This window comes from Staurois parvus, unplaced genomic scaffold, assembly GCF_062004578.1.
Source record: "Staurois parvus isolate SC_StPar_1 unplaced genomic scaffold, SC_StPar_1.0 ptg000586l, whole genome shotgun sequence".
Taxonomy (NCBI): Eukaryota; Metazoa; Chordata; class Amphibia; order Anura; family Ranidae; genus Staurois; species Staurois parvus.
In genome coordinates this window covers 2,063,502-2,185,397 of record NW_028318382.1, presented here as the reverse complement: position 1 = coordinate 2,185,397, position 121,896 = coordinate 2,063,502, and the positions used below count along the sequence as shown (strand labels likewise).

The following is a 121,896-nucleotide window of genomic DNA, read 5'->3' as shown; positions in this document are numbered from 1 at the left end:
GCTTCAACTCTTCTGGGAAGGCTGTCCACAAGGTTTAGGAGTGTGTCTATGGGAATGTTTGACCATTCTTCCAGAGTTGCATTTGTGAGGTCAGGCACTGATGTCGGACGAGAAGGCCTGGCTTGCAGTCTCCGCTCTAATTCATCCCAAAGGTGTTCTATCGGGTTGAGGTCAGGACTCTGTGCAGGCCAGTCAAGTTCCTTCACACCAAACTCGCTCATCCATGTCTTTATGGACCTTGCTTTATGCACTGGTGCGAAGTCATGTTGGAACAGGAAGGGTCCATCCCCAAACTGTTCCCACAAAGTTGAGAGCATGAAATTGTCCAAAATGTCTTGTTCTGCCTTAAGAGTTCCCTTCACTGGAACTAAGGGGCCAAGGCCAACCCCTGAAAAACCACCCCACACCATAATCCCGCCTCCACCAAACTTTACACTTGGCACAATGCAGTCAGGTAAGTACCGTTCTCCTGGCAACTGCCAAACCGAGACATGTCCATTGGATTGCCAGACAGAGAAGCATAATTTGTCACTCCAGAGAACACGTCTCCACTGCTCTAGAGTCCAGTGACAACGTGCTTTACACCACTGCATCCAATGCATTGCACTTGGTGATGTAAGGCTTGGATGCAGCTGCTCAGCCATGGAAACCCATTCCATGAAGCTCTCTGCACACTGTTGTGCTAATCTGAAGGCCACAAAAAGTTTGGAGGTCTTTAGCTATTGACTCTGCAGACTTCTGCACACTGTGCATTTCAGCATGTGCTGACCCCGCTCTGTCATTTTATGTGGCCTACCACTTCATGGCTGAGTTGCTGTTGTTCCCAGTTGCTTCCACTTTGTTATAATACCACTAACAGTTGACCGTGGAATATTTTGTAGTAAGAAAATTTCATGGATGGACTTATTTCACAGGTTGCAACCTTTCACAGAACCACGTTTGACTTCACTGAGCTCCTGAGAGCAACTCATTCTTTCACAAATGTTTGTAGAAGCAGTCTGCATGCCTAGGTGCTTGATTTTATACACCTGTGGCCATGGAGGTGATTGGAACATCTGAATCCAATGATTTGGAGGGGTGTCCCAATACTTTTGGCAATATAGTGCATTTTCTTAACATTTTTTACATTTCACAATTGTGTGATGGCGCCCTCTTATGGTTATTGGACTCTATTACCTGCAAGTGTTTCCCACAACTAACCTTGTTAACCATTTCACTAAATACAAGATTTCATATCACATTTTGATCTGTTTAAGTACTTTCCTTTCCAACTGCCCCTGGTCTACAGGCCTACATGCTAGCTCTTATACATGCACATTGATCATCATGGTCAGGAATTGTTACTATTATAGTGCCAGAAGAAACCAATATATTTATTTGAATGACAAAAAAATGTTTATACTTTAATAACATACTTACACATATATTAGTCTCCATTTCCTGGTCACTGCCACCCCCCTCCATGGCCCACCCAGAATCTCCACCCCATCTGTGTGGTCCCACCACAATGTATGCGGGAATGGCCCAATCACAGCCGCAATTGCCTCAGTTAATACCTTTTATTGCATTACTGTGCATGTTCAAATAGGGGTGATGCTATGGACACAACATGATCAGGACAGTGGACCTATATGAGAGATCATCCTGGCAAATCTGGGACAGTTGGCATCCATACAGTAAGAAAGCACAAGTCTGTTCTTTTATCTGAATTGACATTGACACATTTGTCCAGTGAACCCAGTGAATATCAGTGTCCTGCTATAATCCACTCCTCCCAGGTCTTCTGCCATCTTCCTTATGGACATCATCGGGAGCTGTCTGTCTTTATCTGGTTCAAGGAGCTGGCCCAGATGACACACACAACGTTGGACCTCCCCCTAAGGTCCACCCTCCTCGTGTGCGGTATAGAAGCTGAAGCCTCAGATGCAGGATGCTTCAGGCCCATGTCATTCTTGCTTAGGTGAGAATGGAAGCAGGGTGGATTGGGGAAAAATGCAGTATAGGTCCGCTTTAACCATAATGAAACCCAAGGGCCAGTAGCGCATTAAGATTAGAAGGGACAGAAAACAAACCCATCAGAATTTAAAAACTAATGTAGAGAGGTGGTATTTTTCTAAATGTCCTTTTTTGTGATTATGTAGGAAACATGGAGCTGTAGTTCAGCCTGTTTGTATGTGCCTATTATTGTTCTCCAAGCATGGAGTGTATTCTTTCAGTCACTTGCTATGTGAGCTGGCTCCAGCAGGGTGTGCTATAGAGGTGGCATTCTATGTTAGGAATGTTTAGTTACTCAACTAAATAGCAGGTGTAGTGCTACCCTTGTAGGAGCTGTCACAAGGATTCTAAGGGTCCTTTTCCCAGTAGTTGCCCTGCAACCCTGCAGCAAGACACATGGTCACATTCACTCTTTGACTCAGTGAACAGGCCAGGGGTATTTTCTTTTCAGGGTTCCTTGGATGGGGATAGGGAATTGAATGGGATACTCCAGAACTATGTACAAATAAAAGGACTATATATTTTTTGCAGATCTATTAGCCAATTCCTTGCACAAGAAGAAGGATAGACTAAGTGTTGTAGCAGCAAATTAATCTTCCTCTCTGGACAGTCCAAGCAAAATTATTTCACTAAGAATTATATAGACTAGACACTATAGGGTTGATTTACTAAAGCTGGAGAGTGCAAAATCTGATGCAGATCTGCAATAGAAACCAATCACCTTCCAGGTTTTATTGTCAAAACCTAATTGAACAAGCTGAAGTGAGAAGTTAATTGGCTACCATGCACAGCTGCACCAGATTTTGCACTCTCCAGTTTTAGAAAATCAATACTTATGTCTTTACACAATGCTGAATCTCTAATACCAGGGGGATGGCAACAGCACACAGTCTCTAGGATCTCTCACAACTTTCTGTACTCACAAATGTCTTCAGATGATTTTTCTGCCTCATTCCACTGCCTTCCAGACACTTACTAGTCTAGATCCACAGATGACAGGCCCCCTCAGTTAGCTCCAGCAGCTTCCAACAAAACCCGGCCCCACACATGGCCATGGAAGGTGGGCCTAGGGGGCATAACAGCTGCCCCCAGGCTGTGGTCTCCTCAGAGACAAGACAATTCTGTTCCAGGTCCCAAACTATTTTTACAGTTTCCCAGCAACCATCTGTGCATTCTTCCCACAGGGATTGTCTCAGACACAATAAATATTCATGCTGCTCATTTGCCTTACTCCACTCCTATGTTCCAGAATCACCCTGGTGAGGATCCCTATGAGGACTATCTTTCTGCCAGACCTTTGGGCCTAAGGATTGCAGTGCTGCAGGAATCTCCTTTCCTGGGAGGAAACCATGAAGATGCTGCTTGCACGTGATATCTTGTTTGGCCTAAAGGAACCCAGCTGAAGCTGTGCCCCACAAGAGGTGGTGAGTGAATGAGTGGAAAGTATACACAGGTACATATCTGTAGCACCCTCCTAGTCAGGTGCTAGGATGTGTATAGTTAGAATAGTATAGCTGTGTTTCTCTGCTTACCAGAGAGGCTGTCAGGTAAATTCAGTATGGTATTCTACTTAACAGAGTGCTGTGATTCATTAGTCAGGTCCGCTCATGCTTCTCTAGTGTTTGAGTTGGTTTGAAGTTCTGCCCATCTTCAGGAAGCTATGAGAGCCTTCCAGAACATGGGTAGGGGCTAGGCAAATGAACAGCATGAATATGGATCCAGTCCTGGCCAATTGCAGGGGAAGGCAACTCCATTGCATGCCGGGAGTGGTATTTCTATTCTAAGAGAGCACATGGGTTCAGTGTCTTCCCCAGGAGTGGATTGCACCAAGCCAGGCTGGAAGCAGGCTGCCTCACTTGGCACTTGTTGTCATGTGGCCTTAGGTGGGTCAACCTGATGGCCAGAGGTTAGAGAGAGTGACCCTGGTTTCTACAGTAAGCTGACTGAGGGGAGCTGTCTGTCAAAGATCTGTCTAGTATCACTGGAGAGAGTCTCTTGGAAGATTGGATTCTGTCCATGGACTTGTGAGTACAGACACTGAGAGATCATGGGGACTCTGTGTGCTTTGCTAACCCTCTGGTGCTTGATAGTCAGCGTGGGTCTGAGAAAAGGGAACACTGGCTAGTTTTCTGAAGAGCTTGTCCAATTGATGCTACTGCAAGGACTTTGCTAAGTTGCTATTACTTCTAGACTGTTGCAGTCTGCCGTAACAGGGCTGTACCTGAGGAGCTCAACCCTGTCCTACTACTTCAGCTAAAGGGACTTAGCTCACTACTAAAACTACTTGCTGTTATATGTTACAAGCAATTCTGCTCTTAGCCAGGACTTCTACATTGCTCAACTGAGAGATAAGTCCAGATGTCCTCAATGTGAATAGTTATGATTTTGGAGTATCCTACCACAATTCCCCATCCCTATCCCCAGTTCTACAATAAAACTCCAAAAACAAACATCCCCTAGACTGGTTCTTGAAAACAATTAGCAAAAGTGTGTGTGTGCGCCTTGCTGTGGGGCGAAGCAAGGGGAAACCGGTGTAACATGCTAGTGGCCCTTGCGAGGGTAGGAGGGTAGTGCTACATATCTATGCTGTTTTGCCTTGGAACATAAAGCTTGAGATACCTCTTGAACCTCAATGACTAAGGAGTCATGTCCTTTGTTTAAGGTCAAGCAAGCAAAGACGGATTAAGGAGGAGCCCGAAGATTTTAAAAGGATATGCAGGAGTCCAAATACTCTTATGTGCAGAAAACCTTTGGGTATCCTGTACTTCTTCTGTCACCCTTTCTCATATTCAAGCACTAGTGCAATAAACCTGTTCATCTTTAAATTTGAAGTGACTGGTGTTCACCTTCCTTTTATTGTAAGAAAATAATAATTTGGGGATCAGTGTTTAATGAAAATGAGTCAGAACATTGCTACACTTTACAACTTCTTCAGTATTTTTTTCCTTTTCTGGTCAGCTTGGGACATTCGAGGCCACGTTCGGGAAGATAATTGAAGGATAGAACAAGTATTGAGAATGTTGAGATGTGTTGTAAGGCTCTTTATAATTTGGAAAACATAAAACCACCTTTCGTTTGTCTAGTTTGGTGGTTTAATTGAATTTGTTCATAGCGTAGTGAAACAGAACCCCACATACCTGTATTGAGGAACAATAAGACCATAGATGAGGATAGTATATTTAAGTTGTCTCCCTGTCTCACTATACTCATACACAGACTCTTTTGGTAAAAATCAATAAATCTTTATTTGCAATTTCATAAAAATGACACTTTATAAAATGTACAAAACACGTTCATCACTGATAGTATCGTTATCCAATGAATGACCATACAATGTTCCTATATAATCGCCCTCTGCAAATTAGAACATAATACCCATACCTTATAATGAGGTAAGCAGATTTTGTCCAGCAGGATATAACATGGTTCTAGTTGCAAGGTGGCTGGTATTATACATTTCACAGACACAGTCTGCTTTGTCAGACCATATGAGAACATAATAAATTTGATCATATAACATACAGATGCAGTTCCATGTGAAGACAGACACAATTCCCCAGGGAAGGAAGGCAGGGGATACAGATGCTAGCAGAATAACCCCCTCCAGGTAAAGGGCAAGATTATCTGTAAACCCCACCTCTGCAGGTAAGTATGGGGACCAGTGGGATGTGTATGGTTGTTGATTCCCCCTCAGTCTCAGTTTGGTGGTCTGTAAATGGAAAAGGGGCTGTACATATAAAGCAGACACCAATTTGTCCCTAGTTGCATACTCATCAGTAGTTTTTACTAAAATAATTTTGTGATACAAAGGGAGGGGTTTGTACAAAAGAACATCTTAATTAAGGTGGGCCTAGGCAGCATGATGTCGATATATAGCCTAGTATTATTTAATAGAAAAAAATATATATATATAAAAAATGTATTGCCTTCATACCCTGAATTGGGTGCTTATGCACGGAGAAAGATTGTTATATACTGCACATGCATAGGGGACTGCAATAGAGATTCCCATTGTAGTTCTCCCAAGCCACAAGCATCATCTCTTCATTGGTGACATGTGTCTGCAGCTTGGACAGTACCTTCTATAAAGCTCTTTATGGTGGCCCCCTAACTTAGGTTGCTTGGCAACCATGCCCTGCCAGTTTGGGATATTCCTGGAGTGCTATTTAAGTAAGTTGGTGGTTTAGTAAGGAAGCTCTCAGTCTGTGGGGAGAAGCAAACAGTATTTCTTTTCTTGTATCTGCCCCGTAAAAGAGGATGTATCCAGAAACCCATTCCACATGAGCTTCCCTGTTTGGAGGGAAACATAAGGACTTTTCCCACTTGGTGGAGTAAGACTGATTACATTCCTCTGGGACTATGTTCCACCCACTGCTAGGGCATAGGTCTCTCTTTAACTATTTCTTATACCATATTGCAATAACTGTTGTAACTTGTTGAAGTATGGTGGCACCATTATCCAATATGGCTGATTGTTCATTTAATATTCTCTAGTACAGTCAACCATCTTGCTTGGAACCTTGTTTCTTTAGTACCAATGGGGGAATACTTTTGGACATGGGCTTTTGCCCAGGAGAACCAGAGGGACCAAGGCAGGCATGGAGAGATAGTGGGCCTGAGTTCAGGTCAGAGTACCCAGGGTTGCCCACATTCAGGGTGTTTCAGAGAGGTGAATTCTGGAGGACCCTGCTGAGCCCCATGTTGAGAAACCATAGTGTGCCCCGGAATCACCAGAGCCAGTTAGGAAAGAGTTAAGGAACACTGCATAAGCTCTGCTTATAAATCAGACTGTGTCTGAGCAGCTGCCAATGTCTTAAGCCAGGGGTGGGCAAACTGTGGCTCTCCAGCTGTTGTGGAACTACATTTCCCATGAGGCATTGCAACATTACAAAACTGACAGTTACAGCTAGGCATGATGGAACTTGTAATCTGTACTGTACTTGTACAGCTGGAGAGCGGCAGTTTGCCCACCCCTGTCTTAGGCAATGAGTTAGTGAATGACCCATAATGGAAGATGCAGTCATATGAGGCTTGTGTTGCCACATCCACAAGGCTCTAATACAGCTGTTTTTATTGCCCCCACCCAGTATGTGCAAATAATCTGTTGCAGATCTGACAACTTGCAGCTAAGAGTTAGATGAACGAACTTAAAAAAATGTCCACAAGTGTGAAGAAAGAGAGGTAGACTGATATTTTATAGTTACGCTGTGACAATTAGAATTTTTAAAAATCACTTACTAAAACAAGGTGCAAAAATACTGTTTTATTATACAATGTTTTCTTTCTAATATTAACAGAAAAATGTATTATATCCTCTTTAAGCATCATCTCCAGTAGGGTTTCCCCTGTTGGATTATATATATACGTATATACAGCTGTAAATCAGTAGGCAATGTCCAAATGAGCAGTGAAATCATTTGTGGAAACAAGAGACATCTCTTGACATCTACTATGATCTCTGTAGTTCCTGCAGATTTGATGCTATCGGTTGGACTTTTATTGCAATTGTAGTCTGCTCAGTAGACCATAGCAGCGGCCAATTAAATGAGTTCATGAGGTAATGCAGAAGTCCTTGCAGTAGAGCAAATACGGTCTTAAGATTTGTTCTTTTTCTTGGGTTAAACCTTCGCCTTTGTGTCCTTCTCATCTTCCTGCGAGTCAATGTTAGTTAATTTATTTACGTTCCCATTTTCCTGAGAGTCATTGTTGGTATATACGTTTGTGCTCTTTTCTTCTCCTTGGAAGTCAATGTTAGTATATACGTTTACACCATTTTCTAGGCTTTTATCTCTCTCTTCCTTCTGCTGCTGCAGTAGTAACACCGCTCGGCTGACATTAGGACCTGCATGAAAATAATTACAAAGATCAGATCTGGCAGTGTATGTAGACAGGGGAGGACTTTCAGACTTGGTGCTACAATGTGCTACTTATTTGGATCTTTGTGAAATTATTGGATGGAATACCATCCACTTTATATTCCTGCAGGAGTCCTAAAGTCTCATTTACACTAGTGAGTCATGCTAAAGTTTTTATGGTGTGAAATCATACAGGTAGTGTGCATGGTTTTAAGCAGCTGATTTCTTTGCATTGGTTGCCAAAGCTCCACAACGCACTTAAACAGGATTTGCATTATTTGTTGCAAAGCAACACACCACAACGCACAGATGTGGTGCATTTCAATGCAAGTGTGTCGTGTTAGGTGCATAGGCGAATTCAAAATGACATGTTAGTTCCATTTCATGTGGCCCTCGCGCCTATCCTGCAGCTGTGGGGTCACTCTCATCTCTGTCTTCACCTTGTCTCAGCAGTTCGCAGCAGAGGAGAGAGAGGAGGACAGAACTCCTCTGCCTGCCAGATCCTGTGCTTCTTCGTGCAACTGTGGAGAGGCTCATCTCTGGAGTATCCCCCGTCTCAGCAGTCGACAGCAGAGAGGAGGACAGAACTCCTCCAATAGATCCTGCACCACTCTGTACACCCCCTTGTCTCTGCCTCCCCTACTCTCAGCATTCAGAAGACTATGGCAGCGAACTCCGGCCCTCCTCTGGTCCTCTTTCTGCTTCCCAGCTTCACCCCCAGCTTCTTCTCAGCAGCAGCACAAAGTAAGGGGGGTGCACTGTGATTTAAGGGAGGGCGAGGGGCTCTTGACTTATGACAGTGAAGGGAGCGATTGACATCTGATGTACGGGGGTGCTCTGGATATCTAGTCTTATAGATACAATTGGCCCTTTGAGAGAAACCATAATGCTGATGCAGCCCACATTGAGATTGAGTTTGACACCCCTACTGTAGATGTTTATCAGTCCTTTTCAACTGGCTGAAACCAATGGACTGCCTATGTGGCTTATATCTCCTATAATGTCACTTGACATTTCTGCCCAGGGGGTCCAACATTAAACCATAAATGTGCCAGAGTTTTGCTTGTGCTAAGCTACACCCCATCTAAGTCCTGCAGATATTGTACATATGCCAACTTCACACACTGGAAACTCAAATACGGAGGGAAGAATGACCACTTGCATACATGACCAAATACCTGAAACAGGCACAGTATAATAACATCACACTTAGACACACACTTTGATCCTGGACCAATTTACCAAAGTAGCTGAGTGCAACAGGCAGGAATATGAGGCCGTGTACAAGTCCCAACAGGGTGATGGTCAGATTCAGACGGAAGAAGAAGATGTGGATGAGCTGAGCTTTGGCGAAGGCCAGCACAATAATCCCTGGGAGATTGGTCATGGCTACTCCTGCAAACACCTGTTTGTGAGGAAAGAGAAACACATAAGACACCTGTACATCTTCCCTAGTACAATATCATATAGATAACAATATAAAGTGTTAATGGAAATTTGTACTGAGAGAATACAGTGGTTGCATTGCTGGCCTCCCCTTCTGGAATTGGTAGCTGCCTGGCTGTCATGCTGATCCAATGTATTTAATACTTTTTGAGGAGCAGACATGGAGCACACATGCAGGTCAGAAGTTAACACTTGTTCTGGGTCAGTGAATCAAAAAATATTGAATCCAGAGACACCCAGGAAACTAATATGTTTAGGATGATATAGCAATGGTAGCCTCAATATTACTACGAGTACATATTTTCTTAATAACATGCCAACATAGGTAACTATGTGATAAATTGCCTGCCTCCATTGTTATCTATAAAACCTTGACCATTGGGCATGGTCACCCAAGAGCTTTTCATGGCATGGTGTTTTTTATTGGCTTAAAGAGGAACTTCACTCCTCCCTTTTTAATGTTGTACCTGGAGAGCTGGGTCATCCTCAAAAAACATACCACTTACCCAGCAAATCTAGCATTGTATTGTGTAAGCCACTACTCTGCCTCAGCACAGCAAGTCCCATGGCTTAATCTTCTCTTCTGATGTCATGAGCTGGCCGACTGTCTCTCCCAGGTTCCTTGAATCAGCCAGTCAGGCCCCAATGGAAAGGTATCCCCCCCCTTAAAAAATAATATTCTGTAATTGGGAAGAATGGGGGGGGGGTGGAAGAAAAGTCATGGAAGTGAAAGATGACGGCAAAGGTCTGTTTTAAAAGACCTCACTGAGATAATGCTGAATGGTGAGTGTTGCAGAGTTACTTCCCGAGTAATGTGACTCTATAACCATCACCATTATCACCATACAACTCCCTACCATGTAGCCTTTCCCTTATACTTACAGCGCTGCCCATGTAGATAGTGGCCTCTTTTGCTCTTTCCACTTTGGTGAGCTTACTGCTCATGGCGAAAGATCGAGTAAGATGGGAAACAAATTCCACTGAAATCCCAATGGCCTGTGAAGAAAAAAGCAGGTTTAAAATTTAGAAGAGGCATGTCAAACTCGGGTTAATATATGGGCTGAATTACCTAAATCTTCAATAAACATAAAATTATAGTAAAAATTCCAACTTGTTTATTTTCAGAATAATTTTTTTCCACAGAGTGCCACCAAGATAGAGTTAAAATGTACACTTTTGCAGAAAATTTGCTCGAGATTCCTTTAGTGCTGCTCACATAGCCAAATGCAAAGGCATTAGATAATGTAGGATCTGTTGAATGGGAGGTAAGTATCATGACATAAAGCCCAGGTTTTCTGAGCAGTGCTGAAAGGAACCTGGAGCAGCAAACTCTTTAGGAAAGGAGTATTTTAGCTCTCTACTTGGGTATTATTAAGGAAAGCATGGACAATGACTTGACTTAGGACATGGATTAGAGATGTACAGTAAAGAAAATTTACTCACCGTCACCAGATTAATAAGTGAGATAGCATTGTAGTCAATGCCCCACAGTGTCATAACGCCAACTGTGTCTATGATGATCATGAAAATGGTAATTAAGTTGATGAGACCCGATCGTAAGTCCATTCCCAGAAGAATACAGCACACAGCAAAGGTTGGCAACAGACAGAGGGCCAGTGTGAAGAGACCTTCCTGAACAATGGTCAGGTACTGCTCATAGAACACATATGTAATCCTGTGTGAAGAACAGATGGGATATGATCAGAATATATCACCATATAAAAATAAAAAAAAAAAGGCTGAAAAAAAAAGAAAATATAAGTAGCCATCACATCTAAGAAATGGTAAGCTGCTGCTATATATCAAATGTTTGTTTCTTTCCTCTTCCTTCTTTCCGGCTCCCCTCTTCCTTGCCATATTATCTTATGACTAAACATATTTGAGATGCCATAATTATTATTATACAGAAATTAAATCGTTCTAACAGTTTCTGCAATGCTTTGCAATATAAATGCTTTGCAATATAAAGGGAGACAGTAGCACTCAAGACAGTGATCAACACCTGCCAAACTGCTCTCACAACCAAAACTGATCACTTGCAATCAGATGTGGGACTAATTGAACCTGACTTGGACAAGATTTGCTCCAGTTTAACGGAAGCAGAAGAGAGGGTTGGGCTGATGGAGGACTCTCTCCAAGACCACACTGCGACCCTCCACACACTTCCTACTAAAGTTAAATCACTTGAGACTAAGCTGAAGATGATGAAAATAGAAATCACAGAAGCAATCTTCACATCTTTGTCATCTCTGAAGGGTCTGAAGGTCGTGATTCATCTGCTTTGGTGAACAGTTACTTGGATCACTTTTCTCCAATGCTGAGTTTTCCCTTTGCTGTTGAGAGGGCCCACTCTATGCCACCGTAGCGGGGTCTCCAGGAGCCCCCCATGCAGCTTTATACTCAAGCTCCTCAATTTCAGAGACAAGGATTTTGTCCTCCAGGAAGCAAGGCTCAAGGACCTCGAGAATGCTGTCAAGGGTAGGCTATGTGTAAAAAAGTATGTTATGTTGTTAACAGCCAAGTTGTGAGTTCAAGACTGAGAATGGATACTTTTCTTTACCATTCTGGAGTCCGCTTCTTCCTGATTGGCCTCCCTGGACTGAACAGCTGTTTATGTTTCATCTGTGTACTCTGATTTTTGGAACTTTCTGCCTTACTACACCTCTGATCCTGAATACTTGTAAGCATTTCCAGCCTACTTCCTTCTATCAACTTTCAGACTACCACCTCCTAGTACTCTCTTCACCTTAGGAACACACCATCATGCCTTCTCTGAGGTGGTTCGATGGAACATGCACTCCACTGAATTAGTATCACCTTTCTCTGTTGTGGTGCAGAAAAGACATAACTGTACTCCATTATTCTATACTGCCCTATATGCTAATTATAGGCTTACTACTTCTCTGTAATATTTCAGTTTATGTATTTGTAACAATTTCTATGTGATGTTCAATTGGTCCCCACAGAGTGATTTTACAGTCCTTTTTTCTTTTTTTCTGTTAGCCAGCATCTCCCTTGCATAACATTTTAACAGCCCCTTTCCACTGATTGACTGTTCGTTCTTGTTGGTTCTCTGGTTATACGCACCCAGGAGAATATCAACACATGGTTTCCGGTTTTAGGGATTGAAGCATCCTCCAGTTCCCCAGAGGATGCCCAGTACTTTACAGGGTAAGCCATATGGCTTTATTGTTGGTTGTTTATTTATTTCTTCTCTATACCACACTTCACAGTCTCCTACAGTTTTTCCCTGTATGCCTCTCATTGGTCATATATGTATCAGTATAGCTGCCATACCTACCCTCTGGATCCTCCCTCCCAAACCCCCTCCCCTTCTTATAGCTAGTGAGCTCTTATTGCTCTTGGAAGGATGGAGGGTCTCAAGAAAATTTTATGGAATACACATGGTCTCAACTCAAGAATGTAGAGCTCCCTGGTTTTTAATCCCCTTAAAGCGGTAGTAAATCATATTAAAAAAAACATTCCCTGAAAGGCAATGGCATAATGTGCTAGTACGCATCACATATTAGTACATTATGTAAAACTTAACTTAAAAGGAATCCCTCAACAGCGCGCTGTCACCGTTGTCCATCCATCCATCTTCACCCATTCTTCCTTCTGGGTTCACGAGCTCCGGCCATCTGACTGGTTTCACTCCTGCGCATGCGTACAGGAATCACAGTCCATGCCAAAGTGCTCTGAAGGAACGGCAAAGGGAAGCTGTTCCTTCAGAGTACATGCGCCAGCTAAAAAAAAACCTGACTATCTCCTAACAAGTGCATATTTAGGAGATATTCATTTTACCTATAGGTAAGCTTTAATATAGGCATACCTGTAGGTAAAAATTAACAAAAGTAGGTTTACAATCACTTTGAGAAGTTTAATCCACTTGTATGTATCATTCAGGAGATACATCTGTATGGAGGTAAAATTTTGAGCCTCAAGAAACTTTGGGTTGCTCATCACTAACATGCTACTTTTTCTACCCATGCTCAAGGGGTGAGTATCCTTATCCGCAAATCCATACCATTTCATTTATTAATCTTACTTCGGATCCAGTGGGCAGATATATCAGATATATCATGCTACTGTGTTTCAAGTTGAATGGGAAATTGTGGTTTTATACCTACCTCCTCCTGCTAATACCTATTTACTGTACAGTGTTATGTCTTAGGTGGCCATGTGTGCTGTGGATAGGGTTATGATCACGGGGACTTTCATTTGGTATATTCTTCAGTCCTGGATAGACACCATCCCTCCCCCAGAGACATCTGATCTTCCTACTCCCTTACTGAGCTCTGAAGATCAGATGAAGGAAACATCATTTGATCAAGGTCTTCACATTATTCTACCTCCTACAAAACTTTTTCTAGGACTGGCCTATCCTACGCCATCCCCCTTATACTCCATATCATTAATTCGATCAAAATCTTACCCTGTAGCATATTGGATCATTGTTAGTCTACAACTCCTACTATGACAGAAGGGAAATTTTCTACCGCACCCTCAATGATTAGCTATTAGCACTTAGTTAGTAGAACTGCCCAAACCAAAAGAGCCAAACCAACTATGAAAAATCTAGTCTGCATGGATAGACTGCTGATCCCCCTATCTCCTCCCTTCTAATGTGCTCTGCAAACCTAGGCAAGCCAAAGAATATGCAATTTTCCTTCCACCATGAGTGGAAGAAAACAAAATTGCTTAATTCCCCCATCAGCACAGTAAGTATTGATGGGGGGAATCCCTCCCAGAGCACTAATGATTACTGTTGCCGGTTACAGCTGGTGGGAAAAGCCCAAGAGGCTGGTTGTACACAAGCTGATTGATAGATTGACTTCTGTACAACTAGGATGCCCATACATGGATCTAAATTTGCTGGTCCCTGCTGAACTGTCCTAATTTCAATCCATATATGACCAGCTTTATGTCCTGTAATGGAATGTATTGAAACTTGGTTGTTTTTTGATCTTTTGAGTATATGCTGTGATCTCTTTGAGGTCTGCAATATACACATTGTATATTCTATTATACTGTACCCATGTATGATATTCAAACTGTGGTAACAATATTAACTCTTGTTGATATATTGTATTTTGAAATTTTTTTTTTACTTTTTTGCTGTTAAAAAAATAAAGAGGGACAATACAGTTACAAAACAATTCAATAAAAGAGGGTTGGAAGATCCTGTGCAAGTGGAACAGACAGTAATAAATGTGAGTGGGATGAGCTGATGGAGAAAGAAAGAGTTCAGTTTTTTAAGTGGAGGCAGGATAGACTTCCCTAAAGAGTTTTCAGGTTTTGCCTAAAATTGGACAGGGTAGGAGATAGCCAGGCAGACTGAGGTAGAGAGATCCAGAGGATGGAAGAGGCTCTAGGTCAGTGTTTCTCAACCTTTTTTCAGTCAAGGCACCCTTTAAGATTATGAACAGTCCTGAGGCACCCTTTAAAATTATGGACACCCCAATCTAAAATGTGAAAAGCTATTCTAATAGCTTGATACAACACAGCAACATCCACACATGTAGGGCACCCAACATTAGAGGTGATTTATTCTTCCAAAGCGAATACATAATTTCACACTGGTACTGAGTAGTATTCCAATGTTTCTCTTCTCCCTCAGTTTTTCTCCATCACTGAGCTAAAGTGACCCCAGCCCTGATGGAGAGGGGTGGGGAGGTCAAACCATAATGCTGTGCACGCAGCTGACATCCTCCTTATCAACTGATGATGTCACTGGCTGTCAGGATGGCAGTGGCTAGAAGGTTGTAATGGTGAACAATGAAAACCTGTGGCTTTGTGTAACTAAAATGCAGGCTTATTCCACTTGCTGGCTTTTTTAGACATTTTGCCAAGGCATCCCTGAAGAAACCTCAAGTTAGCCCAGGGTGCCTGGGCACCTTGGTTGAGAAAGGCTGCTCTAGCGCAAGGGTCATCAAACTATGCCCCCAGATACGGCCTGCCAAAGTCATTTACCCAGCCTGCCCGTCATTCAGAGCCGAACGAGGAGCGGTGAGAACATGACCTGGGTGCCAGCGGTGTATTTACCGCCAGACAAACAAGGCGTTTGCCTGGGGTGGCAATTTTCAGGGGGGTGACGCCACTCCCCGGAAGAAGTGGCAGCGACAGGGACCTGGTGAGGAGGCTGCAGAGATGGCCGGCTGCTTCTTTTGCAGGTTAGTGCTTTTAATATGGTGTTAGTGGTGGCGGTGTGTAGGAGGGGGGGATGGCAAGTAATTGGGTGTGTTGATGGTGGCGGCGGAGGGGCAATGGGCGCTAGAGTGGCGGTACAGGTCAGTGTCATGGAGCACAGATTTGTGTTCTAGGAGGAAAGCGGTTCTCTACGCTCTGATGGCCTCCATCTACCAGGAGATGGAGCGACTGATTGGCTACTATGAGGGGAGGCAGTTAAGGAGTTGATGCCGCTGGTGATGGCTGTACTGTAGAACCTGGAGGCAGCCTGTAAACAGAGACACCGGCTGAAGCTACTGAGAGAGGACAACAAGCAGCTCGTAACCCAGTACAAGCAGGAGAAGGCCCTGAGGAAGCATGCCCAGGAGGTGCCGATCCATAATACACCTCCCCCACTAAACGGTTAGGTAGTGGGGGGGTGTATTATAGACATGCATGTAGTTGGGGGAGGTGTATTGTAGGTTAGGGGTTTAGTGTTAACCCATGACCTACAATACACCTCCCCCAACTACATACAGATCCATGACACACCTACCCACCTCGATCTACAGTACACCTCCCCCAGTATCTACCTACAGTACACGTCCCCCAGTAGCTACCTCCAGTTCACCTCCCTCATATCACCCAGTACGAGCAGTATACCCCACCTACTGATCTTCAATACACATCCCCCAGTAATGACCTACAATAACCTCCCAATCTACAGTACACCCCCACCTACTGATCTATAATACACCACCCCATGTACAATACACCTCCCCAGTGGCAAATTTACCAAGAGGATAGGATGTGCATAGAAATTCGTAATTTTTGCAAACTATAGTCCGGCCCCCAACAGTCTGTGGGACAATGAACTGGCCCCCTGTTTAAAACGTTGGAGGACCCCTGCTCTATGAATGCAAGCATGGGAGGAGGAGACAAGGGAGATAGAGAGAAGAGATTCTTGGGAGGAGTGGAGAGGATGGATTGAGTGATATATTGAGAGACGTTTAATGAAGTAGCTTGGGAGCTTGGGGAGTTGTGTGTTGTTGTTAGTACAACAAATTTTAAATTGGGCAATTGGAAGCCTATACTTGTTAATTCACTATTACCAATGAGCTGAAGTAGAATTGACATTCAAGCATGTGAAAACACTTTATTAAAGGTAATGTCAGTTAAATAGTTGGTGGTAACATGAATGCTATATTTGATTTTGTGCAATCTACAAAAATGTTTGTTTCTCATGATGTACTAACTTAATTTCATGCACCTCAGCATTTACGACTTTGTCATTTTGTGACTGCTATAGTTTTCCTTGTGCATATAGTAAAATCTTAAAAAAAATGATTATACTAAATGTTTGTTCTTGGTATAGACACAGTAATTTTGTAGAAAACGAAAACGGAGCAAACATTTTTCATATAAACATTTCGGTAAATTTAACATGTCAGTAAAGTTCACTCACGTGTATGGAAAGACGTGGAAATCGGGGTCTGTGCCCAGCACGTTCCTTAGTGACCTGGTGATGTCATCTGCTAGCCCTCGGGCAGAGATCAGAGCCCCTGTATACTCCTGCGAGTTCTTTAGAGGGGTGTGATATGCCATAAAACGACTGGCTGTTGAAAAAAAAAAAAAATCAGACCTCAATTTAATAACAGCAACATGATACTAGTGACATCATACATAAAAGAAAGGTTCATCTTACCTATAATCTCTCCCTGGTCATTGAACCTGACAGCATTGTCATAAGCACCCAGACCCCTGCAGAGACATAGTTTATGTTTATATTCTGTGAAACCATGTTTTCATTTTAGAATGTATAAAAAATGTATAAGTTGTCAGTGGAAGCGCTTACATTTTTATTCAATTCTTTGAAGTAGTATCCAAAAAAAATGAATAGCTCAATAAAAGATTAAAAAGATTAAAAACAAAGCATCTTTCACTGTAATGCTCACCTTTGTCTCCTGCAGCACCTATTTTCCACCACTAATAGTCCTCAGTCTTCCAGGTTGATCCTGCATTCACATATATGCGGTGCGGTACATTGCATGTGATTCGCACAGGAACCGCACCACATTCCTGTGTAAATCACATGCGATTTGTGTGCGGTGCGATTGGAGCCATACATTTTGTATGGCTCTAATCGCACCGCACCCGCAGCAAAAAGATTCAGGACCCTTTTTTGGTCCGCACTAGAATCGGATTGCATGGGTATTCACACCTATGTGATCCAATTCTGCACATCGCACCGCATTTTGCAGACCGATTATGGGGTGTTGTTAACGTAACATACACACCCGCAGCGGTTCACATGAACAGGGTGCGATTCTGATACGGTGCGGAATTCACACAGAAAACGCTGCAAATTCCGCACCGCATCAGCGTGAACCCGGCCTGAATAATGGACAGAATAATCCAAACCACTTCCACTATGTCAGGCATCATCAGGAAGCCTGGAATTCAAGGTTTATTGCTACAACCTTGCTGACACCAGAGAAGAAGAGGAGGAACCCATGACCCTTGCTAAAAAAAGGTATTTATTACTTTGAGGGGGTGCAATTTCAAACAGCACTAGACTTTAAAGTGATACTAAAGGTTCAGATTTTGTTTTCTTTTTTGCACAGAGCAGCCCCAATCCTCCTCTTCTCAGGTCCCCTGTCAGCACTCCTGGCTCCTCTTCCCTGCTGAGTGCCCCCAGAGCAAGCTGCTTGCTCTAGAGGCACTCATGTGTGCTTGCTCCTGAGCCAGCTCTGTATGTCTATAAGAGACAAAGAGCATGAAAATCTGCAGAGGTGACAATTTAAAAGCCTTTACAGCTCGTCAGTTTAGAGTTAACCAGGAGCTCGTATTGTTACTTTCCCTCTGACATTGGTGCGACCGCAGTTTACATACATGTGAGCATCCTGGCTGTACATTTGCGGGTATGTGTGGACAATGGATGTTAGGGCAAATTTAATTTTAATACAGTTTATTATAATTTTATTGTTTTTAACTTTTTTTGTGTAATAGACCCCAATGTCTCCCTTGCTCTTCACAGCATCTAACTGATCACAGATCTGCTTGGTTAGATGCTTCCCTGGCTGCACCAGCCAGAAAATGGTGGATCTGTAACTCTAAGTGACTAAATCATCGTCACTTCCTTTTTTTAGTACAGGGGAGATCAGAGAGATCGAGGCATGGATGTGTCTCAGTCTACCCCCGCTCTCCATCCTGAAATAGGCAGTTGTGGTCCTGGGCTCCTGGTAAGAGTGGGAGATCCTGAGAACCACAAGGGGAGGTGCTGTCCAAAGAGCTGAAATAGTTAAACTGTTGTTTTGTAACTGTTTTTAATATAATATTTTTGTATATATCTCTTTGTGTACCTTAAAATTGTAACACATGACAAAGGATTGGGTTAGTTGAACAGACAACTCAGTCATTTTGTTTAATTGGTGCTGAGTCTCTTAACTCATTTAAAGCTGAATTCCAACCTTGTCTTCAGTCTTGCACAACTGTACTGGTTAATCTACTGTATTGAAATTGCTTTCTCTGATTTCACTGCACACTGTAAGCTTCTTATAGTGGGGCAGACTGTTTGCAAATGCAATCTCTGTAGGAACTCCCCCAGGCTGACATGCACCAATCAGGACATTTTGATATGTGCATAAATCCTCCCAAGAGCCAGTCAACTGCTTCTATCAGGGTTGATGGCTTTTGAGATTGGTGCTGAGACAGGGTAATGTGATGTTCTCAGGAAGCTATGTACAGCACTAGACATGTGCGATTTGTTTTGTTATGGATGTATCTGTATCTCCAAATCACAATAGTAATAAATTTCAATAATCTTAAATAAATTATAACAGAATAGCAAATAATTCAAATTGATTTTGTTTAATTCGCTTGACATAACATGATGTGATAGTTTGGGCCGTTTGCTAAGTTTTGAATCATCCGAAATAACGTAGCGACATAACGAATTGTCCAAATTGTTTCAGATTCAATTTGTTTTCTTTTTGCATTAACAATTTTCATTATTATAAAAAAAAGCACTACATATGAAATGATACCATCTTGCAATAAATACAGTAAGGTATAAAAGTGAAATAAAATGATTCCTACTTATTGTGTTTGGGTTAGATGGAGGTGGATCCATCAGAATTTCCAAATCATAACAAAACAAATCAATCCAAAATTAATTAATTCCATTCGTTACTTTTGTTACTGCAGTCAATATTGTCCATTCAGCTTATTCAATTTCTCTTTGTGAGGTAAGTACAGTACAGTAAGGTAGAGTAAAGTGTAAAAGTGAAATAAAAAAATCTCTACTAATTGTGTTTGGGTGAGATGGAGGTGGATCCATTAGAATCTCTGAATCATAAAATAACAAATTATTCTGAAATTAAGTTTTGTACCATTCATTACTCTCGTTACTCCAGTCAATATCCTCCAATCAACTTATTCCATTTCTCTTTGACGTGTAAGTACAGTACAGTAAGGTGTAAAAATGAAATAAAATGATTTCTGCTAATTATGTTTGGGTTGGATGGAGGTTGATCCATCAGAATCTCATAACATAACAAATGAAGCCGAAATTGCTTTCTTCCATTTGTTACTTTTGTTAATCAATATCGTTACTTTTGTCAGTCAATATCATCCAGTCAGCTCATTCCATTTCCCTTGGTGGGTTGGACTCAGAGTGCATAAGGAATCTCCCAAAATAACAGATTAACACGTTAAACAAATATAGCCAATCTTCCTAAATAACTTCTGAAAATACTAATTGATTTGGAACAACGCATACACTAAATTAATCCAAATATATACGCAACAATTCTGAATATATGAAACAAATTCCAACAATAAAAACAAAAATGTTTTATTTAGAAATGTAATTAGCATGTTGATAGGTAGAGAGGATAGAGGAACCAGTGAAGGCAAAATATAAGTCGAATAAATTTCAGCTTTAAGTTCTTTTAACCATGGCCTCCTTTTAACACAGGTGCATGTTATATGTGTCCCATGTGAAAAGAGGATCAGACCTACACCTACTGCATGGATAGAAGACTAAATTATATTTAGAGTATTTTCTATTTATCTAACTATAAAGAAAAGTAAGAAAAAGTTAATTAATTTTCATTCTTCACCCCAATACATATAGACAATTTAGAGACTATTCATTTACATCTATATGATAAATATTCCAGCTATACTAAGTAACAAGCACAGGGTGAGAATTAAAAGCAAATGTTGGTCTTTTTTGTTCTAATACACTGTACTGTACTAACCTAGACTAGATCCAATTAGGAGATACAGTAAGATACATTAGATTACTAAGAATAAAAAGTGGTGAGCACTTGAAAAAGAGTGGGATGGCTCAAGACAGTGGATTTTTCCACATTTTATACATTTTACAATAAATGGGATAATATTTTAATTGCATTTGAGCTCTAGAGGTTATCTTCTTGTTAATGATTCTAGCTGCACAAATGGTGGATTGGGCTCTACATGCAGATCATCTGCACAAGTGACAATTCACTTATGAATTTTCTGCATGAAAAAACATTTGAAGTAGGAACCCCATTTTCTGCTAATACATCCATGAAGACATTTTGCTTTTTTTATGCCAGTTACTTTGACTTACCCTTTAGGACATTTTAGATTTGGATAATCTTGCAGGAAAGTGGGTAAGTAAAGGTTAAACTCTTCTACTGTTGGTCTTAATGTTCCATTAGTAGTTCGCATACACTTTCTAAAACACCCAGGTAATGCTGAAAATAGAGTGGAAACAGTTCAGAAGTCATAATTAGCACAGCATATTAGGAGAGATTTTCTCTTTTTGAGCAAAAATACTTTACAAACCAAGGTTTATGGGGGAAAGTGTGTGTGTGTGTGGGGGGGATGTCTCCATTCTGCAGGTAGCAATATCCTGCTGGAGGAACAAAGCAAAGCCAACAGAGTAAAGTCAAATATGTGTCCTGAAACACTAAAGGGAATGCATATTCCTTACATCATCAGCTTGATGTAAACAAGAATTTCTATGTGTTTACCATCCCGCTTCTCCACCATGTCAAATCAGAACACACCCTGCATTCATTTAGGAAAATACAAGTGGTTCTGTGAATGGTGCCCGTGCCAAGCGATGATTCCCTGTGGTTACTATGCAGCAAAGCAGCCGCTTGATGCAGGACCAGCTTTCATCAGGGATCTCACAGGTGTGGGATCTAGACCAATGCAACTATAAAAAAAATCATATCTAGAATTCAGCTTTAGCACGTCTCAATGTAGTAAGGAGGAATGAAGTCATACCTGGTCAGACTTCTGAAGATAATGTTAAGTTTTTCATATACAAAATGAGTGCGTAAAACCTCTGATCATAAAAATCACAATTAAGAAACCAGTAAAGTGATGCAAATATTATCCACATCAATACATCAAATCACAAATATGGTGAGAAAATAAAATCATATTCAGTATTAATCAAACAATAATATAATAGAGATTAATGTCCACTCCCAAAGGAATTATCAGAGCTCCACTAGGGGGCAAATATAAACATCCTTGTGTGTAAATGGAAGTCCACTCCCAAAGAATATTTCAGAGCTCCACTAGGGGGTCATTGTAGAATCTTGTGTGAAAACGAAATGCCACAAATTCATTTGTTTTAGTCCCAAACCACCTCAAATATGTATGAATTCTCTTACTTATTAACTATGATCTCCAGATATAGGAGATCACTAGCGCAGGATACATCAAATGCGAATCACACCAGGGTATGGTAGCAACCTCCACACCCACCAGATCCTCCTCTGGCTGTCCAGAAAGCACAGTTCTCTGCAGTAAGATTCAGAGGAAAATACAAAGGACCATAGAGTAATATTGCTAAAAAATACCAATTTATTTCATCCAAGTATACTCACAGACATCTCAGAGTAATAAAAACTAAAAAACACTCCACTGCAGTTCACCAGTGAGTGATGACATCATAGGCCGCTAAACCCTCCCTATGCATTTCATCTATGCAAGGGACATCCTCAGGGGACATAAAGGAGGTCTCCATGCATAGACGAAACATGTGGGGTTTGGTTAGTGGCTTATTACATCATTACAGCCGCTGGTGTACTGCATCATGGTGTTTTTGAGATTTTAATTCCCTTGAGATTCTTGTGAGTATACTTGCATGAAATAAATTTATATTTTCAGCAATATTACTTTTAGTCCTTTGTATTTTCATCAATCTTTTTACAGAGAACTGTGCTTTCCAGACAACCAGTGCAGGGTCTTGTGGGTGTGGAGGATGTTACCATACCTTGGTGTGATTTGCATTTGGTGCACCCTGCGTTAGTGATCTCCTATAATCTGTAGATTATGGTTATTCAGTAAGAGAATTCATATATTTTTCTCTGAGGTGGTTTGGAACTAAAATAAGGGAATTTGTGGCATTTCATTTTTACACAAAATTCTACACTGGCCACCTAGTGGAGCCCTGAATATTCCTTTGGGAGTGGACTTCCATTTCTATTATATTATTGTTTGATTTATACTGAAAATGGTTTTATTTTTTCACTATATGGGTGATTTGATTTATTGATGTTCACTTTACTTTTTGTTATCATTTTCATATTCATGTTTGGTTTCATTTTGATTTTTATGGTTGGAGGTTTTTTGTTTTTTTTTGTTTTTTTTCCTGTACCCGAAACAGAGTGTGCAGCATTACCCTCTAGCACCGAGTGCATAATTACTTGGTGGTTTATTAATGTTGATTTTTTACACAGAATTTCAAAGCTATTATCTACAATTTGCAGTAGAGTTGTGACAGAAGAGAGGGTGCTGACAGCAGCCTCTGTACAGGATATCAAAAAGAATGTCTGTACCATGGTCCTAAATACAGACAGACATCTCTGTTGCAGAAGACATTAACTTTATAGTAGACAAAATCTATAGTGGAACATTAGCTCTAGTGCTAAACACTGCACAAAAATGCAATACATAGATTATTGCAACATATATTAGACCAGGTACAATAGGAGGCACTACAAAAGATAATGAAGTAGATACTAGAGCAGATACTACATAAGGTATTAAAGAAAATAATCAAGTAGATGCAAGGCCAAGTTCTACAGGAGATACTATAGCAGATACTGAAGACGATAGTAGACCATGGGACATACAAGAACAGGGAGTAGAGTAAGGTTATAGACCAGGTACTTAGCAGGTAATAGAGCGGATATTGAAATAGATACCAGAAACTGTAGAACATGCTAGAGAACAAAATGGTGTAGACACCAGGCTAAGTACTACAAGAGATGTTAGAGCAGACAATGGAGTAGCTAATACAGTAGAACAAGTACTGTAGGACATAGCAGAGCAAATGGAGCAGATTTTGGACCAGGTACTGTTAAAGGTACTATAGCAGATTGTGGAGGAAATACCAACAGATACATGACCAGGTAATGTAGGAGATACTAGACCTGACACTTATCCAGATACTGCAGGACGTGCTAGTGGACATATTGTAACAGAGTAAATGCCAAAACATATACTAGAACAGAAAAAAACCCTAAAGCAAATACTAAAACATATATTAGAACACTTATAGTGCGTCATACTAGACCTGGTACTAGAGCATCTATCAGCACAATTACTAGAGTATATACTAGAACAGATATTAGACCAGGTACTATATAGTCTTGATTCAAGTAGATATTGGAGCTGATACTGTTGTAGGCACCAAAGCATACATTGGTGCAGGTATTAGACCATTTGTGAAGTGCAGTTATCGGAATAGGGACTGGAGAGCGTATGATTATGACCTAAATTCCTGAGCGTATATATGAGTTTTGAATATGTGTATAATATATATTTTACTGCAAATAAATCAGAGCATGAGTTTAAGATTTTTAATCATCTTCCCATTTTAGAGACTATCCTGGTTTGTTGATGGTACTCACTGCTAGTGGAAGAGCAGAAGGTGTTATTTAGTAACAATCTACAGCAGTCTGATGAGGGGTTCAGCCAATCCACAAAGTCATCAACCCAGGAGGATGCTGGGATGGCTAAATAAGATCTAGCAAGGAAAAAAAATGCAACAGAATGGTGAGTTAGAACAAGACGAATAACATTTAGGACAAGGCATTTTAAACAGAAAGGCTGGCTCTTTGCAGGCAGGTTGGACTGGCTGACACTTTTTGACCTTGGCCACAGACAGTCCAATCCAGGCAGCAGGCCATGCACTGTGATGAGTAAGTTTGAGTTATGCAGGCTTTTGGCGCATGTGCAACATATCATACAAAAAGTAATGGAAGCAACAGAACAAAAATACACATATGCACAGATACAGCTCTCATGTGATTCAAGTGTAGCACCCTCCTAAATCTAGGTTTAGATAGATTTAGTATGTGTTTTGATAGGTAATTTTAGTTACCACATTGTAGTCAGTGTGGCTGTGATTGTTTGATAAAAGCATAATTACCTCACTGTATTCGGTGAAGCTGTATTCTGCTAGTCAGGTCTGCTCAATGTGTTCACATGCTGCTAGTCTGATAGATTACTCTGCATCCAGAACGTTTGAGAAGTTTCTGGGTGATAGGTGTGGAGCTATGGAGAAGGCAGCATGAATATTGATACAGCCCTGGCCTCTCCCGGAGAGGCAGGCTCTGACGGCATGCTGGGAAACTGTATATATTCAGTGAGCAAAACTGAGTTCTGGGTCTTCTCCTGGATAGGATTAGTCTAGCCTGGAGGGGGCACCCTGCCCTTCCAGGCAATGCTACTATTTCTGCTGTAGTGAGGCCTCAGCTGGGTGACCTGAGGGCCTGAATGTTGAGACCCAGTTCTGCTAAGAGCTGACTGAGGGAGCCATCTTCTGAATATCTGGTCCGGTATAACAGAAGAAGGCAACCATCTGTCCTTTGGTGTTGTGAGTATAGACACTTCTGAAGGACCATAGAGACTTTGTGCTGCTAATACCCCCCGAGAGTCATCTGTGGGTCTAGTTAAAGGGGACTCCAGCTGGTGTTCTGAAGAGCTTTGTTAACCTAATCTCCTATTTGAAGGGACTCTGCTCTTAAGGCTCTAAGAAAGAGATTTATAGCTAACAACCAGGGGCGGACTGACCATTTGGGAACTCGGGCACTGCCTGAGGGCCCGGGGTCAGTAGGGGGCCCCATGAGATGCCCCTGGTACCTTTCATAGGCTTTTTTGGGTGTGGTTTGAGTGTGGGTGAGGACACAGGGGCCCCATGATCCCCTATTGCCCGGGGGCCCTATGAGTTATCAGTCCACCCCTGCTAACAACCACTACTGCTTCTACTACTACTACCTTAAAGCTAAAGTCTACTGTTTGCTGAAAGCACAGACTTTATTATAGCTAGTCCTGAAGAATACCTTAAGTGTACATACAGCAGTTCTTGTTTTTAAAGTATATCTCCTAATTCCCTCAACCCTATCCAAGTTCTCCAAAAATAAAAACAAGAGAAGCAACACCCTAAGACTGGTCATTGAAGAAATGCGTGAATGACCCTGTGTGCCGGACTGTGGGGCAAAGATTGTGGGAAACCTGAATTGTATTCCTGCAGCTCCTATGGTAGTAGCGCTACGCAAGCTGTATATCAACCTTGCTTGGAAATGGGCTTGAAGTGGTATTAACCAAACTGTAATAATCAATCGAACAAGGAGATCTAAACACAGCCCTTAGAACCTCTGCCTAGTCCAGTAGATAAAGGATCAGTTAGATGCCCTTCCAATAATGTAATAGGGTTTGGATTGGAACCACATGAGTTAGCAAAGACAATAATGCTGTTATGACATGGAAAATGCAAGATGAAGGCATTACGATATTAGTAGTATGCAAAGACTCAAGCTGGGTTGGGCTGACATGAAGTCCAAAGACTATATATTGTACATAATTAAGTAGCATGATTAGATTAGAGCAGTAATTGTGCACAGAGTTGACAGTGCTGTCTTGAGAGATAACTGGTGATTCACGGTGTGAACCACAGATAGCACTGAGGTGAAGGAAGAACATAGAATAACAAAGATAAGATACAAATATCAAGGCCACAGTCAGGGGCGTCCCTATGGTTGGTGTCACCTACTGCAATAACATTTGGCGACACCTCCTCCGACAATCCCCGCAGAATGGATCAGATCTGCGGATTGACCATAATGGATCGGAGTCCGATCCATTATGCTCCCCAATCCGCAGATCCAATCCATCCTGCGGGGATCGTCGGCATGCAACCTATACGGGTTGACACCGGACCCGCTCCACGAAAAGGTAAGTTGTAAAGAAAGCCGACGATCCCCGCAGGATGGATCGAATCCATCCTGCGGGGATCACCGGCTTGCTTTACAACTTACCATTTCGTGGAGCGGGTCCGGTGTCACCCCATGCGGTAGGTGTCACCCCGTGCGGCGCGCACCCCCCGCACCTGCCTCGGGGTGCCACTGGCCACAGTCTCCACAGCAAAGGTTCTCAGGTTGTGAGCTTCGGGAGTTATATTACTCTTGCCTAGGCAGATAAAAGCTCATATACATGTGTATATTTTACACGTGCCTGAGTATCTTCATTGTATGCTAAAGCTGATAAAGACAACACAATAATGATTTGGGCTCCATGCACATTAGCGTTTTTTTAAGCTCCTAGAAGCTATTATCAGCATATTTTTTTCTGTTCCTAGAAGCTAAATAGTGCTATCCTATGTGTTCACGCACACTATTGTAGGCTATTAGCGTTTTTTGAGCTTCAGCGTCTAGAAGCAGAAAAAAAATGTTTTTGTAGAGTTTTTTGGAGCATTTTTCCAGCAGAAAAAAAATGCTAAACACTCCTAAACGCTACTACAATGCTCCTAATAGCTGTTTTCTAGCTTTTTTCCCCCTCTACATGTACTGTAAGATCGCTAATTAAACGCTAATGCTCCTAAACACTTCTGAACGCTACTAAAAGTCTACTAAAAATACTATTAAATCAAATATAAGAGTGCGCTAAATCAGCATATACAATATCCATATATCAAATATGTGAAAGTTCAAAAAATTCCCTACATACAAAAAAAGTCCATACATCAAATATGTGAAAGTCCAAAAAATTCATGTGACAAATATAAGGAACTTTGTGAATAATTCACCACCAAATCAATTAAATGCACTCACCAGAGCTAAGTGCTGATCAGATTATAGACCAGCCTTAGCGCTTTTGCTCTGGGAGCGTAGACACCAACAACCTCCAGACGTTTGATGTAATATTCTGCAGTATTAGAATCCAGCTGATAGATACCCTTCTATATAGGCAGGGAATGAGAAGGAATACTCTGCAGCCACTCTTCCATGAGTGGTCAATCACCACGGCTCCATGGTACGCAGTGTTTTAGCAAAAATGTTTAGAGTTCCTCTTAATGATACTGCTATTATAACAACTAAATTGCAATTAATCTGTATTAATTTTTGGTAAAAAAAATAAAACATTTCATGTACCAGTCCTGAGCACTAGGACAACGTAGTATACCTACGCTTGGTTACCCTCATCTTGCAGCTCTACAGAAGACTTACCGTGTAGGAAAGTCGGTGGCATACTGTATCTTCTGTGTCATCGAATTATTATCACAACCTGCGCTGGAACAAATGCCATTCATTCCATCTAGGCTGGAAAAGTTATAACCGGAGGTTGTGACAAAGTACGTGGGCACTCCAACTTCAAAATAGTCATTGAGAGCATTGAAATAATCCACCATATAGGAATCCTGGGAAAAGGTAATTAAGGCATTTAGTGCATAATAGCATGTACAAATAAGGTCCTGAGCTTTTCTTAGCGCAAGGCAAAAGATTCACATCAGAATACATCAGGGGTGCTCAACTTTTAAAAGAGCAAGGGCCATATAAGTTATTTGGCAACCGGCCACAGGCCACAATGAACTATGGGATTTTTCTGCTCCCCAAACCGCAAACATAAATGAGCCCTTAATGTTCTGAGCCCCCTATAAGGCTGCTTTCACGCTGATGCACTGCGGTTTATTTGCAGGTTAGCTACGCTTTGCCATAGGCTTCTATTACATCTTGCAGGTGTGGTGCTCTTTCAGAAATCACACCAAACCCGAAGGATATATTAGAAGTCTATGAATCAGTACAGCTAACCCATAGGAAAGCCGTAGGTGCACTGTGTGGCCCCTGCAGATCAGTGTGAAAGCAGCCTAATAACCTTTTTATAGGTGCTAATATTCCCATTGCAAAAGTGCAGTGTATGTGTTGTTTAATACACTGACCTTTTCCTCTTCCAGCATATGTTGGCATCTCTCTCCAGGCTGCTAGAGAGGTCCCAGGCAAAGCGCACTTGATATGACTAGCCTGGAACAGGAGCCGGCACTACAGAGGAAGCATCGGCTTAAGCGGCTCCTGCTCCCTCCGTGGCCGCCTGTTTCCTCCCCTGCCGGCTCAATGCACTCTGATTCTCTGTGATGGTGGGTTGGCAACCCGTTGAATGCAATCTGGGCTTTCCAACCTCCATCCCAGAGCATGGGCATGAGCTTCCCTGGTTTGAGGTCGCGGGCCACATGTGGAACAGATCAACTCTCAACATTGATTAAAATCTCAGGAAGGAACCTGAGTTGGTGCAATGTCATCAGGACATAGACGCATTCCCATAACACTATGGCCATAAAGATGCAACATTTTTGCATGTTATTTACTGTATGTATTGTTTTATTTTGCCCATAAATAGTCTTTTCCCGACAAGTGTTTCCTAAACTATTCTCTGGCTGATTTCATATGTTACTCTTTCGATATTTTAGCTAAAGTCTTTAGCAAAGTAAACAATGTGGGGCATTTGGACTAAGCATATGTCAGTTCACTTTCTACTCTGCAGTCAACAAGAGACATTCGGAATTTGGTAGGTATTTATGGACAATAATCTACTTGTGCACTCAAGTCATGAATAAGCCTCATAGTTCTAGTTTTATTAATATAAAGAAGAAATAATATTAGAGTAATAAGTACCAGAGGTACAGACAGCTCCTGATTTAGACCCACACGAGAATACATCATAAAGTACGTTCCACAGCAGAACAGGAAGATGAACACCACCATCTGAGAAGGCAAGAGACATTAAAGAGACACTTTAGCAAAAAAAGTCAAAATATGGGAAACCATTACCTGCTGGGCAGCACTGATGGGCGCAACTGCTAGGCAGCACTGCTGGGGGGCACTGATGGGTGGCACTGCAGGACACTGATCATCAGTGCCCTGATGATCAATGTCGATGTCCTCTGTGACGGCTGCCGGTTACCGGCAGTACTTTCCTTATGCTTTGACAGCGTGAGAAAAGTGCTGCTGATAACCAGCAACTGTATTTACTCTGTCATCTGTTGTGTCATTGGACACAGCTGATCACGTGGTAAAAGGCCACTGTGATTGGCCTTTTACCTCATCACGTGATCCTACGGACACAGCGATCACACTGGGGGCACACGGGAGGGCATGTTCTAGGAGGACATCATATGACACCCTCCCAGAACTGGACAACCGCGCTGTAGCCATCATTCGGCTATAGCGCGGTTAGCCAGTGGTTAAAAATAAAGCTTACCCGTATGGTAAAATTGACATCTCCTAAATGCAAACCGTTTAGGACATATTTGTGTTTTTTTAGAGCCGGTGCTCTGAAGGAATGGCATGCCCATGCCATTCCTTTAGACCACTGTGTCGTGTCCTTAGACTCCTGTGCACATGTGCCAGAGTGACGTCATTACGGCTCAGCCAGTCAGATGGCCGAAGCTTGTGAACCCGAAAGGAAGACCGGGTGATGATAGAAGCTTCTACAGCAGTGACAGCGTGCCACTGGAGGGCTTCATTTTAAGGTACGTTTTACCTAATGTGCTAGCATGCGATGCATACTGACACATTATGACATTACCTTGCAGGGACTTTTTTTTTTTTAATACGGTTTACTACCACTTTAAACACATACCCTTCTCAAAACCAGTGAATACATAAGCACAGGACTGAATTAAAATTCAGAAAGTATTAGTTTTTGCCCATTGAAAGGTAACACAATAAAATTGATTGGGATCCGAAGATTAGTAGATCCATGTGCAATTGAAAATATAGTGAAGTTAATACGAATTGTATATAAGACTATACAAGAGATTGTGGTTGAAGATGTATCTATGGGAAGATCTACTCACCACTACAACTCGGCTGAAGGAGTTCAGTAAGATGGGGCAATACACCTTCTGCATGAACCACACCAACCACCCTTCAGATTTCTTTTTCGGCTTCTCACTGTTGCTCTTGATACAGCAACAGATATCAAATCTTGAGCTCTGAAGAACAAGCAAACATGGATCAGATTTGTTCTGCGATCGGAACCAAGATGACAGGGGAAAAGAATGTTAAAAGGTTTATAGGAAGAGGACCCAGAAAAAATAACATCCATCCCAGCCCAACCTAACTTTACCTCCTGTCGTTTCATGTCCAGAGACACAAGAGCTACAAACATGGAGATCTGAAGCAGGAAATCAAATAGGATAGCCAAGGCCGCATTCAGTGCGAACGTACGAACAGCAGGCATCTGTGTGAGCGCACCTAGGGCAGGACAGACACACTTTATAAGTAAGGCAAAGTTTTACTTTAAGTGCTTTGTCTCTGTACAGTGATCATTGTGGTCTGTAAAGTTTAAAGCTGAACTACAGGCACAAAATATCTTATTTACATATACTCTTTAAAGCGATACTAAAGGGTTTTGTTGTGTAAAATAATAAATATGTCTATACTTACCTGCTGTGTGTAGTGGTTTTGCACAGAGGAGCCTCTTCTTCTGGGGTCCCCCACAGGCTCTCCTGGCTCCACCTTTCTGTCGGGTGCTCCCATAGCAAGCAGCTTGCTATGGAGCTACCTGCTGCTCCATGTGTTCATTGGCCCCCACTCCCTGTCTCTCCTCATTGGCTGACTGGCTGTGATTCACAGCAGCGGGAGCCAATGGCTCCCGCTTGCTGTCTCAGCCAATGAGGAGGCAGAGGCACCTGAAGCTGTTGTAGACATTGATGGATCGCGTTGGGGCTCAGTTAAGTATAAGGAGGCTGGGGGCACTGCTGCACACAGAAGCTTTATTATTTTCATGCATAGAATGCATGGAGGTAAAAAAAACCTTCAGCCTTTACAACTTCTTTAAGCCTGGGTTCACACTGATGCAGAGAAGAATTCGCAGTGGCTTCTGTGTGAATTCTGCACTGCATCACAGTCGCAGGCCGTTCATGCGAACCGCTGCAGGTGTGTATGTTGAGTTAACAACACCCTGAAATCGGTGGGTGTGAATACCCATGCGATCCGATTCTAATGCAGACCAATAAAAGGGTCCTGCACCTTTTTGGTGTGGATGCGATGCGATTTGAGCCATACATAATGTATGGCTCAAATTGCACTGCACAGAATTAGCATATTATTTGTACAGGAATGCGGTGTGATTCTTGTGAAAATCACATGCGATATGCCGCACCGCACAAGTGTGAACCCAGGCTAATAACCACAAAGGATATAAATCGACTTCATGTGTAACAAATGCCTTTGAAAACTAAGATATTGCTTTGTAAAAGTAGCAGCGACATCATTATGCTGTCCATAGCCTGTGCAGAGAGCAGAATTGTAGAAGGGACCCAACAGCTCCACTCACTACAAGCTGCCTGCAGAAAACTACAGATGGGACAAGACCAGTCACCGTGCACAAGGAGAGAGAGCAGCAGTGACCGGTCTTTATTACAGGAAGCTCCTGCACAAAGGAAAAGTTTCACACTGGATTACTGCACAGATCTGGAAGAAATACACAGAGCTCACTAAGAGTCAAGAAAGCATACACATGACTCTTGTATTTTGACAATGATTGTTCAGCTTTAACCGCTTTTCTGCCGCCCTATAGCAGATATACTGCTAGAGGGCGATCACCTGGTCCCGGCCGGTAATTACTCGTCAGCACTGGTGATTACCAAGCATCTCCGATGGGGAGAAGGACTGTTTTGTTTACTAACAGTTCTCCTCCCTGTCAGCTCGAGCACACTGCTGTGGATGGCTGTGCACAGCACTGACAGGACACCCTAGTAAAACACTCTCGGCACACAGTTAACCCTTTCATCGCCCCTCATATTAACCTTTCTGCCCAGTGCCATTAGTACAATGTCAGTGCTTTTAGGGTGGCAGGGTTGCGCAAAATCACGTATATATATGTGATTTTTTTATTTACGGGTAGGAGGCGCATGTGCCATTGGCAGATTCAACTGTCGAGTACCAGGTCCCGGCCGGTGATTCCCTGACGGCATTCGGCAATCGCCAAGAAACACTGACGGGGGAGAGACACGTATGAAAACAATACAGATCTCTCCCCTGTCAGCTCCAGCACACTGCCAGAGCCATACAAAGCATACATAGTAAAGCACAGCACACAGTAAAACAGCACACAGCATACAATTAACCCTTTGATCTCCCCAGATGTTAACCCCTTCCTGCCCAGTGTCATTAGTACAGTGTCAATGCTTTTTATTTGCACTGATCACTGTATTGGTGTCACTGGGGATGTCAGTGACACCAAGTCAGTTCCCCCCCAGTGTCAGAATGTCTGCCGCAGTCCCACTATAAGTCGCTGATCGCCGCCATTACTAGTAAAAAAAAAAAATTCCAGTATCTATACCACCATTTGTAAATGCTATAACTTTCACATGAACCCATTAATTTACATGTATTGGGATTTTTTTTTTTAGCAAAGACATGGAGCAGAATACATTTCGGCCTAAATTTATGATGAAATTTGATTTTTTAAATTTTTTTACTGGACATGTTTGATAGCAAAAATTCAAAAATATTTTTTTCTCAAAATTGTCAGTCTTTTTTATGATAGTGCAAAAAATAAAAAACACACAGGCGATCAAATACCACCGAAAGAAAGCTTAATTTGTGGTAAAAAAAAGGATGTAAATTTCATTTTGGTGCAGTGTTGCATGACTGCGCAATCATCAGTTAAAGTAACGCAGCGCCGTAACGCAAAAGATGGCCTAGTCAAGAAGGGGGGTAAATCCTCTGGAGGGCAAGTGGTTAAAATGACACTAAACAATATATATGACATTTTTTTCATCTGCCCTTTGTAAATCCTTCTGTGATCTCCCAAACTTCTCCTTTCCCTCTTAGTTCTGTTTGTTTGGAGTGAACAGTGCATGTTAGTTGATTGAATACTGCTATATGCACAATACACATCCTATTGTTCGTAGCCCCTAGTCCATCTTGGGAGCTAGCAAAAATGGTGGCTTTTCTCATTCATACAGTAGAATCATGGAGAACAAACATAGCCACCCTCTATCAGGAAGTCAGATCCCAGCACAGCAAAAAAACAAACAAAAAACAAATGTGAAGATTCGGAGGAAGCTGAGAATAATAGAAGGTACATTTTGAAGAATATATACTTGAAAACATTTTTTCATGTCACGTTAATAAATATGCCGGTTTAAGAAAACGATATGTGCATGTTTATTTTGCAGTGTCAGAGGGAAGTGTGCTTTGGTACATGGTACAGTGCTGTGGATCTTTTCAGTAAATATTTGCCCATGGGGACTTTGGAGTTCACTTGTTGCCTACATACAGATACTTAATGATGTTATGCAGTCCAGCTGAATTGAGATTTCTCACAAATATTGTTTTGTTGCCTAGTATTGCTACTTCCACTGTGTTTTAGCAGAACAGTATTTATGGAACTGAGACTGTGGCACTAATTTTAGATATCAGGCTAAAAATAATGATTGTTTGTGTGTTATGCTTAGGGTTAGGTGTTAGGTTAAGGATAGTGGGAGAGACAAGGTTATGTGTTAGGCTTTACCTAAATGTTAGATCATTGTAAAGGTTATGTCAAGGATAAATGTGATACTAAACTCTGGTTTTAAACAATACCCAATAGATGGACCAGGACTTTCCCTCAGCTCCAGTTGGACATTCTTCTAAAATCACTATGTCCATCTTGGAGAGTAATAAAAGCCACAATGCACTTTGCAATAATGCATTCGTATATATTTCCCACAACCATATTTACCCCATGGACCTAAATTCCTCCTCTGGTTGCAAATAAACACTACTCTCAACTGGTTCAGCTTCAGCTTCTGGTGGCTGAGGACCGGTGCTCTGGCTACAGTGCTCCTGCACTCATATGATCAGATCCATAGTAACATCAAGCTGGCAACTCAGTGTGGCCCATAAAATCCAAATCTTTAATGGCTACAGAGTAAAACACACTGGTATTCGGCTGTGACAGCCTTCTTCCACAGATGAAAAATGTTAGCTTGTTACCAGTGTGGCTCTATTCCATGCCTTCTGGCCATGCTCCAAAATTAACCAGTTTTGGACCAAAGTAGCACATTATACTACCACATACCTAGTGAACTATCTGTCCCAAACTCCAGAATGGGCATCCTTTGGCCTGATAGACATTCTGGGAGTCAACATTTTCAGAGGATGCAAACAATTGTTCACTGTTATATCTCCTGTGGCATGAAAAGCCATACTGCATAAATGCATTTACCCCAATCCCCCTAGTTATCTCTTTGTTTGTAGATAAATTATCTTAGATCTTTTGAATGGAATGTGTAGAGACCTCCCTACAAAAGGAAACACAGGGGGACATTTTTTGATGTCTGGGAATATTTCATTCAAACTTTATAAAAAAAATTGGTACCGCGCTCCCACACTTATATAAATAATTAAATCAAAAATGAGGTTTCATTTACACCCCTAGTGAACCCTGCTGTGTGTAATTATATCAAACTCAATTCTTCATATTATTATACAATCTTATGCAGTGATGTTTGATAAACCCTATGAAATAAAATTAAAATGTGCAAAACGCATGAAAACACAATACATAAACCCACTTGTGTCCCTAAACAGGGTGAAATCACAAACATGTATTAAACCACACGTGATGAAACACTTGGGATAAATAAATGCCCAAAGGTGCAGTGGAAATAGACTGACAAATGGCACTATTGCGCCTATAAAACAAACAATAGGACGATCAGGATAAATGGACCCTGACTATAGGACAATCTACAAGGACTATAACAAATCCTTCAACATAAATGTGCAACCACCACTCAACAAGTGCCCACATGTACCAAAGTATAAATTGAAGTGCACTCATCCCTAAACTTGGGACTATACTGCTATATAAATAGCAGGAAGAAATTAAATAAATAAATAAATAAAAATAATTACATAAAATATTGAGTGAATCCACAATTGAAAATCCAGTGACATTCTATGATAAACACATAACTTAAATTTATAACAAACTCCACAAAAACACGTGCCACCAATTATTAATAAACAATAAACAAATCGTCCATGTGTGTAATCTTCAATATGGCTGGATATATAGAAACCTCCAGCGATCAATATAAATCTGGCAGGTGAACAAAAAGTGTAATCCTTCACCAGTAAGATTGCCCCATCACCTTCATGAAGTGACCACACAGGGTCAAACCGCTTTTTTGCTATTAAGCACAGCCAACCGCTCAATCGTCCACGTCAGATTCGGTATCACAAAGAGTGGTGGTATCCCCCTTCAGAACTTTTTCAGAACAGTTATCACCTCTCCCGATATCCGGATGGTTTTCATATGATCTATTTGTACCTCAGCTTCCTCATCGATGTTTATAAAACAAGAAGAAGAATCCTTCCATCGTGTGATATTGTTTCATTTATTGATATAAAAGAATACTATAAATGCTCACTCACATGTGTCATGAGAAAAAAATGCTCACAGATCCTCATAGGAACTCCTGGGTGTACTCATATGGGTGTATCAAGATGGCCCTTCCACGTCTCCGTCTCTTGTCCGATTAGTTGCGTCACTAATTGCGTGTGCAGTATGCAGCTTATTTAATGTTTAATCCTCATTTATGTTTCAGTTTAAGCTGGTGCCATGATTGCTGCCTCAGGTTTCCTGTTTCTGAGTGGCTCCTTTCTCTTGCACCATCCTACAGAGCCGTGGATGCAAAGACTAGAACTGTGTCTCCTCCCACTGTGTGCATCAATAGAAACACAGCTGCATAGCCCAGAATGGCAGGAATCCCCTGCTTCACTGACTGGAGACTACACTGTTCACTGTTAAATTTTTCCTGTGAAGACTGCATGTTAAGGGAAGCAGCACTGACAGGGCAAGACCTAGCAGCATTCAAAGTTGTAAAGAGCAAGTGCTGGGGTATCAATTTTACTAGTTTACCGGGGAGTGTTTATTTTTATCGTGCTTAATGTATTAAGCTATTACTAATTTAAGAGTTAAGAGAAAGGATGCATGACTGCACCTGTCTTCTGCCATTGAAAACTAACATTCTGCTTTGTAGGATACAGATGACCATTTATGATGAGTGTCTTTGCTGTGCTAGAGCTACACACTTATGATATGGAATACACAGTAGTCTATGTGCCTTGCAGTGCTAAATTCCGAAAAGACTATAAGGACGTATTCATAAAGCAGTGAATGCGACATTCACCAAATATTCACTGCAGGTAAATTATTTACTGTAATTTAAAACACATGCGACATTCACCAAACATTCACTGCAGGTAAATTACTTACTGTAATTTAAAACACATGCACCAGGAAGATACACCTGCACTGAATGACTGAAGACTATCACATTCACTGCTAGCATGCCATGTTTGTGTGCATTTTCCCACAGTCCAAAGCATATATATATTAAATGGCTTACATCTATACCAGTGGTCTCCAAACTGTGGACCGGGGGCCAGACATGGCCCTTTGCTTGCTTTTATCTGGCCCTTGGGGCACTATACCATCCACAGATACTAACAATGGGGCATAATTCCTCCCACTGACATCAATGATGGGGAAGAATTCCTCCCAATCACACAAATGATGGGGCACAATTCCTCCCAACGACACTAACAATGGAGCCCACTAAAACCAATGATGGGACACAATTATTCTCAATGACACCAATGATGGGGCACAAATCCCCCACTGACACCAAAAATGGGACATTGTTTTTTCCCCACTAATAGGACGTTTTCTGCTTCCAATGGTCCGGCCCCCCTAAAGTCTGAGGGACAGTAAAGTGGCCCTTTGTTTTGAAAGTTTGGAGACCCCTGATCTATACTATCCCCACTATGTACACTGTATGTATGACATTGGATTTGCTCTACCTTTTGTATAATATTACCTACCATCTACTATTATTGCACTCTCTGTAAAATGTTATACAATTTAGACATTGTTTTGAAACGCTAAGGCAGATAAATGTGTTTAAAATGAAATAATAAATGTGATAATAAACTTGTGATAATTATCGACACCTATTAAATTGCGCTGAATGTAATCAATAAAATCTAAAAATACAGAGCTGCCACTTTACATAAATCGTAATAAATGAGTGAACACACAACACATATAGTGTTATAGTGGCGCTAAATTAATAGTGATAAAGTGATATAGTGAGTACCACAAAATAAATGTGAATAGCTCAAAAAAAAAATTTATATCCGTGAATTAATGTGCCCGCAAAAATAATCAATTAAATATTATATAGTGATCCAAAGTCCATGGAGATTAATTTTTTTCTTTAGAATTCACCACATGCTGTTTACTGGTAACCGAGTGCTTCATAATATCCCCCATGTGGATGTGCACTCATCAAAGGTAGTTGCCTCTCACTCTCGTGGTTGGCAAACAGGCTTCAAGGGATAATCTTCCCAAATATAAACGAACTGTAACGATTGCTTATAAATTGTACAAGTATGAAACTCCAGTATCTCACGATTTATCATGTAAAACAAGAACACAGAGAAGCGCTCCAATGGTGTAGTATGAAACCAAGATCCTTTAATTTATCGAATGCACATTACTCACAAGCAAACAAGTGTAAAAAAGCTCAATGTCATAAACATGGATAAGCCTGAAGTGGCAATAGACCGTAAGTGCTCTCATCACCTCCGGATTGTTGGTAACCGATGCCGCCCCTATGAGTAAGTCGGAAGTGACGAAACATGTCAGGGCATGACAGTGCTGTGACCGGAAGTGATGTGGACCGGAACCGGAAGTGACGCGACGGCGTCAGTTACCAACAATCCAGAGGTGGTGAGAGCACCTACGGTCTATTTCCAGGCTTATCCATGTTTATGACATTGGGCTTTTTTACACTTGCTTTGGAGTAATGTCCATTCGATAAATTAAAGGATCTTGGTTTTATACTACAACATTGGAGCGCTTCTCTGTGTTCTTGTTTTACATGATAAATCGTGACACTGGAGTTTCATACTTGTACAATTTATAAGCATCGGTTACAGTTCGTTTATAGTTGGGAAGATTATCCCTTGAAGCCTGTTTGCCAACCACGAGAGTGAGAGGCAACTACCTTTGATGAGTGCACATCCACATGGGGGATATTGTGAAGCATTTGGTTACCAGTAAACAGCATGTGATGAATTCTAAAGAAAAAGATTTAATCTCCATGGACTTTGGATCACTATATTATATTTTATTGATTATTTTTGCGGGTACATTAATTCATGGATGTAAATTTTTTTTGATCTATTCGCTTTTATTTTGTGGTACTCACTATATCACTTTATCACTATTAATTTAGCACCACTATAACACTATATGTGTTGTGTGTTCACTCAGATAAATGTATTTACCTAGGAAAAAACACAACGACTCAGAGAGACTGCAAAGTAACATGCTGGGGGCCACACTTCCAAGGACCCTTCCAATCTGCTCCTCACGGCGTTCTCCTTCCTTCCTCTCATCTCGCTGATAGAGGAGAAAATATGGAAAAAAAGGGAAACACATGGAAAGAAATAATAAAATTGCCAGAACTGTTGTGAATTGAGTGCATTCATTCCTATACCAACACTTAAAGCATTAGTTCACCTTTTTGATGGTGGGGGTGAGCAGTAACAGCTGAGAGGGTCTTTGCAATGTTCTAACAACAAGTCAGGATGTAAGGACACCACCTCTAGGAGTTTTTCAGCCAGGCTTCATGAGGTACATAAATGGCCTACACCTATAGCAAGGGCATTATTCAACTTTAGTCAAAGCTGCACAGTTTGTTTTTATCTACAAGCACCCCTTACCTGCATAGGCAGTTTATTGGTAATGGTGAACTAACGCTTTAATTTAGATAACACATTAGTCAAAAGATACCTTAGTAACATAATATTTAAAAACATACAATTTTCAGTTACATTTTAGAAATGAATATTGTAGAAAGCAATATTTTTCAAAACACTTCTTTAAACATTCATATCAAGTGTTTATTTCTGTTTTTGAATTCAATGGGGAGATTTGTCCTCATTTCCAGCCCCTCAGACTCCAGTACAAGAAATGGGGGTGCAGGCATCACTGGTACAGAAAGGCAAGACATTGTCAGAAATTCTAACCCTTACCCATTCTTCTAAAAAGGAGCATTTGTTTTTGTCTGTATACCCTTTAGAGACCTTTCCCGTTGCTTACTGTCCTCATGTAGATATATTGTAAACCATGGGGTATGTTCCAGACACTCGGTGGAAACAAGGACACCATTTTGATCAGTAGTGAACTGTCTTCAACACTGCAGAACAGGTCTAGCTGAATGTGATAAAATACTACTAGCATTACTAGAATGTAGATAATGGAAAAGTGGAGGTGTTCTGCTATTGTACCCTGTCTAGTTGCCATTTTCCACCATAGTTGGTGGTTTAGAGGCATATTCATACCTGTAGCTCCAGAACAAAAATGAAGATGTTGTCTGCTCCAACTGCCAGAACCAGGAAAGGCACAACCTCAACAATGATTAGTGTGGATGGAACACCCAGATAGCAATAAAAACCCATTGATGACAATACTGCTCCAAGGACAACCAAAATACCACCAAGGCCCAGAGTCACTTTAGAGTCCACCTAATGGAAGAAGAAGATTCATTTCAAACTATGAAACACTCGGAACCTAAAAGGTTTATGAAAAAAGGTTGACACTGCCTTTTGATTAGGAGGTTTGACGGTGTTATCTAATTGCCATTTTTAATGAAGTATCTATTTTGTTATTTTAATATGAGTTGCTTCTTGTGTCATGATGATTTCCGTTCACAAAAAAAATAATAATGATATCAGCACTTTGATTTTGTTTTTAGAAAAAAAAGGGAACACAAATATGATCTCCGTCTACATCTTGATGCATTTTAAAGCAAGATTTTACATTTTTGTATTGCCTTTTTTGCTAAAACAAAAATAATGGGGCTAATATTTTACTATATTTGAAAGTCCTGGGTGGAGAACGCTTCTGTGCAAGTATGGTTGACCTGCTTGGATTATGGTGGTTGAAGCGAGTTTGATTTGGTAGAAAAAGTGGTGTATTGCTACACTTTCGGTGCATGTGGCTTTGGTGCATATGGATTATCCTAACCACAGCACTACCTGCCTGGAGTTTGCATGCTTTCCCTGTGCCTGTGTGGGTTTCCTTGGGGTACTCCGGTGTCCTCCCACACTCGAAAGACATGCTAAAAGGTAAATTGGCCTTAATATGTTTATGTATGAATTTTAGGAACCTTAGATTGGGGTCAGGGATTGATGTGAACATACAATATATAAATTTGTTGCAGGAAATGAAATTATTGCAAGTGGCTACACTACAGCTGACAACATTGTGGCAATGACTGTAATCAAATGCTGCTTGTTTTGCAGTATGGTTGTTGTCAGCATAATGTTTGAAACATCCAGTTTGCAGGAAACAATATTGCAGGACATGGAGAGTGCTTGTCAGGAGTCAATAGTTTAAACAAAACTGATTTTAAAAAAGATCTTGCTATAGTAAGTATGATCAAATTATTTCTATCAGACTCTTTCCTTACCAGCACTCTCCGGCAGCTACTGTACTCCCCCAAGGCCAGTGTTATATATATGAAGATCACCAGATAGCTGACGGCAAATATAGGAATATCTTCAGTGGTGGTTCTGCTGATCTCATCCTCCAGCGATCGCTGTTGAAAGATCACACAAGGCTCAGAGTTTTGCATTCCCATACAGCATGGAGGGTAGAAGATGAAAAGAAAAGGAGAAGCATGGGCAAGCGCACAAATACAGACCAAGGGGTGGACTGGATCTGGAGCAGATACACACAAGACATTCTATTTGGACCAAAAGAAGGCTGTGAATGGTCATATTACGGCACCACTCACCTCTGCCATATAAGCAATGGTCAAGTTACTCTTAGGATCCTTCTGATACTCTTTCAAGATATTCAGGAACTCCTTCTCCCATAGCATGACGTAGTCAAACTGGGGTTCAGATCGAGCATAATTGTTAAGTGAGATGGTCAGAATCAGGGCTTGTGACTCTGAGTATTGGTTGTCTGCAGGACAGAGAAATATTGTAAGGTAAAGAGTATTATGTTATATTTGAATTTTATTGCAGAAAATCATAGTGTACACACGTGAGGCTGAATATAAAACCATCTTTAGGTGTAAATTCTACATTAGTTCTTAAAAGATAGAAATCAGTCATTGACCTAATGGGCGTTTTCCTTATGCTTTCTCTGTAACTGTGGAAATCGTTTAAATAGTGTGCATAGTGTGTGGGGTAAAATAATTATGGTGTAATTCATCTCTTTAGTGTGCCTACAGGGATCATCATAAAAACATGTACAACTGATTGTTTCAATAATGATCTGTTGCTGATCAGTACAACCAGAACAGTATAACCAGAGATGAAACTATTTCTGAATGATAGACAAAATATTAGCAGCACTATAACAAATATAATTCCAGAAAACAGTCTATAGTCCATATACAGTAAATGTAGAATAGTGGTGAACAGCAAGGCTCCCCTCCAGTCACAATTTTTTTCAATTATTATTTAGGATGTTGGGGGGGGGTTAAAACTTTGTTTTTAAAGGTCCATGTTCCCACTGGTGAGATAAGAACCTCACTTGTGAAGTCTACTTGTCACCATATTAGGAAGTGAGGGAGAATCTCTGTGACAGGTCATCACTGGGAAATAAAGTGAATGGAAATCTCAGACAGGCAGCAAAGGACACAGGCAGCAATCTAAACAGGGCAGATTTCTGACTATTCTCCATTCTGCCAAAAAAACTACAATAATGGTCAGCAACTTTTTTTTCTAAATCTGTTTGCATTTATTAGTGTCAAAACCAAATTTCCCATATTGTGAAGTCGTGATAGACTGGTTAAGGTTTGACAGCACTTTAAAAAGTTAGAAGATAAGTGTATTGTAAGGGACATAAAAAGAAGTAGTTACCATCATAACCACCCACAGCCAGGAATGGGAAGACAGGAGCACCGTAGTCGGACATACAACTCAGCTCTAAATCTGTAACATCCTTAAAGGACAGCGGGGAACTGCAAAGAAAGTTGAACATAAAAGAAAAGCTGAAATCAGAATTTGCTTTGTACTGATTTCTAACCCTGAGGCCCTCATACATGGTCTGTTAGGAGCCACCATAGAGCACAATGCAGCTGAATTATTGGAGTCATTCACTCCTGCCCCAAGTAAGCGTATGGAGAGTCCCAATTTATATTGACACTACTGCTAACACCTATTAGCTTATTTAAAAAGTTAGTGCCAGGTGTATGTTCCATGTACATACCTTCAAAATGTGGTAACCCATAGAAGCTAATTAGTTGAATTTTTTACAGATGTGAGTACAGTAAACTGAAATGGGTTTTATGAATTCCTTCACTTTACACATAAAATAATTTGTGCAGTCTTAAAAAACAAGCCAAGTGTCCACATATTAGTAATGTAGTTCACAGAAAATTACAACATGAAAATATTAACACCAGTTTTATTTGAATATCTCAGAAAATTATCTTAGATGAGATGTATTCTTATTGCACTGAAGCTCATACTTGATTCTTGCTTTATTATAGACTGGCCCTTTTAATCTAAGGTGGCAGTGGTGTTTTACTCAATTTGCGTTGAACATTAATGGACCATGGGTGCAGGAAAAAGCACCAATATATATGTACATACTATATAAGAATTTTGTGTTTGTAAAGAAAATAAAATCTGGATTATATTTAGGAATCCATACATCTAAATCAGATTGGAAGGTGCTTTGTGCATAGATTTAATCTAGCTATTTTTATGCAATACTAGGTATGTTCCCAAACTCACTTGACACAGTACATAAAATGGTCCCTCCATCCCACTTTTTTTGTTTCTCCAGATATTGTTTGTGTCACTTCCATGTTAAACCGAGTCCTGTTGTTCTGGAAGTACTGCATCAGACTGTTCACACAGCAGTCCGTCTCTGAAGGGTTAAAGGGGTTTAGGGGTGCAAAGCAAATATCTTTCATTGCAACAGTTTTCTGATGCTTTTCTGACCACACCTACAAGGAAAATAGACAAGAAATAGTATCTAAATTATACTCCCATTGTAAAACGTTTAACAATAGGCACAACATTTTAGGTAGGGTAGTCCAATATATTAAACATTTTAAAGCCTAATGACAACATACAAACTACACAATCATGATATAAGCCAAATGCAGATTCCAATTAACTATCATTTTAAAATATAGCCTGAGCTAAATGGCATCTGGTCATGTAAAAACGGTCATCCTAGACTCTAATATGTAGAACATATCATCCTGGACTCTGCATGAAGAATAGGTCATCCTAGACCCTACATGTAGAATAGGTCATCATAGAGAATACAGGAAGAACAGGTCATCATTGACTCTACATGTAGAATAGGTCATCCTAGACCAGCAATGGGCAAACTACGGCCCGCGGGCCGTATACGGCCCGGCGGACCTTTTAATCCGGCCCGCGGAGCTAGGCTCCCGCAAGGCCAGTGGTCGGCAAGCCGCGGCTCTTTACAAATTTAGATGCGGCTCTCCTGTGTGCCGGGCGCCCGCTCCCCTCCCTCCTCTCCTCCTCTCCCCTCCCTCCTCTCCTCCTCTCCCCTCCCCTCCTCTCCTCTCGGATGGCCGCCCCCCCTCTCGGATGGCCGCCCCCCTCCCTCCTCTCGGACGTCAGGACTCTGCAGCTGTCAGGATGTAGGCGGGGCAGCGTGACGAACTCCTCTCACAGTCCTCCCTGAAGACCAGAACGGCGCGGGAATACGAGAGGAACGCGCGGACCAAAGGTAAGTGAATTGACACAGGGGGGGGACTTACTATATGGGGGATGAATTACTATATGGGGGACTTACTATATGGGGAATGAATTACTATATGGAGGACTTACTATATGGGGAATGAATTACTATATGGGGGACTTACTATATGGGGAATGAATTACTATATGGAGGACTTACTATATGGGGAATGAATTACTATATGGGGGACTTACTATATGGGGAATGAATTACTATATGGAGGACTTACTATATGGGGAATGAATTACTATATGGAGGACTTACTATATGGGGAATGAATTACTATATGGAGGACTTACTATATGGGGAATGAATTACTATATGGGGGACTTACTATATGGGGAATGAATTACTATATGGAGGACTTACTATATGGGGAATGAATTACTATATGGGGGACTTACTATATGGGGGATGAATTACTATATGGGGGATGAATTACTATGTGGGGGATGAATTACTATATGGGGGATGAATTACTATGGGGGATGAATTACTATGGGGGATGAATTACTATAGGGGGGATGAATTACTATGGGGGACGAATTACTATATGGGGGACAAATTACTATATGGGGGACGAATTACTATATGGGGGACGAATTACTATATGGGGGATGAATTACTATGGGGGATGAATTACTATATGGGGGATGAATTACTATGGGGGATGAATTACTATATGGGGGATTAATTACTATATGGGGGATTAATTACTATGGGGGATTAATTACTATGCTTACTATGGGGGAATATTACTATACTTACTATGGATGACACATACACATCATTCATCTACTCTTGGTCCGGCCCCCGGGTCCAATATATGAACCCATTGCGGCCCTCAAGTCAAAAAGTTTGCCCACCCCTGTCCTAGACCCTACATGTAGAATAGGTCATCATAGAGAATACAGGAAGAACAGGTCATCAATGACCCTACATGTAGAACAGATCATCCTAGACCCTACATGTAGAATAGGTCATCCTAGACCCTACATGTAGGACAGATCATCCTACACCCTACATGTAGAATAGGTAAATATAGAGAATACATGAAGAACAGGTCATCCTTGACCCTACATGTAGAAAAGGTAATCATAGACCCTACATGTAGAACAGGTCATCCTAGACCCTACATGTACAATAGGTCATCATAGAGAATACATGAAGGACAGGTCATCATTGACCCTACATGTAGAATAGGTAATCATAGACCCTACATGTAGAACAGGTCATCCTGGACCCTACATGTGGAATAGGTCATCATAAAGAAAACATGAAGAACAGGTCATCTTTGACCCTACATGTAGAATAGGTAATCATAGACCCTACATATTGAACAGGCCATCATAGACATTAAAGGTAGAAAAGGTCATATTGGACTCTACAAGTTGAACAGGTCATCATAGATCCTACAACATAATCCATTGCCTCAGGTACACCACACTCCTTGTGATCTTAAAGTTTGACCCTATACTACAAATCACAAGTATTTCATATTGTTTCTGATTAGCTTATGGACTGTGTAATAAAGTACACAAACAAAAATGTTTAACTACTTTGTCTGTGTCAGCAGTTCTTTGCATTTGTTTATATTATTTTAGTGTAAAGTAAATTCAATATTATCAATGTTTGAGATATTCTGTTTTTTGCCTCTAAAGTCATGTTATTTTCTTCATGGTGTTAAAAGTGTTAAAAGGTGTTAATTGAGGAGCGCAGGAAAAGAACCACTTCAGGTTGTGATAAAATATCGACATCGGAAATAAAGTTTCACTAGCTCAATGTTCATTGCCTGCAAGAAAACAATAATTCCACGGAAAATCATAGTACCATCATCTGTAAATTTGTGTTGATAAATCTGTTAGTTTTAACCAGTTGCAAACAAACAATTGTTTAGTAACATATTTTGGACACGTTTGCCCTGAAATATTAAAGAAGCATAATTCTAGATGAAATCCGGATTTTGCCATCTTAACCATGTCCAATGTCAAATGAGATTATTGTCAGACAAACAGCTAAATATGCAATTAACCACTTCCCGACCTCCCTATAGCAGAACTACTGCTACAGGGTGGCAGGGTGGCACAAAATCACATATATACAGGTGAAACTCGAAAAAGTAGAATATCGTGCAAAAATTCATTTATTTCAGTAATGCAACTTAAAAGGTGAAAATAATATATGGGATAGACTCATTACGTGCAAAGCAAGATAGTTCAAGCTGTGATTTGTCATAATTGTGATGATTATGGCTTACAGCTCATGAAAACCCCAAATCCACAATCTCAGAAAATTAGAATATTACATGCAATCAATAAAACAAGGATTGTACATAGAACAATATTGGACCTCTGAAAAGTATAAGCATGCATATGTACTCAGTACTTGGTTTGGGCCCCTTTTGCAGCAATTACTGCCTCAATGTGGTGTGGCATGGAAGCTATCAGCCTGTGGCACTGCTGAGGTGTTATGGAAGACCAGGATGCTTCAATAGAGGCCTTCAGCTCTTCTGCATTGCTCAGTCTCATGTCTCTCATCTTTCTCTTGGCATGCCCCATAGATTCTCTATGGGGTTCAGGTCAGGCGAGTTTGCTGGCCAGTCAAGCACAGTAATCCCACGGTCATTGAACCAGGTTTTGGTGCTTTTGGCAGTGTGGGCAGGTGCCAAGTCCTGCTGGAAAATGAAGTCAGCGTCCCCATAAAGCTCGTCTGCGGAAGGAAGCATGAAGTGCTCCAAAATCTCCTGGTAGACGGCTGCGTTGACCCTGGAGTTAATGAAGCACACTGGACCAAGACCAGCAGATGACATGGTTCCCCAAATCAACACAGACTTTGGAAACTTCACACTGGACTTCAAGCATCTTGCAGTGTGTGCCTCTCCATTCTTCCTCCATACTCTGGGTCCTTGGTTTCCAAATGAGATGCAAAGTTGCTCTCATCAGAAAAGAGGACTTTGGACCACTGAGCAACAGACCAGGTCTGTTTTTCTTTAGCTCAAGTAAGACGCTTCTGACGTTGTTTGTTGTTCAGGAGCGGCTTGACAAGAGGAATACGACATTTGAAGCCCATGTCCAGGATCTGTCTGTGTGTGGTGGCTCTTGATGCACTAACTCCAGCCTCAGTCCACTCCTTGTGAAAGTCCCCAACACTTTTGAATGGCCTTTTCCTGACAATCCTCTCCAGGCCGCAGTCATCCCTGCTGCTTGTGCACCTTTTTCTTCCACACTTTTCCCTTCCACATAACTTTCTATTAATGTACTTTGATACAGCACTTTGGGAACATCCAACTTCTTTTGCAATTACCTTTTGAGGCTTTCTCTCCTTATGGAGGGTGTCAATGATGGTTTTCTGCACAACTGTCAGGTCAGCAGTCTTTCCCATGATTGTGATTCCTACTGAACCAGACTGAGAGACCATTTGAAGGCTGAGGAACCCTTTGCAGGTGTTATGGCTTAATTAGCTGATTAGAGTGGGACACTTTGAGCCGAGAATATTGCACCTTTTCACAATATTCTAATTTTCTGAGATTGTGGATTTGGGGTTTTCATGAGCTGTAGGCCATAATCATCACAATTATGACAAATCACGGCTTGAACTATCTTGCTTTGCATGCAATGAGTCTATCTCATATATTAGTTTCACCTTTTAAGTTGCATTACTGACATAAATGAACGTTTGCACAATATTCACATTTTTTGAGTTTCACCTGTATATATATGTGATTTTTTATTTACGGGTAGGAAGCGCATGTGCCATTGGCGGCTTGAGCTGTCGATCACCGGATCCCGGCTGGTGATTCCCTGCCAGCATCCGGCGATCGCCAAGGAACACTGATGGGGGAGAGACCTGCATGTAAACAATACAGACCTCTCCCCTGTCAGCTTAAGCACATTGCTTTGTATGGCTCTGCAGAGCAGAGCCATACAAAGCAGTGTGCTTACATATTAAAGCACAGCACACAGTAAAACAGCACACAGCACACATGTTAACCCCTTCCTCCCCAGTGTCATTGGTACAGTGTCAGTGCTTTTTATTTGCACTGATCACTGTATTAGTGTCACTGGAAATGTCAGTGAAAGTTAGTCAGTTCCCCCCCAGTGTTAGAATGCCCGCCACAGTCCCGCAGTCTCGCTATACGTTGCTGATTGGCGCCATTACTAGTAAAAAAAAATCCAGTCTATATACGTATATACCGCCATTTGTAGATGCTATAACTTTCACGTAAACCAATTAATTTACTCGTATTGGGATTTTTTTTAGCAAAAGGTAGCAGAATACATTTTGGCCTAAATTTATGAAGAAATTAGATTTTTTAAATTTTTTACTGGACATGTTTAATAGCAAAAAGTAAAAAATATTGTTTTTTCCTCTAAATTGTCAGTATTTGTTGGTTTATAACGCAAGAAATAAAAACGCAAAGGTGATCAAATACCACCAAAATAAATCTCCATTTGTGGGAAAAAAGAGGACATAAATTTCATGACCGTGCAATTGTCAGTTAAAGTAATGCAGTGCCGTATCACAAAAAATGGGTTGGTCAGGAAAGGGGGTAAATCCTCTGGAGGGCAAGCAGTTAAATAAAAATATGGGAGTTTTATTACCTGACAAAAGATTAGTAATCCTGTGCCTTCAGTCTTTCAATCTAGAAATCTCTGCAACACAACAGAGCGAGCTGCTCAACCTCAACTGCAGCAACAGCAGCAGCAGTTTGGTCAATAGTGCACCCCCAGCTTACTGATTGGATAATGAAGGAGCAGCAGTACAGTTATGAGGTCATTTCTCTTTTCTCTCTGTTCTCTCCTTCTATCAAGATGCTGTTTGTGCTTCTGCACAGGGGATTACAGGGATTTAATTTACGACCAAGCTAGTTTTGTGTAAAAATTAATTTAATCGTATCATAATCTTAATACATATTCATTTTTGTTTTATATCTGCCTGGGCTTTAGTTTTGATATAGGCAATAGCCCTATAATAGTATACAGTAGAATATCTACAGGTTGAAATGGAATCCTTGCTTGGTGCATGAATTGTTATGGGGACAGAATGAATTTGTATAAAGTGAATCCCTCTGTTACATGTATCACAGTATACTGCATGGAACTTTTAAACCAGTAAACTGCATATTGAAATGATGATACCATAGTATGCTAAAGGAAATTCATTACTTTTGGTCACTTTGACTTTCAACCTGCTCAAATAGTAAGTCAGTCCAACATACAGTATAGCAAGTGAATACAGTGAATATGGCAAAGCTGCTTACTTACAACCCCTAGTTCTGAGTCTTCCTTCCAATTTTTTTTTATTGCACCCCACGTATTATCTCTAAAAGAAAATCCCTTTAATTATGGATATTGTTAATACAAATTACACCATTTTTTTTTTTTACGAGGTCACCTGCAGATTTCTTGCCTACAATTCCTACATCCCACGTGTCAGACCATCATTCGTTTTTAAGTATGAAAAAGTAAAAAAGCGAGCACATGTACAAAGAAGCGTATGGTTAAGGTAGCTGCTAGCACTACAGGGCATAGGCAACAATCCCAATAAAAGCATAAAAATATATAAAAAGTGCAGCACTATAGATATATATGTATATAAATTATTAGCAATTCATAAAAATATCTGTGCGCATGGGCGTACGCCTGAGGACGTGCTGTCGCACGAAACGCGTTGGAACGGAGCCTTTATTGCTGACGTCACGCCGCCGCCTCCTAGGCAAAGAGCGACGGCCATTTTGTTTCTCTGGCTCCTGTGGTTGAGCTATCTTCTCCAGATTAAGGATATTCGCACCACCAGTACTTAGAGGATTCTGGATGATTAACCCCTATGCTGCTTCTCTGTTCCTGCACCCAGATGTGACAGATTGTAACCAATGCTTGTATACATCAAAGTTCTGGTGAGTGCACACCCATTAGAAGTGGTGGATTATCTTCAGTGATATACGCACATCTGCAATTTGGTCACATGTATATATCATGTCTTAATCTGAGGACTATTTCTGCTCATGTATTTTCCTGTTGAAATCGGAAGGATTTATATGGACATTTATGTACTCACTTTACGCACATATTGCACTGAATAGCACTTTGAATATTTCGCACAGATATTTTTATGAATTGTTAATAATTTATATACATATATATCTATAGTGCTGCACTTTTTATATATTTTTATTTGTTTTTAAGTGATAGCATGGTGATTGAAAGACACCTTCAGCATCCTATTATACCTCTATATAGCTTTCTGTAAGACTCAAAATGTTAGTATATACAGTAACTTTACACTGCTGTATTGTCAGTTTAGAAATGTTTTTAGTATGTTTCCATTTCCAGCAGTTCCTACATTATTGCAATTTACAACATTTGTTTTACTTAACACTGAAAAAGAACATAAATAAGGGACTTTAATATACAGTATGTATTAACAGAAAAACCTCCTAGCCTCTCAGGACTATGACATTTTAGCCAAGTTTGGTTAACTGCATGTCCCAAAAGTAGTTAGGCTAAAATTTTGTACAGAACAGGAAAAGGATACTAAAGTTCTATCCTTGAAGTGGAACTGCACTGCATCTGAGCACCACAAACCAAAAATGCTATTTAATTTATTGTTAATATTCAAAGCAAACTCTACCATCCATCCATGTCTCCATGCTTTATTTTGCTGATATATCATTTTGAAAAACACTCCCCTAGCATACTTTTTAGTTGCCATCTTGAATAAGGGCAGATGATTCATGTAACATTTACTTCCTGGAATCAATCTGCCCTTAGCTTAGGCATTGTCTGAGCTAAGAACCCTCCCTCCCCTCCAAAGACTGCTGGGATGTATGACATAATTTGCCTAGGCAAGAAACCAGGAAGTAACTGAAGAAATGTAAAAATAAAAGTGTAAAACTAGTAAATACGATATACTTTCCTATCTATCTAGCAGCATATGGATTGAAAATGGTCAATGTTGATTGAGAGAGTGAAGTTCCACTTTAGTGTGCTAAACATTCTTGATGCATTACTAAACAAAATACTCCAAAATTAGAATTATTGTGCTTCATTTTCTTCGAATTTTAATTTAACTCAACTTTAGGTTGAACCCAGGGGAGTAGCCCACAAAAACTCTAATCTGCCCTACTCCTGTTTTGCTCTTAAGTGACTACAAAAAGACTATAAATGCCAAAAAAAGGATAAAATATGCTACACATATTACTAGGTCTTCATTGCTGCGCTATTTTTGAGAGATGTTGCCATACACTGGTTCAAAGTCACCATAAAAGGCTCTCAAGACACCTCAGTATGGTTAAAAAATGAACAAGTTCAATGTAATATACGTTCAATAAACAATAGTGTTAAAAGTAATGCAAACAATATGTTTGATTCAGTACTTCAAGGATTAGGGTACCAGAAGAGAGATTCCAAAATTTTAAAGATTATTTATCACTGAATAAGTTAATGTGAAGCACTAAAAATCCAAAGTAAATATAGTTTTGGGGGTACATTTACTGTATGTTAAAGAAGTCTTATGGGATCATCAATCCCAACAGTTTGCACTGATCTACTTACCTCAATGTTCTGCAGCTTGGTCTGAAGGTCCAGCATCTCTAGAAGGATATCTGCAGAAATGATTCTGCTGAAGTTCAGTGTGCCAAAAAAGAGAGAGTCATAGACGTATGAAGAGCGATCTTTTAGTGTGATGATCAGCTGGTTAGTTCTAAAGAATGGTCCAAAATGTTTATCATGAAAGTCTTTCTCTTGTCTTGCCTTGCTGTTTGGAGCAGACCACAGTTCCACTGGATCTGTAGTCAGCTTGATTAGAGCCATTCCTGCTGAGAGTACTGCAACTAGAACTACAGAGATACAGATAACAGTCTTAGGATAGGAAGCTATGAGGGTCCCCCACCACTGGAAAGTTTTCTCCATGGAGTGGTTAGTCTTTAGGCTCACTTTTTCTGAGCAATTCAAATCAGCATACTTGATGAGTGGTATTTCTTTCCTTTTCTTTTTTCCACATTTATTTATAGAACAGTTCATAATCAGGAACATGATAAAAAATAGGATCAAGATTCCACAAAGGGCACTGCTGATAATTAAGTACCCATCAATAGACCCTATCTTAAATGGGTCAGGCAGAGGCTCAGGTCCAGGGATTTTAGGGCATGACTCTTTGCAGTCCTGGCAAGTGCAAGCATTCTCTGGATCACCATATGGGCCTTCACTGCAGCTCCATACATTGCTTTCATAGGGCTGCACACCACCACCAACTGCAGTATCATTTTCTATTAGTCTGAAATCAATTTCTAAAGGTGCCAGTCCATTGCTGATATCCCCTTGGAAGTCTAACCAACGTTGAGCTGTGCAAAATTCTGCTCCATATTTCCCACACATGGCAGCAATGGCAAAACCCCCTGTGGAGGGCAATCGTACATTTTTACAGGAGTCAAAAGATTGTTCTGCAAAACTGCGCCCAAAGTAGCATTGGTAGGCCAACACACCTTTCTCAGGCTTCCCATCTACTGTGGCATCATGTACACGTGTTACATTGATGAATAAGCTCTGATTTGGACTGCAAGTGTTCTGACAATGGATATTGGCAAAGTTTTCTGCACAAGACGGACATCGACTCAAAATGACCTTTGACAATGCAAAGCTCTTCTGGATGCTCTGTAGCTGTGAGGCAGAGCAGCAGGCATAAGTATTGTCATCTCCATTGTAAAGCATCGAACAGGTATCCTTGAGAAGTCGTAGATGAGTTCCATTGAGCTTCCTGGCTTGAGTGTTGGATACACAAGGAATGACAGCAGGGATCAGGCTGCTGGTAATTTCAGGATTTGAGCCACATTCATTGTACATAGTACAAAACCCCTCCTGCTTTATTGTGGTGTACCCTACAACCTGCAGAACAAAAATATATGAAAAAATAAACTGGCTTAGTAAACTGTGCAAGGATTGTGACATAGCAACGGATTGCTGTGAAGCAGTAGACTGAACAGTGGCACATAACAGACAGAAGTTGAAATGTCAACATGAACTTGTCATTACAGTAGGTAACTATGAGAGAGAAGAAGATTGCCTGCAACACAGAAGTAAATATATGTCTATGAAAAAAAAAAAAGATATAATTGATATAAAAGAAAAATACAGTATATTTAAAGGCAAAAGTAGGATAGAATAGGAGAGTTTGAAATCCACTGTAAGCTTTTTGCCATCTGATTAGGGAATTTTTCCTTCACTTCCTACCCTGTAGTCTCAACAGGAAGTGATGGGATATCATCTCAATATGAGGGAAATCTCCTCTTAGAAAATTGTCATGGGAACAAGGTTCCCATTGGGGTATTTCCCTTCCATTCCTGTCCCGGTGGCAACTCAAAATTTTGGATTTTCTCTTGCTTTTGTTCTCTGTGATTGGAACAGTTAGATGGAGAGTGATTCTCCCTACCGGGGACACAGACAGCAATAAAATCATAAGTGCTATAACTCCTCGCCACCAAAAATAGTTTTGTATTTAGTTATACTTGAAATGCAAATAGCATGTATTTTATATGTTCTCAAAATGTTTATTGGATTTTCCAAAGTTTTCATCCTTCCATCCTGTGTTCAGTGGTAGATTTATGGACTGTGATATCTCTGTTCTTTGAACAGCCAACTGTAAGGAATATAGATTGTAAACTCTGGCAGGAACGCTTTCTTTGCTTTTGCAGATGTGGGGCTTTATAAGTGAAAATAATAAGTACGTCAAATTGGGCTTCGGGTGGTATAGGCTAGTAACTAGGCAGCAAAAGCCAATACATGGCCAGGTAAAAAAAACACTCGTCAGACCAAAGCAGACAGAGATGTGTGGAGTAATCATTTGATGCTGTCACCAAACTTTAATGCTCTCACCAATCCGTCTCACCCTTATGGTCTGACATGGATGCCAGGAACATTAATAAACAGAAAAACTTAGATAAATGTAATTAAAAAAAGAATAAGTCCTGATCCTCCACTTAAGCCTCTTTCCCATGGATGTCCCAATTGGGACCGGCTGCCCGTTTTTCAGGCGGACCCAATTGGAACCTCTATCCTCCTCTATGGAGTGGTGGGTGTAAATGGACATGTCTCCCTTTACACCGGCCGACATCCAATCCGATCTGACCTGCAAAAAGGGGACAGATAGAGATCCAATTCCCCTTCTGTCCATTGGATCGGGTTGGATGGAAACGGCAGGTGGTCTGTTTTCATCGAACCGCCCATTGAGGACAGTGAGCTGCTCTGTGTCTACTCTGATCATGTTGGTAGTGGCTCTGAGGAAGAGGCATTGCCTCGAAACTCATCAGCCATTTGGAGGTCTATAGTCCCCGACCAGACACCTTCCAGGGAGATTGGACCTTACTGTATTTTTTATGACGTGCCTTTGACTTTTATTCTTTTGTGAGTATATCACATTTTATACAATAAACCAGACAAAAATTCATAAACCTGCAATGGTTTCACATGTAACAGTGCAACAGCAAACATTTGTAAGCTAAGAAGCTTTGGGACTTATTCTTTCCTGGATTATACATTCACCTAAATCCAATTCAGTTTTTATTCCAGACTCTCATGATAATCTTTTTATTTTGGAAACTGGGAATAAAAGTACCCATACATGGAGACATTTGATTTAATCCTAAAAGGATTTGCCCATTCTCAGAAAAGGAGTTTGGGCCCATCATGGAAATACTGTATTGTACGTGGCAGTCTGACTCTCTGAAGCTGTAGTGGCAGCTTATATTGTACATTCCTTTATAAGCAAAGATCTATAGAAGTCAGACAAAATCTTCTAACCCACGCACAATTAGAGTTCTGACAGGTGGAAAAGATCTACTGGAATGATTTTGATATTTACAAGTAGTTTCACACAAAATAAGTTAAATCAGGATTGTCTCAATTTACATCAATACAGGCAACAGAATTCCCTGATTTTAAGGCCTCGTGCACACAGGGTATTTTTGCAGCCACTTTTAGGGGCATTAGGCGTTGTTTTTTTTTACAGCTTCCAAACTTCCACATTATCCTATATGTCCACGCACACATATATTTTAGAAGCTTTTTGTGGCAGGATCTTTTAGGAGCTGTGAAAAAAAAAATTCCTGCCAGTGAGTCCAGGAGCAGCGTTTTGCTTGACGCCTGTAAATGCACCTAAATGCGTGTTAACTCTAGGCATGTTTAGCGCCTGAGCATTAATTCATTACAATGGTCAGAATAATTTATTATTCTGGCCAATGAAATGAATTAAAGCCTAAGCACTTGACGCCTAAAAACAGGCCTAAATGCTAGTAAAAGCGTTAGACAATTTTATAAGCGTCAAGTGTTTTTTCTGCCAAAATGTTGTTGCCAAGAGGAGCAGCATTTTTAAAACGTCCTGTGAGCATGAGGTCTACGAATGATTTTGATAGTGTGATGCTCAGGCAGAAATATACACTAAATGATCAGCAATTACTTACCTGAAGAGGTAACAGTGCTTCCAGGGCCACAATAGTAATAAGCAAAGAAAGCATCTTTCACCCCTCCAAAGAAGTTAAAGGGACTGGGTGGCAGGGAGGCTGGTGATATCTGTGCCAGGAGCTGAGATGTTTTATTCTACATGCAGGACTCACAAAGTAATATTGATTTGTCTTTTTCTAGGTCTGTATCCTTCACAGGAGCCAATCGGCAGTCATAGACGTGATAAATCCTGTTTTTTATTAACCAGAAGAGGAGGGGGTAGGGGACAGTCACTGACACACTCTGAGAACGAAACTAAACAAACTACACAGCTCATCATGAGCTCATCACAACATCACTAAAAAAGTGTGCCTTAGAGGAACTGGGACAAAAAATTCCACAAATGGTAAATTTCAAAAACTTATATTCAAAGAGTAAGTTCTATCTAATAGTAGCATTCTATTTTAAATATGAAGCAACTAAAATCAGCAAGTACAAGTAATGTTACTCACTTTACTTCAAGTGGAAAGACAGGTCCACAGTACCAGGCATCCTTTAAAGTGGTCCAAACTCACAACAGTAAAATCAGTCTGTATATGCAGTAAAGCATGCTTGTTATACTCACTGTGGAACCTAAGGGGTTTATCCTCTGCATTGTGTAAAAAGGCTGTTTGATCCTCCCCTTCTTCCAGTGTCCCCCTCTTATCTTCCGAAAAGACATATCATGTGGAGTCACTGTGTGCTTGCTCAGCTTGGTGTGTATTGCTAGAGAGGGCTTTTTGTTTTCTTCGGAGAGTGCATGTGATCAGCACAGGGCCAATTTGCACTGTCCAGACAGAGGTCAGGGGTCCTGCATCCTCCTACACCAAAATGAAAACTCCTCCTACAAGCTTTAACCAGTGCTCTGCTGGACACTGATAGAAGTCACAAGACTGCTCTAACTGCTGATGAGAAAAGGTATTCAGCAATTTATGTTTACTAAATTAATTGCATTTCCATGTTCTGTGTACTGTGGGAGACCAGATATAGTGAATTCAGGGTTTAGTAACACTTTAAACCATGTTCCTGCACCTGTACCTTCATCATGGTTTTTGCCAGAATTGTTAAGCATTAGTTGAACAGAGAAAACTCCTATTGCATAGTGGAAGAGAGCTATTTTCCCTGTCTCAGACCAATTCAATTGTGGCACATTGAGGAAGACTTACAATTTTAATGTGTGTGTATGTACCTGACAATTAAGAGTAGCAGAGAGAAAATTGTGCCAACACTGAAACAACGGAGCAATATTGCCATTGTAGGAAAAATAGTGCTTAGTTAAGTCTCACTTTAATAGAGTTTGTGCATTGCTTTCTCCTTTTATGAACAATTGTTGCTGAAAGATTTTATATGTGCAACTCCAGCCAAACCTTTTTTGATATTGTTTTGTCTATGGCCCGCTTTAGACAGGGTATGGAAGATTTTTCCTTCTCACTTGGTGTGTGGTCATCAGGACAGGAAGTGGGGGAAATTTCTCCAACATGGACACAACAATAAAGATATGGCTGAGGGTTGAACTCAACCTCTACTATACTGTAGTCTCAAAGGAAAGTTTAATACAGTGGTACCTCGGTTTATGAATTTAATGCGTCCTCCAGGACATTTCGTATTGCGAAAAATTTGCAAACTGAAATGCGGTTTCCCTTAGGTATGCATTGAAAACCAATTAATCCGTTCCGGAGGTCAGAAAAATATTTAAAAAAAAGTATTTTATCTGTTCAAAACCCTTTGTAAAGTGCACTTTAAAGGCATAAATACTGTACAGCAGTGTTTCTCAACTCCAGTCCTCATGGACCCCCAACAGGTCATGTTTTCAGGATTTCCCTCAGATGAAACAGCTGTGGTAATTACTAAGGCAGTGAAACTGATCAAATCACCTGTGCAAAATAATGGAAATCCTGAAAACATGACCTGTTGGGGGTCCATGAGGACTGGAGTTGAGAAACACTGCTGTACAGGAACATGGTAAAAAATTTCCAGAATGGCTCCAAAACTCAATGCAAAAACCTCTCCAACACCTCCACACTCTACGCCACGTGCTACCCACAGACTACAGCATGCTTTACCGTGACATGTGCTCAGTTGTGTCCGAAGGACACAGCAATCACCGAGAACGCCGGGTGTGTGCTGCAACAGGTGGGTGGAGGGGCGTGGTTCTGGGAGGACATCATATGATGCCCTCCCAAAACTGGATGACCACACTGTAGCCATCACTCAGCTATAACATGGTCAGCAAGTGGTTAAAGCTTAATTTCATTTTACCACCAAGCAACTTTCCCCAGTCTCCAAAACTCTTTGGAGCCCACACCGCATTTTCTAAAATATTATCTCTGTATCTATATTTATTTAGCAGGTGCCTTTAGGCCAGTTATTTGACATGTAGGGTCCCCTTCCTTCCCTCCTGTCCTGAAGGTTGCAGCCCAAGGCTGATTGACAGTGTTCCGCTAGGAGGCATATAATTGACAACTTAGGCTTATAGGAAGCTAACCATCATTCAGCTGGAAGAAGACTAGCACTAGACCATGGACCAGTGAGCCTGCAGGGCAAAATGCTGGTGATAGGATGGGTACTGCATTCTTTTAAAAGGTCTAGGCAGTGTTTTAAGGGTTTTAAGCACTCAGCCACGCAATCTACACCCACAAAAACTTAGTAACTGACCCCTGCAGTCTGTTGAGAGAAAACTGAATATCTTGGTTGGACAGCACTGGGGCATTGCAAGAAATCTTTTTTGGCTGTGCTGGTGCTTAGGATATTGGTGTAAAGTTATGTCCCCAACCCTGAATCCCAAGTTACTATATTATAGAAACAGATCCAAATTATCAAGAAATGCTTGTTTAAAAATGAAAACTGCAATGTTGCATAGTAAGTGATCACAGTGGCTAATGAAGCTGAATGTCCCAAAAACCCATCCCTAGCAACCAGGTTGCATTCATTTGGCATTAGTCAGAGCAGCTGGTAAGAACCAGAGGGGAAGGAGAGTTAGGAGACTTATGCAGGCCATAGATGGGTCGAAAATCGGCCGATTTTTCAGCCGAAAATAAAATTGGCCGATTTTCGGATCGTTAGTGGGCTAATTGTTCGGCCGTTTTTCGGTATTTTGGCAGATTTTTTTTATCGGTAAAGTTGGAAAAAAATCGTCCGATTTTGCCGATCGGCCGATTTTCGCGGCAATTATGGGCAAATCGGTCGATCTTTTTACCGATAAAAAAATCTGCGCATGAGCAGTGACCTGCAAGAGGAAGACAAAAAGAAGAAGAAAAAGAGGAAGAGGATGAAGAAGAGGAAGAAGAAGAAGAGGATGAAGAAGAAGAGGATGAAGAAGAAGAGGATGAAGAAGAAGAAGATGAAGAAGAAGAAGAGGATGAAGAAGAAGAGGAAGATGAAGAAGAGAAAGATGAAGAAGAGGATGAAGAAGATGAAGAAGAAGAAGAGGAAGAAGAAGAGGATGAAGAAGAAGAGGATGAAGAAGAAGAAGATGAAGAAGAAGAAGAGGATGAAGAAGAAGAGGAAGATGAAGAAGAGGAAGATGAAGAAGAGGATGAAGAAGATGAAGAAGAGGATGAAGAAGAAGAAGAGGAAGAAGAAGAGGATGAAGAAGAAGAGGAATTCCAGTCCTGCAAAAAGTGTCCCTGCAGAGAGCTCTGCTATTTCTTTGACAGTTCCTTGACATTTATAGTGGTTGCAACAATGTATCTATTTGTTTCCGAATAAAACCATCTGTATCCTAAATGGATACAAATAGATACATTGTTGCAACCGCTATAAATGTCAAAGAACTGTCAAAGAAATAGCGGAGCTCTCTGCAGGGACACTTTTTGCCGGCTGTAGACTGGATGAAAATCGGCCGATTTTTTTACCGTTCCTGGTAACGTCGGCTGCTTGAACGACCGATTTTTCATTTTTTTAAAGAAAAATCGGCCGGTTTTCTCCCCATCTATGGCCTGCATTACTGATGGAAGTATCGGTTAGCAGACTGCAGAATCCTTTTTTCGTTACGCTATATGGACCACATGACAATGGCCATGAGCTGCATACCATGGAAGAACTGCTAATAATGCTAAGTACCTGTCATCATGGTCATTTTTTGAGTGTACTATCATGGAAACCACTGAGACCTGGACCCTTGAAGTGGCCTGGGTGCCAGCATCCTTTCCACCTACTATGGACCCAGGACTAAGGATATCCCCCTCTTGGGGTTATAAAGAACCTTTTCCCTAAGAGAGTTATATGACTTCCTTGGCTACCTGGCTGGCTGTGAATTATACCAGCTACCCTTTCCATGCAACTAGGGCAGGAGGGACTGTTTCTGGGACCCCTTGGCATACTGTGCATATTCCTCGAGTGATGTGTTATGGACAGGGGGTGAATTTCAGCATTTATTGGGTTAGGAAACTTTATTTTCTGTTACAGGTTTCTTGGCATCAACTATTGTTTGCTGTAATTCATTTTAGGTGATAAGTTCTCACTTTGTTTAATCACCTCCAGAGTCCATTTGCTTATGTAATGTAAATTTCTCCTGGGAATTGTAATGTAGGCCATATCTGCCTAGGGGGGAAGGTTTTTGTGTATAAATGCTGAGCTGTTTGTTAATAAAGTCATTCCTGTTTTACTCCAACATTGGTTTTGTCTGATGCTCGGTATAAATTTGCTATATTCTGGTTCCAGAGTAGAGGAAGCTGTAGTTTGGTGAAGATACCCAGTCTGGATGTCAGCCATTCCGCCACATGTACCACTTATTTAGTTTATTTGATTACCTGCAAATTTTACAATGTGCTGATGTGCTTTGTCCACCTTTACATTTTGCTCCATTCCTTTTATGAAGCAGGAAGGCAGCAGAAAGTTGAGTTTCTTCCACTGGTTAGAGATCTTAATGCTATGATTGGTGTTTTGCCTGAGAAACATTTATTATTGTCATCCCGCAACATTTAAGGTGATACACTGTTATAAGGGCCAATTCACACTAACTTTCACGAAAATGCATGTACACTTCCATCCATTTTAGTGGCATTTTACATCCATTTACATACATTTTGACGTCTGTTGACATACATTTTGACATCTGTTGACATACATTTTGCATTCTAGCGCAACGCAACATTATGGTGTGGATGGTACATTGGAAATTATTGTTTTTTAGATGTCCATCCATTTGTTTGCATTCTACAGAAACAAAACCTCCTGCGCTCAGGGACCCAGATCAGAAATCAGTGGGTTGAACCATATATGAAAGTTCATCCAGTGGCAGATCCAGGGTTGTGCAGTTCTAACTCAAGGCTGGGGAACCCCAATAGCAGCTGTAACAAAGAACAAAAACAAAAGCGCACCAACCTTGCGCATTACCTCAGTGAGTAAAGGGTAAATTTATTAAGTTAAGATGTATACTCACAAAAGTAGCATTATGAAAAGCATATAAAATCCAACATCAGCAGACACGTGGGGTACCATCTAGAGGGGAGACTCTCAGGATGAATGAGGCGTTTCGAAGGGTGATCCCTTCAAGCTGTGAGGAAGAAGGGATCACCCTTCGAAACATGCCTGCACTGTGTGTAGATCTAGACTTAGCAAATATATTTTTTTCTTATTTCTGCCAGTATTGCTGTTGGAGAGTTCCTCTCACTGCCTGTCTGGTTAAATGTCGTCTGTGGGCCAGGAAATGAGGGAAAATCCTGATAGCAAATTGGACTGAATTTCTAATCATTTCCTCCTCCATCCAAAACCAGGAAAAGCTGTCATTATGCTCATCAAGCTGCTTACACAACATTTTCTTTATTTAGCCGGTATTTTTTGTGGGAGTGTGGTTAAAGCAATATTTTTAGGAAAGTGTAATTTGTCATTTTTTGTTCTGTGTTTCATTTTTTTTCATTTTTTGTGTATTTGACTGTATGTTTGTGTAATGTTGTTTTACATTTTTACATTACAGGTTTTTTTTTCATTTGCTGTTTCTCTTTTTTACTTCTTTTAAAAGAAAAAAAGAAGAAGGCATTTAAGGGGACATTTTTTTGACAGAACCAGGATACTTATGATCCAAAACTGAGTCTTTTTCAGATGACAATTTGCTATTGTATTAGGATCCCAAATAATGAGGATCCCAAAAAAATCAAAGATATATGCAATTTTAGGTCCTTTCCAACAGCTTGCATACTTTTAATGAGGGATTGTTACAAAACAGTTCTCCAGCAAAATATACAGATCAAAGTTATATAAATGTTATCACATGAAGACACCCACATACTGTATCTTTAATTGCTGGGACCTTTGAACTACTTTCTTCATCTTTTCTATAGACTCTTCCAATCTTGCATGCCACAGAAATAGCGGAGGAGAGAATAGGTCAGAATACAATACGGAAGTCAAGCCCTTTCTATTTGAAAAAGCAATGGACAATGTGGAAAGTCTGTGAAAATCTTCTGCCACCTAAGGAAGGTACTGCATTTTTACATTTTATTTGGATAGAGTGTCTCCTGGCTTCCTAATGGATTCTCTGTGTCAAAGATCCTGTCAACAGCTGGTAAGGTAGAGATCAGCAACCTACAGTGCCTTGAAAAAGTATTCATACCCCTTCAAATTTTCCACATTTTGTCATGTTAAAACCAAAAACGTAAATGTATTTTATTGGCATTTTATGTGATAGACCAACACAAAGTGACACATACTTGTGAAGTGGAAAGAAAATTATAAATGGTTTTCAGAATTTTTTACAAATAATTAGCTGAAAAGTGTGGTGTGCATTTGTATTCAGCCCCCTTTACTCTGGCAGCGCAGTGGCTAAATGGTTAGCACTTCCTCCTGGCACTGTGCCACTTTGTGTTGGTCTATCACATAAAATCCCAATAAAATACATTTACGTTTTTGGTTGTAACATGACAAAATGTGGAAAATTTCAAGAGGTATGAATACTTTTTCAAGGCACTGTATACACATGTAGGCATGCAATGTCTTTTTCAGCAGCACCCTAAAGTGCCCCTGTCAAAGGTTTTGACAGATCAATTGCAAAGCATAGCCTGCTTTTTGTGCCCACAGCCAGTGCTGCTGTTAGAAATCACAGGGCCATGTACAGCCTACCTGAAAGGGCTCCCCTGTCCCGAAAATATTAAAAGATATTTTCTCTAAAAATACACTAAAATTAATATTAGCGGACACAAGCATAACATAACTTACAAAATTCCTGCTAAATCTAAAAGAGTACTGAGTTAATATATAAAGCTCTGTGTGTGAATGAGGTATTGGGGCTCATTCACATGGGTGCGGTGGCCTGTACAGTATGAATAAGTGTTTTTTTTTAATATGGTACGGAACACTGACAGTGTGTATATGGGGCCACTCACCGACATCTGGAGTTAATCAGACTAGGCGCCTCCTCTTATGAACCTCTACATTAATAAAAAATATCCCAGGAAACCCATAAATGATAATCACCCACATGAATGAATCATAAAATGAGAAGTGGTATTAGACAAAAATGAAAATAAAAAATAGTAATAACTAATACGTAGCTGCCCCTTCTATAGTGTAAGATACATTCTCAAAAGTAGAAATCTATATTTGAAAGAAGGTATTTTGCTTAAATAGGCAAGTAGTACTAAATAAAAGTGTCCGCCATAAGCAAAAATCTTATATTAGTATAAAGTCTCACACCATCCAGTGTACAAGCAGAATCTTGTGGTGCTTAGCAATTACTCTTCTTTCCATTTTCTAATAGTGCTCCACCACCATGTGCCAATCCAATGGACTCAACACATGTCCATGAATTAAAAGAAGGTCAAATGTGCTTACTGTACAATGATGGGGGTAATATGAGGAAGGGGGGTCTGTGTAATGATGACAGCAGTATGGGGGTTGGACCCTGTGTAGTATGGGGGAGGGGATCCTGTGTAATGTACCAGTAAAATTGTATGGGGGGGCCCAAAAAAATGTTTGCCCATGGTCCAATCAACTTTAAAGAAGGCCCTGGTTGAGGTTGATCTGAGGTCTGAAGGTGCATGAAATGGGACTGATCTGCAGAGTGAAGGTACATGAATTAGGGCTGATCTGAGGTCTGCAGTGAAGTAATTGAGATCCGATATGTGTGATCACACTAAAGTCCAGTTTACTGTTCAGTACACATTAACATTAAATATGAGCATATTTAAGATGGGAGATGCTCTAGAGGTAGCCCCATTATATAGCTGCTTACTGTATAGTAGGGCCTCTGCATCACATAAGCCAGCATTTTCCACTGCAAGACATTCAGGTGCCACCATGGAGCCTACCTATCTCTGTTAGCACATACTAACAGCCCTGAAGAATGGGGAGGCAATTCCCCCCCAAATTTTTCCTCAATCTTTAAATTTGTTAAACTTTCATTAAACAATTGTATTCTCCCAACATGGCGGCTCTTCCTTCCTCGTTCAAGTCCAGTTTCCGCTGAAATGATGGCTCTATAGTATGAGTAAGGTAGTTAGAAGCTCAAACGTCTAAAGGGGGATTTGCCTCAGCACTCACCTACGGAACCACCTAATAACTACCAGTGACCGTTTTAATCAGTTCAGAATAGTCTCCAGCTCCTTAAAGTGTTACTAAACCCAGGACCCTGCATTCACTATATCTGGTCTCCCACAGTACACACAACATGGCAATTACTGTAGTAAATATAAACTGCTAAATACCTTTTCTCATCAATAGTATATAGCAGTATTGTAACTTCTATCAGTGTCCAGCTGAGCACTGGTTAAAGCTTGTAGGAGGAGTTTTCATTCTGCTCTGACTGTCCTATGATGTTGCATAACCCCTGACCTCCTGTCTGGACAGTGCTGATTGGCCCTGTGCTGATCACATGCACCCTCCCAAAGAAAAAAAAAAGAACCTCTCCAGCCATACACACTAAACTGAGTATGTGTATAATTACTCCTAGAGCTCTGTACTATCAGCAGATGGATTGGGAGCAGTGGAAGAAGGGGAGGATCAAAGAAGACAGGATCAAACAGCCTTTTTACACAATGCAGAGGATAAACCTCTTAGTTTCCACAGTGAGTATAACAAGCATTGTTTTACTGCATATACAGACTGATTTTACTGTTGTGGGTTTAGTAACACTTTAAGCATTAAAATCAGGGAGCTAACCATGCTGGAAGCAGCCTACAAGGTATTGTTTCGTTGGTACTGGGTTCCGGCTTGTCTGGCCCAGGCTAACCCTGCCTGTAGTGATCGATGTTTTCGGGATTGTGGCCATCGTGGCGATGTACTGCATACCTGGTGGTCATGCCCGAGATTGGTTCGTTTTTGGTCTCGTGTGTTTGGCCTCCTTTTCACTTTGTTCCATCTCTCCATACGCCGGGATGCTCGGTATGCTTTGCTTCATTGCCCCATACCGGGCCTCTTGGCTCATCAGCAGCGGTTGGCTTCCTATTTGTTTTTATCGGCCACTAGGACAATTGCTCAGGCCTGGAAGAGTCGGGGATGCGGGATCGTATGACTACTATGATGCTCAACGAACAGATGTCGAGTATATGCAATGACTCTCAACATAAATTTTCGAAAATATGGGAGCCGTGGTTGCAATACGCCTTCCCCACGCTCCCCCTGGCCAGTGTGGGGAGGTAATGGAGTTTGGTATTGGCGCTCGTGGACCCCTGCTCTTTGGTGTGTGTGTTTTTTTTTTTTCTTTCTTTTCTGCTCTTCTTCTCTCCTTTTCTGTTTGTTTTGGTGTGACAGTGGACAGCTGTCTTTAGTTGCGATAGTCAGAGTTTCACTGATGTTATTGTAACCTATGTGCCATTGATAGCCCCTGCGTGGGCATATGTTTTGCCTTATTGGAATTAGAGCGTTGTTTGCTCTATTATGCCTTTTTTATCGGTGCAATTGATAGCCCCTGCATGGGTGTGTTTTGTTGCCTCTGTTTTCTACTATTTAAAATTAATAAAAACCATTGAAATACAAAATCAGGCAGCTACTGTTTCTTATGTAAGAACAGGCAACAAACTGTGTAATATGAGGTGGACTGCAAACACTGGTCCCAGTGATTCTGTCTCAAAAGAATTGGCTCAGATCATGTATTGGCCTTCAAATGGCACTGATCCTTGTACTATTTGAGAATGTCCTTGGTATTTGAACCCAATAACAGATCCCATCAGATTATCTCCGGGTGCAGAGCTCGAGCGCTGATAGGAGACAACTCAAGGACTTGAGCATAGAAGTACCTTGGCTCCATTCCATTAAGGAACTCAGCCAAGGTAATTCCTAGAACTTATTCTACCAGACACAGAGCGGCTGCACAAGTATAATTGTACAGCATAACTGTAAACCATTACACCATGACATTCTTACTGCATACCATTTTCTATATGTATAACGTATATATATTTATATATGGGTGTAAAAATTTTTGAAAAAACTACTTGTCCAGGGACTAAATTTGTGCCCCAATCTACTTGTTCCCCATGACAATCTACTTGTCCCCCATTACAATCTACTTGTCCAGATACATTTTTTTTAACCAAAATTGTATTTAAATCAGATGTGGTATTAGGAATTTCTGGGGCTTTTAAAAACAAAAGGGGCTTTATGGCGACTTATGCAGGCCATAGATGGGGAGAAAAACGGCCGATTTTTCGTCCGAAAATAAAACCGGCCGATTATCTTATCGTTAGTGGACGATTTTGTCGGCCGTTTTTCGTGTATTTTGGACTTTCAGATTATCGGTGATGTTGGAAAATTCTCGAAAAACGCCCGACTTTATCCTCATTGATGGTCAAAAACGAACGATCGTTTTCCGAAAAAGGATCACAAAGGCCACAAAATGACATCATTTCCCGTTATAGGTTACTCATTAATCGGCCGATTTTCGTAATAATTGGTGGTCAGGTAAGTTTTTTAGACCGACCGATAGTTCGTTAATCGGCTGAAAATCTGCCGTTTTTCTCCCCATCTATGGCCTGCATTAAACGTTAAATATTTTTAACATTGCGCTGTTTATTTCCTCCTCAGCTCCCTGCCTGTCTCCAGCACCGCACCCCGGGACTAGCAGGGAGGAGAGAGACCTTGCAGTGTAATGAGCACTGATTGGGTGCTGGTCAGGAAAGGGGAGTGTTGGACTTATCCTTTATCCCTTTCGCTGCCAGGGCCGTTTTCACATTTTTGCACAAGTTTAAAAAATCATTTTAGGCCTGAAGATTACACAAAACCCCCAAACATGATATATTTTCTGAAAGAAGAGACCCTAGAGAATAAAATAGTGGTGGTTCTAATTTTTTAATGTCACACGAAATTACTGCAAAATTGCAGTAAAAAATACAAGTAAGTTCATTTTAGGGCACAAAAAAGAAGTAAATTACCCTATTTTTTTGTAAAATATAAAAGATGAGGTTGCACCGACTTGTCAAACCTTAAATTTGTGCACGCTCGTGAAATGGCGACGAACTTCAGTACCCTATACTTTCTATAGGTCGACACTTTTAAAGCTCCTTATAGGTCATCAGTGTAGCGTTATGGAGGAGGTCTCTTGCTATAATTATTGCTCTCATTCTGGCGTGCGCGGTTATATGTGACATGTGTATCAAAATCAACATTTTCATGCGTAGGCACCCCAGTGTGTGCTTTTACGTTTGTACGTGCGTATATGTGGGGGGGCATCAATTTTTTTGGGTGGGGGGATGGTATGTGCTTGGGTGTAACTTTAATTTTTTACAATTAAAAAAAACTTTTTTTTCATCACATAGGGGACTTTCACCCCTATGTGATGACTTTTTGGTAACAGGTTCTCTTTATTGAGGCATCTTTTAGACCCTGGATGTCCCCCCTCTGCTCCACTGAATGTAATGTGGTGCACGTTGCACCGCATTACATTCTTTCCCGGCTTCCATGGTTGTGAATCTTTCGAGGACCCGGAAGTGACATCATAACTTCACTTCCAGGTCAGGACAAGAAGGGGAGGGGAGATGGGCAAGCGGAGCCCGGGGGGGGGAGGCTGGCACTGTATGGAAGCAATTGGGCTACAGTGCTGCCGCCTGAATGCTTCCACCTGACAGGTGAGCCCGCTGCTTGCAAGCTGGGCAAAAGTAGAAAATAACGACCTGCCCAATGACCGGAACTACATGTCCCGGGCGTGGGGCGATAGGAATCAAACATCCCTGCATAAATATATATATACTATATTGACAAAAGTATTGGGACACCCCTCTAAATCATTGGATTCAGGTGTTCCAGTCACTTCCATAGCCACAGGTCTATAAAATCAATCACCTAGGCATGCAGACTGTTACTACAAACATGTGAAAGAATGGGTCGCTCTCAGTAGTTCAGTGAATTCAAGCATGGTACCGTGATAGGTTAGCACCTGTGCAATAAGTCCATCTGTGAAATTTCCTTGCTACTAAATATTTCACGGTCAACTGTTAGTGGTATTATAACAAAGTGGAAGCAACTGGGAACAACAGCAACTCAGCCACTAAGTGGTAGGCCATGTAAAATGACAGAGCGGGGTCAGCGCATGCTGAAGCGCACAGTACACAGAAGTCGCCAACTGTCTGCAGAATCAATAGCTAAAGACCTCCAAACTTTGTGTGGCCTTCAGATTAGCACAACAACAGTGCATAGAGAGCTTCATGGAATGGGTTTCCATGGCCGAGCAGCTGCATCCAAGCCTTATGTAACCAAGTGCAATGCAAAGCGTCGGATAAAGTGGTGTAAAGCACGCCGACACTGGACTCTAGAGTAGTGGAGATGTGTTCTCTGAGTGATGACCCATGCTTCTCTGTCTGGCAATCCAATGGACATGTTTGGGTTTGGCAGTTTCCAGGAAAACGGTACTTGCCTGACTGCATTGTGCCAAGTGTAAAATTTGGTGGAGGGAGGATTATGATGTGGGGTTGTTTTTCAGGGGTTGGGCTTGGCCCCTTAGTTTCACAGATAGGAACTCTTAAGGCATCAGCATACCAAGACATTTTGGACAGTTTCATGCTTCCAACTTTGTGGGAACAGTTTGGGGATTGCCCCTTCCTGTTTCAATATGACTGTGCACCAGTGGACAAAGCAAGGGCCATAAAGACATGGATGAGCGAGTTTGGGGTGGAGGAACTTGAATGGCCTGCACAGAGTCCTGACCTCAACTTGATATAAAGCCTTTGGGATGAATTAGAATGGAGACTGTGAGCCAGGCCTTCTCGTCCGACATCAGTGCCTGACCTCACAAATGTGTTTCTGGAAAGAATGGTCAAACATTCCCATAGACACACTCCTAAACCTTGTGGACAGCCTTCCCAGAAGAGTTGAAGCTTTTATAGCTGCAAAGGGTGGGCCAACTCAATATTGAATCCTACTAAGACTGGGATGCCATTAACGTTCATGTGCGTGTAGAGGCACATACATTTGGCAATATAGTATATATATATATATATATATATATATACAGTTGTGTTCAAAATAATAGCGTCTGACATCGCTAACCTGATCAATCACTGTTTTTAGTAGAAATTATATTTCTACATGGCAAATAATTTAGTAGCAGGTGTAGTTGAGAAATAGGAATCCAAGAGACCCAACAGTCATGACATGCATGCTGCTGATTCTGTGTAATTGAATCGCTAATTGAAAGGGGCATGTTCAAAATAATAGCAGTGTGGAGTAACTGCCTGTCTCTTGGAATCTCCTTCATGCTCTTGAGACTGCGCTGGGAGATATAGCAAACCTTCTGGCAATGGCACGGATTGATGTGCCATCCTGGAGGAGTTGGACTGCTTGTGCAACCTCTATAGGGTCCAGGTATCACCTCAAGCTACCGATAGTGACACTGACCCTAGCCAAATGCAAAACCAGTGAAAAACAGTAAGAAGAGGTGAGTAGGGAAAAAAATGTCAGTGGCCTCCACCTGTAAAACTATTCCTGTTTTGGGGGTCATCTCATTGTTGCCCATCTAGTACACCTGTTGTTAAGTTCATTGATTAACAACTCCCTCTGCTACTTAACTGACCCGATCTATATCCCAGGATTTCAATTGACTTGATGCTATACTCTGATTTAAAAGCGTTCCTTTTATTTTTTTGAGCAGTGTGTATATATATATATATATATATATATATATATACAGTTGCAAGAAAAAGTATGTTAACCCCTTGGGATTACGTGGAGTTTTGCATGAATTGGGCATAAAATGTGCTCTGAACGTCATCTAAGTCACAACAAAAGAACACAGTCTGCTGAACATAATACTACACAAACATTAGATGTTGCCATTGTTTAATTGCACATAACATGTAAACATTCACAGTGCAGGGAGGACAAAGTATGTGAGGCCCTAGCTTAATGACTTCTCCCAGAGCTAATTGGAGCCAGGAGTGAGCCAACCTTGACTCCAATCAGTGTGATGATATTGGATGTGTTGCTGACAGCTGTCCTGCCCTTAAAAAACACACACCTGTTTTGGGTTTACTGGTCTCAAGAAGCACTGTCTGATGTGAACCATGCCTCGCAGAAAAGAGCTCTCAGAAGACCTACGATCAAGAATTGTTGATTTGCATGAAGCTGGAAAGGGTTACAAAAGTATCTCCAAAAGCCTTGATGTTCATGTGTCCACGGTAAGACAGACTGTCTACAAATGGAGAAAGTTTAGCACTGTTGCTACTCTCCGTAGGCTTGGTCGTCTTGTAAAAATGACTGCAAGAGCACAGCGCAGAATGCTGCATGAGGTAAAGAAGAATCCCAGAGTGTCAGCTAAAGACCTACAGAAATCTCTGGCACATGCTAACATTTTTGTTGACACATCTACAGTAAGGAAAACATTAAACAAGAATGGAGTACATGGGAGGACACCACGGAGGAAGCCATTGCTGTCCAAAAAGAATATTGCAGCACGTATGAAGTTTGCAAAAGAGCACCTGGATGTTCCACAGCACTACTGGCAAAATATACTGTGGACAGATGAAACCAAGATTGAGTTGTTTGGGAAGAACACACAACACTATGTGTGGAGAAAAAAAGACACAGCACACCAACATCAAAACCTCATCCCCACTGTAAAACATGGCGGAGGGAGCATCATGGTTTGGGGCTGCTTTGCTGCCTCAGGGCCTGGACGGATTGTTGTCATTGATGGGAAAATGAATTCCAGAGTTTATCAAGACATTTTGCAGAAAAACGTACGACCATCTGTCCGCCAACTGAAGCTCCGCAGAGGATGGGTGATGCAACAGGACAATGACCCAAAGCATACAAGTAATTCAACAAAACAATGGCTGCAACAGCACAGAATATGCCTTCTGGAGTGGCCCAGTCAGAGTCCTGACCTCAACCCGATTGAAATGCTGTGGCATGACCTTAAGAGAGCGATTCACACCAGACATCCCAAGAATATTGCTACACTGAAACAGTTTTGTGAAGAGGAGTGGTCCAAAATTACTCCAGATCGTTGTGCAGGTCTGATCTGCAACTACAGGAAACGTTTGGTTGAGGTTATTGCTGCCAAAGGAGGGTCAACCAGTTATTAAGTCCAAAGGTTCACATACTTTTTCCTCCCTGCACTGTGAATGTTTACATGTTATGTGCAATTAAACCATGGCAACATCTAATGCTTGTGTAGTATTATGTTCAGCAGACTGTGTTCTTCTATTGTTGTGACTTAGATGACGTTCAGAGCACATTTTATGCCCAATTCATGCAAAACTCCACGTAATCCCAAGGGGTTCACATACTTTTTCTTGCAACTGTATATATATATGTGTGTATATATATATATATATATACACACATACATATATAATATACAGTTGTGTTCAAAATAATAGCAGTCAGACATCACTAACCTGATCAATCACTGTTTTTGGTAGAAATTATATTTCTACATGGCAAAAAATTTACTAGCAGGTGTAGTAGAGTAATAGAAATCCAACAGACCTAACAGTCATGACATGCATGCTGCTGATTCTGTGTAATTGAATCACTAATTGAGAGGGGCATGTTCAAAATAATAGCAGTGTGGAGTTCTATTAGTGAGGTCATTCATTCTTTGAAAAACAGGTGGCAATTATTGCCCTTATTTAAGGAAGGAAGGCAGCAAATGTTGTACATGCTGGTTACAGTGCATTTCTCTCTGAAATTCTGAGGAAAATGGGTCATTCCAGACATTGTTCAGAAAAACAGTGTACCTTGATTAAAAGGTTGATTGGAGAGGGGAAAACATATAAAGAAGTGCAGAAAATTATAGGCTGCTCAGCTAAAATGATCGCAAATGCTTTAAAATGGCAACCAAAACCTGAAAGACGTGGAAGAAAGCGAAAAACTACCATTCGAATGTATAGAAGAATAGCCAAAATGGCAAGGACTCAGCCCACAATCAGCTCCAGGAAGATCAAAGAAGGTCTAAAGTTACCTGTGAGTACTGTTACAATTAGAAGACGCCCATGTGAAGCCAAGCTATCTGCAAGAAGCCCCCGCAAAGTCCCACTGTTGAAAAAAAGACGTGCTGAAGAGGTTACAATTTGCCAAAGAGCACATTGACTCGCCTAAAGAGAAATGGCGCAACATTTTGAGGACTGATGAAAGTAAGATTGTTCTTTTTGGGTCTAGTGGCCGGAGACAGTTTGTCAGATGACCCCCAAACACTGAATTCAAGCCACAGTATACTGTGAAGACAGTGAAGCATGGTTGTGCAAGCATCATGATATGGGGATGTTTCTCATACTACGGTGTTGGGCCTATTTATCGCATACCAGGGATCATGGATCAGTTTGAATACATCAGAATACTTGAAGAGGTCATGCTGCCTTATGCTGAAGAGGAAATGCCCTTGAAATGGGTGTTCCAACAAGACAACGACTCCAAACACACCAGTAAACATGCAACATCTTGGTTCCAGACCAACAAGATTGATGTTATGGAGTGGCCAGCCCAATCCCCGGATCTTAATCCAATAAAAAACTTGTGGGGTGACATCAAAAATGCAGTTTCTGAGGCAAAACCAAGAAATAGAGAAGAACTGTGGAATGTAGTCCAATCATCCTGGGCTGGAATACCTGTTCACAGGTGCCAGAAGTTGGTTGACTCCATGCAACACAGATGTACAGCAGTTCTCAGAAACAGTGCTTATACAACGAAATATTCATTAAGTGATTCAAAGGAAAGCAAAATCTTCAAACATTTTTCAGTTTATATAGTGAATGTTTGAGTTTGTAAAGAAGAATGCAAACACTGCTATTTTTTGAACAGTCTAATATTCACTTTTCTTCAATTTTTTTTTAGAGGAACAACACAAATTTGATCTATTTTCTTTATGTTTTGATTTGGAATAGAATGTGTAGTGTTCCCAATGCATTTGTGTGTATGTAAATAAAAGCTATTAGAAGGATTTTGAGTTTTATTCACTTTTTTCAACACACTGCTATTATTTTGAACACAACTGTATATATAAATATATATATATATATATATATATATATATATTCCCATTATAAGTATGTGAGTTACATTGGTGCCCATGTTAGAAGCATTAACATTTCAAGCATGGCTATCTGACAATAGTCCTAGCTCTTAACTACAACGGCAATTTTTAACCATAATAGCTGAAAACAAATCTACCACATGCTTAGATTTAGTACTTAATCTTGCCAAGGGAGAGGGGGGGGGGGGGAGAAGTCATACATAGAAATACATTAGCACATTTCTATAGATCTATTGTTTTTAGTAGAACTGGAGGCTTTTCCCTGCTCAAATACGGCTGTGTCTCTATAGCCTGTCACCCTTTTCTATGTGGCTGCATCTTTACTCCCCTCATTTATGTGATTGTGTTTCTTACTCCTCTCTCGTGTGATTTCATCTCTGCAGCCTCTTACCCACTTGTCTCTCCTATGCAGCTTTAGTATTTCACTGCTCTCCTCCACTATGACTGTGACTCCACTCCTTTCACTGTTCCCCTCTGCTATGTAACTTTGTCTCAGCAGTCTCTCATTTCTGCTCTCTCCTATATGACTGTGTTCTCTATCTTCTATCCTCTATCTTACTGTACATGACTGTGTCTTTGTAGCCTGTCACTGCACCTCATTGGAGGAAAGGTGAAACATCAGAGATCTTTTAGACCCCTGATGTTTCATTAAAGAAAACCTGTCTCTGTAGCCTGTCACTGCTCCCCTCTACTATGTGTCTGTGTCTCTGTAGCCTGTCACTGCTCCCCTCTACTATGTGTCTGTGTCTCTGTAGCCTGTCACTGCTCCCCTCTCCTATGTGATTGTGTCTCTGTATCATGTCAGTGTTCCCCTTTCCTATGTGATTGTGTCTCTGTAACCTATCACTGCTCCCCTCTTCTATGTGACTGTCTTTATGTAGCCTGTCACTGCTCCCCTTTCCTATGTGAAACTGTCCCTGTAGCCTGTCACTGCTCCCCTTTCCTATGTGATACTGTCTCTGTAGCCTGTCACTGCTCCCCTTTTCTATGTGATTCTGTCTCTGTAGTCCGTCACTGCTCCCCTTTCCTATGTGATTCTGTCTCTGTAGCCTGTCACTGCTCCCCTTTCTTATGTGATTCTGTCTCTGTAGCCTATCACTGCTCCCCTCTCCTATGTGACTGTCTTTCTGTAACCTGTCACTGCTCCCCTTTCCTATGTGATTGTACCTCTGCAGCCTGTCACTGCTCCCCTCTCCTATGTTTCAGTGTTTCTGTAGCCTGTCACTGCTCCCCTCTCCTATGTGATTGTGTCTCTGTATCATGTCAGTGTTCCCCTTTCCTATGTGATTGTGTCTCTGTAGCCTGTCACTGCTCCCCTCTTCTATGTGATTGTGTCTCTGTAACCTATTACTGCTCCCCTCTTCTATGTGATTGTGTCTCTGTATCATGTCAGTGCTCCCCTTTCCTATGTAATTGTGTCTCTGTAGCCTGTCACTGCTCCCCTTTCCTATGTGATTCTGACTCTGTAGCCTGTCACTGCTCCCCTTTCCTATGTGATTGTGCCTCTGTAGCCTGTCACTGCTCCCCTTTCCAATGTGATTCTGTCTCAGTAGCCTGTCACTGCTCCCCTTTCCTATGTGATTCTGTCTCTGTAGCCTGTCACTGCTCCCCTTTCTTATGTGATTGTGCCTCTGTAGCCTGTCACTGCTCCCCTTTCCTATGTGATTGTGCCTCTGTAGCCTGTCACTGCTCCCCTTTCCTATGTGATTGTGCCTCTGTAGCCTGTCACTGCTCCCCTTTCTTATGTGATTGTGCCTCTGTAGAATGTCACTGCTCCCCTTTCCTTAGTGATTCTGTCTCTGTAGCCTGTCACTGCTCCCCTTTCTTATGTGATTGTGTCTCTGTAGCCTGTCACTGCTCCCCTCTCCTATGTGACTGTCTTTCCGTAACCTGTCACTGCTCCCCTCTCCTATGTGACTGTCTTTCCGTAACCTGTCACTGCTCCCCTTTCCTATGTGATTGTGCCTCTGTAGCCTGTCACTGCTTCCCTTTCCTATGTGATTGTGCCTCTGTAGCCTGTCACTGCTCCCCTCTTCTATGTGATTGTGTCTCTGTAGCCTATCACTGCTCCCCTCTCCTATGTGACTGTCTTTCTGTAACCTGTCACTGCTCCCCTTTCCTATGTGATTGTGCCTCTGTAGCCTGTCAGTGCTCCCCATTCCTATGTGATTGTGCCTCTGTAGCCTGTCACTGCTCCCCATTCCTATGTGATTGTGCCTCTGTAGCCTATCACTGCTCCCCTCTCCTATGTGACTGTCTTTATGTAGCCTGTCACTGCTCCCCTCCCTATGTGTCTGTGTCTCTGTAGCCTGTCACCACTGCTCCCCTCCCTATGTGTCTGTGTTTCTGTAGCCTGTCACTGCTCCCCTCTCTTATGTGTCTGTGTTTCTGTAGCCTGTCACTGCTTCCCTCCCTATGTGATTGTGCCTCTGTAACCTGTCACTGCTCCCCTCTCCTATGTGACTGTCTTTCTGTAGCCTGTCACTGCTCCCCTCCCTATGTGTCTGTGTCTCTGTAGCCTGTCACCACTGCTCCCCTCCCTATGTGTCTGTGTTTCTGTAGCCTGTCACTGCTCCCCTCTCTTATGTGTCTGTGTTTCTGTAGCCTGTCACTGCTTCCCTCCCTATGTGATTGTGCCTCTGTAACCTGTCACTGCTCCCCTCTCCTATGTGTCTGTGTCTCTGTAGCCTATCACTGCACCCCTCTCCTATGTGGCTGTCTTTCTGTAACCTGTCACTGCTCCCCTTTCCTATGTGATTGTACCTCTGCAGCCTGTCACTGCTCCCCTCTCCTATGTTTCAGTGTTTCTGTAGCCTGTCACTGCTCCCCTCTCCTATGTGATTGTGTCTCTGTATCATGTCAGTGTTCCCCTTTCCTATGTGATTGTGTCTCTGTAGCCTGTCACTGCTCCCCTCTTCTATGTGATTGTGTCTCTGTAACCTATTACTGCTCCCCTCTTCTATGTGATTGTGTCTCTGTATCATGTCAGTGCTCCCCTTTCCTATGTAATTGTGTCTCTGTAGCCTGTCACTGCTCCCCTTTCCTATGTGATTCTGACTCTGTAGCCTGTCACTGCTCCCCTTTCCTATGTGATTGTGCCTCTGTAGCCTGTCACTGCTCCCCTTTCCAATGTGATTCTGTCTCAGTAGCCTGTCACTGCTCCCCTTTCCTATGTGATTCTGTCTCTGTAGCCTGTCACTGCTCCCCTTTCTTATGTGATTGTGCCTCTGTAGCCTGTCACTGCTCCCCTTTCCTATGTGATTGTGCCTCTGTAGCCTGTCACTGCTCCCCTTTCCTATGTGATTGTGCCTCTGTAGCCTGTCACTGCTCCCCTTTCTTATGTGATTGTGCCTCTGTAGAATGTCACTGCTCCCCTTTCCTTAGTGATTCTGTCTCTGTAGCCTGTCACTGCTCCCCTTTCTTATGTGATTGTGTCTCTGTAGCCTGTCACTGCTCCCCTCTCCTATGTGACTGTCTTTCCGTAACCTGTCACTGCTCCCCTCTCCTATGTGACTGTCTTTCCGTAACCTGTCACTGCTCCCCTTTCCTATGTGATTGTGCCTCTGTAGCCTGTCACTGCTTCCCTTTCCTATGTGATTGTGCCTCTGTAGCCTGTCACTGCTCCCCTCTTCTATGTGATTGTGTCTCTGTAGCCTATCACTGCTCCCCTCTCCTATGTGACTGTCTTTCTGTAACCTGTCACTGCTCCCCTTTCCTATGTGATTGTGCCTCTGTAGCCTGTCAGTGCTCCCCATTCCTATGTGATTGTGCCTCTGTAGCCTGTCACTGCTCCCCATTCCTATGTGATTGTGCCTCTGTAGCCTATCACTGCTCCCCTCTCCTATGTGACTGTCTTTATGTAGCCTGTCACTGCTCCCCTCCCTATGTGTCTGTGTCTCTGTAGCCTGTCACCACTGCTCCCCTCCCTATGTGTCTGTGTTTCTGTAGCCTGTCACTGCTCCCCTCTCTTATGTGTCTGTGTTTCTGTAGCCTGTCACTGCTTCCCTCCCTATGTGATTGTGCCTCTGTAACCTGTCACTGCTCCCCTCTCCTATGTGACTGTCTTTCTGTAGCCTGTCACTGCTCCCCTCCCTATGTGTCTGTGTCTCTGTAGCCTGTCACCACTGCTCCCCTCCCTATGTGTCTGTGTTTCTGTAGCCTGTCACTGCTCCCCTCTCTTATGTGTCTGTGTTTCTGTAGCCTGTCACTGCTTCCCTCCCTATGTGATTGTGCCTCTGTAACCTGTCACTGCTCCCCTCTCCTATGTGTCTGTGTCTCTGTAGCCTATCACTGCACCCCTCTCCTATGTGGCTGTCTTTCTGTAACCTGTCACTGCTCCCCTTTCCTATGTGATTGTACCTCTGCAGCCTGTCACTGCTCCCCTCTCCTATGTTTCAGTGTTTCTGTAGCCTGTCACTGCTCCCCTCTCCTATGTGATTGTGTCTCTGTATCATGTCAGTGTTCCCCTTTCCTATGTGATTGTGTCTCTGTAGCCTGTCACTGCTCCCCTCTTCTATGTGATTGTGTCTCTGTAACCTATTACTGCTCCCCTCTTCTATGTGATTGTGTCTCTGTATCATGTCAGTGCTCCCCTTTCCTATGTAATTGTGTCTCTGTAGCCTGTCACTGCTCCCCTCTCCTATGTTTCAGTGTTTGTGTAGCCTGTCACTGCTCCCCTCTTCTATGTGATTATGTCTCTGTATCATGTCAGTGTTCCCCTTTCCTATGTGATTGTGTCTCTGTAGTCTGTCACTGCTCCCCTCTTCTATGTGATTGTGTCTCTGTAACCTATCACTGCTCCCCTCTTCTATGTGACTGTCTTTATGTAGCCTGTCGCTGCTCCCCTTTCCTATGTGATTCTGACTCTGTAGCCTGTCACTGCTCTCCTTTCCAATGTGATTCTGTCTCAGTAACCTGTCACTGCTCCCCTTTCCTATGTGATTCTGTCTCTGTAGCCTGTCACTGCTCCCCTTTCTTATGTGATTGTGCCTCTGTAGCCTGTCACTGCTCCCCTTTCCTATGTGATTGTGCCTCTGTAGCCTGTCACTGCTCCCCTTTCTTATGTGATTGTGTCTCTGTAGCCTGTCACTGCTCCCCTCTCCTATGTGACTGTCTTTCCGTAACCTGTCACTGCTCCCCTTTCCTATGTGATTGTGCCTCTGTAGCCTGTCACTGCTTCCCTTTCCTATGTGATTGTGCCTCTGTAGCCTGTCACTGCTCCCCTCTTCTATGTGATTGTGTCTTTGTAGGCTATCACTGCTCCCCTCTCCTATGTGACTGTCTTTCTGTAACCTGTCACTGCTCTCCATTCCTATGTGATTGTGCCTCTGTAGCCTGTCACTGCTCCCCATTCCTATGTGATTGTGCCTCTGTAGCCTATCACTGCTCCCCTCTCCTATGTGACTGTGCCTCTGTAGCCTATCACTGCTCCCCTCTCCTATGTGACTGTCTTTATGTAGCCTGTCACTGCTCCCCTCCCTATGTGTCTGTGTCTCTGTAGCCTGTCACCACTGCTCCCCTCCCTATGTGTCTGTGTTTCTGTAGCCTGTCACTGCTCCCCTCTCTTATGTGTCTGTGTTTCTGTAGCCTGTCACTGCTTCCCTCCCTATGTGATTGTGCCTCTGTAACCTGTCACTGCTCCCCTCTCCTATGTGACTGTCTTTCTGTAGCCTGTCACTGCTCCCCTCCCTATGTGTCTGTGTCTCTGTAGCCTGTCACCACTGCTCCCCTCCCTATGTGTCTGTGTTTCTGTAGCCTGTCACTGCTCCCCTCTCTTATGTGTCTGTGTTTCTGTAGCCTGTCACTGCTTCCCTCCCTATGTGATTGTGCCTCTGTAACCTGTCACTGCTCCCCTCTCCTATGTGTCTGTGTCTCTGTAGCCTATCACTGCACCCCTCTCCTATGTGGCTGTCTTTCTGTAACCTGTCACTGCTCCCCTTTCCTATGTGATTGTACCTCTGCAGCCTGTCACTGCTCCCCTCTCCTATGTTTCAGTGTTTCTGTAGCCTGTCACTGCTCCCCTCTCCTATGTGATTGTGTCTCTGTATCATGTCAGTGTTCCCCTTTCCTATGTGATTGTGTCTCTGTAGCCTGTCACTGCTCCCCTCTTCTATGTGATTGTGTCTCTGTAACCTATTACTGCTCCCCTCTTCTATGTGATTGTGTCTCTGTATCATGTCAGTGCTCCCCTTTCCTATGTAATTGTGTCTCTGTAGCCTGTCACTGCTCCCCTCTCCTATGTTTCAGTGTTTGTGTAGCCTGTCACTGCTCCCCTCTTCTATGTGATTATGTCTCTGTATCATGTCAGTGTTCCCCTTTCCTATGTGATTGTGTCTCTGTAGTCTGTCACTGCTCCCCTCTTCTATGTGATTGTGTCTCTGTAACCTATCACTGCTCCCCTCTTCTATGTGACTGTCTTTATGTAGCCTGTCGCTGCTCCCCTTTCCTATGTGATTCTGACTCTGTAGCCTGTCACTGCTCTCCTTTCCAATGTGATTCTGTCTCAGTAACCTGTCACTGCTCCCCTTTCCTATGTGATTCTGTCTCTGTAGCCTGTCACTGCTCCCCTTTCTTATGTGATTGTGCCTCTGTAGCCTGTCACTGCTCCCCTTTCCTATGTGATTGTGCCTCTGTAGCCTGTCACTGCTCCCCTTTCTTATGTGATTGTGTCTCTGTAGCCTGTCACTGCTCCCCTCTCCTATGTGACTGTCTTTCCGTAACCTGTCACTGCTCCCCTTTCCTATGTGATTGTGCCTCTGTAGCCTGTCACTGCTTCCCTTTCCTATGTGATTGTGCCTCTGTAGCCTGTCACTGCTCCCCTCTTCTATGTGATTGTGTCTTTGTAGGCTATCACTGCTCCCCTCTCCTATGTGACTGTCTTTCTGTAACCTGTCACTGCTCTCCATTCCTATGTGATTGTGCCTCTGTAGCCTGTCACTGCTCCCCATTCCTATGTGATTGTGCCTCTGTAGCCTATCACTGCTCCCCTCTCCTATGTGACTGTCTTTCTGTAGCCTGTCACTGCTCCCCTCCCTATGTGTCTGTGTCTCTGTAGCCTGTCACCACTGCTCCCCTCCCTATGTGTCTGTGTCTCTGTAGCCTGTCACTGCTCCCCTCCCTATGTGTCTGTGTTTCTGTAGCCTGTCACTGCTCCCCTCTCTTATGTGTCTGTGTTTCTGTAGCCTGTCACTGCTTCCCTCCCTATGTGATTGTGCCTCTGTAACCTGTCACTGCTCCCCTCTCCTATGTGTCTGTGTCTCTGTAGCCTATCACTGCACCCCTCTCCTATGTGGCTGTGTCTCTGTAGCCTATCACTGCACCCCTCTCCTATGTGGCTGTGTCTCTGTAGCCTGTCACTGCTCCCCTCCCTATGTGTCTGTGTTTCTGTAGCCTGTTACTGCTCCCCTCCCTATGTGTCTGTGTTTCTGTAGCCTGTCACTGCTTCCCTCTCTATGTGTCTGTGTCTCTGTAGCCTGTCACTGCTCCCCTCTCCTATGTGTCTGTGTTTCTGTAGCCTGTCACTGCTCCCCTCTCCTATGTGTCTGTGTTTCTGTAGCCTGTCACTGCTCCCCTCTCCTATGTGACTGTCTTTCCGTAACCTGTCACTGCTTCCCTTTCCTATGTGATTGTGCCTCTGTAGCTTGTCACTGCTCCCCTCTTCTATGTGATTGTGTCTCTGTAGCCTATCACTGCTCCCCTCTCCTATGTGACTGTCTTTCTGTAACCTGTCACTGCTCCCCATTCCTATGTGATTGTGCCTCTGTAGCCTGTCACTGTTCCCCATTCCTATGTGATTGTGCCTCTGTAGCCTGTCACTGCTCCCCATTCCTATGTGATTGTGCCTCTGTAGCCTATCACTGCTCCCCTGTCCTATGTGACTGTCTTTCTGTAGCATGTCACTGCTCCCCTCCCTATGTGTCTGTGTCTCTGTAGCCTGTCACCACTGCTCCCCTCCCTATGTGTCTGTGTTTCTGTAGCCTGTCACTGCTCCCCACCCTATGTGTCTGTGTTTCTGTAGCTTGTCACTGCTCCCCTCTCCTAAATGACTAGCTGCTGACATCCTGCCATTGCATTGCATGGGCTCAGCAGCCTTAGCTATTCACATGCATCTGTTAATTGCAGCCGTAGGAATCTGCAGATTCTGTCCACTTGATATCACAGCCTGGATAATTATCATACTTTCTGAGTTTAGCAAATAAAATTGTGCTTTAGGCCAAAGTGTAAATGCTAGTGACATTTGAATTCAATAAATTGCTCCTTATTTGCGATTGTCAGTACCACTGAGTACCAACAATTGTTTCTGTAAAACATCCTTCTCTGAAAACTGTTAGCATTAGTCATGTTGCCTTTATGATGTGTCAGATCAGGGTGGGGAATTAATGAGGCTTTCTAGTCTTCAAGATGTTATTGGCTGCCCAGGTAGATGACGCTGGGTAATACCAGGTGACGTTATGTGGGGTGACTCTTATCAGCTCTAGGAATTCTGTTATTGCTGATGGGATTGATAAGTACATTTTTCCTCTGTGGATACAGCTTCCTCACACACAATCGACAGCTTATCTGTTGCACAATTGTTTTACACTCAACATAGCTGTCAGTGAACACAGAAATTGACATTGTGGATTCCATAAGATCCATTCTAGCCAGCCTCTGATATTAGATGAATTCTTAAGGAAACCTGTAAAAAGGATGGCATTATTGAATGCACAGCGCCAGGAAAAACTAGGCTTCATTCCCATGGGTTGTACTATACCATACACCCGTGCAGAGCCATTTTTTCCCACGCTGGGATGCACAGATGTTCCATGCAACCCTGTACAAGGAGTCTATCATGACACAGGGGCTGCACAGACAATATGACATCCGTGTGGGTGTGTCCCTGAATGCAGATAGTATGAGTTCAGGGACATGACCTACATCTAAACGGATGTCAAATTGGGAGTAGCAGCTGTGTCCCAGTAGACATCAATGGGACTGCCTGTATGGGGATGCACAGAACACCGGTGCATCCCTGTGTTGGTAAAGGAGTAGGAAGCGGATCCCTTTGATAACATGTGTGTGCACGAAACGTGTCAGAGAGGAGCCTACGTGCTGCAGTCACGCCGCTGTGTCCATATGATGGTCCAGCGGCCATCTTTGTAAGTGGATTACATTAGTTTCTATACTCCACGTGGATGCTTCTTTATATGTTAATAAAATTTACTGCACCATAAGCGGTTTCTTTTTGGCTCTTTTGTGAATTGTTTCCTTCAAGGTTGGGTCATTTTGCTGCCAACAATCGAGCCACCTTTTGGGGGAACCAACTGTCTTTGTTGATTTAAAGCTGTGCATACCTTTTACCTGTACCTGGCAGTGGATAAGGCTGACCTGCTGTCAGGGCTCCCGGGGTATGACCAGAGGTATGTGACTGACGCAGGGAAACGCAGGCTTCAGATATGTTATAAACAATACGATTTATTAACACTAACAATACATAAACGCAGTGCAATACTAAAACATAACACAGTGCAAACAAACCAAACCAAACCACCCACAGATAATAGTACATACAATGCAAACGTCGTCAGGCAGGCCGGGTCAATAACAAACGGGCAGGTAGGAACAGGAGGAGCAGGCAGAGAGTAGTCAGGTCACGAGCCGGGTACAGCAACTAACAGGCAGGTAGGTACAGGGGGTCAGGCAGAGAATGGTCGGGGTCACAAGCCAGGGATCAGAACAGGAAAAGTCAGCAGAGGTCAGGATCAAACAGGGTCAGCAACAAGACAGGAACAGGAACAGGAACGCAGGAACAAGATACAGGGCCCAGGAAAAACACACACCAAGGCAGAGTCTGCAGGTCTGGCCATCCCTTAAATACACTAGCATAAGCAGTTTCAGGTGTTTGACTGGCTGCAAGGTTGAGTCTCTGATTGCTGGGAGCACCCGCTGGCCAGCCCTGGTACTGCAGCCCATAAGGCAGGTGAGTCCCACCATTGCTGGCCAGTCCATTCCTGACAGTACCCCCCCCTCAAGGAGCAGCCTCAGGACGCTCCAAACAGTCCTAGCTGGGCAAAATGTTCCACCGCCCGGGTCTGGTAACTGGCGGGATATCAAAGACTGGCCCCCCGGGCAGGACTCCGGGCAGCGGCACACCGGGCAGGACTCCGGGCAGCAGCACATCGGGCAGCGGCACACCGGGCAGAGGCACATCGGGCAGCGGCACTCCGGGCAGCGGCACTCTGAGCAGCGGCACTCCGGGCTGGACTGCGGGCAGCGGCACATCGGGCTGGACTCCGGGCAGCGGCACATCGGGCTGGACTCCGGGCAGCGGCACATCGGGCTGGACTTCGGGCAGCGGCACATCGGGCTGGACTCCGGGCAGAGGCACATCGGGCAGGACTCCGGGCAGAGGCACATCGGGCAGGACTCCGGGCAGAGGCACATCGGGCTGGACTCCGGGCAGAGGCACATCGGGCTGGACTCCGGGCAGAGGCACATCGGGCTGGACTCCGGGCAGCGGCACATCGGGCTGGACTCCGGGCAGCGGCACATCGGGCTGGACTCCGGGCAGCGGCACATCGGGCTGGACTCCGGGCAGAGGCACATCGGGCAGGACTCCGGGCAGAGGCACATCGGGCTGGACTCCGGGCAGAGGCACATCGGGCTGGACTCCGGGCAGAGGCACATCGGATCACCAGGCGAAGCAGCAGGCACCGGGCCACCAGGCGGAGCAGCAGGCAGCGGGCCCCCAGGCGGAGCGGCGGGCGCCAGACCCCCAGGCGGAGCGACAGGTCTCGGGCCCCCAGGTGGAGCGGCGGGCGCCGGACCCCCAGGCGGAGCGACAGGTCTCGGGCCCCCAGGCGGAGCGGCGGGCGCCGGACCCCCAGGCGGAGCGACAGGTCTCAGGCCCCCAGGCGGAGCGACAGGTCTCAGGCCCCCAGGCGGAGCGACAGGTCTCAGGCCCCCAGGCGGAGCGACAGGTCTCAGGCCCCCAGGCGGAGCGGCGGGCGCCGGACCCCCAGGCGGAGCGGCGGGCGCCGAACCCCCAGGCGGAGCGACAGGTCTCGGGCCCCCAGGCGGAGCGGTGGGCGCCGGACCCCCAGGCGGAGCGACAGGTCTCGGGCCCCCAGGCGGAGCGACAGGTCTCGGGCCCCCAGGCGGAGCGGCGGGCACCGAGTCACCAGGCACGACAGTGGGCTCCGAGTCAACTGGCATGACCGCTGGCACTGGGTCAGACATTGGATCGTCTGGCTGGACAGCGGGCATCGGGTCACCAGGCATCAGGTCATTTGGCTCGACAGCGGGCACCGCATCATCTGGCAAGGCAGTGGGCTCCGAGTCAACTGGCATGACCGCGGGCACTGGGTCAGACATTGGATCGTCTGGCTGGACAGCGGGCATCGGGTCACCAGGCATCAGGTCATTTGGCTCGACAGCGGGCACCACGTCATCTGGCAAGGCAGTGGGCTCCGAGTCAACTGGCATGACCGCGGGCACTGGGTCAGACATTGGATCGTCTGGCTGGACAGCGGGCATCGGGTCACCAGGCATCAGGTCATTTGGCTCGACAGCGGGCACCGCGTCATCTGGCAAGGCAGTGGGCTCCGAGTCAACTGGCATGACCGAGGGCACTGGGTCAGACATTGGATCGTCTGGCTGGACAGCGGGCATCGGGTCACCAGGCATCAGGTCATTTGGCTCGACAGCGGGCACCGCGTCATCTGGCAAGGCAGTGGGCTCCGAGTCAACTGGCATAACCGCGGGCACTGGGTCAGACATTGGATCGTCTGGCTGGACAGCGGGCATCGGGTCACCAGGCATCAGGTCATTTGGCTCGACAGCGGGCACCGCGTCATCTGGCAAGGCAGTGGGCACCAAGTCACCAGGCACGACAGTGGGCTCTGAGTCAATTGGCACGACAGCGGGCACCGGGTCATCAGGTACCGGATTGTCTGGCTCGACAGCGGGCATCGGGTCACCAGGTATGACAGCGGGCACTGGGTCACCAGGCATCAGGTCATTTGGCTTGCCAGCGGGCACCGCGTCATCTGGCAAGGCAGTGGGCACCGAGTCACCAGGCACGACAGCGGGCTCTGAGTCAATTGGCACGACAGCGGGCACCGGATCAGGTACCAGATCGTCTGGCTCGTCAGCAGGCACCGGGTCATCTGGCGCTGGATCGTCTGGCTCGACAGCGGGCATCGGGTCACCAGGCATGACAGCGGGCACCGGGTCATCAGGTACCGGATCGTCTGGATCAACAGCGGGCATCGAGTCAACTGGCCTAATAGGATCATCAGGCTGGATCAGTTCATCAGGCTGGGTGGAAGCATCATACTGGGTAGAGGCATCAGGCTGAGTGGAGGCATCAGGCTGAGTAGAGGCATCAGGCTGAGTAGCGGCATCAGGCAGAGTAGAGGCATCAGGCTGGGTACAGGCATCAGGCTGGGTACAGGCATCAGGCTGGGTACAGGCATGAGGCTGGGTACAGGCATCAGGCTGAGTAGAGGCATCAGGATGAGTAGAGGCATCAGGCTGAGTAGAGGCATCAGGCTGAGTCACGGAAGGCCGGTTCTCAGATGGCAGGCTCACCGGTTTGGATACTGGCAGGATGGTATTGGTTGGAAAGAATTTTCGCTTTTTTCTGGTTTTAACTACTGGAGCACTGCAAGTAAACACAGGTCTGCAAATGAATGGAGCAGCTGGAGACAGAGAAGAACTGGAGGATGGAACAGGGGAGGGAACAGTTGCTACAGAGGGCTTTTTTACAGGGTTAAAGGCAGGATAGGTGCAGCGAGTGGGAACAGGGTACTGACATGCGGTAGATAGCAGGGCAGGAGGAGCTGTTGGGAATGCAGGAATAGAGCTTTGAGGAAATAGATTAGAAGCAGGACTGGGTTTTTGCAAGCTGACTGAGGCTGGGTGCAACAAATCTGTCCATGTCTGCAGTAAGGGTTGAACAAAGCTGAGCTTACACAAAGCCTGTCTGACCAAAGACTGCACTGCGTTTATACAATCTCTTAGTATCTGTGGTGAACATGCAGAATAACGCTCCAGAAAGTAACCCACATCATCCTCTAATAACCACACCAGGGACTCTACCTGGTCGGCACTAAATGGTGGCAAAAATTCATCCCTGCATTCGGGGGTACCAGATGATACCAACTCCGCACAAACCTGAATCAATGGCTGCACCTCAGAGAATTCTGTGCCCTGATCTACTAGAACATGAGCGAGCCGTATACATTCTAGCAGTTCATCCCTGGGATACTCCTTCAGAGTCTGATAAGCATACTCTCTGTCATCAAACACTAGCAGATATAAATACACAACCTCATCAAGATCCATCCTTCCCATCAACAAACCAAGATGGCTTCCCTGTGCAGCCACTTCTGGTCAGGATTGGCCTTGGTGTAATGTCAGGGCTCCTGGGTATGACCAGAGGTATGTGACTGACGCAGGGAAACGCAGGCTTCAGATATGTTATAAACAATACGATTTATTAACACTAACAATACATAAACACAGTGCAATACTAAAACATAACACAGTGCAAACAAACCAAACCACCCACAGATAACAGTACATACAATGCAAGCGTCGTCAGGCAGGCCGGGTCAATAACAAACGGGCAGGTAGGAACAGGAGGAGCAGGCAGAGAGTAGTCAGGTCACTAGCCGGGTACAGCAACTAACAGGCAGGTAGGTACAGGGGGTTAGGCAGAGAATGGTCGGGGTCACAAGCCAGGGATCAGAACAGGAGAAGTCAGCAGAGGTCAGGATCAAACAGGGTCAGCAACAAGACAGGAACAGGACCAGGAACAAGAACAGGAATGCAGGAACAAGATACAGGACCCAGGAAAACCACACACCAAGGCAGAGTCTGCAGGTCTGGCCATCCCTTAAATACACCAGCATAAGCAGTTTCAGGTGTTTGACTGGCTGCAAGGTTGAGTCTCTGATTGCTGGGAGCACCCGCTGGCCAGCCCTGGTACTGCAGCCCATAAGGCAGGTGAGTCCCACCATTGCTGGCCAGTCCATTCCTGACACCTGCTTTTTGTTTTTCTATTATGAATGCACATTCATTCCATGTTTCTGGTGAGTGCATGAGGAGGAAGAATTGTCACGGATTCACTCATCACTTGATGTTGCGTTTATTTACAAATTTTGGACACTATACATAAGAGATTGATCGTTCAATTTTACCACTCTTAACTGCCCCCCTTAAGCTGCAGAGACAACTGGAATGGACTGTACTTCTGCTGGCAAAAATTATTCCCCCCCCTTTCATGTTCAGGGGCAGATCACCACCAAACACAACATGGACCCAAGCTGCAACAGGCTTGCAGTTACGGAGCAGTATTCCCATTCAAAAAGCCCATTCAGCTGTCTAAAAGAAAAAAGAAGCATTCTGGAGACAGCCTCTTGAATGTTTGTCAGCCATGCCTGCCGTGTGTGTGAAAAGTGATCCACTGCGGATTGCACTTCATACAGCGACATGTATGGTAAAGAGCCTTTGTGTTGTCTACAGTCCAGGTAAAAGTGGGTTTCCTTTATTTTTATGGTGACTGTTTTTGTTTTTTTGTCATCAAAATGTCTTTTCCCCATGATATACTGATAGCTACCATTTTTCATGTAGGTTGAATGAGGTATAGCAATGGCATACATTTTTCCTAAACATTACCCCACTTTTCATATCAGGAAATTGGAAGGTAGAATTTACTGGACTGTCCAAACTGTTCCCAGAGCCTGGGACTTTACAAGCAGCCCCGCACTCCTGGACACACCCAGGCTAAAAATGGGGTACCTACCTGCATCTGTTAACATTTCAGGGGATGACAGACATAGTTTGGTGGGACTGTGGATTGGACACTCATGGGCTGGGCTGAGCTCGGTGGTGATGCAAGTGGTTTGGCCAGAACTGCAGGTGCGACTTGACTTTCTGGGGTTGGTTGTAATACAAACAGGACAACATCAGCTGGAGGAGGAGAGGCACATGTCACCTTGGTGATTGGGTAATTCACAACCCCCATCCCCATCCAGGGGCAACAAGCTCCCCCTTCCACCGAGATCCACCCTCTCTATGGCACACTAGTGATTTTCGAACCTCCTATCTGGCCAATTCCACTCCAACCTCTATAGCTAATTCCTCCTCCTCCTATTTTTATCAATTTTGAGAGTTTCGAGTTCAACTATTATTGGCACCATATGGAACATATATATAATTTTTTGTCATCGCTTTTATTGTTTCATCTTAATATTTTTATATTATATTTTTAGAATGGTTATTTTATCTATTCTGTATTGCCTCTTGTATTCATTATTTTTATTCATTTTTATTTAATTCTGCTATTAAATTTGGGTATTTTATTTTATATTTTTTTATATGTAATGTATGCTGCTATGCTTTCATGACTGACCATGTGGATTTTTCTGGACCGTTTTTATATAGATATTTATGAACATTTTAACAATTGTATTTCCTATGAATATTCTTATTACAGTGTTTACCAGTTGTTTTACTTTATATTTAACATCCTTACCTTGATGTCATCACTGGATATATTCAATCATAATGTTCTTAGACAACTTTTACACATATAGTATTAGGGGATCAAATTGTAACGATCCATTTGTATATGTGTATGGGGTGGTTTCTTTGCTGCATGATTTGCGGTACCTAAAAGTATTAAGAGGGTGCATAACAATAAGGGCACTCTTTATGCAGTTTTCTCTACCCCCCCCTTTGATAATGGTTCGAATAGGATACTTTTCCTACCTATCCTGAAGCTGGATTTCATGGTTTACAGCTAACCTCTCTTATCTGGTAAACAGTATCAGTTGCTGGCGTCTAAAACTGCCAACAAAATGGCACCGTAGTGCGTGCGCACCTCTCATGGACACAGAGATATGCCATGTAATCTTTTGGTCCATGACAAAATGGCGCTGGCGTGATATGCACAAGCACCGTTTTTCAATATAAATACACCTGCTTAGACGTCTGTCGCTGTAAGCCTGCACCCTATGATTAAGTGCTTTGCACGAAACGTGTCAGGGGGGCTACAGCATCCAGACGCCACTCCACTTCTGGTGGCCATCCTGAATAATATATGATCAGTTGTCTTTCCTTTTGATTATAACCTTGCTTTGTGGAAATAAAACTCCATTTAAAAACAGTATCACGCTATGTGACATCCTTTGTTGGGCTCTCTCTGTGAGTGCCATCATTTACAGAGCCTATTATAGAGGTGACCCAACGCTGTGATGCCTGTCAAGGGACCCAGAAGGGAATAGGAACCTGGCCTAATCTTGGAGCAGATGACCTGCACATACCTGATGAGACAGTAGTAATCTCAAATGCGTGTTTTTTGTGCGCTTCTGGTGAGTGCGCTTTTCACTTATTAAGTGACATCATCTGACACCCCTGGATAAGAAATCCAAGCACTTTGGTTGTGATCTGACAAGATCCTCACGTTCAATTGTTTGGACTATTTTTACCACTATTACCACCATAATGTGGTTATGATTACTCTGCACTTTATATGTATTCTATTTTAATGCATTCAGTCATAATAATAATTTTTCACTCCGTTATTTTTAGACATATGTGTCACCTTTTACCACTCTTATAACTGAATTATTTAGCTATTCTATATATTAATTTGTATTAGCGCTGCACCTGTTTATTTTGATATGTTACCATCTAACTTTACCACATTTCCTTTTAGATATGCCTCCCATTCCCTAGGAGCACAGTAGACTGCACAGGCAGTACATCTGCCCCTACTTCATGCAGTGTCAGTATTTTTACTACCACTCATCCAGAATAAAATACGGAAACATAAGAATTTGGCCCTGTATGCTGAGCACGTACAGTGCTGATTCACGATCATTTTATCACATAAACCTAGTTCACTTCAGATTAAGCAGAAAGAATTGTGCACGTTGACCTCTACTCTACTATAAATAGGTAAGTATGTTTAATCAAAGTGTCAACTCTAAACTAAATTGAATTTTATTGAGTATGATACTTTTCCAAAATAGAAAATACTTTTCCACCAATTCATGATTTTTTTTTCATCTGCCATTTAGAAAGCTTCAATACAATTGGTTACTATGGAGTTAATTTACTAAAGGCAAATAGGCAGTTTATTTTGCACAGAAATTTGAACTTTGCAAGGGAAGTTGTACCTTGCATGGGAATTAACCACAGAGCTCAGTAAATGTGGAGAAATTTCACTTTGCAAAGAATAGCCAATCACATGCAAGGAAAATAAAATAGTGCATTTTTGCTTGCAAGAGATTGGAGGATGAAAGTCTGCACAGCTTCACCTCATTCACTAAGCTCTGTGGAAAATTCCAGTGCAAAGTGCATTTTCCCTTGCAAACTGAACAGTCTAATTAGCCTTTAGTAATTCACCCGGCATGTGAATTACTAGGCATGTCTATACAGACTTATAACTATACTTTCCAAAACCTGATTACTTAATTCTAATACTATAATAAATTATTATAAATAGAGATAAGCTTTAGGTTCAGGCCAGCCATTAGTTAGACTTGAAACCAAGTTGTTTACAATTCAAGAAAATGGCAACCTAATGCAGCCTTTGCATGCATAGCAGCCATTTACCTACAATGCACTTCTTGGCCTCTGAATTCTGGTCAAGTGCCCTAGATCCATGGCTGTCTATCAATATTTACACAAGACACTAACAGTTCCTTGTACAGTGTTATAGCAGATAAGGGAGAAATTTTAAAGTATGTCCAGGGACAATTAGATGCTAGCGGTCATTGTTTAAAATATCTATATTTACACTGAGTCATAGACACACTAGACACACTAAGGGCTTGTGTACACTGCAGCAGATAAACTGACGTTCAGGAGCCACTGAACTCTCCTTAATGTTTTCCTATGTGTCCATGTACACATAGTCGTTTACAATCGTTTACAGGCAGTTGAGTTTACATTCGTTTTTTGAGTGCACCAAACTTGCGTTCAGGTGTAGATTTTATCAGCGTTTCAAACATCAAATGCTTGTAAACGCGGCTAACCACATTTATAAGTGTTTAGAAGCGTTTTTTAACTGTTCCATATCAAAATCCTGTCCAGACCCTTTTTTCATCATCAGAAATACATGCAAAGCATTTTCCATGTATTAAAATGGACCTAGTGCACCAGCGCAGTCAGTTCCAGGTTTTGCGTGAAGGAAAAAATGGTAGAACATGCTGCATTATGCTCATGATGGGATCCATAGTGAATACAACCAGAAAAGACAGGTAATCTCAACACATACTGCTCTCTCTGCTTCTGCTCTCTCTATTTCTTTCAAAATGTCTGAAATAGTTAATTCTTTACTGTTTTCAGGGCATTCTGGGCATTTGGGAGGGTCTCCTGGGCAGGGGCAGACTGACAACTCATGGGGCCCCTGGGCAATAGGGGATCATGGGGCCCCTGTGTCCAAAACTCAAAAAAGCCTATGAAAAAGGTACCAGGGGCATCTCATGGGGCCCCCTACTGACCCCGGGCCCTCAGGCAGTGCCCGAGTTTCCAAATGGTCAGTCCACCCCTGCTCCTGAGGTTATCTTAAAAAAACACTTCTAAACATAAACACGGTAAGCAAACGTGGCTAAACTGTCGTTTTTAACCTACGTTTTCCAGCAGTCAGTTTCCATCATTCAGAAGTGTTTTCCAAATGTCCCGTGTACATGAGCCCTCATAGTGTGTTGTAGAATCCTATAGCAGATCAGGGAGAGGTTTTAGAGTATTTCAAGGTGGAATTAGATGGTTTCAGCAATCAGCTCCTAATTCTATCTGTATTTTTCAGTAACATACCAACAGTGTGTTGTATGGTGGTGTGACGTACATTTGACATGAATGTACAGATTTGAGTAGATAAGATATGACAATGTAATCGCGGATGTAGTTTCAGTCCTTGTCATTAAAGAAATATTCAGTCACAGGTACTCAGACAAATGGTCATCAATTAACATCGGAAAAGCCTAGCTTCCTCTGGAAGTGACACATAGGTGCTAATAAGATTTTGTCACCTTCTCAAAAGCCTAGCTTCCTCTGGAAGTGGTACCTGAGGGCTAATAAGGTTTTGTCACCTTCTGGGGAAACCGGTTTGAAGGAAATGGCTGTAGACAGATTGTCCCCCTGACATTGTAAGCTCTAAAATATTATACATACATCAAAGGAAATGTTTAATCTCTCATAACAGCTAAAATAGTAGGTGCAGAGAGATGAAAATACTTCCTTTTGATTGGGCACCCTGTGGGTCACACCAACATATAAAAATCATATTTGTGATTAGGTAGAAGGCCAGGAAAATGCAGGAAATGGTTAGGTGGCACTGGAGTGCGACAGTCGAACAGTGTTTGGTACTGTCGTGATCAGACTGATGTGCTGATGTCGAAAATCCAGTCCCCGACTTGGTCCGATTAAACTTGGGCAGGTCAGCACCAAAAACATCCTGTGGGCAGGTACAGGAAAACCCCTTAGGGTCAATTGGCCGAAGACTAATGTCCCGCCTACATCCATATCCCCATAAATTGAGTACCCGGGCATTGGGACAGGGTAATTCGTATGGAGCTGGTTGATCGACTAACGGATTGCAGACTTTTTCTGACTTGTTCCAGTCGCAGGATAGATCTTGGTAAAGTTTTATTCTGTTTTATTCCCTTTTTATTTTATAGTGAATAGTCATTTGTGTGTCTTCTTGTATTTTTTGTATTTCTGTAACTTTTTATATTTTGTACATATTTTATGCACTGCCCACTTTTGGGATATTAAATCTTAAAATTAATTAGTGACTTCTGTGTATTTAAGCACGGGCTCATATCTTCGGAGAGATTCGATTGGAGAGATTAGATTGTATTGTATTTTAGTGCCTTAAAACACTTGGTCAAGCTCATTGCCAATCTGCATGCAATTGCACTGCGTGTGGGCAGATTGCATGCGGATTGTAAAAGGTAACAGATCTGCCAGACGGAGATCTGTGTGTGTGGGGTGTCTCAGCAGACCGTTCCACGGATAAACTGCTGGGTGGTGGCAATCTACCTTTTGTGGTGTGTCTGGTGTGGGGGGGTGTGGACAGTGAAAGAGTGATTAACACCGGGGTTCTAGCTGTAGGATAGCTGGAGGAATCCTAGAAGGGTGTGTCAATTGCTAGGCTGCTCCTCAACTCTAGTCAGTGCACCAGATTGAATATAAGATTTGTATCTGCCAGTGTGTGTGGTCAGCCATCTGGATTGGAGTGGACTCTCCCTCTGGTGGTGGCCAAAAGGTAGTGCGGGCTGTGGAAGTACATCACGGCTGATCTTATATACAGTTTTATATATTCAAAGTTAAGTCCCCTTTATTCCCTCTTACCCCAAGTCATGGCCGCACATGCGTACCTCGGTTAGCTAGTCGCTGTGGGCGTGGCATGTGGGGGACTTGTGACAGGTGGTATAGCAGATTAGGTAGAGATTTTAGAGTGTTTCCAGGGACATTTAGATGCTGGTGGCCATTGCTGAAAATATCCATATTTTTAATGAGTCACAGACATACAGACATACTGAAGGGGAATTTACTAAATGCTGTGCTAATCTAAAACCCAATTGAAGTCTTGGTTTTGATTATTGATGGCAGTCAGGCTGCATAATAAGTCAGAAATTTGCCTTTTTTAATGTGTTAAGAAAGTCATAAATGATGCAATTTTCTTTCTTCAACTACGGGTATTGGTGGGGAAATCCCTCCTGCTGCGCCATTGCATTCTGACAGCGGGAGATTCCCTGCCATCAGAATACAATGATGATTTGAGGAGTAATGAGGAGTGATTGCACCAGAAAAACCCAACAAGACTGTTCATCGACTTCAGTACAACCAGCCTGCCCATAGATGGATCGAAATTTGTCTGGTTCCGGGTGAACCAACCGCATTTCAATCTGTCTATGGCTGGCCTAAACTGTCCTAAACTGGTAAGTTGCTCTGTGATGGCAGCATTTTGGAGACTAAGATGTCCATGTTAATAGTAGTTCGACAATCCTCCACAGTACTCCAATCAACAACACAGACGCTCCCTGAGCAGCATTGGCAGTTATTTTTACAGAATGTGAAAAGAAAAGAAATGGTAGAAACTAGGAGAGAGGTGCAAAATTGTGGGAACTTTACCTTAAAGATGTACAGTATACTCACTTAACAGATCACTGTGTGTATTTTCCTGGTATTTACACAGCACCATCACACAGCACAGCCAGGTGGATGACACATATGATTTGTTTATGAAGAATGAAGCAATGCTCATTAAGGGCATTTTCATGCTGATCCATGGTAAAAACGCATATGCATTTTTGCCATGATTTTGCTGAGATTTTACCACGATTGCAGTGCATTTTTTACAGGGCGTGACTCAAAAACTGCATAAAAACTGCAACACAGGTTCGTTTTTGATGCCTTTTGCTGCATTTTCAATGGATTTCAATGGGGTGATGGGTTTTTGGTGAGTTTTATTTTACTGACCAAATATGCCCCAAAAATGCAGCAGGTGGGAGTTTTACACAGAAACGAAAGCGCAACTGTCCAATAGACATAGGGAATAGGGAAGCATTTTTCTCCATTTTATTTTTTGCTAAATTAACAAAAAAAGACCAAACATTTTGAAAAAAAAACACGTTTTTCTTTGTTTCTGTTTTAAAATTTTGCATATAAATAATTGTTCTTCATAAATTCAGGCCAAAATGTATTCTGCTACATGTCTTTGGTGAAAATAACCCAAATTAGAATGTATTATTTAGTCTGTAGGAAAGTTATAGAGTTCACAAACTATGGAATATATCTGAATATTGATCAGTCCTGAAGTACTGACGGCCAATCTAATTTCTTGAGGTCCAAGAATGTCAGAACAGTACAGATATCCCCTAAATGACCTCTTTTTGCAAAGTAAACAGTCCGGCGTATTTCATAACAGGCATGGCGAGTTTTTTGAAGTTGTAATTTTTTTGTCATAATTTTTTGGAAATTAATAAATAAAAAAAATGATTTTCACCATTTTTTTTTTACATACTGTCACTAGTGCAGCATCATCATATAACTGGCATGGCGGTGATTAGGGACACTGACTGTAGACAGTACGAAAAAAAAATTGATCATTTGTTTTTAAGTTTTTTAATTTTTTATTATTTTTTTATTAAATTTATTTCTCTTTTTTTAAGATTTTTTTTCATATTTCACTATGACCAAAGTAGTATAATGCAGGGGCGGACACAGGACCCCCGGGCAATAGGGGATCCTGTGTCCTTGCCCAAACTCAAAAAAGCCTATGAAAAAGGTACCAGGGGCATCCCATGGGGCCCCCTACTGACCCCGGGCCCTCGGGCTGTGCCTGAGTTTCCAAATGGTCAGTCCGCCCCTGGTATAATGTTACCATAGTAACATTGTACTACTTTGGGGAAGTGATCAGTATTTTTTTTTTTTTTTTACACAATTTTCTTAAAGCAAAGAATTTCTTTGCTATAAGCAAGCATTTACCTGAATGAACTCGATTCATTCAGGGGATTTTTTTTGTTCTTAGCTGTGATTTGGCCACGGCTAATCACATGACACAGCTGGGCTGTCATTAGCCCAGCTTGTACATGTGATCGCTGTGACCATTCACAGCTAGACACACTAGTATACAATGGATGGCATGAAAGGAAGCCATCCATTGTATACAACTGTCATGTGGCCTGCTGTGATTGGTCACAGTAGGTCACATGGTACTGGCAACGGGGCCGGTACACAGATCTGTCATTGGCCGTGTCCGAGGTACATGGCCGGTGACAGATCGCGCCGCTGCGTGGCTCTGTGGGCAGGCAAACTGCGCATGACTGAAAGGACGCCATATGGCATCCACCCAGAGGGACGAGCTTCTCGCCTGGCCGCCATCTGGTTATAGGCCGGGCGGGAACTTGTTAACACAATAGTGCTTCAAAAACTCCTCAGTGTGAAAGCAGCCTTACACGCCTATAGCAGTTATGACGTGCTTTTAACAATCAATAATAAGACCCCTGCGTTGATGCATGCTGAAATTAAAATATATATAAATGAAATATTACCACCCTTTTGTGATAATTAACAGTGATAAGCAAATATCAATCACTGCTGCCACCTTACAGGAGGACCAGCGGTACTCCCTTATCCACGGCCCTCGGTACAGTAACCAACGCTCAAAGTTTTATTCAATATGATTAAAAAGCCACTCACAAAGTGTATAGATTGAAATGCCTGTCATAATTCAGTGGATTGACATCAGATGTAGGTATTGTGCTCTCTCCACCGCCGGACCTCTCGGATGGTGCTCACGCCTCACTTCTGGCTCTTGACCACACATACAGTTGCGCACAGCCTCACACTGACGCATTTTGTCACTTCCCACCAGGGGCGGACTGACAACTCATGTCATAGGGATCCCAAGAGGTCTGACGGTGGTGAGAGCCAAATGGTTTGGGATATAAAGTATGAGGAAGATTCAAGAACTGAAAGTGATATTCACATTCTGTTGATAGAATTTATGTATTTACAGAAATGGATGGACTTATGTTATGAACGATTTCTTATCATCAGCAGTTTTGTTTTACTGTTCATAGCACTACTATGAAAGGAGTTTCTTGCATTGTTTACTCACAGCGCCACTGTATTAGCTGATTCTTCATGATGTGCTTTTGTTGTGTTTTTGAAGCGTTGAAAAGGCACCAAGAATGCTCAATAAATGCCAATGAAAGTGTTGGTTTTCTAGGGGGAAGTGCTAAAATGGGAATGAGGTAGAGGAATGCATCTACTTTGAGGTGTGGTTAGGTTGTGGTGTGATAGCAGGCATTTTTGTGAATTCTCTGCAAGATGGATTTGTATACAGGCGTACATCGGTTTACAAATTCTGCAGGACGTTTCGTATTGCGAAGAATTCGCAAACCAAAACGCGGGTTCCCATAGGAATGCATTGAAAATCAATTAATCCATTTCAGGGGTCAGAAAAAAGTCAAAACAAGTCTTATCTGTTCAAAACTCTTAATAAAGTGCACTTTAAAGGCATAAATACTGTACAGGGACATAATTAAATACAAATTTGTAAATGCATTGAAAACCAATTAATCTGTTCCGGAGTTCAGAAAAAAGTCAAAAAAAGTCTTTTATCTGTTCAAAACTCTTTATAAAGTGCACTTTAAAGGCACGGGCTGGCATTATAAATGCTTAGTATTGCAAAAAAAATTAATAAACCGAGGCATTATTTTCAATGGATTTTCATTCGGAAACCAAAAATTATGTTAACGGAAGCATTCATAAACCGAGGTACGCCTGTACTCAGGGGCAGACTGACAATTCATGGGGCCCCTGGGCAATAGGGGATCATGGGGCCCCTGTGTCCTCGCCCACACTCAAACCACACCCAAAAAAGCCTATGAAAGGTACCAGGGGCATCTCATGGGGCCCCGTACTAACCCCGGGCCCTCGAGGGCCTGAATGGTCAGTCCGCCCCTACCTGTACTTTGATCTCTTTGACACTTGGTTTGGTCTAGCTCAACTTTACTGAAACAAAAAGTTTTGCCACTGGCAATAATGCTCAATGCCTGTGCTCCTACCTGGCACTGTCGGTTTTGCCGGCTGATTGATGCTTTTGCACATAGAAGTAAATGCAGTTACCACACAGCTGTTCTGTACCGATAAGAAGTGGCTGGAGCTGCTCTGTCCTTGTTCTCTGTGATTTCCCAGTGCATGTTGGGATACAGGAACCTCCGCCGCCTCTCCCCCAACACCCAGCTAGCACCTTATAAACCCTTTACTACCACACTGTAAATGCTATAGGTGTGGTTAATGTGCAGTTATGTCTGTTTACCACTGAAATTAATAAAGATGGCTGACAAGCTTTGATGCCTCATGAAAGTGACATGTTGCTTCATTTTTAACATAACACAACACTGTTGCTCCTGTGTGTACTGCACTGTGTGGTGTCCATTGTAATATTCATGGAAGGCATTGAAGGGTGCTTATGAGGCTTTAAAAACACTATATAAATGTTGCTTAACCGCTTCCCGACCACCCTACAGCAGAAATACTGCTACAGGACAGCACAGGTTGCTAACTTTATCCATCTACTGTGTGTGAGCCTATGCCGCTTGATCAGATCCTACATCGGTGGCGTTGCCCCATATGATTTTTTTGCAACAGCACATATATGTATATTTGGACAGGGATCATTAGCCATCATAACTTCACGGCCAATTCCTTGTATTTGCTTGGGAAGACGGTGGACTTAGTATATTCTATCCAGGGCAGTGTACTGCCTGGTCGATTATTGCATATAGATCCAGTATTAGTGCGCTGTAACCAGCAAGTATAGCTTCATACCTTTATATATACAGTTAGCTGTTGCAGCTTAGTGGGACCCATCCCTTCACTGCTGATAATCAGCATATTTGTTACATGTTGCCACTGTGTTGTACCATTATATCATATCCATTCATGTTCCACTTCAACTTGCCCCTGTGCCCAGTGGTGTATTTAGGTTTTGTGCTGCCCTAGGCAACACAAAAATCGACTGCCCCCAATAACACCGACCAACACAAGCCCCTTTCCCCCTTCCGCGGAAAGAGCCTTACATTGACCAAGAACACCCCTGCCCCCCACCCGGGAGAGCCTTCCACTACCCCCACTCCCTCCAGTGATAGAAAGACACTCATCATAACAGGAAACGAGAGCCAGGCTCTAAATACACCATTCAAGCAGCCCGCAGCCTCTCTCAGATCTCACTTGGTTCCCATGGTGCACGTGTCCCTTTTATCATCCTTTCTTCTGGGGGGAGGTGCTGCCCCCTGAAAAATGCCGCCTTAGGCAAGTGCCTTGTTTGCCTTGTGGTAAATACACCCCTGCCTGTGCCTATATCCATTGTGTGAGCGTATTGCATGCCTGTGAGCCCAAGCTTTATTTTATTTATTGTTTGACAGCTCTGTCAATTTTATCGTGGAGGGTGAAGGCGTCTCTTTTTTTGTAGTGACCATTATTATCTATTATGTTTATACTATTTTTGTATATTCAATAAAATTGTGTCCAATTTGTCCATAGCTGCAGTTAGCCTCTCTTTGGGATGCCTTTTTGCGTAGAATTCTTCCTAAGTGATTATTTTGCACTACTAGTTTACCAGGCCCTGATGACACCACCTAGCATTTATACAGTGCCTTGAAAAAGTATTCATGCCCCTTGAAATTTTCCACATTTTGTCATGTTATGACCAAAAACGTAAATGTATTTTATTGGGATTTTCAAAGCTTGGGATATTTTTTTTAGAACGTAACCCTACTTTAAACTTCTCCACAACTTAATCCCTGACCTGTCTGGTGTGTTCCTTGGCCTTCATGATGCTGTTTGTTGTTTAACGTTCTCTAACAAACCTCTGAGAGCTTCACAGATCAGCTGTATTTATACTGAGATTAAAATACACACAGGTGGACTGTACCAATTAGGTGACTTCTGAAGGCAATTGGTTCCACTAGATTTTAGTTAGGCGTATCAGAGTAAAGGGAGATGAATACAAATACACTCCACACTTTTCAGATATTTATTTGTAAAAAATTTTGAAAATCATTTATCATTTTCCTTTCACTTCACATTTACTATATATGCCATTTTGTGTTGGTCTATCAGATAAAATCCCAATAAAATACATTTACGTTTTTGGTTGTAACAACAAGATGTGGAAAATTTCAAGGGGTATGAATACTTTTTCAAGGCACTGTAAAGGTGAGTCGGCCGGATTATTTCTTAAACTAGCAGTGGTTCCTGTTGTTTTAATGTTTTAGGATTCACTTTAGAGCAACTAGCCCACCCTGTATCAACAGTTGCAGTTTTCTTGGAAAATTCATTATTAGTTTATTGGTTTACTGTTCTCGTTTAATCTGTAATGAGGTCATTACTCTCACTGATCTACTGTACATCATCAATATTCAACTGATAAGTGCTGTAAAGGCACATTATCTTTAGGTTAAAGTATTCTTCGCTTTCAAAATAAATAGGTAGGATATAGGATACATGCTTACCTAAAAAGAACTATATCATGGAAATGTTAAGGACTGAATCTTATAATAGTGCTGACATCATATGTGTCAGATATTTGCGATTGGTGTGCTTTGATGGAGCACCCAAACACCAGGATGCACCAGTTCTGGTGCAGTGTGAATAGAATGCAGTGAAAGGCATCCTCGAGGGCTGTGCTTATTTTGTAAACTAACACTCTTTATGACCCACAGTTTTCAGATATCTGAACAGACCCTAAAAATCTCTGTGTAACCAGTTTCAGGTTTAGAAATAACAACTAACCTAAATGCACCACTTGTACCTTCTGTTGCCTTAAAGCTGCTGTCTGTGTCCCTGTTAGGGAGATTCACTGTCACTAGTTTTCCTGATCTCCAGTGTCACTGGGAAGAAAAGTGAGCGTAAATCCAAAATCTTGATTTTGCCACCAGGACAGACATAGACGGGAGCTCTACCAATAGTAACAATTCCTGTGACTATCTAAAAGGGGACTTCACTCACATTGGAAAGATATGCTTTCATTTCCTGTTCAGTCTACAGGACAACAGAAAGTACAGAAAAATCTCCCCATTAGACAAAGACTGCAAAGAAAAAAAACCTGTCAGTGGCTTTAAATTGGTTCTAAAGGCTGAAGGTTTTTTTTATCTTCATACATTCTATGAACGAAGGTAAGAAATCTTGTGTGTGCAGCATCACCCCCAAGCCCCCCCCATTACTCACATAAGCCCCCTCTCAATCCAGTGATGTGCACTAGAGTCTCGGCTATCCCAGGACTCACTCCTCTCATTGGCTAAGAAAGAAGCGGGAGCCATTGGCTCCCTTTGCTGTCAATCACATCCAGTGAGCCACTGAGAAGAGTGAGGGGGTGGGTTCGAAACTCGGCATCGTGTGTGAATGGACACATGGAGCAGCGGGTGCCTCCATAGCAAGCTGCTTGCTGTGGGGGCACCTGACAGGAGGGAGGGGCCAAGAGCACCAGCGGGGGACCCAAGAACAGGAGGATCCGGGCCTGTATAATAATAATATATTATTATTATACAGGATTTATATGGCGCCAACAGTTTGCTCAGCGCTTTACAATATAACGGGAGACAATACAGCAACAATACAGATCAATACAAGAGAGATAGGAGGGCCCTGCTCCTCGGAGCTTACAATCTAGGATCAGCTAACTGTTAATAGATGCATTATCAGCAATCCTTGCTCTGTTCTCCATGAGCTTCTGGCCAGCGGCGTGCACTTCCAGGTCCACATGACCTATCTTTCGTGACTACATGTCCCATCATGCCTTGCGGTAATGCTAATGAGCAGACTTCCCATCAGATGAAAAATTAAAGCTTTCAGCTCCCATGCACACCCATACTCTGGCTGCCAGCCACACACAGAGAGATAATTGCTAAAACTGGAGCAATCAGAATCTAGTGCAGCTGAATCAGCTTCTAACTTTAGATTTTTTAATTAAGCTTTGACTAAAAACTTGGAAGCTGATTGTTTTTTCTGCAGGGCTGCATCATATTGTGCACTCTTCAGTTTTAGTAAATCTTCCTTCATTGCCAAAATGCCTGTACATGCAGGCGCAGGAACCTTTAGGATGCGAAAATCAGCCAATTACTCTTAGATCCAATTTTCAAATGAAAAATCGTTCGAAAATCAACCCATGTATGGCCGGCCTTAAGCCTGGGAGCGTGCATGCACAGCTGCCCCCATCAAATCAACACTGGATAGGGGGCACTGATGAGAGGAAAGCAGTGGAAGTGGCTTATTACTTAAGGTTATTGATAAGGAACATAAATTTGAAATAAAATAAGAGGTCTAAACAGGGGTTTCAGTCAAACATGGGAAAACACAGAGCGGCGTACCTATGAATGAAACTCTATTTCAGGTAAGTTTAAGAGGGGAAACCTTTGAAAGGATAAACTACCAATGAAGAGTTTTCAGACTAATACAGCAACATACACACATACACACCAGCATTGTAGATGTGTGAACACAAGTGAGTACAGGTTGTGTGTAAAGCTCTGGACAAAAGGGTAAAAAAAGGTTATATTGTGTGAACCTATGGGCTAGGGCACAAGTGTCAAACTGGTGACCCTCCAGCTGTTGCCAAGCTACAAGTCCCATGAGGTATTGCAAGATTGACAGTTACAAGCTTGACTACCAAAGGTAAAGCATGATGGGACTTGTAGTTTCGCAACAGCTGGAGGGCCGCCAGTTTGACACCCCTGGGCTAGAGAATTAGTATCTAAATTTTCATAAAAATTTTAATTTTATTTCACCTAAAGGTTATTCCAAACCCATCCTATTACTTAAAACATAAGGGTGTCTGTTTTTTTAGGGTTCACCTTTTCATGATGCAACTCACTCTTGGCAACCCCCCCCCCCCCCAATACAGCCTGTAATAAGTAAGTATGGAGGTGGCCATGTTGACCTTTCCCTCTAAAAATAGTTCTTTCACTGTCATTCAGATCCATTAACTTCAGTACTTTCTGAGTCATGGACCTGAAATCAGATGAGGAGCTCTGCCTATTTCTGACCATACTGATCTGCATGCTTCTTCTGGATCAGTGACTCAATGACTACTGAATCCAGAGGCAGGAACTAGCATGTTCAGAAGAAGGTCAGCAACATCAACCTTCATATCTCTCTCAGTACATATTTTTCCTAAAGTAGACTTTTTGGTAATTTTGCAAGTCTGCAAGAATGAAGTCCTGATATGTCACAATAAACTGGTACCTTTTGTCATTTAAAAGAAGTTCTTGAGTTCTAGTAAAGTGATTTTGTCCATTTGGGGCACCATGTATTGTCAAGATTGGCATGTTTTGCCTCCTATGTGACATACCCTACTGTTAAACCCTTTGATTTTATCTTGAAGTCCTGGGGACGCAGCAATCAGGGTTTGCTTATATAAAAATATACCTAACTTTGGCATACTGGGTGATAAATTAGCCATAACTGGCTTGAGGCAGGTTGCTGATCTGTGTCCTTGAGAATGATAATCAGGAGCGTAAAGTTACAATGAACTTCAGATGAAATGGCTGCAATCTCTAACAATAACAATTATGGCTTTATAAGGGTGATTTGGCAGCTGTAAAAAAGTTGCACCCTTGGCAACTAAAATAAATGCCAATGATAGTAATAAATAGTAAGCGCTCATAGATAGTGCAAGCAGCTGAACATATAGGAAAACACATAAAAAGTCCCAAAATACATATACAGAAGAAATGCAGCGCTCTAAAATTAATATTGGAAATAGTAGACACAGTCCAGTAAAACAACAGTGCTCCTTGTTTCCCAGTGTAAATGGTAGAATTTTGCACTAACCAGAACGCGCATGGGTAATGCGCATATATGTGTAAATCCTGAAGATCCTTTTCACCACTTAAGGCTGGTCAGGTATATGGCTTGGAAGAGTGGAGATCCTACGCCCTCATGTGGTGGGAAATAATCCAGCAGGTCAAAGCTATGACGATCCAGATGAGCCTCCACAGGAACTGGCACAGGAATCCCAAGGGCTACAAGGATGGAAAAGCTCCTCACAGGAGACACAGGGGAGCACTCATAGTGTAGTAATTTAAAACTTTATTTGAAAGCAGCACAGGTGCAGAATACAGGAGAATAGCCAAGTATGGGCAAACACACTGACCCTATTAGATGTCAAAATGGCCGCCGGGCCTCCTCGTGGCACCGGCGGCTTAATGTCAACGGCGTCCTAGGGTCCCACCTGACGCGTTTCGTGCGCACGCACTTCCTCAGAGGTGGAACATAGGGCTGCCGTGACCGTTCGATCGTACTTAAATACCGTAATGCCGTATTCCGCGCATGCGCACTGATGCGGCGCCATCTTGCCGAAGTCCGTGCGTCCGCGATACTCAAGTGCGCATGCGCGGGTGCCATTTCACCGTGGGCCAGGAGAGAACGGGAATCACTGAAGAGCGGCTCCATATAAGCGGAGCTCGGCTGTCCGAGATAGGCTCACAGCGCATGCGCGAATGCCAACATCCCGTGTATACACAGTGCAGTCCCCCTGGCGCAGAGAAAAATGAGTCTCTGATGGTAAATGGCAGCAGAACACAGAGCAATAATAAATGTGTTCTTCCACTGACAGTTACATGAAACCAATGTCAGTTTGAGAAGGCCCTTTATCAGGGACATCCCATACAGAATGATGCATATAAAAGAAGAATAATATAAAAACCAGATCAAAATAAACAGAGAGCTGGTAACGGTGCTGCTATAATAAAAGGCCATTAACTCCATATGCCCCAAACAAATGAAGCGGGGTTAATGGTAAATATAAAACCGATTGTAAATCAATCATAATGTCATGCCCCCACCGTAGGGAGAATTACCTATGGATAAAATTAGGGACACCACGGTGGAATGGCAAAATAGTAGTAGAATAACGCATGGGAATTGGTCAACAGAGATTCGATCAAGACCCATACATGGCATCATAACATATATAAAACGTGCAAGGTAAAATTCCAAAATTATGGAATAAAGATAAATAAAAAGTAGAAAAAATTAAATAAAAAACAAAATGCAGTTGGCACCAGCACAATAGAAAGAACTGGTAAGGGTCAGAATGCAAATTGTACAAGCGCATGTAAAAGATGACAGAATTAATGAATGATCCTATATCAATATGCAATAAGGGCCTAAAACATGGTATAAACTGGTCCACTTAATTGACCTGAATATGTGAGTTGGTAATGGAAAATGGATAGTAATATGTCTAATACCAAAGGTGATGGACAAATCCACAAGCTGTTGGTCAAGCACCGTAAAATTAACTGTTGTCAATGAAACAATTGACATCCAGTTCGATATTCAAACCTGCAGGATACAAAGTATCTAATTCAAAGATGTGTTTAGTCTCTAATTGTGAGACGGCCCTAGTTTTACAAGTACCTCTCCAATGTGGAGTCACAATGTCAATGCCCACAAATCTCAAGCTGGTAGGGTCTCTGTGGTGATGTTTCCTATAGTGGAGGGACAATGAGTGTTCCTTAAATCCCTTCTTGATGTTGTTAACATGTTCTCGGAGGCGGTCCCTAAGGCGCCTAGTAGTCCTGCCAATGTATTGCTTGAGACAGGGGCATTCCAGTAAATACACAACAAATCTGCTATTACAGCAGATAAATTTATCGATGTTATACGATCTCTTGGTTTGGTTGGAGGTATAGGTGTTTATCTTTCTTTTCCTCATACCATTACATTTACAGGCGATGCAATTGTTGCATGGGTGGAAACCCGTATAGTTAAACAGAATGGGAGGTGATTTAGGCATGGTAACAACATTAGGGGCTATTTTATCTCGCAAAGTGGACGATTTACGAAAGATAACCTCGGGTTTCTCCGGAAGTATCTTAGCAAGGGTGGTATCAGCCCTCAAAATCCCCCAATTCTTAGTAACTATATGTTTAATGGATCTATATTGGGCAGAGAATGTTGTAATGAATGGACATACCAAATTTTTCGGTGGTTTCGTCTGGGTATTTAGTAAATCATGCCTATCCATGTTGGTTATTGATTCCATAGTATCATTCAAAACCTTCCCGTCATATCCTTTCTCGAGGAATCGTTCTTTAAGGATATTGGCTTGCATATGGTAAGTGTCGATGTTAGTGCAGTTTCTTCTCAACCTGAGGAATTGTCCCTTTGGTATACCTGCCAACCAACTGGGGTGATGACAACTCCCTAGTGGGATGAAACTATTTCGATCGGTGGTTTTGAAAAAGGATTGGGTAGTGATGTGTCCACCTGTATTGATTAGAGTGAGATCTAGGAAATCAATTTCAGTGTTGCTAAACTGGTATGATAATTTAATATTCACAGAATTATTATTGAGGGTAGTGAAAAAATTTTTTAGTGATTGTTCCGTGCCATTCCAAAACAGGAGCACGTCATCAATATACCGCTTATAATACAGCAATTCAGGCCAGTCCATAGCATAGATGTTATCCTCCTCCCAATAGGACATGAACAAATTTGCCAGGCTGGGGGCAAACTTTGCCCCCATGGCAACCCCCTTGACTTGCAGGTAGTAGTTACTGTCAAACCACATGTAGTTCTTTGACATTGCAAAATTCAGAAGCTCCAGTATGAAATCGATATGTGGAGGGAGTAATGAGCTCTCATGTGTGAGGTAATGCTTAGCGACTGTCATCCCATCTTTATGGTCAATGTTGCTGTACAACGCCTCAACATCCGCTGTTACCAAAAAAGAGGATGGAGGAATAGAGATGTCTTTGATGGAATTCAGGACATGTTTCGTGTCCCTAAGATAGGAAGGGGTATGTAGTACTAGCGGTTGAAGATGGTGATCAATATAGGCCCCTATCCTAGAGCAGAGTGAATCGATCCCGCTCACTATTGGTCTGCCCGGGGGTTTTAGTGGATTTTTATGTACTTTGGGCAGTATGTACAAGACCAGTAAGCGAGGGGCCTTGGGACACAGAAATGCCTTCTCTTTTTTATTAACAATAGATTTATCATAGCCATTTTTAATAATAGTTTTGAGAGTGCGTTTATACTCTGATAAGGGGTCTTTATGAAGTGGTTGGTATGTAGACGTATCTCCAAGGATATTATATACCTCTGCTATGTAATCACTCTTATTTAAAATGACTACCCCTCCCCCCTTATCCGCAGGTCTTACTACGAGATCTTTCTGCTCTAGAAGGGATTTGATTGCTGTGTCTATTTTGGGATCTTTGTATATTTTCTTAATGGGAAGATTTTTTAGATCTTTCAATACTTGATCTCTAAATAGACTAACAGCTGAATTACTTTGTGGTGGGGGATTGAAAGTAGAAGCATTAGAAAGAGAAGTATATTGGCATGAGGGATGTTTAGTGATAGGGTTATTCATGAAGTATCTTTTGATCGATAACCTTCTTGCAAATTTCTGAATATCAATAAAGGCCTGGAACTTATTCATGGGCCTAGTTGGGGCAAATTTTAACCCTTTATCCAATAGACTTAATTCGTTATCAGAAAGCGAGGATGCGCTAAGGTTGAAGATACCCTTCCCAATCATGTTCTCCTTCGCTTTGTTGGATCTATTGATTCTCCTCCCTCCCCTCTTGCCTCTATATTGTCGCTTCTTTTTCGTACCCTGCCCCTCTCTAAAAAATGATGACTATTATTAGAACGAATATCAGGGGTTCTAGGAGTAGGGGGTGCATAATAATCATCATATGGTGGTCTCCAATATTGATTTTGATAATCATTTGAATATTGATCCCTATAGTACCCCTGTTGTGGAGGGTAATGATGGTAATAATCTCTCGGATTATGAGAAGGATGTCTTTGGGTATGTATGGGGCCCGAGTTGTTGTTATTATGATGAGCCTTACGTTTATTTGGCTTTTTTTTGGAATGAGTGTTATGCGAATTGGGGTTTCCAGGTTTAGGATGGACATTTGGATGCCATCTGTTATCCCTAGAGCCGATATTACTATCCGTTAATTCCGATAATGGATGGTATTGGTTATGAGTAGTGATGTTATATCTGGTTTGATTGGAGGTAGAAGGCCTAGCTCTACCCTGGGAGTTCATGGGAAGTTGCTGACCCATTTTATGGGCTGGGGTAGAAGGTGGAAAAGGTCCATTGCTACCTGCTACATTGTTGGTGTCCAAAGCTTGCCATTTGAATACCTGTTGTGTTTGATAATCAGTAAGATCCCTCATATATTTTTTCCGTTTTTTTGTTTTTTTGCTCTAAATCAACATTTTCCAAATGTTTTTTTAGCTTATTAGATTCCATGATATAATCTTCATTAGTTTTATAAGGGGATATTTCCTTTTTGGAGAAATATGTTAAAGAACAAATGGTTCCTAGATCGCTGAGATGGGACATTTCTCCTGACACTGATGACACTTCATCATTATTGGAATGGTATCACTATTTCAATACAGTTGGCATTGATATGCTCAAATTTATAATTGCCAGGAAAAAGAAAAAACTCACTTATTTAGATAAAGAGATCAACTCGGTGAAAGAGAAACTCACCCCTTATAAAACTAATGAAGATTATATCATGGAATCTAATAAGCTAAAAAAACATTTGGAAAATGTTGATTTAGAGCAAAAAAACAAAAAACGGAAAAAATATATGAGGGATCTTACTGATTATCAAACACAACAGGTATTCAAATGGCAAGCTTTGGACACCAACAATGTAGCAGGTAGCAATGGACCTTTTCCACCTTCTACCCCAGCCCATAAAATGGGTCAGCAACTTCCCATGAACTCCCAGGGTAGAGCTAGGCCTTCTACCTCCAATCAAACCAGATATAACATCACTACTCATAACCAATACCATCCATTATCGGAATTAACGGATAGTAATATCGGCTCTAGGGATAACAGATGGCATCCAAATGTCCATCCTAAACCTGGAAACCCCAATTCGCATAACACTCATTCCAAAAAAAAGCCAAATAAACGTAAGGCTCATCATAATAACAACAACTCGGGCCCCATACATACCCAAAGACATCCTTCTCATAATCCGAGAGATTATTACCATCATTACCCTCCACAACAGGGGTACTATAGGGATCAATATTCAAATGATTATCAAAATCAATATTGGAGACCACCATATGATGATTATTATGCACCCCCTACTCCTAGAACCCCTGATATTCGTTCTAATAATAGTCATCATTTTTTAGAGAGGGGCAGGGTACGAAAAAGAAGCGACAATATAGAGGCAAGAGGGGAGGGAGGAGAATCAATAGATCCAACAAAGCGAAGGAGAACATGATTGGGAAGGGTATCTTCAACCTTAGCGCATCCTCGCTTTCTGATAACGAATTAAGTCTATTGGATAAAGGGTTAAAATTTGCCCCAACTAGGCCCATGAATAAGTTCCAGGCCTTTATTGATATTCAGAAATTTGCAAGAAGGTTATCGATCAAAAGATACTTCATGAATAACCCTATCACTAAACATCCCTCATGCCAATATACTTCTCTTTCTAATGCTTCTACTTTCAATCCCCCACCACAAAGTAATTCAGCTGTTAGTCTATTTAGAGATCAAGTATTGAAAGATCTAAAAAATCTTCCCATTAAGAAAATATACAAAGATCCCAAAATAGACACAGCAATCAAATCCCTTCTAGAGCAGAAAGATCTCGTAGTAAGACCTGCGGATAAGGGGGGAGGGGTAGTCATTTTAAATAAGAGTGATTACATAGCAGAGGTATATAATATCCTTGGAGATACGTCTACATACCAACCACTTCATAAAGACCCCTTATCAGAGTATAAACGCACTCTCAAAACTATTATTAAAAATGGCTATGATAAATCTATTGTTAATAAAAAAGAGAAGGCATTTCTGTGTCCCAAGGCCCCTCGCTTACTGGTCTTGTACATACTGCCCAAAGTACATAAAAATCCACTAAAACCCCCGGGCAGACCAATAGTGAGCGGGATCGATTCACTCTGCTCTAGGATAGGGGCCTATATTGATCACCATCTTCAACCGCTAGTACTACATACCCCTTCCTATCTTAGGGACACGAAACATGTCCTGAATTCCATCAAAGACATCTCTATTCCTCCATCCTCTTTTTTGGTAACAGCGGATGTTGAGGCGTTGTACAGCAACATTGACCATAAAGATGGGATGACAGTCGCTAAGCATTACCTCACACATGAGAGCTCATTACTCCCTCCACATATCGATTTCATACTGGAGCTTCTGAATTTTGCAATGTCAAAGAACTACATGTGGTTTGACAGTAACTACTACCTGCAAGTCAAGGGGGTTGCCATGGGGGCAAAGTTTGCCCCCAGCCTGGCAAATTTGTTCATGTCCTATTGGGAGGAGGATAACATCTATGTTATGGACTGGCCTGAATTGCTGTATTATAAGCGGTATATTGATGACGTGCTCCTGTTTTGGAATGGCACGGAACAATCACTAAAAAATTTTTTCACTACCCTCAATAATAATTCTGTGAATATTAAATTATCATACCAGTTTAGCAACACTGAAATTGATTTCCTAGATCTCACTCTAATCAATACAGGTGGACACATCACTACCCAATCCTTTTTCAAAACCACCGATCGAAATAGTTTCATCCCACTAGGGAGTTGTCATCACCCCAGTTGGTTGGCAGGTATACCAAAGGGACAATTCCTCAGGTTGAGAAGAAACTGCACTAACATCGACACTTACCATATGCAAGCCAATATCCTTAAAGAACGATTCCTCGAGAAAGGATATGACGGGAAGGTTTTGAATGATACTATGGAATCAATAACCAACATGGATAGGCATGATTTACTAAATACCCAGACGAAACCACCGAAAAATTTGGTATGTCCATTCATTACAACATTCTCTGCCCAATATAGATCCATTAAACATATAGTTACTAAGAATTGGGGGATTTTGAGGGCTGATACCACCCTTGCTAAGATACTTCCGGAGAAACCCGAGGTTATCTTTCGTAAATCGTCCACTTTGCGAGATAAAATAGCCCCTAATGTTGTTACCATGCCTAAATCACCTCCCATTCTGTTTAACTATACGGGTTTCCACCCATGCAACAATTGCATCGCCTGTAAATGTAATGGTATGAGGAAAAGAAAGATAAACACCTATACCTCCAACCAAACCAAGAGATCATATAACATCGATAAATTTATCTGCTGTAATAGCAGATTTGTTGTGTATTTACTGGAATGCCCCTGTCTCAAGCAATACATTGGCAGGACTACTAGGCGCCTTAGGGACCGCCTCCGAGAACATGTTAACAACATCAAGAAGGGATTTAAGGAACACTCATTGTCCCTCCACTATAGGAAACATCACCACAGAGACCCTACCAGCTTGAGATTTGTGGGCATTGACATTGTGACTCCACATTGGAGAGGTACTTGTAAAACTAGGGCCGTCTCACAATTAGAGACTAAACACATCTTTGAATTAGATACTTTGTATCCTGCAGGTTTGAATATCGAACTGGATGTCAATTGTTTCATTGACAACAGTTAATTTTACGGTGCTTGACCAACAGCTTGTGGATTTGTCCATCACCTTTGGTATTAGACATATTACTATCCATTTTCCATTACCAACTCACATATTCAGGTCAATTAAGTGGACCAGTTTATACCATGTTTTAGGCCCTTATTGCATATTGATATAGGATCATTCATTAATTCTGTCATCTTTTACATGCGCTTGTACAATTTGCATTCTGACCCTTACCAGTTCTTTTTATTGTGCTGGTGCCAACTGCATTTTGTTTTTTATTTAATTTTTTCTACTTTTTATTTATCTTTATTCCATAATTTTGGAATTTTACCTTGCACGTTTTATATATGTTATGATGCCATGTATGGGTCTTGATCGAATCTCTGTTGACCAATTCCCATGCGTTATTCTACTACTATTTTGCCATTCCACCGTGGTGTCCCTAATTTTATCCATAGGTAATTCTCCCTACGGTGGGGGCATGACATTATGATTGATTTACAATCGGTTTTATATTTACCATTAACCCCGCTTCATTTGTTTGGGGCATATGGAGTTAATGGCCTTTTATTATAGCAGCACCGTTACCAGCTCTCTGTTTATTTTGATCTGGTTTTTATATTATTCTTCTTTTATATGCATCATTCTGTATGGGATGTCCCTGATAAAGGGCCTTCTCAAACTGACATTGGTTTCATGTAACTGTCAGTGGAAGAACACATTTATTATTGCTCTGTGTTCTGCTGCCATTTACCATCAGAGACTCATTTTTCTCTGCGCCAGGGGGACTGCACTGTGTATACACGGGATGTTGGCATTCGCGCATGCGCTGTGAGCCTATCTCGGACAGCCGAGCTCCGCTTATATGGAGCCGCTCTTCAGTGATTCCCGTTCTCTCCTGGCCCACGGTGAAATGGCACCCGCGCATGCGCACTTGAGTATCGCGGACGCACGGACTTCGGCAAGATGGCGCCGCATCAGTGCGCATGCGCGGAATACGGCATTACGGTATTTAAGTACGATCGAACGGTCACGGCAGCCCTATGTTCCACCTCTGAGGAAGTGCGTGCGCACGAAACGCGTCAGGTGGGACCCTAGGACGCCGTTGACATTAAGCCGCCGGTGCCACGAGGAGGCCCGGCGGCCATTTTGACATCTAATAGGGTCAGTGTGTTTGCCCATACTTGGCTATTCTCCTGTATTCTGCACCTGTGCTGCTTTCAAATAAAGTTTTAAATTACTACACTATGAGTGCTCCCCTGTGTCTCCTGTGAGGAGCTTTTCCATCCTTGTAGCCCTTGGGATTCCTGTGCCAGTTCCTGTGGAGGCTCATCTGGATCGTCATAGCTTTGACCTGCTGGATTATTTCCCACCACATGAGGGCGTAGGATCTCCACTCTTCCAAGCCATATACCTGACCAGCCTTAAGTGGTGAAAAGGATCTTCAGGATTTACACATATATGCGCATTACCCATGCGCGTTCTGGTTAGTGCAAAATTCTACCATTTACACTGGGAAACAAGGAGCACTGTTGTTTTACTGGACTGTGTCTACTATTTCCAATATTAATTTTAGAGCGCTGCATTTCTTCTGTATAAAATAAATGCCAGTTTTAATGTAGCCAATCTTTGTACGTTTGTTATACAATATATTTTGCTTTTGGTCATAAACTGTTTAGGTATTGTGTTTAGGTAACAAATGGAATCTAATATCTAACAGTGGCAAAAGTATAGCCATAGCAGTCCACACGGCCGCTATGAGATCTAAGGGCCAGAGGGGGGGTCTAAGTAGGAAAGCTGTTGAGGCAAATTAAACATAGAACATCTGTGCATGTGACGATAACATACATCCACCACTATATCATGTACAGCATGATTGAGGATTAAATAGGTTTCTGTTGCCACTGGTCCTGACTCATGTTTCCGGTCTAGAAAAGATCATGTTGAACTCACAGGAGGAGTTTTCAGAATGATCTAGTCCAGGGGTCTCCGAGGTTTTAAAGGAAGGGCCAGTTTACTGTCCTTGAGACTTTAGGGGGGCTGAGCTATGGTCAGTGGGAGTAGAAAATGGCATGGCATCTAGTGAGAGTAAAAATATGCCCTATCTTTGGTATCAGTGGGAGGAATAGTGCCCCATCATTGGTGTCAGTTTGAGGAATAGTGCCCTATCAATGTTATCAATGGAAAGAATTCTGCCCCATAGTTGTCAGTAGAAGGAAATGTGCCCTTTCGTTGGTGCAAGTGGGAGGAATTGAGCCCTTTCATTGGTGTCAATAAGAGGAATGGTGCCCCATCGCTGGTGTCAGTGTAAGGAATAGTGGCCCATAGTTGGTATCAATGAAAGGAATTCTGCCCCATAGTTGGTGTCAGTAGAAGGAAATGTGCCCTTTCGTTGGTGCAATTGGGAGGAATTGAGCCCTTTCATTGGTGTCAATAAGAGATAAGAGGAATAGTGCGCCATTGCTGATGTCAGTGGAAGTAATAGTGCCCCATCGTTGGTATCAATGGAAGGAATTCTGCCCCATTGTTGGTGTCAATAGAAGGAATTGTGTCCTTTCATTGGTGCAAGTGGGAGGAATTGAGCCCTTTCATTGGTGTTAATAAAAGGAATGGTGCCCCATCGCTGGTGTCAGTGTAAGGAATAGTGGCCCATAGTTGGTATCAATGGAAGGAATTCTGCCCCATAGTTGGTGTCAGTAGAAGGAAATGTGCCCTTTTGTTGGTGCAATTGGGAGGAATTGAGCCCTTTCATTGGTGTCAATAAGAGATAAGAAGAGTAGTGCCCCATTGCTGGTGTCAGTGGAAGGAATAGTGGCCCATCGTTGGTATCACTGGAAGGAATTCTGCCCACTCGTTGGTGTCAATGGAAGGAATTGTGCCCCATCTTTGGTGTCAGTGGGAGGAATTGTGCCCTTTTGTTGGTGTCTGTGGGAGGAATAGTGTGCCGTTAATGGTATCAGTGACAGGAATTATGCTCCATTGTTGGTGACAGTGGATGGAGTAGCACCCCAAGGGCCAGATAAAGGCAAGCAAAGGGCTACATCTAGCCCCTGGGCTGTAGTTTGGAGGCCACTGGTCTAGTCATAGATGTTCCTTGTTTTATCTGCTCAGTAATCAGCTGGTTTAGCAGTGTAGGTTTTATTGCACACATAATTTCATAAATCTACCCACTCTGAAACCCTGTACACTTGAGTATATGTAAACTCTCACCTTGTACCCATTCAGTTTAAAATAGAAATGAAAGGTCAAAAATGTTTGTGTAGATATAAAAAAACATTATAAATATTTTTTTTTCCCTTTTGATAAGTGATCATATACCCTCTAAGCTCCTTATGCAGCTAAGAACAGGGATAAACAGCCTTACAATGAACTTCCCAGTGAAAGACTGTGCAGGAGGAGGGGGGAGGGGGGATGTGAGCAGACGTCTGATCATTGGAGGAGAGCACAGCTAGAGAACTGACCACAGTGTGCTCTCCTGCTTAGCGTGGTCGGTTTTTAATAGGAAAGCAGAAGGGATTGGCAGGATCTCCAGGGATGTTACACATAGCAAGCAATACAAAGGGAACAGGATACTTTTTCATACAAGTACATGGTACAGCGGGGACATATCTGGAATATGAAATGTTGGGTTTACATATTCTTTAATGCATTCTCCCTGAGGCTGTACAAAATCCAAAAGCATGTCCTCAGATAAAAGCAGCTGAGGCTTGTAGTTTTCCAACAAAAGCCACAGTTAAAGAAGTTTGTATTATGGTTTTAAGTTAAATATAAAAAGGAGCACCAACATTTACATAATCATATAAAATATCCCAAACGTTATTATTATTGCTACTACATCTCTTGTATATACAAGTGTTTTTTTCTCCAAAAATTATATATATACATTTTTTTTAAAAGCATTAAGCCCCCGGTCACATCAAAGCTGATTTTGAAATCGTGCGACTTACAGTGAAGTCGCACGATTGCAAAATTGGGTGACCTGCCGATTTCAATTGCGATTTGCAAGACATCTGACACAGATGTCTATGCAAATCGCAACAAAATGAGTACATGGGCAGCACAGGGGCTAAATGGTTAGCACTTCCGCCTGGCAGTACTAGGGTCATTGGTTCAAATCCCAGCCACGTACCACCTGCCTTGAGTTTGCATGTTCTCCCTGTGCCTGTGTGGGTTTCCTCTGGGTACTCTGGTTTCCTCCCACACTCCAAAGACATGCTGGTAGGTGAATTGGTTCCTGTGTAAATTGGCCATAGTATATGAATGTAAGTTAGGGACCTTAGATTGTACACCCCTTGAGGGTTATGGACTGATGTGAATGTACAATATATATGTAAAGTGCTGCGTAAATGGACAGTGCTATATAAGTACCTGAAATAGTAATAATGTACTACTTTAGAAATCAGTGCAGCTCCGATCAAGTCAGAACCCCACTGATATGACCGCTCTAATAGCAGACAATAGAGTGTGACTTGGCATACGATTTGCAAATCACATACCAAGTCACACCCAATGTGACCGTCCTTCATTTCCAGGACTCCTTGGGGCAGATGTCAAAAAAACTCATACAGATGGGTGCCCCTCTAGGAAGAGCGCCTGTAGGCACATGCCTACAGTGCCTATTGTGAAATCCAGCCCTGCCTGTGCACCTGTATGTCCATATGTTGGCACAGCATGCCTATGTGTATTATACATTAATCTTAGGCAGCATAGATCACATGGTCTCTGCCTACCAAAACATTGTGGTAGGATAATAAGTCCTAAAGAGGCGATATTCTTGTTATTGCTATATACAGTAGTTAAAGGTAAATTAGGGACAGCTGAACTCCAGGTATGATCTCCATTGCATACTTACAGTACATTGGTCCAGCTTGTAACAATGTAAGTATGAATATCTCATAGCTGAGAAGCAAGGGCGGACTGAAAACTCATGGTGCCCCTGGGCAATAGGGGATCATGGGGCCCCTGTGTCCTTGCCCAAACTCAAAAAAGCCTATGAAAAAGCCTACCAGGGGCATCTCATGGGGCCCCCTACTGACCCTGGGCCCTCGGGCAGTGCCCGAATTTCAAAATGGTCAGTCCGCCCCTGCTGAGGAGGCACTGTGGAAGCTGGAAATCACTGTAGTAGTGGGCTCTACTAAAGTAAGAAAGAGAGGGGGAGGCGCCACTAAGTGCAGTATTAGGTCAAAGTTTAATAGCATAAGGATAAAAAACACTCATACCAGTATGTATAAGGCATATCTACAAATCCATAGGGTGTCTCTCCTTTCCATCCTGCAAGAAACCACCAGCAAAAGTTCTGATGTAACTGAGGGTGGAAACCAGGCAGATTTCCTAGTGCAAGGCAAAAGTCCGCACCGGATCAACGTGGAGTGCACGGGTGGAAGTGACATCACCGGAGGAACAAGGGGACCCAGAAGAGGATCGCAGGGTGAACTGGCTGCGCGCTTGGAGCCTCTAGCTCCTTCTACAGACCTAACAAGATGCTCCTACAGCTATAGTATATATAAGAGATGAATGACAGGCAGGCCACAGTTGCGTGACAACAAAGCCCTTTATTTTTATCTTTATTTCTATCTTATTTCTTTATCTGGTCCTTTATCTGGTGACACTGTACTACTTGTGGGGGGGTGATGAAGATTTTTTTTTTTACACTGATTGCTTTTACACCCATAAAGGCTGTAAATGCAATCATTTCTCCTTCTCTCTGGATGCATTCTTGCAGCCATTGAGAAATACTGTGTGAGCTGTGATTGGCCACAGCTTGTCACATGGTACAAGGCTGTTGTGAATAGCCTTGTACCAGATTTCACTAGTAGTAAGCAATGATGTCAGGAAGTGACATCTTGCTTACTACTATTCATGTGATCACTGATTGGCCAATCAGTGATCACATGAATCGGGACCTCACACAGAGGTCCCATACAGCGATAGGACACAACGGGCACCGGATTGCAGTGCCGCACGCTCCCAGGGAGCGCACACAGGCAGTGAATGCGGAGGCCATTAATAAACGGCCACCTGCTCCTGCACCACTCCCGTCTGGCCATTTATGTAGTACATGGGCTGGATGGGAAGTGGTTAATGGGACCATGGCTGACCCTTGTTTACTTTACCCTTCCTTCTCTGCTCTTTTTATTCTTTTTAATTTTTTTTTTTTTACATCTTTCCAACATTCCATTTTGCTGTGTTACATAGTGGTGCCTGACTACAGGAGGATAATGCTTATGGTTAATTGTTTTTCATAGTGGAAAAGTTCTCATCAGTTGGTACTGTTGGTTTGTATGTTTGTTTGTTTGTTTCTTTCAATAAAACATTGAAATATAAAGTGATACTAAAGCTTTGTTTTTTTTTTTCTAAAATAAACATGTCTATACTTACCTGCTCTGTGCAATGGTTTTCAACAGAACAGCCCTAATCCTCTTTTTTTGGGTCACTGCCAGCTCTCCTGGCTCCTCCCCCTTGAGTAGTGCTCCCTGGGAAAACCACTCGCCTTCGCCATGGGGGGCACCTCTGTGTGCTCGTCCCTGAGCTGCTGCTCTATAAGACACATAGAGCCATGGCTCAGCCCCACACCTGTATTTCAAGTAGAGGCAGAGAGCTGGAGGAAGAGTCTACAAGAGGCTGGCATTTCATTTGCAATCCACTGATCGCGGGTGCAAGGCTTTGCAGGCTTCGGTAAAAAAAAATAATAATAATAAATGCACCTTTTTTTCCCTGCAAAAATATGAGAATTCATTTTTTTTTTTAAAAAGTGAACTTAGCCTTTAGAGCTCTTATCTGAATATTATAATCTTTGGCAGTGAGAAGTATATTACATAATTCCAGAGTGGGATGACTAGAGTCTCTTGTTGTATGATTCTGTGCCGTACAGGTTCAGATTCAGAAGCAGTTAATATAATCCCAGAAATCATAACAATTTTGTATGATGATGAATATCAGGATTATCAAACAGTATTACCAATTAACCACTTGCCCTCAGAAGATTTACCCCCCTTCATGACCAGGCCATTTTTTGCATTACAGTGCTGAGTTACTTTTCCTGACAGTTGCACAGTCATGCAACGCTATACATAAATGGAATTTATTTCATTTCTTTCCCACAAATAGAGGTTTCTTTTGGTGGTATCTGATCACCTCTGCATTTTTTCTACAGTGATCAGTGCTTTAAAAAAAAAAAAAAAAGGCACTGACACTGTACTAATGACACTGGACAGGAAGGAGTAAACATTTGGGGCGATCAAAGGATTAACTGTGTGCTGTTTTCTGCTTACTGTGTAGTGTTTTACTAGGGGACATGCTGCTTTCTGTCCCCCTGCTTTGCAGAGATAGAAAGCAGCACGTCCCCACTGTCAGGAGAGAGATCTGTGTTGTTTACACACAGACCTCTCCCATCAGCTGCTCTGCCGATCGCTGGCCGGGACCCAGTGATTGACATCTTTGGGAGCCAATGACAGTGCGGGTAGGGCGGCACGTGCACCACCTACCCGGAAATGCAAAATCACGTATATATATATATATACATATATATATATATTATATATATATGCGTGATTTTGCACAGCGCGGCTGCCCTGTAGCAGTACAGCTGCTATTGGTCAGTCAGGAAGACATTTACATACAACAGTCATGCAGTGTTGGGGGGACAAAAGTGACCGCAATAAAAAGATCCATAAACTTTAAATTCAGAGCAACTTGTAGGATATGTTCAACCAATAACCCATTTTCTTCATAATAAAGCTAAACAAAAGCCTGGCACTATCCAATATTAGCTCTAATACTTTATAGTATGTGTAGGTATTGTTAATGAGTTTCCAGCTCTTGTAAACACTACATAGCAAGTATTAATGCATATTTTTTTTTTTTTATGAAGCTCTAAGGGCTCATTTACATGAAGAGCACTCTCTATTACTCCTCTGAAAAGTGATCAGCAGTGGAACGCTTTTCAGAAGATGGTAGAGCCATGGCTGCCAGACAATCAGAATGTGATACTGAATCCACCTGAATGCCTTTTTTTCAGTTGAAGGGGGTTTTTCCAATTGAAATAACCAACCCAGGGGCGGACTGACAACTCATGGGGCCCCCGGACAATAGGGGATCATGGGGCCCCTGTGTCCTCCCTCACACTCAAACCACTCCCAAAAACACCTATGAAAGGTACCAGGGGAATCTCATGGGGCTCCCTACTGACCCTGGGCCCTCAGGCAGTGCCCGAGTCTCCAAATGTTTTGTCCGCCACAGAGCCAACCATGCTTGGCTCACGGGTGTGGCGTGGTCACTTGAATGGGTCATGTTTCACAAGAGTACTGCCTGCCAAACAGGACATGCTGTATAGTTTTTGTCACACCATAAAGCAAAGCATGGCAGCTGCCACAATACGTACTACCTCCATTGGCCACTTTTGCACAGTTTAGATGGTAGGTAACCATAGATCAACTGCCTGTTTTTACCCCCTAGCTGCCCATGTTAATGAGATCTAAAAGTTACCATTAGCATTTCATGACAAGCTCAAAATTCTGGCCTTTATTAGATGAATGAATAAACAGCATACAACAGCCCCGAACAAGACTTTTTAGCAAACAAAATGATGGGGAGATTTGGCAAACCCGCCCAACCACCATTGTTATGGCCAGTGCTGGGACTGTCTGCACATGGGTCCTCCTTCCTTCTTCACTCTGCTAAAGCAGGCTATAGATTTGATTTGATTTCCCTCCACCACAGGTGGAAATTAAGAAAATCACTTGATTCCCCCATCAACACAGTCAATGTTGATAGAGGAATCCCTCCAGCAGGAATCCTTCCTGGTTGGCAGAACACAATGATTACTACCAGTGGCTATAGCTGTTGGCAGTAATCACATGTAAAAAAATCTGACAGGCTGGTTGAACCTAAGTCAATTGATGGATTGACTTGGGTACAACCAGCCTGCCCATAGATAAACTGAATTTTGCTGGTCCCTTCTGAACCGTCCGAGATTCGATCCATCTATGGCCGGCTTAAATCTGAGCACTTGTGCAGCTAGAGCATTCCTGTCCAGGGTCGGAACTGGATTAAGGAGACATCATGAGATGGTTAGAATGTGCATGCTAATTTCTATGGCTAGTTTATTAGTATTAAGCTGGCCATACAAATTACAATCTGATTGCACAATATCCTTTAGATCAGTGGTCTCCAAACTGTGGCCTGGGGGCCGGATGCAGCCCTTTGCTTGCCTTTATCCGGCCTTTGAGGCACTTTTCCTCCCACTGATACAAGATACTATTCCTCCCACTGACGCCAACAATGGGGCATAATTCCTGCTACTGACATCAGCAATGGGGCCCATTGACTTCAACAATGGAGCGCTATTTCTCCCACTGACATCAACAACAGGGCATTATTCCTCCCCCTATTACCAAAGATGCATTGATTACTCCCACTGACACCAGGACAATTTCAACTCCCAATGACCACAGACCTCCCCCTTTCCCACCCCAAAGTCTGAAGGACAGTAAACTGGCCCTTTGTTTAGAAAGTTGGGAGACCCCTGCTTTAGATCCACCAATGACTATGAAGTGCAAGGGCCTGCCAGACTGGATTCCAACAGATATATACAATTTACATTTACTTGTTTTAACCTTTTCTTCAGTTGCTTCCAGCGGCGGACTGACAACTCTTGGGGCCCCCGGGCAATAGGGGATCATGGGGCCCCTGTGTCCTTGCCCAAACTCAAAAAAACCTATGAAAAAGGTACCAGGGGCATCACATGGGGCCCCCTACTGACCCCGGGCCCTCGGGCAGTGCCAGAGTTTCGAAATGGTCAGTCCGCCCCTGGTTGCTTCCTGGTTTCTGGCCTAGGAAAAAAGTATGTCATACATCCCAGGAGTCTTCATTGGCATTTTTTCTTTAAATAATAACTGATTAGTGCCGCTCTTCACAATTTGTTACCTCCTATATGCAATTCAGTGAGTGAATTTTATATCTATAAAGGAACATACAGAGATAGTAAGAAACATCTATGAAGTCTATCTGTTTGGGAATATCCTATTAGGTCCACTATGGGGGACGAAAGCGCTTAGTGAACATACCTAAAGTGTTACTAAACCCAGGACCCTGAATTCACTATATCTGGTCTCCCACAGTACACAGTACATGGAGATGCAATTATTTTAGTAAATATAAACTGCTAAATACCTTTTTTCATCAGCAGTTAGAGCAGTCTTGTGATTTCTATCAGTGTTCAGCAGAGCACTGGTTACAGCTTGTGGGAGGAGTTTTCATTCTTCTGTAGCAGGATGCAGGACCCATGACCTCTGTCTGGACAGTGCTGATTGGCCCTGTGTTGATCACATGCACTCTCCCAAGAAAAAAACCCCCACTAGCAATACACACCAAACTGAGCATGTGCAGAGTGTCTTCACACCATATGTTTTATCAGGAGATAAG

General features: G+C 42.4%; 1 protein-coding gene across 1 annotated transcript; it reads right to left on the bottom strand.

The window, feature by feature from the left end:
• Positions 1-7,238: 7,238 nt before the first annotated feature.
• Positions 7,239-56,162, bottom strand: NPC1L1 (NPC1 like intracellular cholesterol transporter 1). Its single transcript, XM_089692447.1, has 20 exons — positions 56,026-56,162; positions 52,127-53,455; positions 43,586-43,800; positions 42,707-42,807; positions 41,629-41,801; positions 41,302-41,430; positions 40,172-40,354; positions 39,113-39,227; positions 30,885-31,012; positions 30,613-30,750; positions 29,429-29,518; positions 27,989-28,179; positions 24,392-24,507; positions 21,085-21,211; positions 17,170-17,225; positions 16,930-17,080; positions 10,740-10,971; positions 10,179-10,292; positions 9,093-9,255; positions 7,239-7,837 (listed from the first exon to the last, which is right to left on the bottom strand). The coding sequence occupies exons 1-20, from the start codon at positions 56,077-56,079 to the stop codon at positions 7,614-7,616; spliced, it is 4,029 nt and encodes a 1,342-aa protein (XP_089548573.1). The 5' UTR covers positions 56,080-56,162; the 3' UTR covers positions 7,239-7,613.
• Positions 56,163-121,896: the final 65,734 nt, after the last annotated feature.

Bases quoted from the DNA above. Each gene is read 5' to 3' on its own strand.
- NPC1L1 (XM_089692447.1), bottom strand. From the start codon at position 56,079: ATGCTTTCTTTGCTTATTACTATTGTGGCCCTGGAAGCACTGTTACCT. The intron at 53,456-56,025 runs GTAAGTAATTGC...TTTGTTCTGCAG, and splicing joins AAGCACTGTTACCTCTTCAG to GTTGTAGGGTACACCACAAT. The intron at 17,081-17,169 runs GTAAGATGAACC...TTTTTTCAACAG, and splicing joins TGACCAGGGAGAGATTATAG to CCAGTCGTTTTATGGCATAT.